Source organism: Rutilus rutilus (genome assembly GCF_951802725.1).
Source record: "Rutilus rutilus genome assembly, chromosome: 25".
NCBI lineage: Eukaryota > Metazoa > Chordata > Actinopteri > Cypriniformes > Leuciscidae > Rutilus > Rutilus rutilus.
The window spans coordinates 9,661,188-9,801,078 of record NC_140229.1 but is presented as its reverse complement, the minus strand read 5'-3'; the positions used below and the strand labels follow the sequence as shown (position 1 = coordinate 9,801,078).

Below are 139,891 nucleotides of genomic sequence, written 5' to 3'. Positions count from 1 at the left end.
CTGGTTAATCGATGTGTGACACCGCGGCGGGGGCTTTTAAATCGCTAACTTAAAGGGATACTCCACTTTAAATTGAAAATTCTGTCATCATATACTCACCCTCATGTTGTTTCAATCCTTTATTAATTTCTTTCTTCTGCTGAACAGAAAGGAAGATATTTAGAAGAATGTCAGTAACCAGACAGTTTCTGGTCTCATTGACTTCCATAGTATACATTTTTTTCCTACTATGGAAGTCAATGGGATCAGAAACTGTCTGGTTACTGACATTCTCCTAAATATCTTCCTTTCTGTTCAGCAGAAGAAAGAAATTCATAAAGGATTAAAACAACATGAGGGTGAGTATATGATGAGCGAAAGTGAAATACGGACGTCCAGTAGGAATGAACTAAAAAACATTCACTCTGTTCTGCTCATTCCTCGCTGTAGACGTGTTATTGCCCATGCAGCCGTGAGCATTTTAGTTTCATTTAAAAAATAGCGCCATTTCGGGGGTGGGATTGCTTGAATGTTTTTTTACAAAAGCACAATGTTGTGTTTTATTGCGAGTGTACATAAATATAAGTAAACACAGTGCAGTTTAAATGATGTCCTGTATGAACAAACCGACGGAGTAGCCTATGTTTTTATGTTTCCACTGTTCGATCGCGCCCACGCCTCACACACACACACACACACACACACACACACTGTGCATTCCAGCATTGCAATCTTGACATCGCAGCCGGTTCATTACAGCCGTAATAAAATATAATAATAAATATAAATAGTCAACCTATTTGCAGCAAATGATAGTAGATTTTAGATCAATATATTTGTTTTCCTTACAATTTTAATTAACACTAACTTTATTCTCATCTGAATTATAAATAATTTATTTCTGTATAAAATAATACTACCATTAAAAAATACATTTGATTGTCTTTTTTAATCAATGGAGAATGTGTGACTTAAAAATAAACAGATTAGTGCTTGGTTTGAAGACAAGAAATGAAAACCAATGCAATATGATGAATGTCCAAAAACGAATGTCCAAAAAAAAAAAAAAAAAAAAAAAAAATATATATATATATATATATATATATATATATATATATATATATATATATATATATATATATATATATATATATATATATTTATATATTTATTTATTTATTTATTTTTTGTTACATATATAATGTATATATAATATTTTTTTTGTTACATATACATATATATATATATATATATATATATATATATATAAATATAGCTGCGAGCAGCGATGGAGGGCCCAAGCCGGTGACACCGCCACCCCGGTGGCTTTAGTGTAACTAAAGGCACCAGGGTGGCGGTGCCACCGGCTTGGGCCCGCCATCGCTGCTCGCAGCTATATTTATTATTATTATTATTATTATTATTATTTTGTCAACCTTTCGGGCACTTTTGGGGCTCTTAACATGCTCGAAAACTCTTGAAATTTTGCACACACGTCAGAACCCGCGGCCATCAGGGCCGGACTGAAGCTGGTACCCGGGCGTGGCAGGGGGGCTCGACAGCGCCCCCTGGAACGGGATCCGAACACGTGTCCATAAATCAAACACGCTTGCATGTAATAATATGAAACTCGGTACACATATAGATCTCATCCGGCCGAACAACTTTCGTGCTCTAAGTTTTACGCCAGCCAAACAGGAAGTTGGCTATTTAGCGTTGTTTGGAAACGCATGCTGTGGAATTTAATGTACTCCTCCTAGGGAATTCATCGATTCGCCTCCAAACTCGGTGTGCATGAAGTCAAGACATTGAGGATGCTAAATTGCGGACGGATTTTTGATATCTCAAACGGTTTGGCCGTGGCGAGGAAACAAATTTATGGCGAAAAAATGAAACAGGAAGTGTGTTATAACTTCTGCATACATTAACTGATCTTGATGAAACTTCAGCAGTGTGTTTGTTGTAAGAGGCCGATCGCACAGATGTGACTATTGTGAGTCAAAGTTATAGCGCCACCAACAGGCAGCAGGAAGTACATCATTTTCAAAATGCTTTGAAATCAGTGTCTTATTTTTACCCGATTTGCTTCAAACTTTATGTGTACAATGTAGACACACGGCAGATGTAAACCTGTGAAAGGATTATTGATATCTTAGATACTGTTGCCGTGGCAACGCATCAAACTTTAATATTCTTTTTTGATGCTTTTGAGACTCTTAACATACTTGAAATTGCATGAAACTCAACAGACACATCACATTTATTAGCCAGTAGACATGTGCAAAGTTTCAGAAACGGGCATGGTGGAATGGCTCAGTAGCGCCACCTTTAGTCAAAAATGGGGGCTTAGTTTTTCCTAGAATCACAAAACTTGGTATGTGTATTGTTCTCATCAAGACGGACAACTTTCTAATTTACATGAACCATCTCCGACCAACAGGAAGAGAGATATTTTGGTTTGAATGTGGATTTTCTGAAGAATTTTCTCTCCCTCTCTCTGTGTCTGTGTGTGTGTGAGGGGAGGGGGGATTTGACTATTGCTTTTATATTGTTAATCAAGGTTTCAGGGGCTTTTGGGGTCCTTAACGTGCTCAAAAACTCTTGAAACTTTGCACACAGGTCAAAACCCACGGCCATCAGGGCCGGGCTGAAGCTGGTACCCGGGCGTGGCAGGGGGGCTCAACAGCGCCCCCTTGAACGGGGTTCTAAAACTTGATCCATATATCAAACACGCTCGCATGAATTAATATGAAACTCGGTACACATATAGATCTCATCGGGCCGAACAACTTTACCCCGGTCAAGTTTTACGCCAGCCCAACAGGAAGTCGGCTATTATGGGTTGTTTGGAAAACGCTTGCTGTGGAATGTGAAATACTCCTCCTAGAAAATTCACCGTGTCCCCTTCAAACTCGGTGTGCATGTAGTCAAGACTTTGAGGATGCTAAATTGCGGACGGATTTTTGATATCTCGAACGGTTTGGCTGTGGCGAGGAATCGAATTTATGGCGAGAAAAGAGAAACACGGAAGTGGAATAACTTCTGCATACATTAACTGATCTTGATGAAACTTCAGCAGTGTGTTCGTGGTAAGAGGCCGATCAGATGGATGTAGCTATTGTGAGTCAAAGTTATAGCGCCACCAACTGGCAGCAGGAAGTGTGTCACTTTCAACATGCTTTAGACAAAAGTGGGGGGGTTAGTTTTAACTACAGTAAAGAAAAAATAGTTTTTATATTGTTCTCATCAAGCCGGACAACTTTCTAATTTACATTCAATAGCTCTGGCCATCAGGAAGTCAGATATTTGGGTCTGAATGTGAATTTTTTTGCAAAATCAGCCTCTGAATTTTTAGCCACTCCTCTTAAACTATTTATTTTATTCGTACCAAACTTTTTCAGCATGATGAAACTACATTAAATATGCTAAGTTGTGAATGGATAATAAATATCTCAAACGGTTTTGCTACGGCGAGGGATTAATGTCCAAAAAGGAAACACAAAAAATCTTCTAAAAATGTAATTATATACCATTTATTTCTATATAAAAGTATACAAATATCACAACTAAACCCATTTTATTCTGTTTTTGCAATTCAAGAAGAATGAAAAAGTTAAAAACAGGCTATTTAGTGCTATTTGGTTCAACAAAAAAGCAAACATAGGGCTATACTGCCCTCTTGTGTCCAAAAGGACATCAAAATAGTATATAACACTTTTTACCAGGTAGGCCAATATTGTATTTAAATATACATTTATTAGGTATGTGTCTGAGGATATTTTCCCACCGGTTAATCGACGTGTGACACGAGTGGGTGCTTTTAAATCGCTAATATAAAAGTGAAAGTAAAAAAACGGACGTCCGCACGGACATTGATAATGGTGCACGTTGGAAAGAATGATACTTTTAAACATAACACTAAACCGCCATTAGGTGTCGCCAGGCGACCATCTTAATGAGCGAGTCATTGATTCATTCGTTCAAATGATTCGTTCCAATGACTGAGTCATTCATGATTGAGACAGATGTTTATGGATTGACCATTGAATCTTTGAGTCAAGCGATTCGTTTCAAAATGCTGAATCATTCAGTAATGAGAAAACAAGTTGCTGTGATCTTTGTTTAACTATTTTTGCTGCTGAAACAGAACAAAAACAGTCAATATTGCATCTAAAATGTAAGTGACTTAATTGTAACTGTTTATTAACCTGTTGTATGAAATCAATGTCACAGTTTCAATCGTGATTGTATTCAGGAAATAGTTGCCTACTCGTCAAGTGAGGTTGCTTAACTCTATCATATGTTATAAAATATATAAAAACTCCATATTTGTAATTTTTATAGTCAGTATGTTGTTAACTGGGTTGCTTTTTTGTGTGCTGCGCTCATTTGTTTACAATTCTCCTGGAGAAGCAGCATGAGCCTCAGCAGTGCAACCCCATTGATCAGTAATACATTTATTAACTTAACTTAAAATGAATGTAATGAAATTAGAATAATCTCTCGTTTTAGTGATTCCCAAGTTATTTTTTTGTTATTGACGTTCTAATCAGGCTATACTCTGGTCGGGCAAGTAAAATTCTCTTTCAGGTAGGCCTATTGTATTTATATATAAATATATTAGGGATGTGACTGTGATAACATTTTCCCACCGGTTAATCGACGTGTGACACCACTGAGCGCTTTTAAATCGCTAACTATAGTATACTATATACTAGTAAAATACAGACGTCCGCACAGACATTGATAATGGTGCGGAGTAGAGCGAGCATTTTCAATTTATTCCTATGGATGTAGGAATTAACTAAAACATTTTATTTATGTTTTTGTGTCCACTGTTCAACCGCAACCGCGTCACACACACACACACACACATTCCAGAATTGCAATCTTGACATCGCAGCCTGTTCATTATAGCCCTAATACAATATAATAATAAAAATAGTCAACCTAACATAAACGAATTACACTGCTCTGTTTAAATAGTCAGTAGTACAATCTGTACCATTCACAGTAAGCAGAGCTCCACTGTGATGTTTCCAAGAACATTTTTGCGCGTGTGAAGAGGATGATTTTTTCCATCGATATTGGAACACGAGTGAAGTACAAAGCCTATAATAAAGAATAGTTTAGCATCCAAATACATCGCAAATATTGAAACATTTTGATTCTAATGAGAGGGTTACGTGAGACCAACACTGCTTACTTTCGTTTTTATTTTTACATTAAATTTAAAGGATTTGTTGTGGAATATTTTGGGTGTATCATAAAATCAGAATAAGGTAAAACAAGTAAAATTTTCTGTCTTATATTTATATATATATATATATATACGTATATATATATGTATATATATATATATATATATATATGTGTGTGTGTGTGTGTGTGTATATATAGATATTTATATACATATATATATATGTATATATATAGATATTTATATATATATATATATATATATATATATATATATATATATAAATATAGCTGCGAGCAGCGATGGAGGGCCAAAGCCGGTGGCACCGCCATCCCCGGTGCCTTTAGGTAACTAAAGGCACCGGGGTGGCGGTGCCACCGGCTTGGGCCCGCAATCGCTGCTCGCAGCTATATTTATTATTATTATTATTCTTCTCCGCATTTAATTGCATTTTTGAGGGCCTAAACATGCTCGAAAACTCACGAAACTTTGCACACGCGTCAGAACTGGCGAAAATTTACATCTGATATAGGTTTCAGAATTGGGCGGGGCAAAATGGCTCGATAGCGCCACCTATAAAAGTTCAACGGAGTGCGCCTCCCGCTGTGTTCCACGTACGTGTACGAAATTCGGTACATATGTGTAAGGACCTAATACCTACAAAAAAGTCTCTTGGAGCGTAGCTCTAAACACAACAGGAAGTCAGCCATTTTCAACTTCCTCTCTGATTTTTGTGCACTTTTTGCCATTTTCAGGCCTCGTACTTTAACGAACTCCTCCTACAGTTTTAATCTGATCATCTTCAAATTTGGTGAGTGTAATCTTAAGGCCTTTGCGACGTTAAATTGCGAAGATCTTGAGTTTTCGTTGAAGGGCGGGCCCTCGGCGGCCTGACAAATTTTGATGTTTCGCCATGAAACAGGAAGTTGCTGTAACTCAGGCATGGAATGTCCAATCTGCCCCAAACTTCACACTTTTGATAAGCGTTCTGTCCTGAACACATGACCATGCTCATATTCAGTTACAGTCATAGCGCCATCTGCTGGCAACAGGAAGTGACATGTTTAACACTCTTGTGGACTCCTGATAACATATAAAAAAGTGCCAGCAAGTGCTAAACATGCTAACAACTTACTAGAAACATGCTAAAACATGCTAGCAAACACTTAGCTAAGTGCTAAAGCATGCTATTACTGCAATTAAATAGGAATTTGCTGTAACTCAGGCACGGAATGTCCAATCTGCCCCAAACTTCACACGTTTGATAAGAGTCATGGCCTGAACACATCTACATGAGAATATTCAGTTATAGTAATAGCGCCACCTACTGGTAACAGGAAGTGTCATGTTTAACACGTTGATGCCGTTCTAGCAACATGTTAAAAATGCCATTGACTTCTAAAAATGCTAGAAACATGTTAAAACATGCAAGCAATACTTAGCTAAGTGCTAAAGCATGCTAATTCAATGAAACAGGATGTTGTTGTTACTCAAGAAGGCAATGTCCAATCTGCGCCAAACTTCACACTTTTGATAAGCGTTCTGTCCTGAACACATGACCATGCTCATATTCAGTTACAGTCATAGCGCCACCTGCTGGCAACAGGAAGTGACATGTTAAACACTGTTGTGGACTCCTGATAACATATAAAAAAGTGCCAGCAAGTGCTAAACATGCTAACAACATACTAGAAACATGTTAGCAAACACTTAGCTAAGTGCTAAAGCATGCTATTGCTGCAAATAAATAGGAAGTTGCTGTAACTAAGGCATGGAATGTCCAATCTGCCCCAAACTTCACACTTTTGATAAGCGTTCTGTCCTGAACACATGACCATGCTCATATTCAGTTATAGTCATAGCGCCACCTGCTGGCAACAGGAAGTGACATGTTTAACACTCTTGTGGACTCCTGATAACATATAAAAAAGTGCCAGCAAGTGCTAAACATGCTAACAACATACTAGAAACATGCTAAAACATGCTAGCAAACACTTAGCTAAGTGCTAAAGCATGCTATTACTGCAATTAAATAGAAATTTGTTGTAACTCAGGCACAGAATGTCCAATCTGCCCCAGACTTCACACGTTTGATAAGAGTCATGGCCTGAACACATCTACATGAGAATATTCAGTTATAGTAATAGCGCCACCTACTGGTAACAGGAAGTGTCATGTTTAACACGTTGATGCCGTTCTAGCAACATGTTAAAAATGCCATTGACTTCTAAAAATGCTAGAAACATGTTAAAACATGCTAGCAATACTTAGCTAATTCAATGAAACAGGATGTTGTTGTTACTCAAGAAGGCAATGTCCAATCTGCCCCAAACTTCACACTTTTGATAAGCGTTCTGTCCTGAACACATGACCATGCTCATTCAGTTACAGTCATAGCACCGCCTGCTGACAACAGGAAGTGACATGTTAAACACTGTTGTGGACTCCTGATAACATATAAAAAAGTGCCAGCAAGTGCTAAACATGCTAACAACATACTAGAAACATATTAGCAAACACTTAGCTAAGTGCTAAAGCATGCTATTGCTGCAATTAAATATGAATTTGCTGTAACACAGGCATGGAATGTCCAATCTGCCCCAAACTTAATATGTAACATGCAAGAAACATGCTAGCAACACATAGCTAAGTTCTAAAGCATGCTAGAAATTCTAAAGGAAGTTGTTGTAACTTAGGCATACAATGTCCAATCTACCCCAAACTTCACACGTTTGATAATAGTTATCTCCTGAACACAAGTCCATGCTCATATTCAGATATAGTCATAGCGCCGCCTGCTGGCAACAGGAAGTGACGTTTAACACTATTCTGGACTCCTAATAACATATAAAAAAGTGTCACCAACTGCTAAACATGTTAGCAACATACTAGAAACATGCAATCAAATACTTAGCTAAGTGTTAAAGCATCCTATTACTGCAATTAAATATGAATTTGCTGTAACTCGGGCATTCAATGTCCAATCTACCCCAAAATTAATATGTAATATGCTAGAAACATCATAAAACATGCTAGAAATGCTAAAGGAAGTTGTTGTAACTCAAGCATACAATGTCCAATCTGCCCCAAACTCCACATGTTTGATAAAAGTCCTGCACTGAACACATCTACATAGCGATATTCAGATATAGACATAGCCCCACCTACTGGCAACAGAAACTGACATGGTTAACACAGTAATGCAGTACTAACCACATAACTATTGTGTACTAAGCATGCTAAAAACATACTAAACATGCTAGCAACTACTATATATACCTCCTTAAATGCACATTGTCCAACCATGCTCTGTCTTCCTAAAGCCACCGGGTGGCGGCGGCACGGGTGCGAGGGCCCTTTCATCGCTGCTTGCAGCTTTAATTATCAGTTGTGATTCTAATTGATTACCAATTACAGTAATACAGGGATGAGAATCATGCTGTTCAGATGCAAATTCTTATTAATTATATCAGCGTAAATTAAAGGCTGTACAGCAAATACTGCCTTTAATAAGTATGATAAATTAATAAATAAAAATACTACCGTTAATAAGTTTAGGGTTGGTTAGATTTTTTAAAGAAGTCTCATGCTTCCTAAGGCTGCATTTATTTGATCAAAAATAGTCAAAATGGTTATATTGTGAAATATTATTACAATTTAAAATAACTGTTTTCCATTTTAATATATTTATAATAAAAAATATAAATATATATACATTCAGTGTCATTACTTCAGTCTTTAATGTCACATGATACTACAGAAATCATTCTAATATCCTGATTTGCTGCTCAAGAAACTTTATTTTCATGTTGAAAACCTTATTTTTGTGGAAACCGTGATATTTTGATATTCTTTGATGAATATTTGTGAAAGCTGTGATAATCTTTTGATGAATAGAAAGTTTTTTAAAAAAGCATTGATTTGAAATAGATTTTTTTTTGTGACATTATAAATGTCTTTACTGTCAATTTAAAGTAACTTTGCTAAATAAAAGTATGAATAACTTTCAAAACAAAATCGTACTGACTCCCAAACTCTTTAACGGTATGTTTATATGTATATTACAAGTTAAATATCATCTTATTTTTCTCATTACAGTAACTCATTATTTCTTAATTGTCATGAAAATGTCACAATTATATTTTATGGTCAAATAAGACCTGAATATGTTCTTGTCAGCCTTGTTTTGGTTTTATTAATGTGATTTTGTTATTGTCACAGCACAACATTGCCATTTGGTGGTGAGGAAAAGCAGGACACACCACAATCCAGTCCATCTGACGAGGAACAAGAGACCTCGCAGACTGCAAACGAACAACCTGCAAATCCAAGCTCAAAGAAGAAAAGGAGAAACAGAAAGAAACACAAAAAGCAAGAACCCTGAAGTTAGAGGACTTTTAGTGTGGTGAAAATGAGAACATTCTCTGCTCAGCTAAACTTACCACTGGACACCGACCCCTGCTTTGATTGAAATGTGATAACCAATATAAAGTTCATTTCACGTCAGATTTCAGTTTTAGATTAATTGCAAATACATTCATGTATATACAGAGGTTGAATAGAAATGTGGGAATGACCTGTCATGCATTGAACACAATGAGTGCAACTGAAATCCACTGCAAATCAACTTTTTATCCATTTTTATTCAAAACCAGCATCTCATTATCAGAGCATTTAAGCAGACACAACACAATCCGTGTGCCGCTTCATCCAGAAATCCACTCACGCTTTGAGGGTTAGTGGGAAGGGTCATTTACACACAAACTTTATAGCAACATCTTAAAAACAAACAACTAGGTACAACTGCTCTCAAACGTTCACAGCTTGAGATATCCAGCGCACGTCTCATTTTCTCAACAGTCTACACATCTCACTTGTATTTGGTACAGCTTTCTAATAAACAGAAAGCCAGGTCCCATGCCTCCTTGCATCAGTCTGGGCATGAGGATACTTCAAAAATGTGGTTACAAATTATGTTAAGACCTACATGAATTGCATGCAAAGGGGACTAGGATGGCTGCACCATTATAAAAACTTTTGCTGTCCCCAATTAAGTATTTATTGGGTCAAAGAATTTTAGGGGGTGAACAAAAATACAAAAACCCTAAAATGGTGGTTTTGTGCTTCCATATTTGTGCATTGACGTACTAATAAATCCAGTGTTTTGTGAATATACAACATTGTATACTGACTGAAATCATCAAATCATATTACACAGCTCATTCGCTTAACAGGCCTGAGAATGTGTTAAGATTCTGATTCAGGAACGTTCTTAAGACATGCCGTTTCAAACGCAGGTTGAATATTTGCTATATCTTGGTATTTTAAAACATCACAAGCATGCACAAACCATAGGATTCATACAAAGCCAGGAATGATTCATACACAATTCAGTAATGGTATACATGCACACAAAAAAAAAAAAAAAAAGGAAAAAGGTTAAATATAAATAGCATTTAAGCCTCTTCTAGGTTAAATCAGATCTGAAGGTGAATGAGCAAAAATTAAACCAACATTCCGCAACGCAAACGTCACATTCTCTACAGTCCTGAAATTCACACATTTTTAGCGGCACTTTCAATTTTATTTTTTGCACTTCTTTGAACTGATCACAGTCAAATGTTTATTTCCAAAACATATGTGAACAAGTTATTTTGCACTTTCATTCAAAGCTGCTCTTCTACAGAGTTTGAAGTTGGACCAAATCTCTTTTAATAGTCAGTAATCAAAAATAATTGAACTTGAGATCATATTCTTTTAAATCATCTAAAATGCTCTTACACATCATTACGAAAAACAGGCATCCGTGTCTCAGAGTATAAATCCAACATCCATAATATGCAACCATAAGCAAAACACACTAAGGCACACAGCAATGAAAGTGTTCGGAAAAAAAATGTACGGAAATAAAAAGACCGTTATGGGAGCAACATCCAGTGCCTGACAGCCAAGAACACTGATGGCAGGTGCAACAGATATACTAGGAACACAAGGTTTTGCCTACATGCTTGCGATAAGTGCCGACTTAAGAGTATAATTAACAGTAATTCGAATGAGGCAGAGTAAACCAATTCAGCTGGGACACAGATGCACGTTTAAAATGGAGAGGTAGTAAAACGGCCAATGGTGTGGCGGAGAGAGGAGCGTCACACTGAAACATTAGCTTTGGTTTTAAACAGACAGAAGTTCAACGTATGCAGGAAAACAGACAAGATCTTTGTGTAAACTGCTTCTCTTAAAAGGAACGTGCAGAAAAATCAGTGTAAAATGTAATTGTTTATTATGCAGCTCACTCAGGCAAAAAAAAAAAAGAAAAAAGAAAAGGTTTTTTAACGGAACAGGAGAAATAATCACGCTTTGAAGGCTTAACAAAAATTTGTGAAGAATCTGCTAAGCATGATGAAATGACAAATGTATGCTAACTGCACGAAAAAAAAAGGTTTATATATATATATATTCACTGGATTTAAAATAAAGAGCATCTGGTTTCTTGACCAAAAACTAAAAAGTCAAAAATAAGATTCTGTTTCATCCAACAGGCCTGGACTGAAATTCATGTGAGTGTCCAGATTTGAAAGTCTCTTTTTCTTTCAAGTATAATTCTCTCCTGTTCGCCATCCTTCCCCAACACCAGACGTCCTCATCAGACATTTACAGACTCCATTAGCGAGGTTGTGATGAGTCTCGGTGGGCGCACCCAACAGCAGAGATGGGGCCGCCCGGTACTCTAAAAATAAACACCCCCTGAGCCTTGATCCTACACACCTGACCAGCCCTGGCAGTCTGGAGGGTTGTAGAGATGAGGTCTGACTGACAGCCTTGTTGTGTTTGGACCAGCAGCAGTAGCAGCAGTGTCTGGGGCAGGTGGGACAGCCGGAGGAGAAGTAACAGAGTCCATTTGACAATAATGAAAGGGACAGGACTCACATCAGCCGTGTTACTTCTTCCTCGGGTGCTGCCTACGGGCCTGTAATCGACGAGCCCCAGAGGACTTGGATCCCGTTCCGATAGAGAAGGTAGCTGGTGAAGCACCTAAAAGATCATTTTTTTAATTAAAATATAAAGTATTAAAGAGAAAAGATAGAAGAGACCCTTTTTTTTATGTGAAAGTCATTTGTTGCTTACCAAACGGGGAGGCGCCCATTGCTCCAAATCCTGGGGTTCCAGGACTGCCAAACGGCATCTGCATTCCTGCAGGTGCCTGACCAAAAGCAGGAGTAGATGTTCCTAAGATAACAAGACAAACAAGGAGAATGTAAGATGACCGTTTTACTGTGATTTAGCCAAATCATTAAATACCTCAAACTTTTACCAATTCTAAACCAATACTAACAAATACATTCATTTTTAAATTTCAGCAAATTTGTACATCACATTGACTGTAAATAAAGAGTGTATGTGTATAGAGAATTTATCTTCTAAACTTTTTTGGAAATAGCACGAAATGGTAAATAAAAAATAAATAAAATCGATATTAGAATAGAAACAACCCTAATGTTGTTTAGGTATCAATATTCTTCTTGAACTCCACCAATGTCTATGGTAACATCCTGACTGTAAAATGTAAAATTATACACTTTACATTTCAGCCTAATGAATGAGTATGTAGGTTATACGTCGCCGCATTTAGGCGGAAACCCCATATCTTCATATTTCGTCAAACGAGACATTCTCGTTTACACCTGGTGTTTTAATACGTCTTTTATACACTTTCAACCACTTCTGTCCTGATTTCTTCATGGGGAGGGTCTATGGGTGGGTAAATGTATGGACTTTTTCAGATCTTTTGATCTAATGCACAAAACATATGAACACACTGAAGATGATAAAAAAAAAAAAAAAACACAGAGAGCAACAGCTTTCTTTTCTGTTCCGATCGCCTCAAGACCATGCCGAATACGGTGAGCGTGTGTTAGAAATCAGGAATGATGAGAGAACAGTGCTTGGTAAAGGGCTCCAGACTGCGGCCAAATGGTTGCATTTTGGGAACTTTTTGCCCTTTTTTTTAGCACTTCAATATTATCCCATTTTAATGTGATGATTTGTAGTAAAAAAAATAAAAAAAAAAGAAATAAAAAAAAACACTTTGTGGCAAACAAACCCTTATTATTATTTTTTTAAAGACAGTTCAGTATAATGGTACATTTAATAAGAATAGAATACTACACATTACTGTTGTTAATAAAAGGTCATTTTTATCTGTATCTGAATTCAAGCTAAGTGCTTTTCTGTCAAATTTCCTGTAAATTAATGGATACGAAAAAATTTAAACTGAATTAGGTTTTAAAACATAGCTAAAAAAGGTAGTAACCACGGTAACCAACAGTGCATTCTGGGTTAACAGAAAAACTATAGTTGTGTCCTGAATGAAGCACTATACACTTATACACTATGCAAATATGACCTTCTGCCCTTTGTCACAAACACTTACCAAAAGCAGGCTTGTTATCCGTGTTGTTGGCTCCAAAGGAAAACCCTGGTGTCTGAACTGCAGGCCCAGGGGTTCCAAATGGTGTTGCCGAAAGTGAGGCCCCAAAGTTAAATCCTCCAGAGGCAGGAGGCGCTGGAGTACTCGGAGCAGTGTTTTGAGTGCCTGTTGATGCGCCTCCGAAGCTAAACGTAGGAGCTGGGCCAGGGAGAGAGGCCACAGTCTGTGTTGGGGCCCCAAAGACGGGAGCCGCAGAAGGGGTGGTGGTGTTTCCAAAAGAGAAGCCAGATGATGCTGCACCGAATGTAGGCTGACTGTTAGTCCCAAATGCAGGCGCTACTGTGCTGGCAGCGGCTCCAAACGCAAATGGTGCTGCGCCGCTACTTCCACCACTGGGCCCAAATGTGAAAGGTTTTGGAGCAGCAGGGGCCTGCTGTGTGGATCCTGGGAAGGTTGTAGATGCAGTGAAGGTTGAGCTCCCGAAAGTGGTTTGTGTTGTGGATGTCTCCGAGGAAGTGGTGGCACTGCTGCTCATGCCGAACCCACCAAACGGAGCAGATGTGGAGTTCTGGTTCGTGGGCAGCTGGCCAAATGCGAACGTGCTTTGAGGCTGCTGTGTGGGCGCAGGTTTTGCTCCGCCGAACTGAAAAGCAGAGGCGGTGCCACTGGCACTAGCTGTGTTGGTGTTTAGCACAGGGGCGGCCGTTGTGGTCAATGGCGCTCCAAACTGGAACGTGGCGTTTGTGGCAGGAGCGGATGTGGTGGTTGCAGTCCAGCTTCCAAACAGAGACTGGGAGGGAGTCTGTGTGGCCGGGGCTGCAGAAGCAGCGGACACCATTGTTGGCTGGGTACTGGTTAGTCCACCAAATAACATCCCACTGTTCTGTGCGGCCGGAGCAGCAGGGGTTGATGTCGTCGGTGTGGCTGTCTGCCCAAAGGAACTAATACCACTTCCTGTGGTACTGCCAAATATAGGCTTGAAGGTGGGCTGGGTAGTTTTGACCTCAGCTGTGGAAGCAGGGGTGGTGCTTGCTGCACTGAAAATAGGCTTAAAGCCAGACAACAGGGGGTTGCTAATGCTGTTGACTGATGCAACCGTGGTTTTAGGTGCAGCAACTGTAGATTTAGGAGGCTCAGATGCAGGTGTGGCCACAGGTTTGATCAAACTGAACAGGCTGCCTCCTCCGCCCAGGGATGGCGTGCTTGGTGAGGATTGAAGAGGTTGGGCCAAGATCTGAGCAAAAGCAGAGGGCATGGAGGTGGCTGGCTTGGAGGCAGGTGTTGATATGGAGGATGGGGCAGTGAATGAGGTCTGAAGAGTGGCAAGGCCCGACTCAGATTTGACAAATCCACTGCTAGAGTTTGTGGAAACAGCAGGTGTAGAAAGACTGTACACAGACACTGCTGGAGCTGCATATGGAGTGACAGACACCAGTTCATGTTAAAGTACAGTACATTGATCAAAGGTGACAGTAAAGACATTTATGATGTTAAAAAATATAATTAAGTAAATGGCTTTAATCATCACGGTTTAAACAAAATTAAGCAGCACAACTGTTTCAACATTGATAAGAAATGTTTCTGATAAGCAAATCAGCATATTAGAATGATTTCTGAAGAATGACACTGAAGACTAAAATAATGGCTGCTAAAAAAATCTGTAAAAACAGTATAAAATCATTTATACAAACCTGCAGTAGTAGTACTCATCATAGTGGAAGCACTGAGAAGAGGATTATTCTTCATGTTTTTCAAGGACTCCAGCAGAGGGTTTGAAATGCTTGAAGCTGGGGCAGTTGGGGTGGTAGTGATGGAGGGGGCTGAGGTGAAAGTCAGGGGTGCAGTACTGGCCATGCTGGGAACAGTGATGGTGAGGTCAATAGTTGGAGCAGGAGTTGTAGTAGTGGCTGGTGTGGTCACAGGCAAAGGCGTGGAGAGAGAAACCAGAGTGGGCGCAGCGCTCACAGCAGGTGCAGTCCCGAATGAGGAGGTTGGAGTTGGCTGGGAAAACAGGGTTAAAGAGGGAACTGGAGCTGGTGTGGGTTCAGATGCTGGAGGAAGGATCTCTGGCTCTGGAAAAAATAAAGATGTTGCTTCAAGTACTTCATTTTGTTGCATCTATTACAGCCACTTCAAACAAGAGTGTAAAGAACTTACCAGGTTCCTCCAGGACTTTCTGTATCTGGCTGAGTGCCGCTTTCTTCTCCATATCTAGATCTTTTACTGTGATCGTATATCCTAGTTCAGGAGGTGGTGGCTGCAGACACAATGTTACAATGATGAATATGCAAATGATGTGGTGGAAATGTGTATCTACAGCAGCTTTGCTACTTACCATAGAAATCTGATCTCCTCTGTTTGTGGTGACCAGCTGGATTTTGCGCTTACGTTTCCCACTGTTGCCTCCAGAGTCTGATGTTAATGTTGCAACAGGTGCCTCAGATTTTGGAGTAAGTTTAGCTGGTACAAACACACCCAAATTAAAATTGTAGCATTCTTGATGATAATTAAAAAAAAAAAAAGTAAATCTCTAAATGTTACTTATTTTAATTATATTAATAAACAATGTTGTATATTGAGTTATTAGTTAATAAATAAAAAACAACGTATTAATGAAACAGCTAACACGTTTCCTCACTTGTAGCAGGCGCAGGATCAGTTGTCACCTTATCCATTTTTACAAAGGATGTGGAACTTGGTGAAGTAGCATCTTCCTCCCTACAAGCACACAAAATAGTTTATAACAGTAACAATGTCTTAAGCCCTGAATAATCAGACTAATGCGTTTATCTGACATATGGCAGGTGTGTTTACACAACCGAATCGAAGTTTTTAAAAGTTTAAATATTTGGGGTCAGCAAGTTCTTTTAAAGAAATAAATACTTCTATTCAGCAGGAGTGCATTAAATCAGCTAAATGACAGGAAAGACAATTTAGTTAACAAATATTTCAAATAAACGCTGTTCTTTCAAACTGTATTCATCAAAGAATCCACAACATTAATAAGCATATTAGACTGCTTTGAAATCATATATATACACTGTGTATAGAGAGAGAAAACTTTTAACATATTTTTGATCAAATAAATACAGCCTTTCCGCATAAGAGACATTTTCTTAAAATCTTTTTTTACCTTGCTTTCTTAGCAGCTCTCTCTGGAGTCTGACACCGAGATCCTCCTGGGCTTGTGAAAGGAGAAAGACTGAGACTGGATGCTGCTCTTCTCTGTAAATACAAAATTGAAGGACATGAGTCAATGAATACAAAAAATTAGGGATGCACGATATATCGACCACATATCGATATCGGCCGATGTATCAAAGCCGATAGATAATAGATTATTTACTTAAGTTGAGAGATGCGTGCTGTTCGCCATGATGGTTTTGAATGATTGGAATCACTTTGAAAAGTAAGCTGCAGTTCAGTGCAACGTGCAGCACAAATCTGTCACATAGGCTTCATAACATTATAATAAGAGCACGACTGTAAAAGCATGTTGTGAATTCTTGTTCACCAGTGTTTCAGCGCGACGAGCGCGTTGTGGCAGAAAGAGCGCATCTGCGGTTATTAAAGCTTAATGTTAATGTTTATTTTGTGTATATCTCTGATTAATCTCATATAGCATGCGTTTGGTTGAGTTAATGAACGATGCAGTAAAGCGCTTAATGGAATATTTGCACAACTACTTCCCCATTCTAGTTAGTACATATCAGGAGTTGATAGTGCAGATTATCACTGTTTTATGGCTGCCAAATGATTAAAACAATGCATAATGATCTCTGTATTAATTATCTTGAGCCAGGTGAAATGTTCCTATAAATATATTTTCTTTCCAACTGTGCATTATGAATAATAAATAGGCTAAATATATTTATCCACTAATCTGCAGCAGTCCTATATGCCCGTCTTCTCATTAACAGTTTTTTTTTCTTTGACATTTCATACCTTTTGGTTTACATTTTTAAATAAAATTTACTATTAAAAGGATTGCTTGTGTGCGCTGGTGTTTATTCCAGTCTTTTAAAATAGTTGAATTAATGAATGCTCGCGAGGTGTCTGTAACAATGTTAAATAGGCTAGGCTATTTAATCAATAATGCAGTGTGGAGGAGAATGAAAGTCAATCAATTACTTTGAATATTATAGCATTTTGGGCATAAACATGTAAATAGTGAAAAGATTGAGATGACACAGAATGATTAAAATATTTAAACCAAATAAATAAATGTTCGTGGTTCGTACTGATGTCATTCATCTGTTCTCATACACTTCAGCGTCGCGGTCACTAGCTTAGACGAACACGGACGTATTTTTAACACCCGCTGCTTTCTCAGATCGGCTTAGGTTGGATTAAAAACTTGTTCCGATAAAATTCTGCACACAGTAAACATCAGAATATACCTTCTCCTGTCAATAAAAATTGCCACATTTTTAAATCTTATTGTGGACACTCATTTTAGGTGGCGTTTGTTTTGTTCAACTCATTGACCACAGTACATTGAAGTAAACATAACCGGAAATAAGTGAGACGTACTATTTCCAAACGGAAACGCATCACGAAGCTCAGTGTAAGTGGTCCATTGTACCGGTGATCATCTTTATCTTTAGCATGCGCAGCTCAAACAGCAATGCACATTTATAACTATGATTGGGACTGTCATATACACGCCATTATAATTAGAACACTATTTTAATAATACGTTGTGAATTCTCTGGGTTTAGTTGCCGTGTTTCAGTGCGTTGTTGTAAGAATAGCACGTCCAGAACAGGGATTACACGTTCTGACCAGCACAATCAAGTTTGCTTGTGCATTCATGTAATTTTATATGTCATAATATTAAGTTTATGTAATATAAATATCTGATTTATCTCACATAGGTTGCGTTTGTTTGATTCAAACAACCCGCCAGAATAGTTCTTCAGTTTCCCGGTGCTCGTTCTCTTCAGCGCGCGCGATCAAACAGCAATGCAAAATATTAAAAGCTATGATTGAATTTGGGACTGTCATATCATTATAATTGTATATACTATTGTAATAAAAAGTTGTAAATTCTTTAGGTTTAGTTGCAATTTTCAGCAACCGTTGAGTTGATTAACCTCCTAGCAAAGCGATTCAGTTTAACGTTTGTTCTCTTCAGCTTCTGCGCGCGCAGCTCAAACAGCAATGATGTAATTTGAAACAGCAATCCTAATATTAAAGAAGTTAACTATTATTGTAATTTTTCAAAAACATTGATGCGTTATATTAATAACTAGCACTTTTTTGTTCTCATATTATTTTCATCAACAATATGGTTTGATTAAAATGATTTCCTTGTTGTCCGTGCGGAGGCGATTCCATTTTATTTATCCATGGCACATGCATTTTGTTTCTTTATTATATGCAGCCCAATGTTATCCAATGACTTGTTTGCATTATTTAGGTATTTTATTTTAATTGAATTTAATTTAATTTAAATGTTTTGTTAGGCAATATATTTTTTGGTAACGCTTTACAATAAGGTCTCATTTGTTAATGCATTAACTAACATGAACTAACAGAGCAAAAGCCTTTGTTAAATGTACTCTAAGCGCACTAACCCCCACCCCCAAATCATTCTTGTCAGTTATTGGCTGGAACACTGTTTGTTATGTTTCATGGTCCAGGCTGGGCCAGTTTGTTTTTCTTGCTGTTTGTGGAGCCTGGGCTGTCTACTTGAAAAAAATGTTTGGCCTAAAAAACGTGTGACATCGCATAGAGCACCTTTTATGTTAGTTAGTAACATATTTTAGTTCACAGTGCATTAACTAATGTTAACAGATACAACTTTGGATCTTAAAAATGTCTTAGAAAATGTTGAGCTTAACATTAACTAAGATTAATAAATGCTGTAGAAGTATTGTTCATTAATTGTTGGTTCATGTTAACTAATGCTAACAAAATGAAATCTTATTTTAAAGTGTTACCATTTTTTAATAAAGAAAGTTGGCCATAGGAGTGTAAAATTAATTTTAAAAGTTAAGGAATCTTACACTGGTTCAAAGTAGGCTACTGTATTGTATATGTTTGATTTATGTTGAAGCGTTTGGGACATGGCTTTTAATGGTGAGCCTTTTGTTTTTGTATTCAGGCAATCAAAGTATATCAAAATTTGAATTTAGATTTATCGGCCAATATATTCAGTTATTGGCTTTCAAATGTAAAGAATTATCGGCATCGGCCAAAATGTTCATATCTGTGCATCCCTACAAAAAATGAAAGGAATAACCATCGATATACTCACTAAATATGATCATTTTCATTATATTTCCTCAATTTACCACACTTATAAATCTTCAGAAAAATTATTAAATGAGATACCTGTGGATAACCCTGTGAGGAGCTGTAGGAACTGCGAATGGGATTTCGAACAGATCCAGGGACCCCACTGGGAATAGGAGCACCACTCATGGAGCTGATGGAGGAGGTACGAGATCGCTTCATAATGGACTCTTCATTGACAGAGGAGTTCATTCCCCTCTTCATACTGCCAGGTCTGCAGAGGGGAGGAGACATAATCAGACAAAGTAATGATGAGCCTCAATGCTTATCAGATGTAGAAGTAGACTATTACAGAGGAAAGTGAACATTCACTTACTTTGGCACAAGCTGAGACAGAGCTCCATTTGCAAGAAGTGGCTCAAACGCTGACTGAGAACTTTCACTGCTGTCATGTCGCCTGATAAAAGCAAGACAATTATTCAGTGAGATTGTGAAAACCAACAGCAAGCCTTCTGCCCTAAATTGTTCTTATTAGCATGGAAAGCTATAAACTAACAGATTCAAAAAGGATAAGATCATGTGATGGAGAAAGTAAGGTGACTTTCGTTTGGTTGCCTTCTTTTCTTCACATACCTCCTTTTGCTCTTCTGCCCAGAGGAAGCACTCTTGTCCTCCTCATCAACCTCTCTCTTTCTGCTTTCTCTGAGCACGCTCAGAACAGCCTCTCTGGAGCAGGGGTCTGTCTGTGCTCCAATCCCTGGGGATGTGACAGCTCCAGGGGAGGTCAGGTGATTGAAGCTAGAAACAGAATGTAGCGTTCACATATTAGCAAAGCAAACCTCTCTTGATAATGCAAAAAGCACTCCAACTTAATCTTGCCGTAATCCCAAATTGGATTTCTTAATTAGACTACAAGCAGAAACAAAAGCATTTGTAATGCTAGTGCATTTAATCCACTCAACATAATTTGAAGTGACTCACAATGACGATCGAGTGGGGTCTGGTCTGGCGATCTTCACTGTGACCGGACTGTGAACAGTAGGCGAATTGCGCTGGGTGAGAATATTCTTCTTTTGGAATCCATCCCACTTTGCAGGTGGCATCACTCCAACGGGAGACGTCCCCATCTGCTGAAGGGGGTAATGTCTGTGGGGGGTGATGGCGAATCGACTCGCAGTGCCCACAGGATCCCTGATGATAGCGAAACTTCAATTAGTTAGTTCTCCAAAAGATCTTTCACAAAAGCATAAAGTTCTATGTATATTAGGGCTGGGTGGTATATAATTTATGTACAATATATAAATATTTTTTATTAATGATAGCAATGAGGCAATACCATTGATATAAATATCCAGTCGTTTGATATGAGTGCATCTTAAAAATAGCGGAGAACACAGAGTGAGCTGCTGCGTGGAACGTGCACATTACAATTTGTCCTAAACATGCTTTATTTTAAGGGCTTTAAAATAACTTGCAAGATACAGATAACACCTATAATTTAAAGCTGTCTGCCCTGTCATATGCTCTGACAGATAGCTGTGATGTTTTAATGTATCTGAGATGTGGTGTTTTCCCTCAGACAGTGCATAACTTACATTTCACAGATATATTCTCCATCTGTAAATGTTAGAAAGTCATGCAAATATTTCCATTTTGCTGTAAGTAATCTTAGGCAGAATGTTATGGACTGGCAGCCACAGTAACAATTTCTTATATATCCACACACATAATATATATATATATTCCACACACACACATATACACACACACACATACACTGTATGTATCAGGGGATCACAAAATGAGAAATTGTACTTGTAAGTTGTAATCCTAATATAGATTTGAGTAATATTGCATATACAAACTATGAAACCGGCGATAGCTTGGCTAAAAAAGTAATCCATTATGTTTCTAATTCCTAGTATTAGCAGTGTTAAGGATATTAGGGATGCAAGTGCGTTTACGAAGCTGTCAAAATGCAGTTTCACATTACGTTGGAAGCTTTATGCAACCCTACACGTGTAGTGTCAGGCGTCCAAACTGGTGTAGGAGGAGCAGTGCGCCTGACCAGCTCCAGGAACTCCCACCATTTCAAATCATGGAGGGAAAACTGGCACAACGTACATGTTAGAACAACTGAGAAAGCTAAACGTGTACAAACATTAGGCTGATAGACGCTACATGTGAACTGCTATGGTGTAAACAGAAGAATATCTGATCAACCGTGAGAGCATAAACAGAAAGAGCAGGTATAAAGGAAAGTGCCTTCTGGCTGACAAGACAAAGCATTTAGTATTTACCCGAATGACAGTCTTCTGTTAGGGGTGTGCACAGCATGATTAGGTCGGGCGAGTCTCTCCCGGAGGTGATCTCTGGGGTGGACGAAAGCCCCCGAGCCTCCAGCGGGCCTCAAGGCGGCGGAGGGGCTTTCTTCAGCCTTGGCGAGGTAACTTCCCATGAGTATATCCCGAGGGCTGAACACCGAGTCACTGAGCGTGTGGTCTCTTCTATAATACGAGCCTGCAAAATGTCTATCGCTGGGTGACGCAAAGGAATTTCTAGCATCACTTTTACGTATCTTGTTTTTGCCTGCGGCCGGGACACCGCTCAAAGTCCTACCCGGTAACCAGCGCAAAAGAGCCGGCGGGACGCTCAGTCCACGGCGAGGATTGAGGCCTAGTCTCTCGAAGAGCTGCAGCTCCTCCGCTTTGTGAAAATAAACGACACAAGACACAACACCGATAAAAAGTATGTACAAATAAGCTGGTATGTAGCTCAAAACGAGTAAAAGGAGGAATAAAGAGAAGACCACAGCGGAGAAAACGACTAGCCGCCGTTTATCTTCAGGAGACATGGCGGCACCGCGCCGCCGACGGAAGATATCCCATAATTCCCCGCGCCCGCGCGCGTTGTTTACGTATCGTGGATGTTCGTGACCATGCGTGCACATTAGATTGATTACAGAGTTTTGCCTCCCACTAGTGTTGTATTTTAAAGCAACACTAGGCTTTCTGTTTATATTACACATTTATTGCACAAATACTACACAGTAGTCACAGTAGTATTTGTATCTTAGAATAACTACACTGTATTATAGCTGGTTTTACCAACCATTTTTTACTATGAGAATTACAAAAGGACTTAAAGGAAATTTCTGCTCTAACAAATTTATATTAACTCAATGCTAAATAATGCTTTTTTTAAAGTGGTTATTTTATATTAGTTTTAATTAAAACTTTATTGACATCACTGTTACTTACAATATTAATTATTTATATTATAATCAATATTAAATCAGTAATACACACAATATAGTGAGAAAATAAAATGCCATTGATGCTAACTGAATAATTATATTAACATAAAATGCGATACACAATCAACAAGACGTTAATGAACATTACGAAATACGAATACTTATACAAGGACAACTTTTGAATACGGTAATCAGAGTTGTACTTGTTTTCTGAATATGTGTAGCTTAAATGATCTTCTTCTGAAATGTTAATAAAAGTATTTCAATGTAGCCTATTACTGTTATTACTTTTATTATGAAACGCATGGCATTGAAAGAGAAAGTGTGCCTGCGTGCAGTCACATAGGCTACTGTTTCTTCCTTTATAATTCAATGACAACTAGATGGCGCAAACCGATCATACATAGGTCTAACCTCAGTTTAATACATACGTTGTTCTTGGAAGCGTGTACACACACACACACACACACACACACTGTACAGACTGTATTGCCATCCTTCCCCACAACAACTTGGGGAATATCCATATCCTACCTGAACCACTGTGACACACACACTAGGTCTTTTTCATAAAACACGACAGTATGAATGTAAAGTAAACCATTCAATTCATTAAGATAATCGATTAAATACAAATTCAATTACACTTAAAAACGAAACATTTCCTCAGACATAGGCTACTTGTGTACCATGATTCATATAATGCAGTCCAGCATTTTAAATGGCACTTCAGATCGCTTGTACTCAAATATATCCCAACTAATTAGAGCTATCCTCATTTAAATATCTTTGATTATCAATATACCTTTACTTATATCTATAAAATATAAAACAATTCAGCACAATCTGTTTACTCCATTTTTAATTTTTGGACATGTACCATGACAATACAATGTCATGATATTCTTTTGAAATACTTTTGAGTGCCATGTAAATCATGACATATAATAAATATAGTTATCATTATACCATTACTGCACCATGGTACTTTTTTTAAAGGGTAGTAACATTTACTTTTCCTCTTTTAGACCAGGGTTTTTTTAAACTGGGGTCCAGGGACCCTTAAGGCAAACTGTAAAAAAATAAGTAAATAAATAAATTAGATTAAAACAAATGAACAATATTAACAATACTTAATATAGTGAGTAGAAAAAAATAACAGAAAATAATTGATATTATAATATCAATGTTGTAATATCGTTTGATGTACGATATAACTTTTTCAGTGTATAATTCTGTGGTGTCTAAAAGATTGAAACCCCCTGCTTTAGACAACAAAGTCTAAATAATGTTTATCTTTAACAAGAGCGCATATGAGATTCTTAAACAACTCGTAGATGGTACCCCAAAATGCTTTACAATATATAAGCTGCAAATGTGTTGGAAAATCCTGATTAGATTCTATCAGGCACAGCATGGAAAGGTGATGCACCTGGCAGTGCCTTTTTCAACTCATGGGTAGTGTCTGCACCGCAGGTGGCCTGTAGTTGATATCAGCTTAGCATTTGGTTAAGCAGGACAACGGTAACCCAGCTGCTCCATCATTTTAAAAGGGCAGGTGTGTTACCCAAAGCCTAAAATGCTCATTTCCATTCAGCATGCTTCAGCCGTTTTTTTCCCCCGGACAGTGCGTGTGGCTGTTTGCCAGGGGGAGGGTCTGATTCTTTTGCTTTGAGCACTTTCACCATGAATGTATACACACGCAGATTGGCCAGGCTACATCCAGGCACCCCCTCAATTCTCTTCATTGGCCTTATTCTCTTATGAGCTCAGTGCAGATGGCGCAGACCTTCTGCTGGTCTAATGGTTTTAACCTGGCCATGGCTCAGATTAGTGGCCCAGCTTCAACCAGGAAGTGCAGAGGCCAATTACATCCTGTGAAACATTCCTCTTCTGCAAATCTGCTTTAGACAGTATAGGGCTCCCCACTTTAATCTCATTGTGAGCTGCTATTAATCAAATACTCTCATCCACTCGATCCTCCATTGTTTTTACCCCGAGTCAGTCAAAGAGCTTTTCACTATTTTGAGGGGAAGTCAGCGAGAAGGAGCAAAGGAAACAGTCTTTTGGTTTACTTGTGGCCAATTTCCTGCATCAGACCAGTTTTGGCTTTGTTAATAACATTAACCTTCCTCCCGTTCCCCTCCCAAACCATCTGCCGCTGTGAGGGCAGCATAATTACCTCAAACAAGCCCCTTCCCCCAGACCACAGCCTCTGGGTTTCCTGATTAGATGTACCCCACCTCATATGGACTCCCCAACCCTGTTACCCTTTTTTCCTCAAACAAAGAAATACAAATGCTATATTTTAGTTAGACAGCATTTTTAGTGCTGAATTATAGATTTAAAGGGCCAGGAACACAAATATGTTGCCTGACTTTCTCTTATGGACTTGGTTGATTTTTGTCACGTGAAGTATTGCTTCATGCATGATGTAAACTGACCCCGAAAACAACGAAATCCCTTGCATCAGAAGAAAATGATAAAATCAAAAGGTATCTGCAAGCAATTTCTTAGAATTTCCCCTCAAAACTAGTTTTCCCTCTCAAGTTCACACATGTAGCCCACAAGTGTATTTCATCACATTGAACATGTTACATTAAAGGGATAGTTCACCCAAAAATGATCATCATTTGCTCACCCTCAAATTGTTCCAAACCTGTATGAGTTTGTTTGTTCTGTTGAACACAAAAGAAGATATTTTGAAGAATGTCAGTAACCAAACAGTTGTGTGGCACCATTGACTTTAATAGAATTTTCTTCCTGCTATGGAAGTCAATGGCTACCGTCAACTGTCTGGTTACCAACATTCTTCAAAATAATTTTTTTTTTGTGTTCAGCAGAAGAAAGAAACTCATACAGTTTTGAAACAACTTGAAGGTGAGTAAATGATGACAGAATTTTCATTTCTGGCTGACGTTTAATTACCCTTTAGATATTTGTTAGTGTTTCATATCCTCTTTTTAAATGTATTGCTTGAAACATGTTTCATTAAAATAAATGACCAAACAAGTGCCTAAAAATATCATGTTGGGCCACTGTATGTATCCCAACTAATACAACATGCCAACTGGCACTAAAAGGATCTCAGACAAGTTTGGATTCTGTACACTCATCCCATGGCGATAAACAAACATGTAAAATGAGTATGAAATGGTCTAAACTGTGTAAAAGAGAGTGTCTCGGTTATACTAATCACAATTTTGACTAAATGTTGAGATAAATGGAACTATAAAGCTTAATATTTCTTGTCTTTTTGTTAGTTTCCACAAATAGTCAAGCAGATTCACTCGTGATCTCTTTATCTAGGCTTGAAAGGCTTGATAATATTGCAGCAGGCAGCATTGAGCTGTGTTTGTACACAGGTCAGAAGTAATCCATGTCCAAGAAATCACACACATGCACACATTGGTCGTCTGAAACCAGTGCAGAGATTACAGCATCCCTAATCCAAAGACTCTTACTGGGAACATTTGCTCGTATGCATCAGAGTCAAAAAAGTGTTGGAGATATGATTTGGCATCTAAAATGCATGACTGTATGATTTGGATGCATAATTTTTTTAGTGCAACTTCATGTGACAATGTCATTTAATATCAGGGTACTGCTTTATATTGGCTTTGGTGCGTCTGTCAGTGTGGTTTGCTTTGGATTATATGTATATTTGCTTTACTGTGTCTCTTCCTTTCTCTCTCTATCACAGAGACACTCACTCACTCTGTCTGGGATGGATATCACATTTATTTTTAGACAGTGGGTTTGGCCAGCAAGAAGCTTAGTATACATCATGTGGCTGAGGCAGGCAGCTTTGGGGAGAGAGAGAGAGAGAGACAAAGAAAGAGAGACCTGACCTCCACCCTATCCCAAAGTTAGATACTGCTTTAAATGTACCATTCATACAATAAACCATAAAAAAAAAAAAACAGTGATAATAAAATCGTAAAGTATTTATTTTTCATGGTAGTATTTGTTTTACTGCCTCTTAACTACTCACTATTGCAGTTTGTTCTTAAATATTTACAAAACAATTACACAAAAAATATAAAATGTCTGAATACGATACAGTATTTGGAATCAGAATATACAGTATATACATCAGTTATATACATTATATATTACAAGTCAAATGATATACATATATACACACACACACACACCTACGCACACACACACCCACACATATTCAATTTATGTATTTTGATTTAATTGATTTTGATGCAAATTGTGACCTGGAACATATTCTTAACAGATTTAATGAGATTCACCCTATAACAAATGGACTGTTCAATGAATTATCTAACATCAGTTGAGAGTTATGTATGTATATTCATGACAATTCTATGTTTTTGTCATGTAATGTTGAAAGAATTATACTGAATGTTTGGGGGAAAAAAAACCTTGTATAAACATGCTTTGTAGATATCCATCTTCTTTAATAGAAAGCCGTCTCTATCATTAATGTGAAGCTGTTAAGTGCTGTAATAGATGTTACAGGGTGTTTATTTCCAACAGGAGCCTGAACAAAACAATGGATTCATGGTTTTACTGTTGCCTGGGGGGGGGGAAACAATATTTGTCACTCACATGGCTGCTCCTAGTATCATGGTTATGAGAGCCTGCCCACCATCTGCTGCTGTAAACAATGTTTCCTGGCTCTGCCACCCCCAACACTCCCTGCTCTCTCTCTCTCTCACATACACTGCATGCAGAGAAAGTGTACAAGGTTCAGCATATACAGGCCTTAGGGAACATTTGAACCCTGCTCTCAAAATTCATATCCTAAATATTTGCAGAAACTCGTGATTTATATAAGGCAGAAGTTTAAAAATAAGAAAGAAAGATAGCAGTGTTCTTTATTGAAATGTACACCACTGTTCAAAAGTTCAATTTTTTTTACATAATACTGTTATTCAGCAAGGTTGCATTGAATTGATCAAAAGTGACAGACTTTTATAGTGACACAAAAGATTTCTATTTCAAATAAATCCTGTTCTTTTGTACCTTCTATTCATCGAAGATCCTTGAAACTAAATGTTTTATGTTTTCCACAAAAATATTAAGCAGCACAATGATAATAATAAGAAATTAATACGATTTCTAAAGGATCAAGACTGAAAATTCAGCTTTGCCATCACATACAATACAAAATGTATTCAAATAGAAAGGTTATTTGAAATTGTAATAATGTTTCCCAATACTGTATTTTTGATCAAATAAATGCAGCCTTGGTGAAAATAAGAGAACTCTTCTGAGTGATAAATAATACACTCTTTAATGAAGACCAATGGCAAAAGGACATTCGTAAAATGAGAGCTTTATTGATATCAGATTAAAAAACTGATTCCAAAATGATCTCACACATACTTTTCTCTTTGAAAAAAAGATTCTGAAATGATATATATAAAAAAGTTGGAATTGGTGGAGCGGTGCCACAGAACGATAAATACACAGATGTAAGATTGAGTGCTAAAACAATACATGATGACTGATCATAAATACACACTCAATAAAATAAGACATTATACGTTAACTTCCACAACACCTAAATCATTGAAAACCGACTTGTTCTGCACAAGACAGTACAACTGAACCAAACGACACACAACGATGTGACTAAAACAGAAAATCAAACTCGGTTTGGTCAGCGTATAGTAGATGAAAGAGTCTTTGGTTGAGCCAATGCTTTTTATTTACGAGCCCCTGCTGGATCACCTCGTTCGACGGCCACATTTACAAGCCGTCACTCTCGTTCTTCCGCAAACCGCGTGCTGAGAAAGTCTGGTTTACCTCATGATTGGTGGTTTGATGGCGGGAACTAATGAGACCGAATGGGACATCACGGGCTGTAAGAACGCCTCAGTTCCCTTTCAGAGCTGCTTTTCTCAGCTGCAGCTAGGGCTAAAGACTTGGCTCTAGCTAATGTACGCGACCTGTGCCCTATAAATGGCATACGAATGCCTCATTTACTCCATAATCGCATTCAAAAGGAGACAGATGACAATCTGGAGAGGAAGTGTACGTACAAACCTCTATCAAACGTTGCTACTTCCGCTATACGAAGTCAAAGACCACTGTGGTTGCTACGGTTTACCATACGCGTAACGTCCCTAAAACCACGTCAAAAATCAATAAATATACGTATAAATAAACAACATGCAAATGATAAAGACAAAACTGGAAGAAATAAAGACACGTAAGGGAAACAAATGGATGACGCTTCCGTTTTAGTGTGTTTTTGCCTCGTTTAAAACACGGATGAGTTAAAAGGTGCCGTGCTAAATGGGTTCGTCTTTCACCCTTCTTTTACCATGGATCCAGCCATTAGTTAAACCTGAGCGTGGGAAAAAACTGTGAGCTTGGCCAACCCAGAGGAAAGCAAATGTCGATTTGTGCCTCAATTTGCACTCCCTTGAATAGAATAGGAAAATACTCACTTAATATAAACACTTGGTGTCTAGCTGGCACACATTCGTCCAGTCAAACGCGTATATATATATATATATATATATATATATACACACGGGATGGGGGTAGCGCTGCTGCTGCTGCTATGAACCTTGCACCCTCAAGGATTAGAGGTGTGTGTCAGGTAGACAGATTTCCAGGGAGGAAGTTACAGCCAGATAATGAAACTAATTATTCATATGCTGCATGTCTCTTTCCAGCGTTATGGGCCATGAGGAGGGGGAGCTCAGGGTCTTCAGTCCCACCCGTTGTCCTTGATCATGTGGGCCAGCTCGATGATGAATTTGCCCTCCTTGTACTTCTGACTACTTTCGAAGGCATGCTCCTAATGGAAAGAAGAAGAGGGAGGGAGAGAGAGAAAAACAGAAACGGTCAAGAGAAAGAGCGTGTGGTCACCTCAAAGTCAAGATCTGTTGATCCAAAAATAATGGGACAGCTGCTGGGGAGCTTTTCTGGATGTGTCCATCAAATATAACACCTTTAAATAGCAGTATTAGAAGAGATGTTTCACTATATATGTGCTGTAAAACAAGTGCCAACTTCTTAATCTATTCCGATATGCTTATTCTTTAAATGGAAATGTCAATCATGTTAATTAATTCATTTGAAAATAGCAATGTCTTGAACACCTCTTTTATAATGAATTAACATTCGGTTTAATATATGTGTTCAAATACTCATTTAAAGGCTGAAAAGGCAGAATCTGAATGAATGAATAAAGCATTTATATAGTGCTTTACTATGTACTATACATCCCAGGCACTTGGCACAAAAAAAATACTTAAAGTGTAAGGAAAATATTATATATATAATACAGTACAGAAGTCTCTTATGCTCACCAAGGCTGCATTTATTTGATAAAAAAATATAGTAAAAACGGCTATATTGAGAAATGTATTACAGTCTACAACCGTTTTATATTTGAATATATTTTAAAATGTAATTTATTCCAGTGATGATCATTACTCCAGTCTTCAAGTCTACATTTCTTCTTATTATAAAAGTTGAAAACAGCTGTGCTGCTAATATTTTTGTGGAAACTAATACATTTTCCCCCAAGATTCTTTGATGAAACAGCATTTATTTGAAATAGAAATCTTTATAAACTTCTTTACTGTCACTGAATATAAAGTATTCATTTATATATTATTGAATGTCTTACTGACCCCATACTTTTGAACATTAGTTAAAACCTAAACCCGACATTAAATAGAGAACCTTTTTTTTTTTTTTAAAGTGTTTTTCACTGTTTGGCCATCTGCTAGGCTGACAAGACAAGAAAATTCAAAGCCAATATATTTAAATAATACTGTTTTGTCTTGGAAAGCACAACGTACTCAAAGGTTTTCAGGATTAGATTAGTGACATGGGAAGCAGGTCATGAGGTTGTGGAAAAGCCACTTAAAGTATCTCTCTCTCTCGATGAGTTGTGTCCGAGCCTCTAGCATGAGTTCAAACGTGACACAAGAAGAGATATGTGCGTGTCCGGTGTTGAACGATCATGAGTGTTTTGTCTGAGGTGTGATCCAGAACTCACGTATTTCCAGCCCAGAGTGGTTTTACAGTTCTCACAGTAGATGTCGGCCACCGCATGGAGACCGGTCAGCAGTACCCTCTCCTCCGCTGGGCCACAGCCCACATTCACCCTGATCGATGAAAAGAGGATGTCAAGATTACATCAAAAATTCTGAAATGATATTTTGCTTGTTGCTTTACCACTTTGTATTGCATGGTTAGGACACACTACAAGACTTACACTGAGTTGAAGAGGTAGGCCCTGCCTTGACTCCCTTGAAAAGACTGCAAAGGAAATAAAACAGACAGAAAGATTATTGAATTGGCTGGCATATGTGTTACAAAATGACATCAGAGTGTTTTAACATCATTTACTTGTACTGTGACTGCCCAATCAGGTAATGTTTAAAAAAAAAAATCAAATTCCCTTCGCTGCTCCATTCATGAGGATAGGATTTCCCAGGCATGATGTAAAGCAGGGCCAGGGTCATAATTATGGGTGTTTGGAAGCGGTTTGGCCACATGAGCATGGATCAAAAGATCATTAGGGCCGTTTCATTTTGGCTGTGCTATACTGAACAGAATAGCAATGAAGGCTCTATCTTAAGCCTAAATAACCTACCTGATTGAAACCATGGCAACAATAGGTAAACACTTGAAACATAATACATTAAACACATGAACATAGAGTATACTTTTAGAGTATGTTGGACTCATTTTCTGTGAATCGTTATAAACTGGCTGATCCAATACATCAAAATGAATTAAATGATTCATTCAGATTCAACAGATTTACACGATGGTTCCTTGGTAAAAAACATGTTCAAACACATTTTCAGTGTTTTCAGTTTTAGAGTAAATTCTTTAAAAAGGATTTAAATAGTTTTTAACCTCAAATATGTTTTTAAACATTTTGAATAAGATGTATACATGAAAACACAAGTATGTTTAAAGAGTAAGGAAAATATTACATGAATATTATTTCATTCAAAGGTTTGGAGTCTGTAAGTCTCGTATGCTCACCAAGGCTGCATTTATTTTTATTAAAAATATAGTAAAATGTTAAAATATTGTGAAAAATTATTACAATCGAAAATTGTATATACAGTATTTCAAAATGTAATATATTCCTATGATGGCAAAGCTGAATTTTCAGCATCATTATTCCAGTCTTGTGTCACATGACACAATTCAAAAATCATTTTAATAGGCTGATTTAGTGCTCAAGAAACATTTCTTATTATTATCAATGTTGAAAACAGTTGCACTGCTTTTGAATGTTTAATGAATCGATTCAAAATGATGCATTGTTATTGAAATATGAAACATTTAATCTATTTGGCTATGACTGTTGGATTGAAATGATATTTTCAGTGTTACTTTTGAGTAAATTACCATATTTTTGTATTTAAGAGCTGTCAAAGTAACACATTAATTAATAATATTTAAATATGTATTCAGATATATTGATTACATGGCATTTTCAATTGTATATTTTTTCAATTGCGTATAGCTATCCAAATGCTGTATTACGGTTTCTGTAATGGTTAAAGCAAAACATTAGCCTTCTAATGTACAAAACTCCATTAACCTACTTTAAGCTACTACATTTATTATGTCGTTCCATTCTGACCTGTATTTAGTATAGAGGGATTCGAACTAATTGAAATCAAATTATCATTTCACCCTCAACTCTGCCCTCAGAACCGCCTGTAGCGTTCTCACTTCCATTGAAACACAAGTAAGGCTTGTCAGACCGGATACCGCTGGGTTTTATTTTGGAAACATAGTATGTGAACAACTAATGAATGTAGCAAAAACAATCTTTTCTAATCCGTACAATCTGTAAACACACACACACACGGCCTATCAGACAGCCAAAACCCTGGGCACAGAATGTGGTGCTGCATTATGGGTAGGTATTCATCTGGGTATACTACAGAGACATGATTACGCTTACTCTTGGGGGCACACAAAAGCCCAAACGATGACCTGCTTCCCTTTATCCTTGATTGTGTGACATGTACGTCAGGCAGCCGAGTGCCTTATCGACCCACATTCTGCCTGCACACATGCGCAGACAAAAGGCAAACTCGAACGCACAATGTTCACATTAGGAATTACAGGTGCTATTAATAATCCTTGACACATATTTCTCCACCCACATACATAATGACACACACCTCACAAACAGGCCCCATATGGTGTTTTTAAAAGTGTGCCATCGGTGTCTGTGCACATGTGGTACAATGAATTTGTAACAATGTAGCCAACTAATGTTAACAAATAAAACCTTATTGTAAAGTGTTGCCAAAAAGATGTGTACACTACCGCTCAAAAATTTGTGGTTATTAATATTTTTTAAATGCTCTTGAAATAACAAAATGCTCACCAAGGCTACATTTATTTGCTCAAAAACACAATAAAAATAGTAATATTGTGAAATATCAATTTTCTATTGTAATATATTTTAAAATGTAATTTATTTCTGGGATGGAAAGTTTAATTTTCAGCATCTTCAGTGTAACATGATCCTTCAGAAATCATTCTAATATGCTGATTTGGTACTCAAAAAACATTTCTTATTATTATCGATGTTGAAAACAGTTGTGCTGCTTAATATTTTTGTGAAAACTGTGATGCATTTTTTCAGGTTTCTTTGATGAATAGAACATTCAAAAGAAAATCATTTATTTGAGATTAAATATTTTGAAACAATGTCTTTACCATTACTTTTGATCAATTTAATGCATCCTTGCTGAATAAAATCATTAATTTCTTTCAGAAAAAAATCTTACTGACCCTAAACTTTGATGTATAAAAATATATAAAGATTATTATACGCTGTTTTTAAGCTCACATTACACAAATACATTCAGATAAATGTATATCTGTATTTTAATGCAAAAACAAATGGTCAGGCATTAGTACACCGCATTGAAAATATACAAATGAGCTTTTGCCTTTTGTTATTCCATGATATATGTTAAACATTGTCTTCGATCATCTGCAACTAATTTAAACATCCCAAAAACATGTTGTAAAGTTTCACGACCCTTTAACAGTAAGTCAAGCAGGATGTCTAAAATTAAAGCACTGAGTTAATTGTAACTGTCCTGATCTGAGGTTACGTACAGGTTTGATTATAATACATGCTAAAAGAGACATTGCCGACTACCTTCGAGATGAGCTCATCGTGATTGGCCAGGTGCGCTCGGCAGTGAATGCAGCTGTAGGTGCGATGGCAGTTGGGCAGGTAGGCCTGAAAGGTTTTGGAGCGTGTCATGTTGACCGTGGCGGGGGAGACGGCACGGGGGCGGAGCAGGAAGGGCCGGGCAGTCCAGGACGACTCGCTGGAGAAACAGTGGAGCACACAGGTGAGGGCCGTGGTGAAGCTTCAGGAGAGAGGAGAGCACACCTGTGAGGAACACACACACTTGTGAATATTATTACAATGTAACATTGTATATATTTTTAAATGTAATTTATTCCAGTGATGGAAAAGCTGAAATTTCAGCAGCCGTTAATTCAGTCTTCAGTGTCACATGATCCTTCAGAAATCATTCTAATATGTTGATTTGGTGCTCAAGAGTAATTTTTTTTTTTATGTTGAAAACAGTTGTGCTGCTTAATATTTTTGTGGAAAATTCAAAAGTTAGGGGTAAGTAAGATTTAAATAAAAAAGAAAATAATATTTCATTCAGCAAAGACATTAAAATGATAAAAATGCAAATTATATATATTTTAAATAAACGCTCTTCTTTTCTATTCATCAAAAATCCTGAAAAAGTGTATCATGATTTCCACAAACAAACAAAAAACCATTAAGCAGCACTGTTTTCAACATTGTTAATAATAAAACCATGATTAATAATTAATGATAATAATTGAGCACCAAATTATTATTTTAGATTGATTTCTGAAAGATCATGTGACACTGAAGACTGGAGTAATGATGCTGAAAAAATATAGCTTTGCCATTACAAGAATAAATTACATTTTAAAATACACTGAAAAAGAAAATTGTAATAATATTTCACATTATTTCTGTTTTACTGTATTTTTAATCCAATAAACGCAGCCTTGGTGAGCAGAGACTTCTTTCAAAAACATCAAAAATCTTATTTATTCAAACCTTTTGACCAGTAGTGTAGGTTCAGAAATCATCATATTTATGTCATATGCATATTAACATGAACATGCACATTTCTATTTGTGTCAATAAGAGGAAGGAAAATAGTTATGAAAAAAACATTAGGACTGATTTTGATGGATAAAATCAAATGTTACAAAATCATAGGAGTCCCTTTAAGAAAATGCTGTAAATAAATAATGAATAAATATTAAATAACATTCTACGGTGTATTCGCACATTTTAGATGTCATAAATGATGCAGATTGATGCCCAAAACTGAGTGTACGTCAGCAAGAAACACAGACAGTGAATGCAGCAGACGTCATTCACAGGAACGCAGTGCAAATACGCATGAATCAGAGTATCTGTGAGCTGTTGTCTGACAGCTAACTGCGATTGTGTGGTCCCGCGTTCATCCTGCCCTCGGGTTAGAAGGGGGCTGAGCTGTATCAGAGGCGGCTTTTTAATGCAGAGAGCTGGAGACCTGCCAATGACGTGGACTCAAACACACAGAGGCAGCCAGATTTCAATGCTCATCTCTGTTCAACCGATTATTCCCTAATAAAATGTGCTTATTTAAATAAAACAAATCCATATATTATGAGCAGGACTTGACATACACTTTTTTCCCCTCACCAACCACTGTGGCTAGTGGTCTTCCAAAGTTACTAGCCACTCTGTATTTTCACTGGCCACAATGATGACATTGATACCATGGGGAAAATCCAGCCTGTTCTCATCCCAAGGCGTCACATACTGACGCTTTTGACATTTCGTCTACATCGAACGCACATGGCACCCTTTAGCGTCAATATGACACGCAGATAGATATGGGCCAGAAGGCGCCTCCTAGCGGTCTAACCCTACCCCAGACCTAAACCTACCCATAACCAAACAAAGCTCTGTGCGTGTCATATTGACGCAAAAGGGTGCCATGTGCGTTCGATGTAGACGAAATGTCTAAGGGCGTCAGTCTATGATATGCCATATACTGTGCATATTTTAACATTATCTCATAATTTGGCAGTAGGTATATATAAGGCTGCTGTCACTTTAAAACCTGACGCACAGATCCATTATACTGATACACGTGTTTTCTTTCTCGACTGTTTACGTTCATTTAAAACATAATTGATTGTGTTTACGAGAATACTCGCCAAGGCCGGCATTTTGACATTATTTTGTGTGTATTTGACTGTTTAGGAGCGAAAAAGAACTCAATTTAGTACTGAGCGGCGGCGTTATGCGCGCACACTTTGGATGTGAGCACAAAATCTGGGGGAATGAGTAAAATTATGCGCAAAATGCACAATTCCACGCCGAAATTCAAGCCCCATAGCACCAACAATATTCATCCGGAGCAAACGAAACGAGTGAGAGAGAGTGAAAGACCAGCTGGTATCGTGTATCTATTCTGCAGAAAATGAGTATTGGAAGCGTTTCCGATATTTCAGTATTGATATGTATCTATATTTTTCACCACTACATTGCACTTAGTTCATTATTTCAGATGCCTTTTATGTATACAGTGCTATGCATAAGTTTAGACACCCATGCTAAAGTTGACTAAAAAGAGGAATAAAAAATCATCTTTTGGAAATTGAACTTAATGCCTTAATTTAAAAAATTTGGAAAAATCCAACCTTTAAGGACACCAATTTTCTTTGTGAATGAATAATGTATCGTAAATAAATAAATGTTCTTCCTTAAAATACATGGTGCATAAGTGAGTACACCCCTATGTTAAATTCCCATAGAGGCAGGCAGATTTTTATTTTTAAGTATTTTTTTTTTTTAATTTTTAGGATACTATGCATCCTGATAAAGTTCCCTTTGCCTTTGGAATTAAAATAGCCCCACATCATCACATAGCCTTCACCATACCTAGAGATTGGCATGGGGTACTTTCCATAAGATCATCTCTCAATGCAAATCAAACTAGCTATTAGGCTAACTGAAATAAAACCATGCCAATCTCTAGGTATGGTGAAGGCTATGTGATGATGTGGGGCTATTTTAATTCCAAAGGCCAAGGGAACTTTATCAGGATGCATAGTATCCTGGATCCATGAAATAACTGGCCTTTAAAAATAAAAATCTGCCTGCCTCTATGGGAATTTAACATAGGGGTGTCCAAACTTATGCACCCTGTATTTTAAGGAAGAACATTTATTTATTTACGATACATTATTCATTCACAAAGAAAATTGGTGTCCTTAAAGGTTGGATTTTTCCTAATTTTTTAAATTAAGGCATTAAGTTCAGTTTCCAAAAGATGATTTTTTTATTCCTCTTTTTAGTCAACTTTAGTATGGGTGTCTAAACTTATGCATAGCACTGTATATGTATTGCATAAAATTCAAAAGGTGTTATTGTCAAGCTCTGATTAAGACGAAATGTTGCCTGGGAGGTAAAAAGGAGTAGTTGATGCACTATATTCCCAGCCATATGATGAATTTCTGTGAAAATGAGACAAAAATTTCACTTTTATTCAAATTGTCCCTACATTGTCGTTCTCAAATATTTTATAAGTCATAGTATGAACTACTTTTATGGTGCTTTGTTGTCCTTTTAGGAGCTTGACAGCCTCTGGGTCACTATTTCCTTTCAGTGTATGGGAAAAGAGCAGCGTGAACATCGTTCTAAACATCTCCTTTTCAGTCATACAGGTTTGGAATGATATGAGGGTGAGTTAATGATGACATAATTGTCATTTTTGGTTAAAATAACAACTCTTCAGGGTACACAAATGTGATGTGATTTCCTAAATCCAAATCTTGACTTATTTTGTGCCCTCCTTTACATCATTGTGGCACATTGGCAGTTTTTCACTGTTGAGGCAGCAGCTTTGGATGAGATTTAAGGCAGAACTAATTACTAAAAGAATCCGCAGGCATCTCATTTAATTACCCAGAAGCGCGGACAGCTATTCGCGAGATCGAAAAAGGGCCTTGTGAGTGACATCATCAGATATTCGAATTCCAACCACATCTCAGCAAACCGACGTAATTATCACATAAACAAAAGCATTTGTTGGCTGTTGTGACTCAGCAAAGTCAGCAAAAACCCTGCTGAGGTCATAAAGCTTACTTAGAAAGGGACAAATGTTTAAATGTCTTATTCCAATACTAATGAAAACACTTAACAATAAGGTTTCACTTGTTAACATTGACTGCATAGTTAACATGAGCTAATGACAAACTACTTCCACAACATTTATTGAATGTAAATGAAACGATTTATTGAAACGAGACCTTATTGTAAAGTGTTACCATACAAGTAAAGCCAAGTGGCTAAGCTCACTCAAGGAATAGATTCTTTTTTTAGACACCACATGAACTCAATGAACTCAAATGAACTCAAATGAAATTAGACAACTCGACAAAAAAAGGGCTGCAAACAAGGTTTCCTGGGAAGCTATTTGCAATTCTGTAATTACATTTGCTTTGGCACAGACACAATCAAACAGGCCTTATAAAAGTACAGCCAGAGAGTATTCTAGACAGCAGCATGAGACTTGAAATCTGACTCTCCTTGGCATAATTAAGCACCATTGTGTTTGCTCTGCCATTAGGAACTTGACCAAATGATACAGCAGCATCATTTTCGACATAATTTCCTAATGCGACTTCTAACACGATTACATAGGATCCACAAAGGATGGATGCGGTGCGGGTATAAGGCTAATTGGAGGTAAAACGATTAAGAGGTAAATTTATGGGAGACGCAAGGGCTGGAATTCATTCGGATCTCGACAGATGAGATGAAGATAAACGCCTGTCGCCAATATAATTACTGAGGTCATAATCACAGAAATGGTGCCCACTCTGTCTCTGTCTACTTTGTCTGTTTACCATTCCAAATTAGTCTGGAGCAGACCAACCAAACACATATATAATGAACAGACCTCATTCATCAAGTGTTCAAACATGGCTGATCTTTCCTCTTCTTCTGACAACACACTCAACAAACAAATCTAATATAGACTTGCTGTTAAGAATCCAAGACTGCAGTTATTGCTTGAATATGAGGGGAAATGCATCTGCCATACTGATACACTCCTAAAAATAAAGGCTCCAATTGGGGGGGGGGGTTTGTATAGCGATGCAATAAAAGAACCATTTTGGGTTCCCCATTAAACCTTTCAGTGAACAGTTTAATAATCTAAAGAAACTTTTGTGCAATGGAAAGGTTTCATGGATGTTTAATGTTCTTCATGGAACCACCAATGCCAATAAAGAACCTTTATTTTTACGAGTGTATGGTGGTTAGACCCCAAACAAACTATCAAAAATATATAATCCTTGAGAGATAATGGTGTTTTTTTTGTTTCCTTTCTTGTTTATGCATGCATACAAAAAAAATCTAACTGATTTCCCCCCAAATAACTTGGGCTGTTTTCAATTGCATAATATTATTAAATCAATATCATCTCCATCCCTAAGTATTACACTAACACAAATCATACAAATCCCCGTTTTTAATAAAAATGTCTGTTATGTAACAATAACACATGGTGCAGCAGGTACATCAGCACAAAAATCTTCTGTTAATAAATGGCTTTGTTTGTATCCTTGTTTAAACTAGAACATCATGAAAAGTCTTGTGCATTTAAGGCAGTAAAAGAGGACATCGAAACAGACAACAAGGACCCCCGGACAGGTGGCGGATCCCCCCCTCTCTTTCACATAATGCACAGCAGGCTGCTCCCATAATAGCACCTTTTTTTGCTGTCCTTTGAAATCTGTCAGCACAAATATAAAAGCCCCTGCTGCGTACACACATATGCTGTGATATTTAGCTGACTAAATTGTCGATTATACATCTGATGGATTAACACTTTATTTTACAGTTTCCCCGTTAAAGTAATTACAATAATACACAAATACAGGCGGCTCTTCAAAATGATTTAATCCGCACTGCTTAGTAAATGCACACTCAATTATGCAAACACAAATAAAGAGAGACCTAACGTAAAATAAATGTTTCAAATGGTACATTTTTAATATGCAAGCTGCATTTGAGAGCCAAATACAGAGAAAATACAAATTACCTCTAAATTAATACATTTTTATATTTAATAACATACCGGCTTTCTAAAGGCCGGTAATGCGAATTCATCCCCAAGTATAATGGCACCTGTGCAAAGCTCTCAAGCTCATACGCTAACAGCACGAACCTACAGGAATACCCATGAATGTGCAATGCTAGCATCAACACTGAAAGGAACAGTGTTGGAAACAGAGAGGAGACGGAGGGATGGATCCAGGTCAGATGAGTGTGTATGTGGGTGTCAGTGAGCCAGCTTCTATGTAGGCCATAGTAGATGCCACCAGTCTGACGGTGCAGATGGCAGCACCAGCTCAGCACCTCTGGCAATCACTTCCTTGAAAACACCCAAAGCTAAACCAATTCAGAAAAGCCAGCTTTAAAATGACAACAAGCCTGAGTGTCACTTACTTATGCTGTGGTAACAAAACAGTACACAATATCAGTATGCAAAATATTGAATAGCCAAGTGATCTAGCCATCTAAGAACAATTGTTTATGTATAAAAATGGTAGGTAACATCATGAGTGTATTTAAGTACACAATAACATTGATAAACATGAACTTAATATGCAATGATCTTGTGGAGCTGCTTGCAATGTTATTGTAATTAAATAGTTTAACATGCAATATGTGTAGCATGAACACATAGGCTACTACTTTATAAGACCATTTTCATATGCAAACCGCACATATTTGCAAATTAAAATTTTAATTTAGTATAAAAAGTATAATAGAAATGTACTTATTTTAAATAAGCATTGTTAAATTCATAAAATATCCTTATAAAATGCTAGCAGTGTTCATGGTGAACGACACATGCATAAACAGTTATTTTTCCTGATACTTTTGTTGGTAGTGTGGCATTAGTGCCATACTAATTATGTAATAGTCTAGATACAATGCACACTTTTGGAACACAGATGTTAGCTATAATTATTGACATTTTACCTAAGCAATGATGGATTGATGTACTAGTGTATATATTACAGTCTTAAATCCAGAAGTTATTATTGTCACTACAAGTTTCACTCCAAACCGAATCAATAAATTCACAGAATTTAAAAGGTTAAATTGTAGTGAGCTGTCAGACTGCACGATATTAAATAACGCACATTCCATTTTTAAAGTCTAACTTCCTATAAAGGAGCCACTAGAAGCATTATGATTGTACAGATATTACCTTTGAATGGAGAAGACGCACAGGTCGAACTCTCTCCCTCTTTAAAACGGCACCTTCATGCAAAACAGGCGATCATTCTTCATAACACAAAGTTTGCAGGTATCTGCATCAGCCACGCACCTCGACAGCAGCACTCTGTAAATACAGCACCGTTGCGCATCGGGCCTCGCATTACAAGCTCCCAGTTTGATTGACAGCCAAGCCAGCCAATAAATTACACAAAGCGGCCTAGCAACAATACTCTGATTGGCCAACCTAAAATGTGGACGGACCAATGAACGAACGCAGAAAATATACGGGCGAAAAACCAAAACATTCCTTATCTTTGTGATGTGTCAGTGATCAGCATGATAAGTAATAAATAACTAAAAGCGAAAGTAAGTCTTAATAAACTTTAAACACAGAATATAAAGTATTTTTAAGATATTACAATTGTCAGTCTGTATATTATTCTCACGTGCGAATGTCAAAGATGTACCAAGTCAGTTGGCAGATCATAACTAAATAGCGCCTCTCTGTGTCGTGTTTTTACGCTCTAAATTATATAAAATTGACGCTTTTTCACCAAAATAGATTCATATTGCAATATCCTTACTTAGGAACAAGTCTTTTAGCTTTTTATGAAATCTTATTTCACTCAGGTAAAAAAATATTTATAGCATAAACCTCAAAAAGTTGCAGAAAATCCAGAGTGGACACTTTTTTTTTGCATACACATTTACATTTTTTGTACTTTCAGTTATAAAAAAATCGTATAGTAGTTTTGTAATGACATTGTTCACCTGTTTTGTTCTCACTGCATTTTTATTTATTTACTGTAAACACAACATTCCTTAATTTGATTGCTTGTATTTACAGACACTATTGTTTGTACAATTGTGTAAAAAAAAAAGAACTGCCACAAGAAAATGCAAAACATGGTGAAAACAAAAAACTTAATATCAAGAGAAAATCTTCTGTGTCCTCGTCCTATGGATGTCTCAATGGTGCTTTTAAGTGCAGAATCTGTGTTTTTTGTTACTGTGGAATTGAACTAGTAGTGTTGGCACGCAGAACACCTCTCAGCACCCTGAAGTTTGCCAGCGGCTGGTTCTCCTTCGGAGGGTAGCATGGTCCTCGATCTGTCACGTAGGCATAAGGGAAGCGTAGCACCCAGAGTCCATCAGGTGGCAGCACCACCTCAGGTTGCTCCGGATGGAAGATAGGACAGGGAGGGGGACCTGGCTGGACCTAGGAGAGAAGAGAAGTACAGAATAATATACTTTTAATGGAAATTTTTTGGATAATATGGGTAGTATTCATTAATAATTTGAGATTTAATTCACTGTCTATGCACTTATTAACTTATTGTACCTGTGGGTTTAGGACAATCTCAAGAGGAGCATCAGGAATGACGACAAAAAGACGAGCCAGCTGAGCGTAGTGTGGCTTGATCCCTCGTCCTTGAGCTGGAGAGGGAATGTATAAAGGCATGTCAGAATTTAAGCATCTGGTTGCAGGTTCCTTTGGTCCACCTTGCCCAAGCACTTTGACAACTTTATCAGGGCCAGAACTAAGGAAGCGGCGCCCTCTGCTGTCCTCATACTCGAAACCAACGAAAGCACGAGCTACGTCATCACGTCTGCGCCCTCGTCCAATTCCTCCAGCACTGCCTCGCTTTCCAGCGGATGCTTTATTTGGTGCTGGCCAGGAGGCTGGGCCTCCGTCTAGAGGCTCAAGCGATCCCACATCTTCCTCTGATCGGCTTCGAATGACAACATCCCAGGGCAAGAGGAAAGCGGAGCCTGGGAGGAATCCAGGTTGCTCTAAACCGGTGAGACTGTTGTAGGCCTTAGCTGGACCGATTTTAACAAGAGACCAACTCGAGAACTTGGGCAACAGTCCTTTTGGGCATCCAGAATGAAGCATGCCAGGAAGATACTCCACAGTTGAGGGCTGTCTGTCCACCAAGCTTGGCCTCTTCTCTTGTCCTTCTGCTCCATCACCATAAGTTCCAAGGCTGTCCATTGACTGGCCCAAGCTAAGAGCGAGACTTAGACCTGTGCTATCACCAGGTGTGTGAGTGCTGGTCTCTTTCTCCTTTAGACGATCAGCTTCGCCCGATGAAGGTACTTCTACAGGTCTGGGCACCTCTTCACTGACAGGAGCAGGGTCGGGTGTGCTGGCTTGGAACACAGGGAAATTGATCCTCTCCAACTTTCCACAACATTTCTCCTCAAGCATCTGAAAACGAATGACAGAAAGACGAAGAACAGATTTAAAGCGTACGTAATGAATATTTATGGTAGAAAAAACGTACTGTTAAGTTTTTAAAGTTACTGACTTGATAGAAGTCGTAGTTGGCAGCCTGGATGTCAAATGGATCTTCTCTTGGAGACTGCTTCTTACCACAGTTACAGGAACTTGTAGATCGACCCCTACTATTGTGGTATAGAATAGGTGGGTTGTGGTCCATTTCTGGCTTCTCTCCTGCAATGTGAACAAAATAGAGGTTTAGAGATGTATAGTCCATGATATGCTGTTGATTAACAGTTTATTAACCTGAAACTCACACAGTTTAGTAGTCAAGTCAACTTCATTTATATATCACTTATAACAATATAAATTGCTTTAAACAGCTTTACAGTGATAACAGGAAATTAAAGTAACAGATTGTTTTGGCTTTACAGCAGCTCTAGAATAAAGTTATTGTCCAGCTAAAGTTAGTTTTGATTGATTCACAAAGATTACAAATTATTACAAAGATCATTGGTTATTAACTTAGGGGCCGCTTAAATGACACTGTTTTAATTGAAAACAGAAAACTTTTAATGTGTTCTGGCCGTTCATTTGCACGACAACAGATGTCACTACAAATGGTAGTAACATAACATATTGACAGTTATGCACTTGTTTTGCACAATGAAAATCTATGGAGTGTCACATCCCATATTGCTCCAATGACTTCCATTTGACATTGGATTTCTGTCAAAGCGTTTTCTGTTAGTTTTCACAAACTGTGCCGAGTCAAAATCATTTTCTGTGGTAACGACAGCATTCCACAGATAATTCCATTCATGCATTTAGCAGACGCTTTTGTCCAAAGCGACTTATATTTCATTGCAGATATACATCGGTTCTTGCATTCCTTGGGAATCAAACCCACAACCTTGGCATCGCTAACACCATGCTCTAGCCACAGAAACATGTTCAATTCAGAACACTCTTTTAATATAAATTTAATATCAATAATGTCAAACTAACAGTATGAAATGAGGATCAACATGTGTTGGGAATCAAGTTGTCAACATTTGTATCAAGTTTATTTATTGATTTATAACCAAGGTAAATATAATGCAGATTTGTGAAGTAAAGTAAGAATAAATTAAATCAGAAAGAGCAAGGTGCAAGCAGCAACACCAAGGTAATGGATTTGATTCCCATGGCACACATCAACAAAAACATATAGCTTGAATGCAATTTAAGCCGCTTTGGATACGTTGCTTTATCTACCAAATGCAACTGTAATCTATTATATGTGCATCTTCACCTGGCTTTGGCAGCAGATGAAACTTGTGTACACAGTGCTGATCCGTAAGGCTGCGCTCCTCACAGAGCTGATGCCCGTTACTCCAGAACTTGTAGCAATCCTCATGGAGCTGCAAGGCGTATCTTTGAAAGGCGACTCCCCTTGCATGCTGGCTGTACACTCGCAGTGCATGTGCCAGTTGATTCTTGTGCACTGTGGTGGTGTAATTATGAGGAAGGTTTGACTGGTACGCGCTGTGAGCCAGGGGCAATGCTTTCTGACACCTGTTTTCTGAAAACTTGGCATCTGCGTCAAGGAACCCCTCCAGCACTTTCAGCTGACCCTGCACCTTGAGGGAGATCTCGGCTGCGTCATCCTCACTGCTCTCTATCATGACCTGATAAAGTCTGTTCGCAACATGCACCCATTTGGAGTAAGTGGGCAGCTCAAAGTGTGATGGCTGCGGATTGCGACCTACACTGTCATCAAAACCTTTCTTGGTCAATACGAGTTCAACATGCTGAAACAGGAACTCTTTTAAAGTGCAGTCCACTAACTGCCCTCCAGAGGAAAGACTGCTTTCCACATTGAAGGAGGGCTGTCTGTTAGAGTGCCTCATCTGTTGGTACCGCCTTTGCCCGGGCACAGGCGGACCACCTTCGTTCTCTCGCAGGGCACAGTTGGACCGCAGGTGTCCAAGGAGAGAGCTGATAGGGTCCTCGTCTGGTCCTGGCACTACATATACAAAAGCCTGGTTGGCAGGAACTGTAAAGAGACAATTGCTACTCTGGTTGGTCAGTACACGACTTTTCCTGAATATCCTGTATATCTGATCTTCCAGAGCATGCTGTAGTCGCCTTCTAGGGGAGTGTTTTTTGGGTTTATCTCCTCCAGAGCCCTCAGTCCCATTCCCACCCATGCCAGACGAGCTCACTCTGAGAGCTCCGTTCATCTGGAACACGAATAGCAGACGTGGAGGGCACGGCCGGCAGTTTAACTTCCATTCCTTTGATATGGGCGAATCTTTAATCGCAGCGCGCAGCAGGGGGAGCGCTTTCTGACGTAGCGCGTCCAAAGCGCGAAACATCTTATCGTAAGTGATGTCGAACGAACATGTGGGATGAACCAGCAGAAGAACATGGCATAGCGAGAAGAGATACAGAAGCTGCAAACAGTGATCCTTCTCTGCCGTTTTCCAAAACTCATGCGCTTCTGCATGACCCAGACCCGCCGTCAGCGACTCGCACGCGCGAATAAGCTGGCGGTTGTCTAAAACAGATGTTAATACGAGATATAGGACGCGGTTCTCCTGATTGAAATACGCCTGCATCGATGTTCCTCCGCTCGGACTGTCAGTGTCGTCGCGCCCAAAGAGAGAGAAGATGTGTTTATCTGCTAAAGTGTTTATGAGAGAATCTTTGACTGATCCGGGTTGCATTGCGCTTTTCCCAAATATGCCCAATACGCAAACGCCCTCATCTTTGTCGTTGGGGTCTTCTATTATTTCTGACTGTAACAGCGCTCCAATATTCATGGGCACCGCCATTTTCTTCGGACAGAAACAAGTGGGCGGGGTTTGTGTTGAACTGAGCGCAAAATAAGAGTCCGGGTGGATACATGAACCTGCACGTTAATTTCCGTACAAAAAGAAAAGAAAAGAAAAGACAGTAAACAATAGTTTATGTCTTATATTTTTACAAATAGTGTTATTTTTAAGCTAAACCTAAAAATATTAAATCATTTACGTTAATGAAATAAAACTTAACTGAAATTAGTTCAAATACTAAGATGACAAACTAAATGCTGAGTATAAAAATGAAAACTGCTTTATAAAATATAAAAGCCAATACAGCATTAGCAAATGATATAGTGTAAAAATGATACTAAAAATAATACTATTTCATTACCTTTTATCTAAATGCACTTGCTTGTAAATCAAAAACACACAATTTGTGTAGGTCCAGTATTTATTAAACGTTTTGGATTCATTGCAATATTTTTTACATACAAATAAAAGTGGCTTGAGAAAGATATTGCAAAAGACCCTTAAAAATAAACATTAAGACATGGAAACATCACTTTGGTATAACACTCAAAGTCAAGACCACCTGTAAACAAGCAGTAAAACATAAATAAAACATCCTGAATTGTGCTTCAAGTTTTACCACACACACACATAAGACATCAATGGCATATTGAATTTATGGATCAATAACTGACCTGTCTCACCTCTGTACAAATTTCAACACAGTATGTAGTACTATATTTTACAGCCGAGTCAGTTCACACATTCCACAAATCCTATTCAGTAACAGTGACATTGAGCTGCATATTTAATTACTTAGTTCTACTAATTATATAAATGAATGATATCTAAAAACGTGCTCCTATTGATGTACATTAAATTTTCATACAGTGTGCATTTGCTGTTTTTTATGCTTGTGACTATGTCTTAAAAAGGCTGTTCTGATATAAAAGGATCAAGGAGCATTTCACATACAAGTATATAAAATAACATAGTAGCGAGTAACATAAAATACTGTCCTGTATGAGAAATACTCTCATACAGTATGAGAACTGGTAGAAGCTATTAGCACAGTTACAGTAAACATGTAAAAAAAAAAAAAAAAAAAAACACAACACACAACACAAGACGGTTACCAAAAGGCCATGCAAAACACAATGTGCAATAACACTAAAATGGTCCATTTCTTTCTTTAGAAAGGCTTGATTGGTGATAGTCCTTTTGTTAAAGCACGCTGTAAAGTTATACACAGAATAAAATAAAAATTCTCAGGTCATTAGTTAATTCAGAGACTCAGAGGGTGACTTTAAAAGAATAATAGTAAAACGAAATTCTAAAAATTAAATACTGATACTATGATTCATTTCATGATATAGCCATTACATACCAGGTGCTTGTTTCCTAACCCTTTGGTCATCTTTGTATCCAGGCTTGAATCGGTCACATCATTCTCTTTGTTACAAAGCGGTGTGCCACCAGGACTCCTGAGAATATACCATGTGACAAGTATTAAGCTAGATGTGACTGTCTTCAGTTTTAGGCATTTCTTTGCTCTAATTCAAAAATATGGTCTGGTTTCACAGACAGGGCTTAGATTAAGCCAGGATTAGGTTTTAGTTCAATTAGGACATTTAACATTCCTTAGAAAAATTGCTTTCAGTTAAAACGGCTCAAACATGCATTTTAGGCTACGTCTACATTAATCCGGATACACTTTACAAAGGCCTTAGTCTGGGACTATGCTTAAGCCTTGTCTGTGAAACCAGCGTTATAAAGTAAGAGGTGATCTTGCCTGGTCAAGTTGACTTTTCGAAGTGGTACCCGTAGACTCATGGGATTTTTGGTTGGTGTCCTACAGAGAACAACAGAAATGATGAAGCAAAACCGAACGTATTGATTTACAGCAAAATAAACATTTATTTATGCAGAAAAATCACCTGCCAAGCCTTGACCTAAACTTCAAGGGGAGGTCAGAATTAGAGCGCCGTAAACGGACTTTCTGCAAGTCTGCAAGTGTGACCAGTGGTGTTCTTCTCTCTGGAGACATCTTTAAAAGAATATACCATCAGATATATATACACTCAATGCAGGACACTATGGAAAATTTAGTGTCTTTCTTTCACTCACCTGAGTTTTTTGGCCGACAGTAACTTTTTTTAGTTGTACTGCTTGAAGATCTCGAAGAGTCACAGCAACAGGGCCACTTTGCTTCTCCTATTTGTGGAGGGATGAAATTGAAAATAGTGGCAACCTCCATGGCTTGTTTCCTCAACAAACAAAGTGAATTAAATTGGATATGACAAAGCAGTAATAAACCATTACCTTTAGAGAGCTAGTTTGTGCAGTTTTTTTAGGAATTAAGGACACTTTCGGAGCAGCAAATGTCACTAGAATTTGAGGAGGAGGAGGAGGAGGAGGAGGAGGAGGAGGTGGTGGTGGAGCAGGAGGAAGGGAGAGAGGCAGAGGTGTAGAGTGAACACCAGACATTTCACACGGACCGCCTGCACTCTTGGCTTCTCGAGAGAGCTAAAAGATAAATATATATTTTTTTTTTTATGCACATTACAAGCACTGGATTCACTGGAAAATAAAGAAAATCCTTTTGATCAGTACAGCTGAAATGTCCTAACCTTCAAAGTGGAATGCAATAGTGCCATTTCCCTTTGCAGCTCCTCTACTTTTTGGTGAAGGGATTCCACTCTTTCTGCATAGCCTCTCCAGAAGAGGAAGACATTCAGGAATCCACAACAGATCTAATAATAATAATAATAAATCATCATCATCATCAAGTCAGAAAGCTCTCGTTCTCTTGAACTTTAATAAATGAAAAAAAAAGAGAAAAAAATAAATATCTTACTTGATTGATTATCTTTCTGCATTTTTGCAAGAGACTTCCAATTCCAGAAAACATAGCTCTAATACTCATTGTTGAAGACAGTTGTTTAGTGGCTTGAACACTTGTCTCCTCAATGTCATTGTCCACATTTGTTTTGTTGTCTGGACTGGGTGGAAGTATTACCATAAAGTAAAGTATATATATATACACAGTTGGCTCATATGTTTAATTTCATTTCATAGGCTACATTTTTTTTATGTATTAAAAAGCAAGAGAGTCTTAAGATTCCTAAAGGGATAGTAAACCCAAAAGTCAGGGGGTTTAGAGAAATGCCTCGGTTTTTTTTTTTTTGTCTATACAAGTCAATGGTCACCTTATATATTTGGAACAACATGAGGATGAGTAAATGATGACAACTGTCAATTTTGGGTGAACTATCCCTTTAACTCTTAAAAATCATAAGGCCTTAAAATGTTGTAGTGTTTTTTTTTTGTTTTGTTTTTTATACTGCATAACAGATTATTATATAATATGAATATACTTATTTCAGCAAGTAAAATAAGGTTATTATTTTGTCTTGTGGAATATGTAAATATCAGTTTATATAGAAATTATTATTTTGTCAGCAATTTTCTAAGTAACTTGTGTATAAAAAGGAAGTGTTTTTGCAGTTACTCACACAGGGGCCGTTGGTGTGGCAGAAGGCACAACTGGCTTCTTGCTCTTCATGGCCCAGTTTCGGCTACTGACATTTCTCTTCCTCCGCCGATGAAAGACACTACCGAGGCCCTGGACACGAATTACACATCGTTAAATGAAACATGGTAATTAAACACCGAATTAACCAATTATTAGCAACATACCCTGAATCCACCCATATCCACAGCTGCAGACGGCTTTTGAAAATAGTTCCTTATTGTTTACCCTCCAATAGGAGCGCATATGAAGTGCAAGGGGCCGGGTCTTACTATTCGATTGGTTAAGGAAGACGGAAAGGGTTTGCATCTGCAGCGGAAAGCTTTCAGCCAATCACCTACGGGGGTTTGTCCGTTACTATAGCAGCGGCGTAAACAATCATCAAAGAGCATTATGCGGTTTGATCGTAAGCATCAAATTAGTCTAACGTTAGTTGGGTTTAAGAAACGTTTCGAGCAGCAATACTTCAAAACCGAAAGTAAATAAATAATTGTAAGTCAAGGCGTGACAATTTGTTGCCAAATATTGTTTTTGTTGTTGTTGAGACATACAGATAGCCACACTTTCTGTGCTCAAGCTGTAACTAATGGCTGGAAAAGTTCTCTGTGAGGCAACAAAACTGTACAACATCCTAAATCAATACACTCATTTACCAAGGCTTGCAGAGAGCAACTACCTTTGCCTGATTGGTAAGAATTAAAAAAGCTATTCTTTTATGACAGTAACGTACACTGTGCGTTCAATGCTAATTCAAACGCCAACAAATTAAAGTGAAAGTTTAATTACAATAATAATAATAATAATAGTATTATCTCTTCAGATGCACGTGCAGCAGAATCATATAACTTTAGCCACATCATTACTGCTAGAAATGCAAAATGGGTATGTATAGATTTTGTTTTATTCAAGTTTATGTTTTGTATATCCTGTACTATTAGAATATCAGAACATCATTGGTTTATTTTGTTTGCTAATTACAAAGGATTCTGACCGAAAGTTTATTATGCCCATGGATGTTGAGGTTGAAAGTATGAGGTACATCATTGTTTATGACAGCAATACACATTCTCTGTTAGATTCAGGTAAGACACTACCTTTTCTAACACGTTATGAAATTTCCCTAAAAATGTCAATACACTTCTGAAAACCCCCTAACTGTATTTGTGTTATAGGTCCAGCCATAGACTGTGCAGACTGCTTAGAAAAAGCGAGCCGTTTTCCTGTACAGATTCTTACTGGGGGCTATGAGAAGTTTTCTGCACTCTATCCTTTCCTAAGAACGCAAAAGATTCTTTACAACATTAGGGTAGTATTTTAATAAATTATAAATGATGTTTTTGTGCTGTTTATATACATGTTTAATGATTCAAATGCCTGTATCCATAGGAATTGGAGAGCTTGAATCCCTATCCTGTGGAAATCTTACCAGGTCAGCTTTACATGGGTGATTATAGGCAGGCCACAAACCCCCAAATCCTTAAAGATCTGAAGCTGAATGCACTTGTCAATGTCTCTGATGAGTGCAGTCTAATGTGAGCCAACCCACCATCTCATATTTATTTATACTAGTGCAAAATGCCCGTGCAAAATCAGTTTTTGAGTGTGTTTTTAGTAGCCTAATTGTTGGTTTGATGTGTTTGAGTGCTCATTGTTACAATTACACAGCAAAAGTTCAGTGACATTTTTATATGTGCATGGTAGAAAGCACAAAGTGAACTCCGAGAAAACGCTTATGCTTGAGCAAACAGTTTGTGAATAGGCTGATGAATAGCTGATCGCCATCAAAAAAGTTCAGGAGATATTTCTTAGCGATGGCTGATTTCAACAGTTTCAATATGATAAAAAATAACTTTTATATTGATTCAATGGATTAATTGCATTTTGAAAAAAAAAAAGTGTCATGAATTTATTGCATTTTTGGGGAAAATAATCCGTTTTTATAATAAATCTTTGAAAATCAAAATCTGGATTTGAAATTTTTTATGTTATTATAACCTAAAGATGCTATGTGAAAGTTTGAAACAGAAAATAGTGGTTTTCATCTTGTCACTTTCTTGGTAAAGAAAACACATTTTTACTCAAATGAATCAAAATGGATTTATCATGGATTTATCACGTAAAGTGCTTCTTTTACTGTTATTTTTAACGATATCTTTTGCATTTCTCATCCAAACAACGTCAAACTTGGCACTGCACTTACTCGTGCCCGAGACACCTGTCAAGTTTGAAATCCATCGGACTAACGGTTCGAGAGATATGCAAATAACACACACACACACAGACAGACAGACAGACGGACATACAGACAGACAGACGTTTCTGTAATTTATAGATAGATACTTAGGCATGCATACAAATTTTTTTCAATTCAGTTCGATCATATAACTGCCTGAATACCCTTTGTGTGGAATTTTATAATTAATCTATGAACTTTACTTTGCAAACTAGGTTTAAAAAGGCAAACTGCACTGTCCTACACATACGAATTGCAGATTCTGCAGAGGCAGATTTCACCACTTCATTTGAGAGAATGTGTGTTTTTATTGGTAAGTACTGGGATATTTTTTGTTTAGTGGCTGACCAATAACTTAAATATCTAAAACAAAACTATGACAGTGTGAACTGTGGGTCTTTTAAACATTTCAGGTTCTCATCTCAATACTGCTTCTCCTGTTTTGATATTCTCTACTCTTGGGATAAGCCGATGCTGTGCTGTAGCAATGGCATATCTTATGTATCACCTGAAATGCACACTTGAGGTAATGATTTTACTTTTGCGTTTAGAGTTTACATTGATGTTATTAGCAGATGCTTCCTTAAAGGGACAGTTCACCCAAAAATTAAAATTCTGTCATCATTTACTCACCGTCAAGTTGTTCCAAATCTGTATGCATTTCTTTCTGAACTCAAAATCATTTTGAATGCTCCGTTCATTTGTAAGTCGCTTTTGGATAAAAGCGTCTGCTAAATGATTAAATGTAAATGTAAAAGAAGATATTTTGAAGAATGTCAGTAACCAAACAGTTAATGCCCTGCCCCATACTAGGGAAGTCAATGGTGCCCATCAACTGTTTGGTTACCCATATTCTTCAAAATACCTTATTTTGTGTTTAGCAGAAGAAAGAAGTTCATAGTTTTGGAACAACTTGAGGGGAGTAAATGATTTTTGGGTGAACTATCCCTTTAATATTTGTCATCTGTGATTTCGGGATATTTTAGGAGGCCTGGAATCATATTCAGCAGTGCAAAGCCAGCATGAGACCAAATCGAGGATTTGTGCAGCAACTTTCTGATTGGGAACTTCAGACTGTTGGGAAGAGAGTGACAGATATTTCAGAACCCAACTACTGACAATAACCATATGTAACAGAAACAGTGCATCACTGTGCACATTCAATATCAAATAGTGCACAGTGCAGTAGTCTGAGTGAATACGAGCAACTAAAAATATCAATTTATGTCATAAGCAATGCATTTTCAATGCAATGCAAATATCTTCTTTTGAAGAAAGAAATTCATAAAGGTTTGGAACAACTTGAGGGTGAGGGTAATTTTTGGGTAAACTATCCCTTTAACAACTGGAATTTTCTTGTCAAACTGTCAAAATCATTTTACTAAGTGTAACCCTTTGGATTAAATTGAAAGCTAAAAAGGTCAAGATTCAATCAATTTTATCCAACCATTTTTACATTTTTAAAAAACATCATTTTGTATGATTTATAAGCTGTTTTCCTCCAGGGGACCAAAAAATGTCCTCACATGGTCACAATTTCTGTTATTTTTGTGAGGGCATTCGGTAGGTATTACCAGGACCACAGACATACATACGAGGATTGTAATTTTAATAAAGATTTTCTAAATTAACTAACAATTCATCATTGCTATGACATAATAAGAGGTTATCTACAGTTCAAACATTGACCACAACATTGGTCATTGGCACAGCTGGCATGCTCTCCCTCTACCGTCTGTGGGAAGTCAGTCAGTGGGCTAGCAGTATATCCTCAATGGCGTTTTTGTCTTGTTTTGAAAGCTCTCATTGGTCAGTTTAATCGAGGGGCGTTTCAGTATGCCGCGAAGTCTGTCTCTGATTGGCTACGCGAGTTGTTGAAGTCTCGTTCACATGACAGACGTCTGTCAAGACTCAAGATAGCAAGCAAGCAAGCTGCTCACGTAACGGTAGAACAGACCGCTGTTCAACTGTTCACTCATATCTGGGAATACTACTTTAACCAAATATACTCTCTGGAAATGTTATTTAACCCGACTGGTTTGACTGAATGTTTACAAGAATGGGAGGATCTGGAAAAAGACTATCAACAGGTTCAGGTGAGTCTTTCTTTCTCCACTGCTACTCGGATAGCACGACCGCCCTTAACTATTAGATCTTACACTTCGCTCTCTAACTATTTAATTTACAACATAGTTTTTCTTATTACCACATTTATTGAAATATCGCCATTCAATGCTGATTGTAGCTTCAAGCACTATAGCTGCTTAGCAATTTAATCGGTTATACCTTATTTTAAGCTGTCACTATTACAGTGTAATTATACATTTAAGTACTGAGTACTATTAATTAATTACATGTACTTACTATAGGGTTAGGGTAGGATTAGGATTTGGTTGAGGGATAGTTGCATGTAATTATGCATAATTTACTCTTATTACTATGGTAAGTACATGTAACATGTAATAAAGTGTTACCATTTAATCCTTACCAACTAACAGGACAACAGTGGTACCATAAATCAGAAAGCAGATATTTTGAGTTACTTAAGATATAGTCTCTCCGATTCTCACAAATATATAATTGTATTATTATGTGTTATATTAAATATTTTACATTATTATAAGGTGTATGGGTAAGTGACAAAACATAAGGTATCATAAAAACAGATTTATTTTAATATCACATGTGCCAAGTCATAGAAATATTAGCTGTAGATTAATAATAGCTTCATACATACCAAAACATTTTTAAGGGTCAAAAGTTGTCTATATTGGTAAGTCCTCACTGACGGTGATTTTATTTCCATTAAATAAGGGTCAAAAGTTGTCTATATTGGTAAGTCCTCACTGATGGTGATTTTTTTCCATTAAATAATGCTTTAATGCTTATAAAACAGAGTATATATATGTTTATTTTAAACAAAATTATTTGACCATTAGCTCCACAGAAAATATCAGAAATGACTTCATCATGTAATAGGTCTATTTAAGTCATTGAACTATATACAATATTTGGTTACACTTTATTTTAAGGTGTCCTTGTTACAGTGTAATTATACATACATTTAAGCACAGGGTAATATTAAATAACTACATGTCCTTAATATAGGATTAGTATTTGGTTTAGGGTTAGTTGCATGCAATTATGCACATATTACTGTACCTACATGTAACAAGGGCACTGTAAAATAAAGTGTTACCTAAAATTCTAATGTCTGTATGTGTTGCACAGGAGACGCATCGACTTTACAAACAGAAGCTGGAGGAGGTTTCAAAATTACAGGACAGCTGTTCCTCTTCTATCGTACGGCAGAGGAAAAAGTTAAAGGATCTCTCAGAATCCCTGGAGGAGTTAGTCATAAGTTTAACTTTTCAGTTAAAAAATGATTGTTATTGACCTGTACCATATATTCAAACTTCTTTCTTTCATAGATGCAGAGCCACAGTGAATCCAGAAGATGTAAATAAAATAGACAAGATCCAAGATTCTATAAAGGAAAGACCAAATGTCTTTTTTGAGATGGAGGCCTTCCTGCCAAAGAAAAATGAGTAATGCAAATGAAAGACATTTGATGTCATCAGTGCCACACCCTCATAAAATACACATTATCAGCATTTACTATTCAAAGCAGGTCATGCCACTCTGTATTTGCCTGTTCCATTTCTGGTACAATATTGACACAATTAAAACCGTAGACTAAAGGTGTGGTAAAGAATTAAATAATAATTGAATGAGGATAGTGGTGTGTGGACTTATAATCCAGCTTGTTCAAGCACATACAATGATTCTTCAAATACAAATGCTAACCTGAAATACTTTACCCTGTTCTTGTTCCAGGTTGTACCTCAGTCTTGTTCTTGGAAATGTAAATGTTACACTCCTTAACAAGCAGGCCAAGTAAGTTTTCAGAACCTTGAGCAGAATACTATTTATTAACCATGGTGTTTTAACACCTCATTGTGGTGTCATGAAGTGCAGTGATGATGTTAATGAGTCATGTGATTTGTCTCTGCCTGCTTGAGAAGACTTGTTTTGTTTTTCTCCATTGTACAGGTTTGCCTATAAAGACGAGTATGAGAAGTTCAAACTATACTTGACTGTGCTGCTCTTGTTGTTCTCATTCACCTGTCGCCTTCTGGTCAGTTACAGGTACATGTTTGTTGCCACGAAATATGAAAAAAAAAAAAGGTGCTTAGTCTAATAAGTGTGAACTGTTATTCACAAAAGTTATCATATAATGATATCATAAAATATATATTTAGGCAAGTCATTTTTTAAATCATGGATTAAATGTTATGCTTCATGTCTCACTAATACATAATCATAATCAGTTTGTCTTTGCCCTCTTGTGTTTTGATAGGGCTGTAGATGCACTCTTCAATTTCCTGCTGGTGTGGTATTATTGTACATTAACAATAAGAGAGAGCATCCTCATTAATAACGGCTCAAAGTGAGAATAATCATTTGATTATGTAATACTTATTTCCTGTTAAAAATTACCTCAATCCTTCAGGCTGTACTGTAAAGTTTCAAAACTTTGTTTCAGGATCAAGGGCTGGTGGGTGTTTCAACACTATGTCTCAACTTTTCTCTCTGGAGTAATGCTGACCTGGTACGAATGACTTGTTAACACTTGGCATGTTTGGTACGATTAAAACGAACTCCGGTGTGATTGCTCTGTTAGTGCGGTTCATTTGAATAAGTGTGAACCCCGGTGTGCACCAAATAAGCGAACCGAGACCCCTAAACTAGTGAAAAGCTATAAAAGCCTTTTTGTGTGTGTGTGTGTGTGTGTGTGTGTGTGTGTGTGTGTGTGTGTGTGTGTGTGTGTGTGTCTTTAGTTTCAGTCTTAAAAATGGTGATGTGAACCAGGACTAAATGTATAATTTTCTGTTTTGGTCCACACCTTTTATTTGATTAACTCTGAAATATGATTGTATTAGATACATCAGATTAATGTGCTTTGAGTAAATACTTAAAATTAAATGTTTTTAAGCACACTTAGTAGTCTCTCTTTAAAACTCTGAAATATTATTAGAGCATTATACTTTTGAAACTTTGGTACTTTAATCAATAGTATTGTGACGTGTATTAGATGGATCAGATTAATGAATTTTGAATAAATGCTTAAAATTAAATGAATCTGTTCATGTGTGTCTCACAGGCCTGATGGTGAACTATACCAGATTTTCAGAAATCAGTTCCTGTCATACTCCATGTATATAAGTACGATTAGTCTTATAGTTTTAGTAACCCTTTTATGTAATAATGATTTATTCATTATTTTACTTAATCTTGTTTGGTTTTCCTTTCAGATTTTGTTCAGTTTCTCCAGTACTACTACCAGAGTGGCTGCTTGTATAGACTTCGAGCTCTTGGAGAAAGACATAACATGGACCTCACAGTTGGTGGGTAGTTTTCTTATCTGTTTTTCCTTATTATATTGCAGATGTACCCATTAACAGATGTTTTGTCATGTGCTTTATGATCAGAGGGGTTTCAGTCTTGGATGTGCAGGGGTCTGACTTTTCTCCTGCCGTTCCTTTTCTTGGGCCATGTAAGTTTTATACTGCGATTGTTATTTTGCAATAAATGCAATCCTCTTGTATGTGCAAACAGCTCATTTCCTGTTTTATGGCCATCATTGTGGTAAAGACTCTTTTTGGTGGCACAAATGGCAATATGTCATTTTTAAAGCTTTAAAGATGGCGTAAAAGTTTGCTTATTGCTGACATAAAATATTAACATGGGTATTCAGAAAAGTTTTGATGTAATTGGTAGTATGCTGTGGATCTAACTGTCTTATTATCTACATCCAGTTCTTCCAGCTTTATAATGGAATTACACTCTTCCAAATGGCCCAGCTTCCAGAATGTAAAGAGTGGCAGGTCAGTGTTTCAAAATAATTCAAAATGTTTACATTATGTGCATATCATTCATGTGTATATATGTGTTCATTTGTTTCCGTTTCAATTGAATTTGCAATATTTCCTTTTTCTTCTTAGGTTCTCATGTGTGGCTCTACTTTCCTTGTTTTGTTCATGGGAAACTTCTTCACTACGCTTGGTGTTGTTTACCACAAATACGTGGATCAGGACAAAGCTAAAGCTTTATAAATGACCGGCACAAAGGCACGAAACTCTTTATCAAAGCAATTTACGTTTTATATGAATGTTTTTTTAAATGTCAGTGTATATGCAATTATTGTGTTAATAATGTACAATATTTTTATGACACTGTTATTTAAATATTGTCAGACAGTGTGTTTCTTCTGTTCATGGTTCAGTACGGCTAAGTGACGATTTTTGTAAATGTGTCAGAAAGCATAAGGAATGAAATGTCTTTCCATCTAACCTTAAATCTAAATATTTATTATTTTGTTTTTATTTTATTAACTTAAATGAAGTTTTTCACACCATATGTCAATAAAAGTAATGACATCAGAATATCATAACAGTGTGCTGCTTTTTTTCTTTTCTTTTTTGAAAAATCTCTGGCCCATTTTTTTAATTAATTAGAATGCAAGTTATTGTTTGTTCAAGAGAACTCGAAGACAGACGTTAGAAGACAGTTATGGAAATAATTTGCTTTCAGTGGCATTGTTCCACACTCAACACATGACTTTACCATCATAGGACTATGTCAACATCTTTGTGTGAGTAAGAAGTATGTGCAATTAGCCCAATGTTAGGAAATGTTTTTGTTTTTTGGTGTGTGTGTGTGTGTGTGTGTGTGTGTGTGTGAATATTTCAAGAATTGATTGAGGAAGCCCTGTCAACACATCGTTTGATTAATAACAGATTGTACAATATGACTCTGCATCATCTTGCATTTTTAAAGGGATAGTTCACCTTTCCAGTAAAGAATTCACCTTATTGAGTATAACTGCATACCTTTTAATTATTTTATTTGAATTAAACTCTGTTATGCTTGCCAAATACCCCAGAATAATTAGGCTCACAGACAGGCGCCCTCAGTTTTCACGAGTGGGAAAACAAAACATTGCTGCAGTAATGGACAAATATGAATTTTTGAAGAACATGCCAACGCGTACTAAACATTACAACAAAACAAAAAGGTAGAATCTGTTCAAAGTTAAACGACTAATTTTTACCTGTTAGTAACGTGTTAAGATCCGCGAGGGATATTTGAACGTGCCACTGGCAACCCGGCGGCCGGCGTATCTAAGTGACGTATGCTTGTGCTGTGCGCCGTGCTCCTCCAGCTAACCGGAGGTATGTTTTTCAGTGTTGTGTAACTGTTGAATTTTAATGATATTATTGCCAATTAATGTATTGTCAATCAGTTTTTGAGGTCATAAACAAAAAGTGAACATTTTGTGTATATACGTCTGCCCGTACAAAAAGTACTATGGCGGTAATAGCATGGTACAGTGATATTGTCAGATGCTATACAATTTAACTTTGCTAAGTTACGCGATACTAAATGATTTACCATATTAATATACGGCAAAGTATGCAAACAACGCCATGTTAAATGTCCAAAAAAACGCGTTAGGGCTAAACGTTATACTTCTACTTTTAAGAGACGTGTTACAAAACGCTTGAGCTTGAGCGATAAAAGTTTCTTTGTTGGGAAACGAGGTGACGAATTTCAATTTATTAGAAATTCACGACAGTCGTTCAAAGGAAAATGTGTTTTGTAACTGCTCATCATTATGTAATTACATCGAGTCTTCAAAAGAGGGCACAACATGACAAAAAGTGCCAATTGGTATTGTTTTTGACAACGTACAGTAACTTAGCCTACTTTTTAAAGATTATTATGGCACCTAACGTTACATGGCCACAAACTATGCAAATAAGAATTTAATCCTTAATTCTTAAAGAATTAAGAATTTAAATAATCCGTATATGTATTATTTTTATTTTGCTAAACTATAAATATATATACACTCCTGGGCAAAAATTAAATGGGCCAAGCCAATTATGGCAAAATATTTAGTGATCTTATATTTTTCTTAACCATTTTAATCACAATAATATTGTCAGGAAATTGGCAAGAATTGCACAAATACTGTAGATAAAGTAACTTGGTATGTAATAGCATTCCCCTACTTGCAGACAGCTTTTTACAGGAAGAAGAGCCATTGTTCCACTCAATGTTAATAGTTTCAAATAGTTCATGAGTAGCTGAAAAATGTCTTCCAGTTCATTTGAGTTTAATGTGACTGTGACCAGGCCAAAACCTGAGCCTGATGGACTTGTTCTCAAGCCACTTCCTGGTTGTCTTTGCAATTTGGGCAGGAGCATTGACAGGAGAAAAACAACATCTGATCATTACTCTTTATAACAACTTTTCATTTGTGGGAGGCAAGCCTGCTGCAATATTCTCATGTACTAAAAAGGCTCCCCACACAAGGACACTCTTCCTCCGTGCTTCACTGTGGTAGAGATTCATTTGTTATTATATTTCTCTCCAGATTTTCAAAGACACTGTTCTGGAGCATCACCATGAACTTGTGGTTCATTGTGATTCATCACTCCACAGACAGCGTCCCATATTCTGCCAAAAACTTTGTTCTGTCTTTGATATTTTTCGGAGACGTCATTGGCATTTTAAGTAGGCCATTTGCTTAAATGTAGCTAATTTCCTGACCAATAATTTGTGGTTTAAGACAGTTAAAAGCGTAGTGCTTAGCCCATTTTTTCTTTTGCCCAGGAGGATAGATAGATAGATAGATAGATAGATAGATAGATAGATAGATAGACAGACAGACAGACAGACAGACAGACAGACAGATAGATAGAATGTACAGTGTAAGTGACTGTTTTATGTATGTATCTGTGTATGTGAAGTGAAGATATGTTTGTGTAAAGTGATATGTCTTGATGTTGTTTTTTAGAGTCAGTAAATACAGTCAGTTACTTCAGTCGATTATTAACTAATAGTAAGTGATGAAAGTTTTTGCAATCTGTTTTTGCAGATATATCTGCTTTCTGATTTCTGTGAAAATGGAGGACGCTGAATCCCAGCTGCTCTCCGATCAGGATCAGACACCGGAGCCTCTCCTCAGCTCTCTGGACGTCTTCCTCTTCTCTCTAATCGCAGGATTGCTTATCTACTGGTTCTTCTTCCGAAGACAACCAGAGCCTATTCCGGAGATGAGGACATTCATTGCTGTGTAAGTGTCTGATTTTAACCCCCTCCCCCCTTCATTTGTCCTCAAGGGGGGGAAATTACTCCCACACAAATTTTTCTGCATGGCTAAAATGTTGGTCAGAGCCATGTTTTGTGAAACACAAACACAATATCTGTGTTCCACCCCACAAAAGTATAAATGCAAACAATAAAGGAACAAAATGAGCTTTTGCTTTACAGCCCATCGCTGGAACTGTGTTATGGGACTCAAATTTATGCTAATATTTTTGTTGGACGGCCAGTTTATAGTTCTTCTCCCTGTAAACCTTTGGCCTTGGTTGAACAAAGCATCGTTTCTGCACCATGTCTCGTTCCTAAAGCACTTTGTGGTTCGGTCGGTCATGGGTTCCAGCATTGCAAAGTGTTGACATCATGGGACCCAGAGTATGTGCGTGCGTTACATTCTGTCTCAGCGTTATGGTCTGTAGCAACTGAGACACAGTTCATATACACCCTGGTCATGTGTCAACAGCTAGACTACTTTGTTTACGAATTTTCATAGATGCGTCAAGTTGGTAAATTAATTTCCTGTTTGGTTTTCACAATGCTGAACAGAAGCATCAGTGCCGTGGTTGGTGATATCAAACATTAAACTGAGCTGTGGTGGTATATATGAGGTTGAAAATGAGCACTGTTTGTTCAGATGGAGTCACAGGATGTTATTGTTCCCATAATCCTTGCTAGTCAATTGTAGTGTTGTATGTTAAACTTGTGACCTATTCACCCTTGTAAACAATGAAAGCCCCGATGACTCAAGCTTTGAGGTATACTACAGATTTCTGAAGGATCATGTGACACTGAAGATTGGAGTAATGGCTGCTTAAAACTCAGCTTTGCCATCACAGGAATAAATTGCATTTGATAGAAAACAGTTGTAATAATTGCAAATATATTTCACACTGTTTTACTGTATTTTTTATCATAAATGCAGCCTTGGTGAGTATAAGAGACTTTTTTCAAAAGTGGTCTGTTTTAATGCTTTGGACAAACCTTCGAACGGTAGTGTACGTGGTCTTTCCTTGTATACATAAATCACTTATCACCGTTTATTCATTGTCATTGCTAAAACAGGAACAGCAGCAATACGTAAAGATTAGAAAAAGAATGTAGTAGGAAATGATGTGTAACTAAAGACCTATAGTGTCAGGAAGAGATGTTTAGAGAGCAGGAAAGGATAACCACATCCAATTCTCTCCGCTTCCTGGCTCACATTACTTGTGTTGAAGGATTGCTGCCAGTTTAGGCCATCTTGAACCACTCCACTACTCTTGTTCCTTTAGTTGTTTTAATCAAATGCATTGCTTATGTGACGTCTCCAGTAAAACACATAACACAAAATGTGTTTGTTGTTTTTTTTTAACAAAAAATTCAATCTAGAAATTTATATTGGCTTTTGTTTTAGTGCTCGTTTGTATTTTATTAGGCTGGGAAAGAGAGGGAATGAACTCCTTGTGTTTGCATTGGCAGGAACATTCAAGATTTTATGGATGTCTATTGTCTTTGGGGTCACTAACAGCATTGTGCAGAAGAGATCCATGGGAAATGTTATATATTCATGTTGCTTTGCAACGCTGTGCTCTGGCCAGATGGCAGGAGAGAGAGAGACAGAGAATGAGCGTGTACGAGAGCCTGTCTCAGACCCCTGCCTGCCTCACGCCCCCTTTCCCTGCGCTGAAGAGCTATGCGTTTCCTACAGATCCTCCTAATGAACTTTTACGGACTTTCTTAGGCTGTCTGAGCTCTTGATCCAAACCTTTTAGAGACGAAAGTGCTCTGTATGCAGAACTCTTAAGGACAGCGTCTTTTCCCCAGTCATGGGATGCATGTTCTCTTTGCCTCAGGACAGACTGGCCGCCGCAGAGAGGTTAGTCCGGGACAAACGGATGTTTAATTTTTTGTGTTTCTTCTGTTGTGATGGATATTTTGGGTGCCATTTATGATTTTGTTGAATTGCTTTCGCCCCTAATGATTGCTTATAGTTTTGTTGTGTCCACCTAAATTAATTGTTTAGTCTTTCTATGTTTAGTCGTTTCTAAACTGGTGTGCAATGGCAAAATGAGGTTCTAATCTGGTGGAATGCTGCATGGATTCTGAATAAGAATAACTAAATTGTTTCTTTAATGTGGAACTATAGAGAAGTATAGGGAGGACTCCATTGATTTGCACTGTGATTTCTTGCCAGTGCAATGATGGTTGTTTAGTAATTTGATAGTTATAGTAATTGACTTGTTCACTTGAATGAATGGACAATACTGTTCAAAAGTTTGGGGTCAGTAAGATGAAAAAAAAAAAAAAAAACCAAGGCTGCATTTAGTTGATCGAAAGTATAGTTGAAACAGTAATATTGTGAAACAAGATAACAATTTACAACAATAACTGTTTTCTATTTTAATACCACATTTTAAAATGTAATTTATTCCTGTGATGGCAAAGCTGAATTTCTGTCAGTTGTCTTCAGTGTCACATGATCCTTCAGAAATCATTCTAATAGGCTGATTTGGTGCTCAAGAGACATTTCTTCTTATTATAAATTTTGAAAACAGTAGAAACAATAGAAAGTTCAAAAGAACATCATGTGTTTGAAAAATTTTCTTAAGAGAAAATGTAAGAAATTTTCTTAGTTTCTTCTTAGTTTTATTTAAGAAATGTTGGGAAAAAAAAAAACCGTTTTTTTTTTAACAAATAAATGGCATTTTAAAAATAGCAGAAACCGTAGGTTCATTGTGTCAAACTTTTTATCAAACAAAGATTTTTTTTCACTTTGTGCTCTACCTTCTGTTCTTCATCATTGATTTTGCATAAAAGGTTGTGGTTTTCATTAGTTGAACAATGACTGAAAGCAGACGTGTTCTAATGCTGTGGTGCTCTCAGAGGGGTGTGAACTTCAGGAAGTTCTCCTATGTGGGAAAAGGCCAAGAAATGAAAGGCTCAATCCCCTATTCATTACCAAAAGAATTGGTCTGGCATGCTTTACAGCCTTTTCACATGTGTGTTCTTTCTCTCTCTCTCGCTCTCTCTCTCTCATCCTAATTCTTTTCATAGAACGCCACAAATACGTGAGACCAGCTTTATTGAGAAAATGAAGAAAACGGTGAGATTTCTAGAAACATTTTACCTCCATAGAAATCTAGTCCAGTTCTAAAGAGTTTAAATAATTGGTAAATAATTCACTTTTTTGAACAATGAAAGAAAGTTCATTATGTACTTCCCATTCTAGAACCGAAACGTTGTGGTGTTTTACGGATCCCAAACGGGGACTGCTGAGGAGTTTGCTAACAGACTGTCAAAAGATGCCCATCGCTATGGCATGAAAGGGATGGCCGCTGACCCAGAGGAGTATGACATGGTACTTTTAGCCATTATTGCTGCCTGTTTGATAAACACTAATGAAATCAATCAATCAAGATCAGAACGGTTCTATACTTTTTCAACTCTTTTGACTTTAGTCATAATCTCCCATTCACAGTCCGAGCTGTCTAGACTGAAAGAGATTCCTAATTCCATGGCTGTGTTCTGCATGGCAACCTATGGAGAGGGAGACCCCACAGACAACGCTCAGGAGTTCTATGATTGGATGCAAGGGACTGATGACGATCTAGAGGGAGTCAATTTTGCTGTGAGTAATAAACCCAACATCAGAATAGTGCATAGGAAGCAAATGTGTCTCTTTTTTAGGTTAATAAACTGAGCTCAAGAGATTGCATAGGGCAATCTTCCATCAATGGGCACCCCCCAAAATTCCTGGCCTTTTTATGGAGTGGTACCTATTTCCTGAGCAGTCAGTGAAGTTCTTAACTAGCCTGCGCCCGAGGCTGTCCCATAGTTAAGGGGCCCATGGAATCCTCATCAGTTCTCCCTCACCAAATGGAAACATCTGGCCTAGCCAAACAAAGCTTGAGCTCCATCCCAGCGGAACCTCTCTCTTAGCGGGACTATTTCAGATGGAACTTGATCATTGGATCTTCTGTTCCTTTGATTCTGGAGACAGGCTCCGCTTGAGTTGGACCTGTATTCTGGATGCAAGCCTTGTGGTTTCAGCCTGGAGTTCTCAGATTCTTTTATGTGGTTGTAGTGGGACAGCGTGATAAAACATGTGGTTGGAAACATCACTGCAGTGCGTCTACAGTGCTACAAGACTGCGGGACAGGCTAGATAGGTTGAGGACGTTATAAGGAGCACACGATATTTAGAATTCTTTTGCATTTCAGTTAAATGTATTGAAATCAGTTTTAATCATAAATATAAACTCACCGGCCACTTTATTAGGTATACCTTGCTAGTACCATGTGGGACCCTCTTTTGCCTTCAGAACTGGCTTAATTCTTCATGGCATAGATTCAACAAGGTGCTGGAAACATTCTTTGATTTTGGTCCATATTGACATGATAGCATCATGCAGTTGCTGCAGATTTGTTGGCTGCACATTCATGATGCGAATCTCTTGTTCCACCACATCCCAAAGGTGCTCTATTGGATTGAGATCTGGTGACTGTGAAGATCATTTGAGTGTCGTGAACTCTGTCATGTTCAAGAAACCAGTTTGAGATGATTTGAGCTTTGTGACATGGCACGTTATCCTGCTGGAAGAAGCCATCAGAAGATGTGCACACTGTGGTCATAAAGGGATGGACATGGTCAGCAACTATAGAGTCGTGCAGGTATGACGTCACTTTCTAGGCCAACCGGCAGTTAGCATCACACTGGTTCCCTCGACAAAAACCCAATAGGATCTTTCCATAGGCTTTTGGATTATCGCAAGTATTATGATACTTACACATTTTGTCCATCAAGATAATTTTCACAGATAAACACAGCTTTTATGAATTTTGATGCCTTAATCTCTCCGACAGCCTCTGTAGTCCCATTTAGCCACTTGTTAGCAACCGCCTTTTTAAAGACACGTAACAGCTAAAAAAAAAATCATGACTGGGGTACTAATGATGTTTATGTCGCAGAATAAAACGTGAAAGTGTCTTGAGCTTGTGTTCACCACAGACCTTATTTCAGCCATTTAACCAAAACCCCATTCAAAAAACCTATTGACTGAACCAGAAGTGTTAAAATGCTAACTTGCTTCCACGTTTTGGCTTACAAAGTGATGTCATACCTGTACCACTCTATACTCGGGTAGACTGTGGCATTTAAACGATGCTCAATAGGCAGTGTGCGAAGAAAGTATACCCCACTGCCGCTCACTGGATATTTTCTTAAACACTCTTAAACACTTTCTTAAAGTTCGTCTGGCACCAACAACCATGCCATGCCATGTTCAAAGTCACTTAAATCACCTTTCTTCCATATTCTGATCAGTTTGAACTTCAGAGGGTCGTCTTGACCATCTCTTCATGGTCTAAATGAATTGAGTTGCTGTCATGTGATTGGTTGCTGTTAACGAGCAGTTGAACAGGTGTACCTAATAAAGTGGCTGGTGAGTATATATGCCACTTATATTTTTAAGTCCATTTTTTTTGTATCTCAGTTTCAGTAAGAGATCTTTTTAAACTGGAGAGGAAGTTGTGAATGTTTAAGCACAACTTTAAACTTATTTCAAAAGATCAAGAATAAAAATGAGTGTTTAATTGATGCTTAGCCTTTAAAGTTTTGCATGTTTTGATTATTTCTTTTTGTTCTGTTTCTTGTCTGCTTGCAGACACTGAATGACTTGTGCCTTTTTTTTTCTTTTTTCTTTTAGGTGTTTGGGTTAGGTAATAAAACATATGAGCACTACAACGCCACGGGCAAGTACACAGACAAGAGACTTGTTGAACTCGGTGGGAAAAGGGTCTTTGACCTGGGCCTCGGAGATGACGACAGCAAGTGAGTGAATAAAAACTCTGGATTGAAGCAGATAACAGATCTGGTTTTAAGTCATTTTCATTGCCTGTCCTAATTATTTAATCCTAAATCATTTGAAGCTTGGAGGAGGATTTTATCTCTTGGAAGGAGCAGTTTTGGCCTGCGGTATGTGAGTTCTTCGGTGTGGAGCCCACGGGAGAAGACAGCTGGTATTATTTTTATTTAATTTTTTAAACTCAATGTGCTGGTCTTGTAATTGAATCTATTTTTCAACAGAATGTAGTCTTGAATTGATGGTAGGCAATGTATGGTAGAATTTGAAAGAACAGACCAGCTGTATCAGATTATCTAGTTCAAACATGTTTATTTGATGGGTATTTTGTGGCCAAACAACACATTCAGTGTCTCATCTCCATATTAGAGGGACCAAATCCATTTATCATGTGCTTCCATTACAAAATTCCCCCCTTACCTGCTTTGAATAGGTTTTTGCATCTTATTAAACATCATAGGTGTTTTGAATGCTTTAAAAGCAGGCTGGGATGAGATCGCCAATTCTTTTTATGTTCTTTCAGCATTCGCCAGTTTGAACTGGTGGTTCATAATGACATCAATATGAATCAAGTTTACGCCGGAGAGATGGGGAGGCTCAACAGCTTTCAGACACAGAAACCGTGAGTTCAACCCTTTCAACGGTTGACGCATCAGGCATTTTAAGAGATCCGCTGTTCATCCTTGATCAGAGATTAATTTTAATGCTTCTACTGTAGATCAGTCTGTAAAATGACCTCCTGTTTGTGTAATGTTTTGAGAATAACTAATTTCTAGGATTTTGAATTGATATACTGAAATTTGAAACGCGTTGTATCTGATTGCATTATTCATTTTGATCTGTGTAGACCGTTTGATTCAAAGAATCCTTTCCTTGCACCTGTGAATGTTAATCGTAAGCTGAACAAAGGAGGAAACCGTCATCTGATGCACGTCGAGTTAGATCTCACTGACTCTAAAATCAGGTACATATAATAACTGACTCATGAAAACGTTTCCAGGTCACATATCACCCCAAAAGCAAAAAAGAGATATTACATAATTATATTATGTGTAAAGAAAATAACACTTTACAATAAGGTTTCACTTGTTAACATTAGTTAATGTATTAACTAACATGAACAATACATTTGTTATTGTGTTTGTTAATCTTTGTTAACGTCAGTTAATAAAAAATGCAGCTATTCATTGTTTGTTCATGTTACTTCACAGTGTATTAACTAATGTTAACAAATACAACTTTTGATTTTAAGAATGTATTAGTAAATGTTGAAATTAACATTAACTAAGATTAAAAATTGCTGTAGAAGTGCAGTTCATTATTAGTTCATGTTAACTACTGAAATCTTATTGTAAAGTGTTATCATTATTTTTATTTTTTATTTTTATATTCCATTCCATATAATATACATACAGTTTTATTGATTTTAATTAAATATTTCATTATACTTTATATTAAATATGTCTTCTTTTTTTATTTTGATTAAGGGGTGAAACATATAACCCATATTCTTGATAGTGTTCATGAGATTCACACTCATATTTGTGTACATGAAATTGTATTGATTTCAACAATCTGAACAAGATCTCTACAATATTAGAGCATTTTAAAATGAAAATAAAACAGTTTGAAATCACTACTACAAATAGCAATACTGTCACTTTTTTTGTATAACATTCAAAAGAAAGTTTGCATGCAGACTGTACATAGTATGTTGTTCACTATTGAGTATGTACTGATGCAGTGTTCAGGTTTTTATTTATTTAATTTTTTATGTCCACATATTAATAAATTGATTACCATACCTGGCAGATATGATGCTGGAGACCATGTTGCTGTTTACCCCACAAATGATGCGTCGGTGGTCAACAGACTAGGAGAAAGACTTGGAGTGGATCTCGATACTGTAATCTCTCTCAAAAATCTGGATGGTATATACTAATATCTGAAATTGATATCAAAATTAAATAATCAGCATATGAGATGACATGTATGAAAGCTAGATTTATTTTATTCTCTGTTATGTAGTCATGCAATTTACAACGTGCAATTGTTGCTAATAATGTTTCAATTCTGCAGAGGAGTCCAATAAAAAGCATCCATTCCCCTGTCCAACCACATACCGCACGGCGCTGACCCATTACCTTGACATCAATAACATGCCCCGTACAAATGTGCTGTATGAGCTGGCGCAGTACGCCTCCGATCCCCAAGAACAAGAGAACATGCGCAAGATGGCGTCTGCCTCCTCTGAAGGAAAGGTTTGGATCATGTCATAATCACTGCTGTAATGTCTATAGTAAAACATAGAGTTTTTCACACTTGAAATCGTTAAACCCCAGGTAAACGAAATCCTGGGTTATCTTGTTTCACATTTCACACTGCTCATAATTTACCTGCGGTAAATAATTAATCCTGGGTATTCATAAAATGCTGTTTCATACTGTACATTCCTAAACCCTGGGTTATCGCTCTTATTTACATATTTTGTGGTGTCTGTCAGTATCATTGATTTAATGAATGCAGCACATGACCTGTTTAATATATAAATGCTCTAGCATGTTATACATTGCTGACTGTACTATTACCTGTACTGCACTGTACCTTTTTTCCATCAAACGCTGAAACTACTGTTTATACAAAGTGCAGTGTTTCTGTGAATATGAGGAACGTGATTGGATATCTGTTGTTGCTAAGCATTTAGTCCTTACATTCTAACACCACGTTTACCACTGTAAACGTTTGGTGCCGCAATGCAGAGTTAACACAGCTAATGCTCCAGAGGGTTCCTTGATTAAAAAAGATGCTAACCCCACTTTTAAATTATAAGTACGAAATGTTCTTTTAGCCGGGGTCAAAAGCGAGGTTTAAACGATGATAACCCAGGGTTAAGAACAGTGTAAAAGCCCTCACGAGTATTTTTTCACCATCTGTTTGCTCATTTTAGGCTCTCTACCAGAGTTGGGTTGTGGATTCGGAGAGGAACATACTGGCTATTCTAGAGGATCTACCTTCCCTGAACCCTCCTATAGATCATCTGTGTGAGTTGCTGCCTCGACTTCAGGCTCGATACTACTCCATCGCCTCCTCCGGCAAGGTCAAATCCGCAGTTTTTCGATATTATACCTTGAATCAGAAAACTTTGAGTTTGGCTCTAACTTTGTTCATTCTATTTTCAGGTCCATTCAAACTCTGTCCACATCTGTGCTGTAGTGATAGAGTACACCACCAAGACTGGGAGAGTCTTCAAAGGTGTGGCCACCAACTGGCTCAAGGACAAAGATGTGACTGATAACGGTCACAAGCCCACCGTTCCCATGTATGTTAGGAGATCCCAGTTCCGCCTGCCTTTCAAAGCCAGTAATCCTGTAATCATGATCGGGCCTGGAACTGGCATCGCCCCCTTCATGGGCTTCATCCAGGAGAGAGCATGGCAGAAGGATCAAGGTGTGGCTTGAAACTTGCTTTGACACAACATGTGTACCATAATAAAGCAAAGGTATCTCACTCAGTTTTTGCTCTGTGTTGCAGGGAAGGATGTTGGTGAGACGATACTTTACTTTGGCTGTCGCCATAGGAACGAGGACTTCCTTTATCAGCAGGAACTGGAGGATTTTGAGAGGGCGGGTGTGCTGACACAACTTAACGTTGCTTTTTCCAGAGACCAGGAGCACAAGGTGAGTGACATGGATGTGCTGAAATTAAAATCCTGCTAATAGCAATAAGTTATTGCCATGTTATGGCCGCCACAAGTGTCTGAAGTTAAAATTCTATACTATTGTCTAAAAAAAAACCCCACTATATATTAAATTATTTTTAATGTTTGAATATTACTATATTGTATAATGGATACATGCTTTAAGATTTGCTAAATATTATGTTTAAATGTGTTATTAAATTAGTGTTTAGGCCACAGAAACAGAATTCGGTTGTCAATACTGTATTTGACCCTTAAAGGGGTGGTTGATTATGATTTCACTTTTTTAACTTTAGTTAGTGTGTAATATTGCTGTTTGAGCATAAACAACATCTGCAAAGTAACAAAGCTCAAAGTTCAAAGCAAAGGGAGATATTTTCTTTTAAAGAAATGACTTTTTAAGGACTACAACAAATGGCTGGTAGGAACTACATGACATTCCTCCCAGGTTAGTGACATCACGAACCCTAAAAATGATATAAACCCCGCCCCCAGAGCACAATTTATAGATTATGAAGACAGAATATGCTAATCAATGACCAGAAGATAACTACACATAAGATACATAAATTCATCAACTAACCATTCAGAAATGTTGTTTACATGTTATCACTTCTTGAGTCTCTCTATCTTTGTCTGACTCCGGTTTGAACATAAAAGGCTACAAGTTTTTGAAACTTTCAGTGCATGTCTGTGTGAGTGCAGGCTGTTGAAGCTCCGCCCTCTGTGCCGGGAGCAGCAGCTCATTTGTATTTAAAGGGACTGTCGGTACACGATCCGTTCCACCTGCACGATCCGTTCTACGCATGCGCGTAATTACGTACGTTAAATAACAAACGGGTTATTATGGACGTATTTTGTTATTCTGTGCCGTGATGAAGACAGAAATATTATGTCGGTGCCTGTAACAGTTTTGTACACTGCTGTCACGTTATTTGAGCTGTTTCTGGATGAAGGAAGGCAGACTGCTGACAGTGAGTCATGTTGACAGAGTTCAGGGAAAACTTCCTAATGTCAAGTTTAAAATGAATACGCGCTTAAGGTGCGTGACAAAAACACGCGCACTTCAGTTAGTGCGATTCAAGTGTTTACATGGTTAAACACGTCGTACGCCACCTGTTTTAATACGATTATAGTTGATGGCATTATGAGCTTATCACATTATTAAGTATTGTGTTTACATGAGGTAAAGCATAATCGCAATATTGCTAAAATCCCGTTACGCATGCCTAGAACGGATCGTGCAGGTGGAACGGATCGTGTACCGACAGGGACACACAAAAACGGTGCGTTTTTGCTCACCATCAAAAAGTGACAATTTTAACATGCTATATAAAAATATCTGTGAGGTATTTTGAGCTAAAACTTCACATACACACTCTGGGGACATCAACAACTTATTTTACATCTTGTGAAAAGGTGTTTGAGTGAGCGATAGATGACCGCAAATCTGATCTAAGGCTACATTCACACAGCCAGTTTTTGGGATTGACAACCGCATTTACTTACAAGTGTGAGTCTCGAAATGTCCCATTCAAACAGAAACTTACAATAGCGTCTCAAATACAGTCTGTATGAATGTGCAGCGGGAGTCAAGCCTGTATTCTCTTACCAGTAACCATAAGCGACAGTGACCAACGTAATTTTAAAGATGGCGTCCAGATTTATTTGCATCCAAATTTAAAAGTGTACTACATATTAGTTTTCTTTTTTTCACACTTATTAATCTTCCTAAACTTGACAGGTCTTTGTTGTGGATGCAGCTTTACTATCTTACAGTAGTTTCAGAGTTATCAGAATAATAGTTTTGAAGAAACTGAAAAGTAATTCTGTGGACTATCCTGTTTTTGCAGGTCTATGTGCAACATCTTCTGAAGAAAAACAAGGAGCAGTTGTGGAAGCTCATTCATTCAAATAATGCCCATATCTATGTTTGTGGGTAAGAACCAGAAGTTTCTGCTACCACATGTTGAATAGATGAATAACATTCTTATGAGAACAGTCCGTACTAGTTGTTAACTGGTAGGATTGTTGTGGAACAATAAACAGCTTGAAATAATTATAGTGTTACCATGTAATTATTATGATTTTGCTAGCATAACGTGGTAAATAGTGCCATTCTTCAATATAATACTGCATCTCTTTCCAGCGTCATAATTACATGCATATTTAATGTGAATATTTGTCCTTGCAGAGATGCACGTAACATGGCTCGGGATGTTCACACAGCCTTCTATGAGATTGCAGAGGAAATGGGCGGCCTGACACACACTCAAGCTGTGGACTATTTCAAGAAGCTGATGACCAAGGGCCGTTACTCTCAGGACGTTTGGAGCTAAGCTTACTGATAAACCAATGTTTGCCACTTTACCTCAGATGATCATTTCTTCAAAAGCAAGAGCTAAAACATCAAATTTGCCTGGACTGATGTATTGCTGTCAGGTTGTTTGTCTCGGATATACAATAGTTTTGATCAACTAACATAATGCACATGGCCCGGGATCAGAAAAAAAGCACTCCCACATCAGACAAAAGTTTAACATTCTTCCTTTAGATGAGTTTATGATATTCAACCTACTGTAACAGGAAACTGATTTGACTGAATTTGAACCCTAAGCGGACCGCGGTGTTGGATGTTGATGTATACGCAAATGTAGGTCAAGGATGCAAAATATTCCTTTGCTTCTTTTTTGAGTGAGGCCTTATAAAGAATGTTCATGTGTTCTGTCATACTGATCATTTTATCTCTCTGTGAAAATACTGCAAATATCACTTTGTGACGTACTGTAAAACTTTAGATTTTGTTTTTGTGACATTGTTAATCAAAACATACTACAATGTGTTCACCATTTTAGGTCAGTCGTGTTTTTTTTGATATTGTGACATTCATTAATTATTATTTCTTGTGCTTTCAAAATGTTCTGCCACTCATCTTAACTCTATGCATTATTTCACACTAGCTTTGAGTAGCAATGAACGAGCAATTATGCAATCAACATGACCTCCATTATTGGGTGAAGTGTTACATTCTGTTAGTCAATTTTTAATGTTTTAATCTGGAGGAATATATTAAATATATGTAACAGATGCATTTCTGAAAAGAAATGTAGGTTCTTCTCTCATTTTCAAAATGTTTCTCCTTATCGGTACGCATTTACCACAGATTTCTACAAATGATTATTGACTCCTCAATTCATCCCTCTGGTGAGCCAAAGCTGCAATTGCAAACAAAGGTCGAGCGTAATGGTTTTATGGCCTTTTTTTTTTAAATGAAAAAATGCATGTTTGTTTAATTTTAAAACTTAATAAAACTTGCTTGGGAAGTGAATTGTCATTGTGATATCAAATATGTTTTGTGCAACATTGTGATTTTAATAATGCAATGTTTGAAAATTAATATAATATGCACAAACACTGGCTGGCCTAAAAATGTGTTTGTCTGGACGTGCATAAAAAAATGACTGCAATATAAAAAAATACACAAAGAATTTATGCAAAATGAATACATTCTATATATATATATATATATATATGAAAAGGTTTTATTAATTTAATTCTTTAAGGTACACAAAGATAAATATGTTCTGTATCAAAACGGCAACTGTATAAAATAAAGAACAAGTTAAACATCACCCAGGTATTACAGATGGAGGTATCTGAGTTCTGGTAACAAGACATGAGGTATCTAAAGAAGAAAACAAAAAACTGCAGATAAGGCATCAAAACCCTAGGATGAGAATGGCACAGAAGTTCCAGGAGGATTTGTGGGAAATGCAGGCACTCCAGACTCAGACTGCGAGACCTGAGGTGTGAACGGCACTCCTGGCCGAGGTAGTTCACTGAAACACTGCTCTGTTGTGTTAAACGGAGGTCTGAACTGATGCTGAGCGTATGGGGACACTGGCATCCACGGGCTGCCGGTGTGATGGCTGTGCCCATGGTGATGTCCATGACTATGACCGTGACCATGTCCGTGATTGTGACCAGTGCCGGCTCCAGTGAGAGGGGAAGGCAATGTGAACTGCTGTTGAGGGTACAGTGAGACGGGCCAACCATCGAATGTGTTGGGCAGGCTTCCTGTAGCTGGACCATTGACTGCATTTACTGGGGCGTACGCCTGGACTGGGTATGACCCTGGTGGAACGTTTCTGGAATACAAATATTATAAATAAGCACAGTTACCTATGTACCAGGGTATCTGCAGAGTTTTAAAATCTAATTTGATTCAAAATCAAATTCAACAAGGACACAATATTAAAAAGATACCAATAATAATAATAAAATATTTTATGCATAATATGGGATTTTTAATTTCAAACAAGCCCGAAATACACTGTTTCACTTCCAGTTGCTTGTTCCAAAAGATGAGGAAGATAAAATATGCATGCCATTATGTCATAATTCATCAACAATATGCAATCATTTGTTATAAATTAATTGATTGCGAACTGCTCTGAAATCACAAGCCTGTAGAACATTGAACAGTGGCACATTTTTACTGCGTTTTTACTCTGAAACATGCAGCGCTCTTGATTAAAGTTTAATATTATCACATTAGGATGTTTTGTGATTCCGTTTTTTCCGTCCACAAATTTCCGTCTTTTTAATGACATTATATTTGCTAAAACTGAATTTAAGATTTTTTAAGGACTAGAAGGGACCTATGTACTACAACTTAAAGACCCACGTCTTGGGTTTATTTTATTCTTTGTTAATTATTATACTAAAGTTTCATTGATCACTCACGTGAAGTCAAGTGGCTTTTTGCGTTCTTCGGCCGATGCAGGGATGAACTGGACACCAGGTATCTGCTTTAGCAAGCGAAAAGGGAACTTCTTATCCAAGACGGAAGCTCTAGATTCTGACATCGCCAACAATGAAAACCATCCCATTCCATCTGAAAGTACAAAGTTAAGGAACAGACTAGAAAATCCACAACTCTACACTGATTTAACTACATCATAGGATTGTCAGCTTTAAAATCCAGGTCTATATTTTGAAACAAAAAGTCTTAAAAATTACATGCATTTAAGAATTAAGGATACATAAAATTCCGGTGATGATGGCCAGGACGTTACAAATAAAGGCAGTGTTTGGAAAGAACAGAGTTATAATTATTAGAATAATCCAGGGTAGAGATGCAGTAGGCACACTGACACCCATAATATATGCCTTCTTCATGGAGGAACTGATGGTTATCATTCCCAGGACAGAGAGAGCTAATGGGGTGAACCCATTTACTGAGCTCCTACTGGACGGGGAGAACAGCAGTGACTCCAGCAACACATGTAAGAGTCCACTGATGGACGACAGCAGCAGTGACCGGTACAGGAATCTGACAGTTCCAATTCCTCTTTCCAGCCCACTGCAGGGAAACACCAACAGGATGGCACCCAGGAAAAAATCGATCATATTCTTGTGGTATAGGAAATAGGTGAAGAGTTTGTAGACTGTGAAGAAAGGGGACAGTTGAAAATTAATCAACACAAAAAAAATAACAAAAAAAATAACAAATATTATCATATACTCACAGTAGCCCTGTCTTTAATGGTTTATAAGTTATCATTAAAAAAATCTATTCTCTTATGGAAAATTAACAGGATTTTTACTTCTGGAACCAGAATGTTGCACACTAGTAAAACACAGCAGTTGCTTTGTTTATTAATAATTGCTTTGTTTAAATAATAATAAACTAAATCTCTTTCAACAGTTTAAAAATCGCTGTAAAGGATTTATGCACAAGCACTCCCCCATCACTCAGCTAGCCCCACCCCCAAATTCACGCCATTTGTCGAGGTTGCCTGAGACCCAATACAGATTTTCTGATTGGCTAACATACGTGAGAGAGGGCGGGGCATAACTAAATGACTCGTCTTCCTTTGTTTAAATTACCAATAATAAGTTTCAGTCATAGAACATGCTACTTGCTAGTCACGTTTGAGTGGTATTAGTGGGCAGGCCATTCTCATTATAGCACTTTTTTGGGGACAAAAATCTGTCAAAAATATTTATGGTCAATTTCCCTGAAGCAAGATTATATTTTAAATGTACTAAAAGGGAACTTTTTCAACGTTTAGAAGTACACTAGCATATACTTGTGACCTGAGGTAGTTGACATGGACGAAAAACCACAAAACTCTCATTTTGAGGTGTTTAAGGTAACGTTACGCCTGCCAAACGTAACGTGATTAACACATTCGTTATAGACATGAATTGTAACTTCTAGTACTTGTAAGTATAAATGGTAAACAACTCTTACCATGGCCGCTGATGACAGCACTGGACTCCAGACTGAAAAAGTGTTCCGAGAGATCAAAGTAATATGGTATGAAGCTAAAAACACATGACAGCACAATCACAAACACTATCCCACATGTTAACTCTGAATCCGGTGCAAAACCCGCAAACGTCTGCTTCCAGTTTTTCAAAGTGTTATGCATTTTAAGGTCGCAGAATGTGCACAATTTACAATACACTCTTAAAGAATAATTATTTACGTAGAGCAGACCCTTTTCGTGTTTTTGCCGCACTCGAACGGCGACTTCCGCGATAGAGGAAAGGTTAATCAAGGGGATCAAAATGCGCAGCTTTTGCGCAGTTTCGTGCCAACTATTTTTGAGAGAGAGGGTATATAAAAATATATGTGCAAAATAAAGAAAAGATACAATTATGCAAGGGTATAATACAGAATGCAGACTTATATTGGGCTGTATGAACACTTTATCACATTTTTGTGCTTGTGTGTGTGCTGCATACCAGCTCAAATTAGGTCAAATTATGAATCAGTGGTAGCCTTATTAATATTGTTTATTTTCACACAGATTATAAATGTTATTTGCATATTCAATAAAATAGTATGTGCATGAATTACTCATACCCACAGTAAATCTGCTGGGTGGGGGACAAATTAATGTGTTGACTAATGCTTCCTGAATTCAATTGAGCTTATTGCTATAACCATATTGCTTCTCTAATATGGACTTCCTGCTACTTAAATCTAATATTGTGGCATTGCGTAATGTTCCATTTCGTCACAAATTTGTATCAATGTGTAATAAGCGAGAAGGGAATGTACCATCCTCGGTGGGTCAAATGAGGATTTGGAGTTGACAGGAAGAGAGGAGAATAACAATAGAGAGAAATTATTGAAAGACTGTTACAAAAGAAATAGATATTAAACAGGTTTAAACCTATACAGATTAAATCTTGCTCTCATCATGGAGACAAATTAACAAGTAAACGCCTGAAGACAAAGCATGAGAAAGGTGAGGCCAGATGCAAACCCCACCTACTCGGTGTTTGAAAAGACAGGTTTACAAAGTCACAACTCTGATGCAAGTATGGGTGAAACAACTTACTCTGACATAAAACCCAAAGTGGTTATTCCACTGAGATAAAAGCTCTGCCTGTTAAAAGCAGCCATACCTGTTAGTCAATGGAGCTCATTTACAACATATAAATTAAATCACAGTATCGCAAAAAGATAACCATTTAAAAATATATACGTGCTTTTTTATTTTATTCTAAATATGCATTAAATAAATGCGTATATACTGAAAAATAGGTTAATTATTATTATTATTTTAATAATTTATATATATATATATATATATATATGAAGAGTTCAGATGCAAAAGCCTCTAAGTGCCATCTGAAATTTTCTTATAGAATGATCATTTTTATCAAGCTCGTATATTTAAGTTCAGTAATTTCACTTAAATGACAATTAATAGGTCATTTTCATTGCCATTTAAGTGAAATTACTGAACTTAAATATACGAGCTTGATAAAAATGATCATTCTATAAGAAAATTTCAGATGGCACTTAGAGGCTTTTGCATCTGAACTTTTCATATATACAGTTAATATGTTGGGGGGGGGGGGAGTATGCTACCTGTGCTTTGAAAGCAGGGTGTGTGTTGAAGTTTTGGTTCAGGTGGGTGGTGCACATAACTTAGTGTTCACTGATACACTTCACAAGACAGCCAAACCTGACCGTGTGTTTAGTTACTAAGAGACTTTTGTCTGTTTTGGATTTTTCTGAAGTCTGGAAGGACACATTCTAGCAGGGCTGATTCCAGATATTCTGTGGGAAAACAGAGAAACCTGTCTGTGTGAGTGAAAAATATCCATGGTTTGGTGCGTCTGTGGAGATCATGTGAAGCACAGCAGGCTGTCTACACAACTGTCCTCAAGGTATGTGATGAATAAATGAATTTATTATAATTGTGAATGAATAAATAAAATATGTTGTCTTCATTTTATGATTAAAATGTAGTCGTGCTGAAAAAAAAGAGCTTCTGACTGTACAAAGTTTATTTTTTATATGCTGGTTTGGTAATGTTTTATAGACTGTTGCGTGTTATTTACATGAGTTTACTGTTCACTAATTTTTATTGTTAATTAAAGGTGTCAGTAGTAAATTTGTGATTTTGTTATTAATTATAAATAAATTGTGTATTATTGTTGTATATTGTATATCATTGTTGATAAGAAGTTAGATTAAGTAGTTTCATAATCAAAAGAATCCATATTAAAAAACAACAGCATAACATTAATTTATATGTAATGACAGAGTAGAACTGCTGATACTTGATCTAGAATATCAAAATACTGTCAAATACAGAAATGCTAGTTTTTGAAAGAAATTAATACTTTTATTTAGTAAGGACAAATTAAATGTATCATAAGTAAAGACATTTATAATGTTACAAAATATTTCTATTTCAAATAAAAGCTGTTCTTTTCAACATTCTAATGATCTATTTAAGATTCTTACAAAAAAGTATCTTGGTTTTCCACAAAACTATTAAGCAACACAACTGTATTCAATATTTGAAGGAACTGTAGGGTGATGGGAATGGCAAACCCTCTCTCCACCTGAACCATTCCCATCACCCTACAGTTCCTTCAATATTGATGATAATAATTTTAAAAAAGTTGTTCTTGAGCGGCAAATCAGCATATTAGAATGATTTCTGAAGGATCATGTAACACGAAAGAGTGGAGTAATGATGCTGAAAAGTCAGCTTTTACATCACAGAAATAAATTACATTTTTTTATATTTGAAAATTATTTTAAATAGTAATAATATTTCACAATATTACTGTGTTACTGTATTTCTGGCCAAATAAATGCAGCCTTGGTGAGTGTTGTGCAAGTGAATGCACATTTGAAAATATAAAGACGTGTAATGCTATACATTCAAATTATGAATTAAACAAATATTTAGCATTATTTAGATCTTATACAGTAAGATTTTAATCACTGCGCCAAAAAAGAAGAAAAAGTTATTAATTTAGCTATTCATCAATATTCATCAATTATTTCCTCCAAATGCCTAATCACTGATAACATTCACTTTTCTTTACTGTACATTAGAATCTGGTCAGTTGTATTTAACTGCACTCCCACTATTGATTTAACTTTGAAAGCTCTTGACACACTAGGAAAAGGTTAAGCAAATGTTTGTGAAAATTCTGTTGGTTTAGCTTTATGGATTTACAAAATAAACATACAATTGAAAGTGTGACATTCCCTACAGCTATATTTTGGAAATTTTATTACTAGTTTCTTTTGAGTAATTTCTTTGCATCTGATGCCAAGTGAGTTTTCTTTCTGTGTATTTCAGAGGGATGGCGAGCAAACGATTGAGTAGATGGAGTCGTCTGGATTATGTGTTCTTCCTGGTCCTGCTCCTGGTCCTGCTGTGCCATCCAGGTAAAGTCTGGTGCTTGTGTAAGACACACCTGTGATCAATATACAGCTCTACTTATTTTCAGGGATTGTCCTCCTGTTTGCTCACCAATATGCCACAATACTACCCCGCATTTGATTTTATAGAACAAAGGTAGACGATGAAAGTAAAAACGTCTATTTGCGCAATGTGGTAACATTAAACAATGGCTTGTGTGACTTCTAATGGAGATCCAGAGGTCGTCATATCCTGTATATCCTGTATTCTGTATTCAGTCCAAAAGACTGCTAGTGAAAATACTTGTCGCATTTATCTAATGTAGACATGTATTATTAGTCAAATGACAGTGTTTGTGTAAAACCTGATGATCATGTGGTCCTGAATGTTATTGTGTCTCAGTGGAAGAAATATGACAAAATTTGTTCACATGATCACAAATCTGGTTATCTGATTAGTGATCTAGAAATACTACATACTTGTAAATCTTTCTTATTCATTGTACATCATAATGTTTTTAGTTGCAGATTTGTTTTTAAATCCTAACCTTTTATTTCCAGATTAGAATTTTTTAACCCCACTGTATATTAACATATTTCCCACAGTCAATGTATTTAGGCCGTATATACTGTATAAGCAGCAGTTTGTTCAGGCGACGAGTGTATTTGTCTGCGTGTCTCTACTAGTATTAAGAGAAACATCTCAGATATATTGTTCTCTGTTCCTGTAATGGGAGTGTATCTGAGTCACTTAAAATATGTGCTGTGATCGCTTTTAAACACAATAGCTTGACTGATCCAACAATACAAATATAGCTCGGTCAACCTGCTGGACGTGTTTTAGTCTATCAGAAAACAAAAGCCAATTTCAACGTATACTTATGAATCAGCTAACTGAGCAGACAATAAGAAAGAGATATAGACAGATAAAGAGTAGCCCTTCATTAAAAAAAAAAAAAAAAATCTATCTATATATCAAGTTAAATTAGGATATTTATTTATTAGGATATTATAACGAGACATTTAATGTGATTTAATCTTTTCTGTATTTTTTCCCCCCCTACAGTAACGTCAAACACAACTGCCACAACGACTGGACCTCCAGTCGTCTCAGCATTTGCAGGAACTTTAGCCATAAATTTAACAACAGCGATTGGAGAAACCACAGATAACTTTACAACCGAAAGCCCTAGTTACTCATTGACAGTGCCATTGACAACAAGCTCTCCTACCGTGCTAAATACAACAACAATGACAGAAACCTCAACCACACCTTCTAACATAAGCATAACAACCCCAGCAATGACAGTTACGGCGGAATTACACAGCACTGGTAATCTAACTACGGAAAACACAGCATACACATCCACTGAAAACACAACCTTTTCTGAATCAACTACAATCTCCACATCCACTGAAAACACAACTTTATTTAAATCAACCACAATCTCCACATCCACTGAAAACACAACTTTATTGGAAACAACCACAAACTCCACAACATTCACAGCAACAGTAAGTACTACTATACCATTATTAGCACAAACGATCCATTTCCATCCTACTGTATGTTATCAGGCACCATATTAATAGACTCATTGCCAATATCATCTTCAAGCCCGAACCATCATCCTCTGCCTACACAAATGATACAACACCACTGATGACAACCATTAACCAAACATTTCCCACGACCGGTAAGACATAATGTAAAAGATTTATCTCTGTGTGCACTTTCTATCTTATTTTACCCCCCTTTATCTAATATTAAGTTATTCTTGTTTAGTTGCAGCACCCACACCATGTGACTTTTCTCACAGATGTGATGGTAAATATTACAATTTCAACAAACATAATGGCACATTTTCCTGTTAAATGGAAGGAATACAATGCATAACTGACTCTTTTGGTCTTTGTTAGTATTTTATTGGATTACTACATCTGTAGAGATAAATGGAACACCCCAAAGCGAACAAAATGTCACAACACACGTAAGTTCAGGAATGATACTGACTCAGTTATTTTATTTTATTTTATTTTATTTTATTTTATTTTATTTTATTTTATTTTATTTTATTTTATTTTATTTTATTTTATTTTATTTTATTTTATTTTATTTTATTTTATTTTATTTTATTTTATTTTATTATTTTGGCCTGGTTTCACAAACAGGGCTTAGATTAAGCCACGATTAGGCCTCAATTAGGATATTTAAGTAGCTTTTATAAACATGCTTTAGAAAAAAAAAACATTATGGTGTGCATTTTGAGACAAAACAATGGCACTGACATATTTTTAGCCTAGACGTCTGGGCTGTGTTTGGACTATTAGACGCCTTTTAAACGCAAAATTGCTTGCTGGGTTTAAGCCTTGTCTGTGAAACCGGGGGGTTATTTACTATATCATTGATATTTATTATAATTAGGGCTGTGAAACGATTAATCACGATTAATCGCATCCAAAATAAATGTTTATGTTTACATAATATATGTGTGTGTACTGTGCATAATTATTTTGTATATATAAATACACACACATGCATGTATATATTTAAGAAAAATGTGTTATTTATATATAAAATATTTATATTTATAATACAAATTATATATATATATATATATATATATATATATATATATATATATATATATATATATATATACACACAGTATATATAAGCAACTATTTCTTAAATATATGCATGTGTGTATATATATATATACAAAATAATTATGCACAGTACACACACATATATTATGTAAACACAGACTTTTATTTTGGATGCGATTAATCGTGATTAATCGTTTCACAGCCCTAATTATAACTGTTAATATTGAAAACATGTTAAAATGTACAATTTTACAATAACTATATTTTGCATTTTTCTAATTTAATTTAATTTAATACAGTTAATAATTAGAGTTAATGGTTAACGGAATAGATAAAGCAATTATAGTGTCTATATGAAAATATGTAAATGCTTTCCAGTTTTCTGTCATTCTTTGAAAAGCAGTAATTTAACTCATCTGCAATGTGTTTTTCAGCTTACGGAGCTTTTCAGACCCAAACTAGATGCATGTGTTGATGAAACTCATTCAATATCACGTCGCAGCTTGAACGACACAAATTTACCAACAACCAACTTAAGGTACAGCACACTGTAGTGATCTTATAAACCTAAATGCTCTCACTCAAGGATATGTTAGTACCTTCAAACTGAATGCTTATTTGATTTGTTTACTTTCTTTAACTTAAAAAAACCCAGATGTATTTTATCATCATGTATTAATTCCTTCATTTAACTGGGGATGTTTAAAGAGCTTTCGGTTGCCATTTTTTCCCCTGACTTCAATTCACACAAGGACAGAGAGGATGAATCAACTGTCTGCAGGGTTTCCTGTGCTTTGAAAAGTTGTATAACAATATAACAATTTCTCGTTTTGTCTGTTCTGCAGTTCAGTAGAAAACCCCAGCATGTTTGAAGTAAGTGCTGAATCAGTTACCTTGGTATTTCATCTGATTTCTTATGATATAATGCACAACGTTTACTTTTATTTTTCAATGTTAGGCCATGGGGCTCACATGTGATCAAAAAAATATTACAAAGTCAGTACCATATGCTTCTCTCCTCCATATCAAACATATTCAAGCAATAGATGAAATGATTTTAAGCTGTAAGCTTTTCATCATCCTGGTGTTTTCTGACAGGATTGCACAATGCTATATTCTTCTGAAGCTGAGAGTTCCTGCTGATGTTTGCTGCCTTAGAAATACTGTGACGGAGATGAACTCGAACATCAATGTCAGTGTGGTGGGACAAATAGAAAGAGTGGGTTAGTAAAATCCTCCTAATTCTTGTCTTTTAATAATACTAATACTAATCATTTTGGTTATTATATGCTTAATACATTTTTGCTTAATGTTTTATATTGTTTTTATATAGAATAAAAGTGCTATGTTGTTCCATCATACCAGATATAATATGATTCTTTTAGTATAGAAATGGAAAAAGTGCTTCAATTAAAAAAGGTTGTGCACTTTTATACTGTTTTGTACTAAAATATATATATTTTTTTACTGTTTTAATATCACATAATCTAAAAGATGTGAATATTTGAGTGAGATGGGTATGTTTTTGGGCAGGTGTGTGTGCAGATGACATTACACAGATCTCAGCTGGACAATACTACAAATGCAATCAATCAATCACACTTGATGAATGTAGAGCGGCACCACAGAACATCTCATGGTAAGTTTACAATCAAACTGGAAAGGATGGTATCTGTATCCTGCTTATTCCTATTTGAGTAGGGTACAGCATATCTTTTCTTATTAAACAATATTTTTTACATGCTTTGTTTTCTTTATATCCTGTCTCATTTTTATTGTACTTATTTTCGTAGTGGAAACAGTACAAATGTGATTTTTCCGTTGGATACTGGTGCTTCCGAGGTCTGTCCTACTATTCCACGTAAGGCTTCCTTTATCCTCTTTCATAAACCTCCTATGTAGATACATCAGAAATGTGACATCGTTTAAAGATCTTTACTTCTGATTATTTATGTTCATGGACAATTAGACATTTATGATCGGTCGTGTGTCATGATTTATTTATCACGTTTTCTTTTGTTTTTCCATAAAGCAACGCAAACGTGTTATTGTTCTTCATACTGCAAAAGCTCAGGTAAGACAAGTTTATCATGTAAAGAGTCTGTAATAGAAAGTAGTAGAATGTAAATATTAAGGTCAAAGCTTATACTTACACTTCTTCCTCTGTTTTAGATTTTTACTATTACTCTAGCATTTCTTTGATTAATATAATGGACAACCCTGAAGGCCAAGTAAGTAACACGTAGTGTTGAATTCAGATGTCTAAATTTGAATTAATTAGTCTATGAGTTACATAATGATTTGTCATAGTACTATTGATCCATATATTTCTTTTTGTTATTTGTCAACAGATTCCACATTTTTTGAAAAACTCAGCATGCGAAAACAAGTCGTAAGTTAGACAAATCTTCAAATGAAAGTCTGCATTTATTTGCCAGAAAGTTATTTACGATGCATTCTATTCAACACTCCTCTTTCTCTTCTCCATTTTAGATATGTTTGCAATGTTTCACAAACTTTCATAAGTCACATTCAGGTAAGATATCTTCATATCAATAATAAAAGTAAGATGTTTTTCAGTCTTAGAATGGTTCAGATCTCTTAACTATTTGCAATTTTGATTCCTGTAGGACTCAAACGTGATTTGTGATTTCACGGATAGGTATGTTGAGTCTCTTTGCAGCATTATGTTCTATTAAAGTTTGTTTTCGAGTTGCTGGGTGGTTCATGTACTGCTCCTTTTTTTTCCAGCGTGCACATTTGTAAAATTATAGTCAAACTAGATACAGCCATGGACTTGTGTGATATTCGCACGGCTCTAAACGCCATCTTAGAACCACATAACGACTCTTTGATCTTTGGCGGAGTTGTGAGCAGAGTGGGTAAGTGTCTTCTGTAAACATAGTTATATATCTAAAGCATATCTGAATATATCTGATGATGTGGTTATGTTGATTTTCAGCAATCTGCTCTTATAATTCTACGAATCCTTTACAACAAACTCTCAGCTGGCAGCCATCTTTGAGTGCAAATTTCAGTTCTGAAGTCTTCTGCATTGAGTCAAACTTTAACGGATACTGGTTAGTTGAGCTACCTCAATGCTTGTCTTTGCATATAATGTGTTGTATATGTAGGTATATTTATACATGATATTTGTTTTATACATATAATATACAGTTGTAATATACAGTATATCCTACACATATGTAATATATGTGTGAATGTTTACAATGTGCAAAATTTAAAATGATTAAAAACATGCAGTAAATGTTTTTAACAATGCTTTTTATTTATTATTCGTTGCACAGCTCAGAGGGCAGTACAGTCATTCCCCTAAATGACAGCTGTAATTCATCTACAACCATATTCCAAGACATCACCACAACTCCTCCATCTTTTACAAGTACGCTCTCAAATACAACATCCATCAACACTACAGTCACGGTGCCAACTTCACTCTCAAACGCAACATCCATCAACACTACAGTCACACCAGTGCCAACCTCACTCTCAAACACAACATCCATCAACGCTACAGTCACATTGGTGTCAACTTCTGTGACTGTAACAAGTTCACCTGCTAATGTAACAACCTCAGGTAATGTAGGATATGTACTGTATGTGTGCATTTATCTATACACAGTCTAATTTCATGAAGAAAAGGAAATTGTCACATTATTGTAATGACAAATAATCAAATAAAATGTTTTTCTCGCGTTACAGTAATGACAAAACTGACAGGTCTCTAGAGATTCACCTTGTTACTGTCATAAATCGGCTTATTTTTTTTCTCTTTGTCTCCCTTTCCTCTTGGTTTAGCATCCTCGAACACATCAGGGACATTAGATGTTGATGGACTGTTGAAGTTGAGTGCAAATGCTTCATCTTTAAATGCCACTCAGGTGAATCAGCTCTTATCACAGCTAGAGTCACTTTTGTCTGGACCCAATGTCAGCCTGGCTTTGGCAAACACTTCCGTCAATATTGTCAACAACCTCCTTGATGTTCCTGTAGATGTAATCACTCCTTTCTCAAAGAGGTGAGATGCCCTCTACAAAAAGATCTGTGTCATGTGCAAGAACGCCCCATTTATTCTGATATAACAATAAAAGTATTGAGTGTCTTATAATGTCAACCAAGAAAGTATATTTACCTAAACTATTCACTTTTGGTTTAGCTGTACATAGAATACACTATATAGTCTGACTGACACTCAAGCTGTTTGCCTCCGGTTATTATAGGGCCGTTGGGATTGTGGACACAGTGGGTCTTAAACTGGTTGTATCAGGGACGAGTCAGTCAGTACTATCACAGTCACTGGCTCTGGCAGTGAAGAAAGTTGACGGGGCCAACTTTCAGGAGACGTCCTTCTCCTTATTGGAGTCATCTAACCTGCAGGTAACATCTCCTTCATTGATTCTGATTCATCTTACAGACTGTAGATAATGGATATGTTGCTGTTTTGATAAATGCCGTAGAATACAAGAAAAAATACAGATAGATACTTTTTTTTTTTTTATATATGTGGGATGGCCCCATACTAATTCTGGTTTGATTTGCTTTAGATAAAAATAATTATTATATTAAAGTTTATATATATATATATAATCATTTTTATGGGTTTACTATAAATTACTGTAAATTTTCTTTTTTTTAAAACTTCTTAAAGGGATGGTTCAGAGTAATTTCAACCTAGGGTCCTTTGCACCATGACCTCGAGCCAAACACCCCCTAGGGACCCTAGTTTGAAATTACTCCGAACCATCCCTTTAATAATGGGTTTCTTTTAATTGTATAGTTCTTGTAGTTTTTTTAAAATGCTTTACTATTATTATGGAAGCTTGTTTCCGCCACAGGATAAAAAATGCAATTGCAACTTTTTATCTCACAATTATGACTTTATAACACGCAATTATGACTTTATATCTCAGAATTGAGAGATGTAAATTCGCAATTGTGAGATAAAAAGTCTTAATTATCTTTTTAAATGTTTTATTCTGTAGTGGAAACAAGCTTCCATAACTCTTTACTATTTATTTACAATAAAATTTGACCAGATTCTGACTTTACCAGGCACTTTTGACAATAATCACTTTCGTATCACTTTCTATATTATATATATCATGGCCGTATATACAACACTACACAAATGAAGTGACAACAAATGTTGATGAATACATTTTTTTGTTTTTTTATGAGTCCAAAGTACCTGATTTGGTTATGCTATGTTTGGCATTACAGATTCGAAGTAACCCTGGCCTGGAGACTGAAGACATTGTGTTTAGGGTTGGGTCCACTGCTCTGGGTTCAGTCACCCTCCCAGCATCCCTCACGCAGAACCTCACTGCAGACCAGCAGCAGCTCGTATCCAGAGTCCAGTTCAACTTCTTTCAGAAGAGCACCTTCTTCCAGGTCTGGGCGCATCTTCTGATACAGAGCAATGCTTTCGATTCAAATGAGTTTGCTTTCTATTAAAATCACTGCCTCATATTTGAAATAGCTGAATGGTGTGGACATTATTAGTCTGGACATTATCTTGCTAACACATCTCAGAACAAAATCTGCTTGTATTGCTGTAGTTATTGTGCTCCATAGGAAGCTTAAGTTTAATTCAGCTGAGTTAATATCTGAACTCTTTTTGTATTTCTCTTAAATACAGGACAAATCACTGGGAGGACGTATACTAAACAGCGGGATTTTGGGTAGCAGTGTGGCTAACCTGAGCATCTCTAATCTACAGAAGGACGTGCTGATAACCCTGCGAAACACAAAGCCCATTCCGGTAAAAATAAATAACATTAATATCACTCAGAATTATTGAAACAATAATTTAACAAACACAACAGCTGCGTCCCAATTTAGAGGCTGCATCCTTCCAAGGATGTATTTGTTGTGGCCTACAAATGCATCCTTCTTTGAATCTATCCCAAGATTCACTGCACGCCAGATTACACTAATTTACATAAAATGCCGGATTACATTTTTAAATGTAAGAAAACCTAACAATATAAATGTTTAAAAAAAACACTTTAAATCTGTTCAAATGTTGACATGCGATTTAATAGAAAGTCGGTCTGGCCTTCGCGGACATTTAAGGCGTGGCCTTTGAAGTCGTCGTCCTTCGAAGGACACAGCCTCTGAATTGGGACACAGCTAATAACAGATTTATACTTTAATACAATGTTGTTTTCTTTTTCTTCCTCCACAGACGGGCTATGAAGCTTCCTGTGTATTCTGGGACTTTAGCTTTAATGGTAAAAGTTGTGTTTTAATGTTCTCTTCGTTACGGAATAGACTCCAAGTCTGATTTTGAATTTAGTTTGATTTGCGTGTTTTAAACATTGGTGACCTGTTTGCAGGTAGCTCGGGCGGCTGGAATTCTTCTGGGTGCCGTGTGCTTAATTCTTCTGCTGAAGAAACGCAGTGCGCCTGCAATCACCTTACCAGCTTCGGTATTCTGCTAGTGAGTTAACGGCACAAAGAATTTACATCCCTTGACATATCCTTGTTTAACATGACGTTTAGATTCTTTGGGATGCCATAATTGTGTTTGGTTAAATCTTGCCTGACAGGACATTTCCAAGACTCCCATCCCTTCAGAGCATATCATCATCCTGACATACATTACATACATTGGCTGTGGCATCTCGGCTATTTTCCTGTCTATCACCCTGCTCACTTATCTGGCCTTTGAGTAAGGATTCTTTTGACCAATAGAGTCACCATTTAACATTCAACCATCCACCATTTAACTAAGCTTGTTTAATAAGAAGTCTCACCAACTCTGCTTTTATTCGATTTTCAGAATTCTATGATGAATAGAAAGTTCAAAAGAACAGCATTTTTCACTTTTTAATGCATGCTTGCTGAATTATTCATTTTGACTCCAAACTTATGAATGGTAGTGTATGTTTAAAAGATAACATCTTTTTTGTTGTTGTATCTCTCTACAGTAAACTGCGCAAAGACATCCCATCTAAGATCCTTATCCAGCTGTGTTTGGCCTTGCTGCTGCTCAACCTGGTGTTCCTATTGGACGGTTGGTTAGCTCTATACCCAGATGCCGTGGGCCTTTGCATCTCCACTGCTTTTTTCCTGCACTATTTCCTCCTGGCGTCTTTTACCTGGATGGCACTGGAGGCCTTCCACATGTACCTGGCCCTCGTGAAGGTGTTTAACACCTACATCACCCGCTTTATGGTGAAGATCGGATTTGCTGGATGGGGTGCGTGACTGATCTGTTACTTGCATTTAATCTGCACAAGTTTTGAAGGCTGCTTTGTTCAAATTCGACATATGACATTTTATTTATTTTTTCTTTAAAGGCATTCCTCTCATCATAGTCATAATCGTCATAGCCATTAACAAAGACAACTATGGCCTTGTGACATATGGAAAGTATACAGATGGAACAACAGATGATTTGTGAGTAACAATTCCTATATTACTTAGGACTAAGTTGATATATATATACACACACACACACATTTATTTTAGAGTTAAATTAAACGTCCCTCTTCCAGACTAATAAAGGACACCTTACAGTTTTCTGTCACACTGTTATTATAAAATTCATTTTTCCCTACAGTTGCTGGATAAAAAACGACATTGCCTTCTATGTTGCTGTGGTGGCGTACTTCTGTCTCGTCTTCCTGCTGAACTTCACCATGTTTATCGTGGTGATGATCCAGCTGTGCCGCATTAAGAAGCAGAACCCTCACAACGCGCAGATTCGCAGCGGCTGGCAGGAGGTGCGCAGTGTTGCCGGACTCACCATGCTTCTGGGCCTCACCTGGGGCTTCGCTTTCTTCGCCTGGGGTCCTGTTAACCTGGCCTTCATGTACCTGTTTGCTATTTTTAACACTTTACAAGGTTGGTCTCAATTTGCACAGATGCTCTACCATTGAAGACTAAATGTACTCTTTTTAAGAAATACACTTGGTATTATTGTGCACTATTCATCAGAAGGTTATTATGAAGAAAAGTAAAAAAGTGCGTTTTCAAAAACTTGTAGCAAAATATATGAACTTTTTGTTAACATTAATAGTGGACATAAAAATATACACTTAATATAAATCAAGATTTTACAGATTATATTTTTATTGAACTGAATACAGTTTTAATTCATTAATTAAATTCACTTTTAAGCTTTAGTGCAGTGGCTTTAAAGCAACATATTTGTGGGTCATACTACACTACCATTCAAATGTTTGGGATTTTTTTAATGTTTCTGATGCTCTCATGCTCTTATCAATATAAAATTCAATAAGAGCTCAAATGAATATAACTGTTTTCTATTTTAATATAGTTGATGGCAAAGCTACATTTTCAGCAGGCTTTACTTCAGTGTCACATGATCCTTCAGAAATCATTCTAATACGCTGATTTTGTGCTTAAAGGGATAGTTCACCCAAAAATGAAAACATCCTCATGTCGTTTCAAAGGCTTTCTTTCATTTTCTGTCCTCCATTGACAGTCCACGCAACTACCCCTTTTACGCTTCATAAAGTTCATGAAGAGATTGTAAAACTAATCCATATGATTCGAGTGGCTTACTCCAACATTTCTGAAGAGACTCGATCGCTTTATCTGATGAGCAAATTGAATTTAGGCTTTTATTCACATATAAACATTCATCAACACACACATCAGGTTTGTACTTGTGTTTCAAGCAGGTTTGGTTGAGCTTCTGTTCATGTTCGCTGATCAATATTTATATGTGAATAAAAGCGTCAAAGCGTGGTAGTTGCGTAGCTGTCAACGTAGGGACAGAAATCTCACAGATTTCATTAAAATAGTGTTTAGAAGATTAGTAATTCTTTCATTTTTAGGTGAGGTAACCTTTTGAGTAACATTTAAAACATTACAATGTTTAATGTTAATAATGTATAACGTTGCTTTGATCACCTTTGATCAATTTCCTTGCTGAATAAAAGTATCAAATTCTTAATGACCCCAAACTTTTGAACGGTAGTGTATCAATCAATCAGTCAGTCATGTTGACACCAGAATGCACCCTTCCCTTCGTAGGATTATTCATCTTCATATTCCATTGTGCAATGAAAGAGAACGTCAGACGGCAATGGAGGACATACCTGTGTTGTGGCAGACTGAGACTGTCAGAAAACTCAGGTACGAGCGCGAGGCCTTTAAGTTCATGTGTGTCTGACTTACTGTTGTGTGACGTATTTCTCTAATTGCCACCCTTTTCTCTTTTACGCAACAGAATGGAGTCGCACGGCAACGCAGAAGATAAACAAAGCCTCTAAGGAAAAGACTTCATTCCACTCATCGAATTCGAACAATTCTAGATTATCTTTCCTGAACCATGACAGTTTGGCATCTGATGTGCCTATGGGCATCGGTGAGTATTACCTGCTAGACGGGCTGTGTTAATAATCCATGTGATGTGAATAATCTTTCTGCATACGTTTATTACCTGAAATTCCTATTTGAAACAGCAGGTGATGCTATCTGATCTTTAAATGGTAGCACAACTTCTTCCTGTTTTAGTCTTTCTGTTTTCAGCTTGATTACATTTTTTTAATAGAGCCTAATATTAACTATGTCAACCATATAGTAAATCTAAATATTGAGATATTTGAATAATCAATATTTATACATTAGCCAAATTAGATTGAATAGGTTTTATTGTGAACGAAGTGCAAAATTGTAGCTTTTTGTCTGTAATTGCAGGCAACCCGATGGACGACAGGATAATCACTGCAGCAGAAGATCCCATCTCAGGTTCTGACGTGGTATTGAATGAGATCAATGACCAGTACCGGGGTCAAAGGTCATACTGAATAAGATGACCACAGTCGGTATGAGTGTGTGTGCATGCATAGACCTAAATGGTCTAACGAGAAACTGTATTTCAATTATGTTTACTTAAAGTATTGCGTTTTGTATATACAACAGAAACGATATTTATAACTTCAAATTAAGCACTTTAATCAATGCAATTATTAAATGAAGCTACTACCACATCATAAAACCTTTCAATCCAACAAAAAACATATCCGTTGGTCTAGGGTAAGTAGTTAGAATTGGCTAATTGTCTATGAAATTTAAAAAAGCCCTTATATTGTTATGGTTCAATTACATTATTTTATGTATCTTTGAGTCTGCAATTTTCAATTCATGTACCGGTATGTTGTCATCTGTATTTTAATTTTTGTATTTTCATAGCTTTTCAAAATTAACTTTACACTTGTGAGTATAACAAAAGATACACTAGTTGTGGAGTGCCTGGCTGATGTAAGATTTTCAAGACATTCATAGTGTTACTAAAGATTTCTATTTAAATGAAATGGTTTCCACAAAACTATTAAGTAGCAAAACTGTTTTCAACATTGATAAAAAAAAATAAAAAAATCTGCATATTAGATTGATTTCTGAAATATCATGTGACTGAAAATCCAGCTTTACCATCGCATAAATAAATGACATTTTAAAATATAGGAAGTATATTTCAAGTGGGCGGTTCTACCAGAAAAACATGGCCCAAATTTTATACTGAGTCAAAAGTCTTACTATACAAGACTAGAACTAGAAGGGGGGTTATTTGATTTATTTTATTCACATGTTCATATAATTTTTAAGCAAATAAAGCAGGTTGTCTTGGTTTCCACATTGAGAAAGAGACCAGAGTTGAGTAGATAAAGCTGGGATGGTTGGATGGATCTCATAAGAAAAGTTATAAGTAACCATTTGTACAGTATATCCTTAAATGAGATGAACATGCTCCATGTGTTTTAGAGTTCATTTATGACAAAAGACATTGCTTCAAATGCTATAAGGAATAAAAAAATGTTTAAAAGATCTGTTTAAAGAGAGTTTTTACACATGAACCATATTTAATGTCCATATGGATCTTTCTCCGGTTGCATTTTATCAACACTGTCCACTTTGTCAGGTCACTTGTGCTTAGTGTAATCGTTTGTCCATTTGTCTTGTGCAGTAACAGTACTGTAGCTTATCCTGGACTTATTACAGCAACTGATCAGACAAACCCAAGCTACATAATCAAGAGTAGATGCACCAGTAGATGATGTTGAAGAGAAGATATGCCACTGGAAAGATGATTCTGGAGTACGAGTCAATCATGTAGCTGTTGCTCATTATGAATCGGATGTTTTTGCCCACTGAACGTTTCCTCCAAAGTCTCGTGCCTTCCGTGGGTGGCGGGTCAGTAGAAGAGGCCCTGGGCGGGATGGTCCGCGTGGTGCTGGGTGTGGTGGGGAGTTCGGGGAAAGGCGATACATCTATGTCATCGTGAAAGCAGCCATCGTAGGCCATAGCCTGGGATGCGTTGTAAGGAACTGGGAGCTTTGGTAGGAAGCAAAAGATATACAGGGAATATCTGTTATGGAGTACAAAATAATAATGATAAAAACAAATATTAATTTATATTAAAATTGTACATTGAAGTCAACTAATGCCATTTGTAACCCATTTGATTTGAGTTGTTACTATTGTAAAACCAAAATAAATTTCCTTCAACCATTGCAAGAAGCTTTAAAAATCTTTTCATCGTTTTAATTTTAATAAAACTGAAAATAAAAATAAATATTTATATTACATTATTAATGAATTATATTTATATTATTAATAATAATATTATAAAATTACTTATAATTATTATAATTTTATTATTATTATTATATTTTGCCAGAAACTATAATCATTTGACAGAATCCAATTAAGTCGTTTTAATTTTGTAAAAAAAAAAAATATATATATATATATATTATATTATTTATTATTAATAATTATTATTACATAATATTTATATTATAATGTATCATTTATACATAATATATTATTATATATATAATTATATAGTATTTATCCTTTAATTTTGTTAATACAATTAAAAATAATATTATAAATGCATTTATTTATCTTCAAGAATTCTTTGATTTTAAAATCTGTTATTTTAATTTAGTTAATAAAATAAAATTCTAATTAAGATGTTTTGATTTTGTTAATAAAATTATAAATAATTCATTATTAAAATTATTATAAATATTTTTTCATATTATATTATAAATTAATAATTGTATTATTATTATTATTATAGTATTTTGCCAGAAAATAAGTAAAGTTTTGTTTCACCAATGACATATTTGTTGATAAAATTATAAATACAAAAATAAATGTATTTATATTATATTACTTACTTACAAATGATGATTATTATAGTATTTTGACAGAAACTATGGTTACGATGGCAAACTTTTGCTATCGCAATGAATTTGTGTTGCCTTAAAATTACCATAGGGGGCGACGTATAACTTAAAAGAGAATATTCAGTCTTGGTCACAATGAGCAGAGCAAATATTCCCATATATAACCTCTGATCAGTGTGTGACCCTGACCTTTCCTTTCTGAAGTTTTTTCATCTCTTCCACCGTAGTGAAGTAGTTCACGGCAGCGTATTCGATGACCGACAGGAAAACAAAGAGGAAACTGGCCCAAAGGTAGATGTCCACCGCCTTCACATAAGACACCTGAGGCATTGATGCCGAGACTCCCGTTATTATAGTAGTCATGGTCAACACGGTTGTGATCCCTAGGAGATCAGAAGAAAGAGAAAGAGGGTAACAGCCATGCCATGTTAAGAGGAAGTTCAAAAGTTCAACGAGCAAAGGATGTTTCCATTTATTACATTTCACACAAGAGCCCCCAGATTATGGATGTCAAACTGTGAGTAAAAGGAAATGAAAGTGTGAGAAACGCATGACATTCAGAACACATTCGCTCTAAAGTAGTCACTGTCTATCTCACACATTGTAGGTTTCAGCAATTATTGTTCTTAAGAAAACACACACAGTGTGGGGAATTCTTCCATCCTGTTCAAAAACCACAGTATTGTGACTCTCTGTGGGCATGTGCCATGATGTCAGTGACGTGTGTGAAAAGGGCAACTTCCTTGGCTGGGTGTCTAACGCCTGCTGGCCTGAGTATCAAGGTATTTTTGAGGTAATTTAATTCTGTTCTCTCTAAACCGGTTTGTGCTTGTTACAACCAGAGAGGACACAGTAAACCGCACACAGCTCATTACAAATCCACCTGGGGCGATTTGACAGAAACTGCCTGTCACAGGCTTTACGTTGAGATCAGACCAGTTCAGTAGAACAAATAAACAGAATACATGTTTTTTAAACGTAATCACCATGGTTGCTAATGGATAGGATTCTAAAATGACGAGGTTTACCCAGAGAGACACGAGCCGGCACAGCTCTCCTGTCGATCCAGAAGGAGACCCAGGAGAGCATGACCATTAGCATTGTGGGAAAGTACGTCTGCAGCATGAAGAAAAATATGTGTCTCCTGAGGATGAAGTTTATGTACAGCCTGTTATACCAGCCTGATAGAAACAGAGAGTACAGGACATTTACAACACATACTGAGAACAAGAAAGAAAGAGATTAAACCTACACTCTTAGTTTCACAGAGTTTGGGGTGTCCATACTCGGTCCTGGACGGCCACTGTCCTGAAGAGTTCAGAGTTTAAAAAGTGACCCTCCAGGAGCAGGATTGGACACCCCTGCCATAGAAGAACCATAGAATAATTTTTGGTTCCCCAAAGAACCTGTGCCCTTAAAAGAACCTTTTTTTTTTCTTAGCATGAAGAACATTTTAATAATCAAAACTATAAAGAACCTTTTGTGCAATAGAAAGATTCCATGGATGTTTAAGGTTCTTTATGGATCCATCGATGCAATAAAGAAATATTACAATATTAAACCTTATTACAGAAAAAGAAAAAAGAAAGGGATCATACTTTTGATAATAGGCTTGTTTGAGATGCGCCTTGCCTCGCCTGAAATGTAGACGAGAGTAGGCGGCTGCAGTGAGAGGAGGAGTGAAAAAAGAGCAGGCAAGCCGGACAGTTCTCTCTTCACGCAGTGGATCTGACACCTGTGAGATCAAAGATGGATATCGCGGGATTCACGGGATTCACGCTCGTGTTGCCAATAAACTGGATGGAATTTAAGTTCTGTTGCTTCTATATGAAAATAAATAAAATGAACAAGACACCCAAAGTACTTGTTATTTAATTCCATTCCAAATACATGTTTTTCAATATTTTTTTCTTTAATACAGACATATGTGTTTTTATTTTTTTATTTTTTTTATAAAAAATTAAATTGCATAACCCAAAGAGATCGCACTGTCAGATAGTTTGGGAATATTCACACATAACATAGGCTATACACATAAAACATGATATTAGAGTTTTAAAATCAAACATTTTAAAAGACAACAATACATCACAGTTGTTTAAACCAATGAGCATTAAGCTGTGTCGTCAGCAAGTCGTTTCCCATCATGCTTTATTATCAGCGCAGTCGGTGAAGAACAACTGCGCTCGACTGCAGAATCCGACACGTGCGCCTTGCGCTCGCGAGAGATTTTTGACATAAGTCAGCATGACATCAGAGCAAGGCGGACCGCACTCGGACACATTTCTAACCGGCATGCATCTCGCGGTGATCACCGGTGATCGATTCTGCGCAGATTTTGCTCATCTCAAACAAGCCTATACACTCACCTAAAGGATTATTAGGAACACCTGTTCAATTTCTCATTAATGCAATTATCTAATCAACCAATCACATGGCAGTTGCTTCAATGCATTTAGGGGTGTGGTCCTGGTCAAGACAATCTCCTGAACTCCAAACTAAATGTCAGAATGGGAAAGAAAGGTGATTTAACTGAGTATTTTTGAGCGTGGCATGGCTGTTGGTGCCAGACGGGCCGGTCTGAGTATTTCACAATCTGCTCAGTTACTGGGATTTTCACGCACAACCATTTCTAGGGTTTACAAAGAATGGTGTGAAAAGGGAAAAACATCCAGTATGCGGCAGTCCTGTGGGCGAAAATGCCTTGTTGATGCTAGAGGTCAGAGGAGAATGGGCCGACTGATTCAAGCTGATAGAAGAGCAACTTTGACTGAAATAACCACTCGTTACAACCGAGGTATGCAGCAAAGCATTTGTGAAGCCACAACACACACAACCTTGAGGCGGATGGGCTACAACAGCAGAAGACCCCACCGGATACCACTCATCTCCACTACAAATAGGAAAAAGAGGCTACAATTTGCACGAGCTCACCAGAATTGGACAGTTGAAGACTGGAAAAATGTTGCCTGGTCTGATGAGTCTCGATTTCTGTTGAGACATTCAGATGGTAGAGTCAGAATTTGGCGTAAACAGAATGAGAACATGGATCCATCATGCCTTGTTACCACTGTGCAGGCTGGTGGTGGTGGTGTAATGGTGTGGGGGATGTTTTCTTGGCACACTTTAGGCCCCTTAGTGCCAATTGGGCATCGTTTAAATGCCACAGCCTACCTGAGCATTGTTTCTGACCATGTCCATCCCTTTATGACCACCATGTACCCATCCTCTGATGGCTACTTCCAGCAGGATAATGCACCATGTCACAAAGCTCAAATCATTTCAAATTGGTTTCTTGAACATGACAATGAGTTCACTGTACTAAAATGGCCCCCACAGTCACCAGATCTCAACCCAATAGAGCATCTTTGGGATGTGGTGGAACGGGAGCTTCGTGCCCTGGATGTGCATCCCACAAATCTCCATCAACTGCAAGATGCTATCCTATCAATATGGGCCAACATTTCTAAAGAATGCTTTCAGCACCTTGTTGAATCAATGCCACGTAGAATTAAGGCAGTTCTGAAGGCGAAAGGGGGTCAAACACAGTATTAGTATGGTGTTCCTAATAATCCTTTAGGTGAGTGTATTTAATAGAATAATGAACTTAGTGACATCATTTCATACATGTTAGATGATTTAGTTCAAATTACTTTTAAATATTAATAAATAAATGTATTTTCAGGAAAACAGGGTTAGCACAAAACATGTTTTGAATAAGAAATATCATGGATTATATTTTTATATATATACATACACATACACTACTATTCAAAAGTTTGGGGACAATATTTAAATGTTTATGAAATAAGTATTTTATGCTCATCAAGGCTGCATTTATTTGATCAAAAATATAGTAAAACACTAATATTGTGAAATAGTATTACAATGTTCTATTTTAAAATGTATTTAAACTGTAATTTATTCCTGTGATGGCGAAGCTGAATTGTCAGCATCATTACTCCAGTCTTCAGTGTCACATGATCCTTCAGAAATCATTCTAATATAATGATTTGCTGCTCAGGAAACATTTCCCATAATTATCAATGCTGAGAACAGTTGTGCTGCTTAATAATTTTGTGGAAACATTTTTGAAATACATATTTTGTAACAATGTAAAAGTCTCACTATTGAACAATTTAATGCACCCTTGCTGATTAAAAATATTAATTTCTTTAAAACAACAACAACAATCTTACCCACCCTAAACTTTTGCACAGTAGTGTATAGTATTTGTTAACTCTGGCACACCAAAACTGAATTTAACGTTTTCTATTAAAACGTAAACATTTAAATCCCAAAGTTAGTAACAACTTTTTGCATGCCTATAATCGAATATCTAAGATGTGGGGAAACGGGTTGAGAAACCTGAGAATAATCTAAGGCAAAAGAAGGAAGAACTCTGCATATATCCAACCGTTTCAGCCAGTAATGCTGGGATATCTCATTCTCTGGACTCTATGTTGGTTCGCTGTGATAAGCCACAAGGTACTACGGTAATAAAAGCATGCAGGAGGAAGTGAAGCAGACATACCGGTGCTGCTGTAGAAGGCTAGCCCGTAGGAAGGGTGGAATTCTTCAATAAAAAACTGCGAGAGTGCAATCTCGTCAGTCCTTAATGAATCGTTCCCATTCTTCCAATAGAGCATGAGGTCGTTCTCATTGTACGCGTCTTCAAGAGAGCAAAGAAACGTGTGAAGGGAAGTAGGGATGTATGAGACAGCAAACTCTCTTTGAAGATACATGAGCGGCACCCCTCGGAGGAGAAAACACAGAGCATCCAAAACTATCTCCGTCGTCTCTCCTCTGAAGCTGAGGCCCATGTAAATCTGTGTGTTATGTGTGAAAGAGACAGAGATACTGTATGCAGCTTTAAACCAGTTCATCTATGCAATTATTTTATATCTGCAACAATGAATCAGATTAAATATGACTGTTGGCTCTTGTTAGCAAGTAAATAAAGAAGGGTAATATGATAAACCACTTGCAATCCAGAAACTTCTATAGAGTGCAACAGTGCCCGCCCACTTTTTCAGTGGCGTTGGTTCTAGAAGTGTTTTTTTTCCATTCATTTCTCCCATTGGGATTTCAAAAAAAGTCCACCAACCAGCTGCGAGGTAAATCATAACATTACAAACTTTGATTTGAAGCAAAAAAGTATTTGAAAATCGGACAAAAATACAAAGGTGCAAGACTGTGTACATCACGCTTTAAGTTAAAACGATGGAGAAATGTAAAATATGCATGTAAAAATGTATTATCTATACAGTATTAAACAATATATTTTAAGTTTATTGCAAAATATGCATATATATTGGAATATTTAAATATTTTGAGTGTAGGTAGGGCGTGGCTTGCTTGTTTCGACTCTCTATGATTGGTGGAATTTTCTGTAATTTTTCACCATAAATTCCATCGTTAAACACGATTATTTGACGGCTGACGGCTTCAACAGAAGCAAATGCTACCAATTAACAACTTTGTCTTTTAAGGTTCATACAGTGTCCCTATAAAGAATGAATGGAGTTTTTACCCCTGGAACCCGACTGTTGCACTCTATTGAAGAAGTTGTTCACCCAAATAATAAAGATTATGTCATCGTAATCATGTCGTTCCAAACACGTAGGATGTAGGAATATTTATGCTGCTCTTTTGACATATAATGAAAGAAAATAGTGACCAACCAGTAGCTGTCAAGCTACAAAAAGTTTTTACAAAAAACACACTAAAAACAGTAATATTGAGAAAAATAATTACAATTAAAAATAATAAAATGTAATTTATTCCTGTGATGGCAAAGCTGCATTTTTCTCCAGTCTCCAGTGTCACATGATCCTTCAGAAATCATTCTAATAGGCTGACTTGGTGCTTAAGAAACTTGGTTCTTATTATCAATGTTGAAAACAGTTGCGCTGCTTAATATTTTTTTGGAAACTGATCATTTTTGGAATGAAATGATGACAGAATCTTTCGTTTTTGGGTGAACTTTCTCTTTAACAAACAGTCCATTTATGATATATTTACAGGTATACTGAGAGCGAAGTGCTTTGACTAACTATTTCCTTGTACTTTGTTGACAGTACTTACTGTTCAGTGTACATGCACACATGCGCTCACACACAGACAGTCATACTCACAACTCTCCAGCTCTAGAGAGCAGTTCTGCGTGTCTAGAGGAAACCTGCTGAAGTCCATAGAGCAGAGAGCCGTCACTGTGATTCTGCAATTCACAATTCAGTGCAGCCTTAACAAATCACTTACAAAGAGACTGAAAATGTCCTTTTAAAATGGAGGCATGTGATATTGTGCTTAGCAAAACATCAAATTATAGAAACAATTGAGATGAATTGAAGTGAAAACTGATCCAGCATGCTCATGAATTGGTTCAGGCACACCTGACCATTTACACAAGCCTACACTTGCTGGTACTTCTTGGAAAAAAGTAAATTCTTGTACAATTATTCAGAAAAGAAAACCACACCTTATTTGTCAGGTAAAGAAAATAAAGGGAATTTGGTTGCACACAAATCAACCTGTATGACTTTGTCCTGTGAAACAAGAAAATATAGTGTGATCAATGTTGATATGCTAACTAAATATTTTTTTGTTATTGAAATAAAGCTGAAATTAAATATTAGATGAAAAACTTGACTAAATACTGAAATAAGTGTTAAAATTACTAACTGAAAACAAACAAACAAACAGAAAAATGAACAAAAATGTCAAAAGCACAAAAAATTACATTGAACTAAAATTAAAATGATAACTGAAAATATAAAACTAAAAGCTAATCAAAATAAGAACTATAATAGTATATAAAGAATAATAAAATAAAACTACATTTTAAAACTCTTTTTTTCATTCAATAACAGTTCATAAATGGCAATAAAAAAGGCCATATTCCAAATCTTCTGAAGTCTTTGGGTAATGAATTGACAAAAAATTGAATTTCTATTCGCAATAAAATCTGCAACATTATCCCAAATAATTCTGTTCTCACACAACAAAAGTGCAGTCCAATGCATGAACCAATTCAGATTCACGGGAATGAACCGGTTTCAAAAGACCAGTCATGAATCAGAATGATCTGAATCTTGAGTTCAACTCACTGAACGAATCATTCAGTCCACTGTGTAAGCTGATTCAACTGGTTCACTGATTTGTTTTTAATGAATCATTAAAGTTACTATGAACTGTTGTAGTACAGAAAAGACCTGAGGGGAATTTAAATTCTTCCAAATATGTGTTCACCAGAAAAAAATTAAGTCTTGCAGGTTTTGGTAATTTAATGATAACAGATTTGTCATATTTGGATAAACTGTCTTCAGCACTAAAATTTACTTCAAAGTAAAGAGCTGAAGACATATTATTTTCTTTCTTGTGAACTCGTTCTACTTTCACAGCTCTTGTAAAAACATCTGGTTTCTGGAAAGTGGCTTCATGTGTTACCTGACGCTGTAAAGAATGTTTCCATCTGGATAGACTCTGAGCATGATGTTTTCCATGGTGGTGTCATGAATGAAAGAACGCTTGGAGTGAACAAAAAAGACGTCTGGCACCCAGATCTTTTTCACCAGCCGGGCATCAAATGTTCGGCTTTTGTTATTGCTGGAGGGGAAGGCCAGTCTGTCGTCCTGCCAGTAATGTCTAAGGTACAAGGTCATGGTAAAGTCCTATGCCCACAAAAGACATGAAAAAGATTGTGTCAGTTTACATAAGCCACTCCTTTATACTTTGAATGCCACTGTGTATATATGATTATGCTAGTTGGCTGTTGCCAAACAAATGCAAGAAGTGCTGCACGGGGTGTAACAATCCAAGGCGCTCGAGTAATTAGTTTTTAGAAAAATATAAAAAGCCTTTATTCTTTCATGGCTTAGATTTTAAAAACAGGTGTTGACTTGAGTACATCAGGATATGTACCCCAAATGAACATGTCTATGGATTTAGCATGCTATCCTGGAGGTCTTTGTTGCGTGCGTGATGGTTTTGACATTTGCCCTCTGCCTCAGTTGTGAATCCAATCTGTTTAAATTGTCGAGGATTTAAGCTTGATGTATGACTAGCAATAGGAGTTGAGGGTGTGCAGAGCCCACCAACAGTTTAAAGGTTAAAAGTAATTTATAAAAGAGCAGACACATACCATATTGACCTCTGAAATGCTGTCAATGCTCTCCACTTGCACATCGATGCCCACTGGAATAGCAGAACCTAGGCAGAGTGTCAAAAACGGGAAAGAAACGGTCAGAATTGAAGGAAGATCACACAGAATAAAAACAAAAACTGATCTCTTTAAAATCTCAATTGCGTCTGGTTACCAACATTCTTCAAAATATCTTCTTTAGTGTTCAACAGAAGAAACTCATACATGTTTGGAACAACATGAGGGTGGGTAAAATGATGACAGAAGTTTCATTTTTGGGTGAACTATACCTTTAATGTAACCTACATCAGTGGTAAGCAAATCAAGTGAGTAAATATTTGTGAGAGAACAATTTGCATTCTCATAGCAGAGAGACATGGCAAACTTGTGTTTAACTATCATAGTTGCATCTATCTGAATTAAGCATTCTTGTGTCAGCTGCTTTTCTTCAGAACATAAACACATCAATCTCTCAACTCTACATAGAGATCCACCACATCTGCACCACGCTAAACAAACACATGGAGTGAGACCAGCTGCATTCTCTCTGAGTCACAGACCAAAAGAATCCATCACTGATTCATCTCTGCAAAAACATCTGAAAATCAGATTTTACCACAGACCTTATTTTATTCATTAATCGAAAAGTGCTATGAGAAATTCCAGTAGCTTGTAAATGCTCATTCTCTTTCAGATTACAAACTAAACAGGTCAAATAGTATAAATTCGATATAATAACATTTCATTGACTAACTTTCAGAAATGATATATAGTGTCAGTTGTGTCAAATGTCAAAATGGTCGTCTCATGACTGTGTCATCAACCAAATACAATCTGAAAAGCGATGTTAAGCTTCCTACAAACAGAGACTTAACTCAGCGCACATGACTCCGTGTGATTATCAACCTCTCGCTGTTTTCAGAGAACCACCAGCACGACTGATGTTCCCTAATCTGGACTAAAATAAAGCTCCATCTCAGTGTTCATATGTAAGGATTAGCACACAAAATAACAAAAAAGTATCATGGTACCACCCATTTTTTGGACATATACCACGGTATTCTTTGAAGTACCTTGGAGTGCCATGTAAACACCATTGTAAATCATTCAGTACCATGCTAAACAGTATATTACATGGATTTTTTTGATCAACATCAAGATTCTAAATTGAAATTAATATATTTGTACACCCATTAAGAACTTTTAACATCTATGGAACCTTTCCAGGTTTTTACAGTGGAAAAAGGTTCTTTAGATTATGGGTTAGGGTTAGTGAAAGGTTCTTTGGGGAACCAAAAATGATTCCTCTATGGCATCACAGTGAAACCCTGTTTTGGAACCTTTATTTTTAAGAGAATATAAAGTAAAGTGTATTTTAGGTGTTTTAACCAGTATATATCATTATATGTAAAGCTTTTGCATGATATAAGATCACATGATCATTATAATGTTTCAATACTTATCAAATACATTTCCAGAACATCACCTAAATGGACCCAAAATCACATATCGTGCTATGGAGCACCTAAAGGGACATGGTGGTGGAAAAATTTTGGGAAGGGAGAATTTTTCCCCCCAAATCTTTTGAGTTCTCTCGCAAAACCTGTTGTGAGCTCGGACAAACACTTCTTGTTTAATATCCCGCTGGCAGTGTTTCAGACAGCTCCGTACGTTAACAATGGAGCGGTTCATAGAGTTTGAACTTGGACTCAAATATAAAGAAATGCGGCCAGTGCTTAGTTCAAGGAGTTCAGTAAAGTTGGCAATACATTCACAGATTTGACCTTCCCGGATCAATATCTCGTGAGCTAAACGTTAAAACACAAATGACACCTATTTCCAAACAAAGTAACGTCGACAGCAAGCTACAACCCAATTTTCCTCAAAACGAGCCTTTTAATATAAATCGGTCTCTATGAGCAGGCGGCTGAGAGACAAGTCCGATTTCAAACTCTATGAGCCGCTCCGCTGTTAAGGTATGGAGCTGTCTGACTGCAACAATGCCAGTGGGACATTAAACAGGAAGTGTTTGGAGCTCACAACAGGTTTTGCGAGGGAATGCAAATTTTTTCCACCACCATGTCCCTTTAGGGAATAGAACAGATGATTATTTGATTGGAAAAACAGCACGCCACTCCATGTTCTTTTTCTAAAAACAGTAACCTTTGGCTAGCCTGTAAAATGTAGCTACATTCTCAGGCATTCTCAGAGACCGACTGGAATAATAATCCAGATTACTGTGCATAAAACAAATCTGTCCTCAGTGTATTGTCTGCTTGGCACTACTACCGATCTGGGTCAGAGTGTTTTTTTTCTCTTCTGATTTGGACATACTGCATATGACATTCTAACCTATTTTTGACAATCTCAGCGCCAGAATCACATTCTGGTCATTTGCCCCACTGTGACTTTTAAAGCTCTTGATCTTGAGTTCAGCCAGTGTAACAGAGGCAGAACACAGTACATAACCCCATTCTGATTCGAGTATGGATGATATCTCTATCGGCATAGCATGTTTTATAGACAGTAAGCAGCTTAAAATGCATGTGAGAATGAGATATTTTCAGAGAATAGTGTTAAATGTAATTCTATTTTACAAAAATGATCTACAACCAAAACCAAAACAACAAGATTTTCAACCAACATCTATGGTCATTTCCTGTTGCTTACATAAATGGCTTTCATAGTGCGGAGTATGTGATTTCCATCATCACGATTCCCATCAGCAGATTTTTGGTTAATCACATCATTGGTTTCTTTTTTTCCCTCTCACTCTCTCCTGAAATTGCCCCATCTGTGGTGCATCTCTGTGCTGTATTAGTGCAGCTGTTGTATGTTACGCCGCCATTTATTTGTGCCAACTGTGCTGAATAAGATTACTTTCCCAAAATCATTCAAATAAACAACAAAGACCAAGATAACACATAATGCTCAGTAAAGCAACAAGTATGTATTTTAAGAATACAACCATCAATACCAGCTTTGCGAAGCCAAAAGTAATACATAAGAGCCTTTTGAAAGGACATAATTCCCTCACCTCCAAAACCAGGCCTCATGGCGAAATCGTGATCCTCGATTCGCAAAAGCTGCTCGGATTTAATCAGCAAAGATTTGGTGCTGTCAGACTTCTTCATTTTTAAGTCTATTCGTCTGTTTGAAAGAAGACAAAATGGGGAAGGTTCATTTTTATGATGTAACAGACATAAGCAAAAACAAACCTGTACACACAAGTCCTTGGTTACATTCTGAGTAAATAATCAGCAATGACTAAAACAAGAGGTTTGGAAGAGAGGGTTGTTTAGAGAATTACACTTCAGTATGGAACAAGATCGCAGATGATTTTATGCACTAAGACAGATTTGTCTCTCATGAGATATAACTGATACTTTTGAATGTATTTATTTTCTAATCACAAGACAGCAATACAAAAGTTTCCCACAACTTTAACTTAATATGCCTTTTATTAAAATATTTTGATAGTTATTTCCAGGTGCCATTTCTGTCTCTATGACTTACTACTACTAATATAATAACAGTCACATTATTTGATAGATTTAGTGTGTTTAGCCTTTTTGACATCATATTTCAAAGAGTGACATAATAGAAAATTGTTCCCTTTAACAATATTTATTATGTTTTTGTTATGTTATGTTATATTATATTCACACTTACATTGGCCTCACCAATATACCATATAAAAATGTAACATAGAAATGTAACACTTTACGGATAAGGTTTGGGGTTAACAATACATGATGTACTCTGGTATATTACTGGTACTGTAACCACATATTCAGGAGTTTATGAATAATGTATTTAATAATAAATGTACATAAATACTATCTATCTATCTATCCTGAGAATGACCTACCTCCGGATCAGTACTAAAGACTAAATTACTACCCAGTGGTGTTTTTGTTTTTATCTCACATACCCAGCTCAACCATGAGCTCTAATTACAGAGTTCCTTTATCCACAATTAATTATACCCTCAAACACACACACAATCCAACAACCCCAAATTGCAGGTCATAACACAGCGCTACAAATAAACCCGTACACATCAATCCACAGGGGCGAGACCACAATAAATAAGACCGAGAGTGTAAACAGACTGACACGGGTATTTAAATTAAACAGAATAGAGCTGACTGATAATATACAAAGTGAAGTTCAACCTACAACAGCATTCTGCAAATGCATTTAGGAGCTGAAGAAATGAGCGTAAGGAGCTAGCAAAAGTATCCTCACCCTCCATGTTTGTGCCGTGTGTTTTCACCCAGGTAGACGTCCTTGTGCCTGCGCTGGTTTTGCGTGTTGCTTCCTTTGAGCAGGGCGACGGGCCACAGCCAGGCCAGGCACATCAGCCTCAGTGTCGTGAGAGCAAAGTCCATGGCCGAGGCCTGAGGTCCAGGATCTGATGTGAGGAGAAACAGAGAGATGGTGTGGGATCAGTCTAACTCTCTGGAGTTCCTTACCCAGCATCCTTTCCATCTGGAAGTGTCGCCCATTCCGACACCGTAACGACCCTTAGATCCACACTGTGCAGCACATGTTACATGGTGCCATGTGAAATCCTCTGAGCTCCACTTTTGTGCATGCGTGTTTGTGTGTATATGCCTGGCGGTCTGCGTTTCCCACCCTGCCTAAAAGCCTGTCTGCTTTTCTGACATGGTGCTCTCCATCCATCCCCCTCCCGCTGATTATAACCAAATATCAATTTATTTCTATAATGACAAAGGAATGACGTTAATTCCTCCCTAATCTTCTTACACGCAGCTGCTGAAATCTTTCAGTAACCTACAAACTCCATGGGGAAGGGGAGGTGCATCACAAGCAGAGTTAACTGTACCATCAGGTCGGTTAAAAAAGTAACAAGCCCTCTTTTTTTAAGAATTTCTGACAGAAAAATCTACAAATTACTAGTCTTCTCATGTCCGTCAACATAAACCTATCATTGTTAGTAGTCTTATGTGCGTTTACAGATCACTCGCATTTTGAGTAACCTCTAGCTGTAGATGAAGCATAAAGGTTTTTCTGTAATTGCATGTGTCTCTGGCTGTCATGCTGCTATGATGTGCAGACTCACCAATCAGGCTAATCTGTGAGAAGCATCTTAACTCGCTTCATAGAGGATTACAGTCATGGAGAAGATCAAGAGATGATGGTGAGATGAAAGGTTGGGGGGGGGGGGGGGGGGGTGATAGAGGGAGACTGAACAGGGATGGGAGAGAACAAAACAAGAGAGGCTTCCTTTAGGAGACAAAAGCAAGATGATGGAGGAATGCTATATATTATATAACAGCATAACATAATATCCATCCATCTATCTATCATCTATCTGTCTATGCAGACACGATCGCTTTATACGATGAACAGATTCAATTTAGACATCTATTCACATATAAACATTGATCAGCGAACATAAACAAGCTCAACCGAACCTGCTTGACGTGCGAGAACAAACCTCATTGGTTCTTGCTGAAGCACAAATGGGCTGCGTAACACAAGAATGAACCTCATTGGTTCTTGCACGTCAAGCGAACATGCTTGAGCTTCCGTTTATCATAACTGATGCGTGTGCCGATTAATGTTTATATGTGAATAAAAGTCTAAATTTTATCTCTTCATCATATAAAGTGATCATGTCTTTTCAGAAAATTTGGACTAAACCGCTCAATTCATATGGATTAGATTTACGATATCTTTATGAATTTTTTGAGGCATCAAAATGGTAGCTGCGTAGCTGGGACAGAAATCGCTCAGATTTGATTAAAAATATCTTTATATGTATTTAGAAGGTGAACGAAAGTCTTGTGGGTTTGGGATGACATGAGGGTGAGTAAGTGATGACAGAATTTTCCTTTTTGGGTGAACTATGCCTTTAATGTTGCCTTTCTAATATTTTCACATTTTGCACAAAATTTACCGGAAATTATGCATAATAAAAATCTGATGTGATATTTTCTTAATTTTGTATATCATGTCTCATATTTGATCTCATGCACCTTCAATGACACTGTTGTCTCCTCCTTGGAAACCAAGTACATTAACTTTTGAAAAAATGGTCAGTCATTGCGGAAATGCCAAAACAACTCATAATGTGTAAAAAGTAAATAAAGAATTTTCACACAACATTAGTAAATATAATATTATTAAATATAAATATGAATATATTTAAATATAAAATCGGAATTGCTTATGATTATCATATCATAATTATAAAAGATTTAGCAATTGATTAATAAATGCATGATAAAAAGTATACAATAGTTGTAATAAAAATCATTCCCTGTGACATAAAAGCACAAGAGAGGAGAATTGAGGAGAGACAGTCAGAGTCTGTATATAGAAAAGAATAATAAACCGTAGTCCAACCGAATATCAGATAAAACATGGTGGCACACAATCAATAATAAAATTGCAGCTAGCAGAACAGTAATCCCCCAGACCAGTAACATGCTCCTCTAATCCAGGATTAGAGTCTGATTGAGGGCACAGAAGAGTGGTGGCATCTAAGGGAGTCGTGCACGTGCCTCACTGCGTCTAGAGGAAGCTGCTCTTTTACGCTGAACGAGGATCATCCTTCTCTATTCAGATCATTAATCATTATAAGAAGGATATAAAAAGCTGCTCCACCATCACAGCCAAAGGGTAATTTCCACAATCACCCCTCTTCTTCATTCAAATTCCACAAACATCCTCTTGTGGCCAAATACTGAATGACAGGAGTTTTTGATCACAAAATTGTGAAGTACAATATATGATATAGCCATGGATACATTTTGATACTTACAAAAGTGGAAATTAGGTTTTAAAACTATTTGTGAACTGCTTGATATACAAACTCTGAACATTGTTTGCACTCTAGTTTCAAAGAATCATATTTATTTTTCTGTGTCCACACAACATATAAAAATGACAAAAAAGTCTGATTTTGACTTCCTAGAATATATCTAAAACACATTATATTACCAATTCCAAGTGGTGCTCACTCTCACTGCAGAGCCAAATGACATCCAGCTTCCCCTGTCTGGACTTAATGGGTGGAGCTTGACAGAGTCCAGCTCCGCCTCTGTGGACCTGATGGAATATTCCCAGTGGTTGATAAGAGTAGAGTGGTGCAGGGATGACATATTTTTGTAGGCCAACCCATAAATTAGCATCACCCTGCTTCCCTCGACAAAAACCCAATAGGATTTTTTTTATTGGCTTTTGGATTATTGCAGAAAATAAGGCCTGTGACTAAAAAAAGCTTATGCTTCTTACACGTTTTGTTCATTGTGATAATCTTCACAATTGAACACAACTTTTATGAATTTTGAAGCGTGAATACAATTGGAAGAAGTCAAAACGTAAAGACAGACAGACTGACAATCCTAAAGATTGGACTGTCAATCCTAAAGATTGGATTTGAACACCAAATCACATTTGTGTGCAGTGTGATTAAAGCCAGGAGGAATGTATTTACTGGACTGCCCCTGCTGGCAGAACTGAACCAGCACTGCCATGTCATCACACACATTGACCACATTTCTGCAACAGCCTGAGGGCACTAGATCAGCTTTCTCAAGCCTGCAGCATTTGCTAACCTGTAAGGTTGGTATGACAACTTGCACCTACCAAAGTCTGTTAATACTTCAAGTTTGGGCTCATTCTATGCATTACACGTCAGTCAAATGTAGCAGTCAAATGTAGCTATTAAAGTTTTATTGGGCCATCTGAAGGGCTCCTTCCAGGAAGGAAACAACTGTTTGACGTCATACGAATCTTTACTAATCAGCAGGGTTACTGCAATCCACTACTAGGTACGTACGCATGGTTACCACACTTAGAGTTTGGCAAATTGAGCAAGAAGGTGACAAGGACAGTTGCAGCACGTCTAAATTTAGCAAAGGCTCAACAAAGAACAAGGTGGCGAGAAAAGACAATGAACTTCAGAAAGGTTGACCTGGGGGGATGTGGGAAGGTTATCTTAAAGTCATTCTCAGGAGTACAGGGTATGTGGTAAAGGGTTTCAGCTGCCATTTAGTGACTCAACTCATGATCTATGAAAGAGGCGTGGAAACCTGTCCTCCTACTCTCTCTCTCTCTCTCTCTCTCTCTCTCTCTGTCATTCAGCAAGCTCACACAGCAGAGTCAATATTCAGAAATCACCTGAGGAACTTTCTCTACTTGCCTCTAGTTTTTTATTCACAAAGACTTCATTCAGGTGGACCCAAGGGATACTTCTTCTTTTTTTTTTTTTGCCTGTCTGTTCTGTTCTGTTGAAGCAGTAAAGAGGAACAGGGTCTGATTACGTTCCTGAGAAAGACTCTTTTGAAGAGTCTCATCTTCTCAGCAATTTAGTTTCTCTCTGCTCTACTCTTTTAGTCCCGCAACTCTTTATCGCTTCAGTACATTGTTGTGAGGGAGAATGTCAAGGACTCTCTATGGCGCTTATGTTGTTTTATGGATTTCTTCCTTAGTGGCGTGTAAGGTTCTAGGTAAGATTAACTTTTATTGTGATTTTTTACATTGTTTCTAAAAGTTGAGTAACTTTTTTCTTATTTTCCAGTATGTCATACATTTTTAGGTCCAAAGTTTGACCACTTTATTTATAAAGAATGCCACTTTCCTTTATGAAATGAAGCTATTCAAAGTTCTGCTCATGAATCGCTCATCTAAAGTGATTGATTTACTTATTATTTTTCTTTTCGCTATTGATCAGCTTTGATATCTGTTTGATTGCTACTTTCAGTTGGGTCACTTATAATCAATTCATGTTTGGAGTGAAGCTGAAAAGATGCCAGGAAAGACTTACGTTATGAATATACCTTATGTAATTCAAGTGGATGGAATAGGGTATGAATGTTGGCAAGACCATTTAGAGACATCTGTTTTCTAGTTATTAGGCAGTTCCTGCTTAGGAATTCTTTCCAGTACTCAAATTAAATGAAACAAATATTAGATATTACCCATTGATTACTTTTGCTGTTATAAATTATTATATAGGTTCAAAATATATGTTATTTTAGTATTATTTATGTACTACTGTAGTATTTATTCATATTTATTAGTTTAATATTTTAATAGTTTTTAAAATATATATCTTTTTAGTTTTAATTTATTTATACTTCAGTTTTAGTCATTTTAGCACTTCAACTTAAATGTATTTTTCAGTTTAAGTTTTTCATATATACTGTATATAACTGCGTATTATCTATCATCTGTATGAGTCTTCTCAAAAAAGGCTTTCAAATAGAGACACAAAAAAGCATTTTTGAGCTAATAAATTATTAATCTGAAGTAGGTGATTTATCTTTGCTTTTTCCAGTTTCATTGGACCACTTATTTTGAATGTGCCTTATTCCTGCAATAGATCAACAGCCAAACTAAAAAAGATGCCAGGAAAGATAAATAATCGTTATAAATATACCTTATTATGTAATTAAAGTGGATGCTACTCTTAGATCTCAAGTGGAGGCAGAATTTCAGCTAATGCGTTTTTGAGCCCCTCCTTGTTATAGTCTGCAAGTGAAGGAGATGAGTGAGTCTGCTAGTATGCACTCCGGCCCGTCATCTGTTTAGACTAACACAGTCACTGTGAATGTTTTGACAAGCCAAGACCTCTCCAGGGACTCTCAATAATAGATCTAGACTAGACACATAGCACAAAGGAAAGCGTTACACGCATGACATCAAGATAAGATGAGAAACAGAAGTACAACTGATCCATTAGTGCAACTATTCCATATGAGATTTGATCACTCTTACGGCAATAATCAATATTATATAATCAATATAATCAATGATCTATATAATCAATGCCAATTAATCTGTGGAAGAGATAGTTTGGTGCAATCTCAGTCCGCTACGCCAGTGTCACAACATAAAGGTCATGCAGTCATGCACTCTGCCGCTGCTGTTTATTTTGTATTTATAGCCAAACAATCTTTTTGCCGACACCGATAAGGTGAGTGTGTTGAACGCTAAACAATCACAGTCATAAGTGGTCATTACTGATAAATGTCCTCTAAGCATGATGATCTGGGTGAACACACAATTGTAATCACCCATAGAAAAGGACAGACAGCAAACAGGGGCAGTAGCACTCACTTTTTCTGAGAAAAAAGTGGCATATATATGGGTGCACTTATGTATGTATTGTACACATGGACTTACCATGAGGTTAGGAAACTGAGGGTGGAGATTTACATATACGACACAGGCATCAATCCAGCAACGTCTTAAAAAGAAAATATTAGTTAGAAGTTGATGGTTTTGAAATGGCAAGTTTGCAGCTTTCTCAACATACTATGATCATTGTATTAGATCACAAAAATGAAAATGACATAACTAAAATAATGTTGTTATATTTGGTATTTTGTTTTATAATTCTTTTTTTTTTTCAGCTTAAGTATCTAAATATCTGAAAATATTTTAAATCAATATATAACCCTGCATTAATTCCATGTTGGTCCAGGCTGGTTTATGCTGGTTAGTGCTGGTCTAGCAGATGGACCAGCAGAGTCATCTGAAATTCTGAATAAAGTAAAAAAAAAAAAAAGTCAACCTGGTAAATTGTGAATCACATTCCAATCACATTTCATTCTAAAGACAAATCAGAATGTAATAATTTTGTACTGATCTTCTGTTGCATCACTGAAAATTAAAACTTACTTGTTTTAAGGACTTTCATGCACATTTGGGAACATTCATGTGTCACAATCCAGCTGGCAGTCACTAAGGAATAAATGTTAAAATAACTTAGAATAATGTTATTGCAGTCAGGAACATGACATACAGTTCTACTATTGTAGACAATAGTGACAGCCTGCACTTCAACAATTGCTGAAAGTCAACCAAAGTGAAGGACCCATTTAAAGGGAACACTAATCACCATAATAGTGACATTCTCCAACAACATTTACACGCACCGTTTGTTGTGGTCTTGCTGGGATCATACCAACATACAAATTACAGTCCACCAGCACTTTAGTATCCCATGCTGGGGACCGGCAAACCAGCAACCCAAGCTGGTACCAGTGTGCAAAACATACCATATGCTAGTATTCAGCAATGCTGGATTTTTCAGCAGAGAAGGAGGGCCACTGTCCTACAGCGTTTAGCTCCAACTTGCCTCAACACACCTGCCTGGAAGTTTCTAGAATGTCCTAGTAAGACCTTGATTAGCTGCTTCAGGTGTGTTTAACTGCGGTTGAAGCTGAACTCTGCAGGACCACTGTCCTCCAGGAGCAGGATTGAACACCCCTACTTTAAATGACATTCTCGTAAATGCAGGAATATCTTAAAAGCCCTTTTGTTGATTTGCAGAGGTTCGTGTGACCTGCATCTTCTCTGAGGACTGTATTCTTCCCTGCTCTTTCACGCCCAATAATAGTGATGTGAATATTAAGTGGTACCAGCAGGATGTGCTCATACTCAGTTTACAGCCGGCGGGACAGAGGCTCAGCAATGACAAAGTGTGGCTCTTCGGCGACAACGTCTCCAAGGGCAATGCATCGCTGCTTGTGAAACAAGTAGATACAAGGAGTAAAGGACGATACAAATGTGCGGTCAACAATGTGACTCAGACATATGTTATTGCAACAGTGGAAGGTTTGATATATATTGATTTATTTTTAAATGTATTGTCTGTGATTAGTAGTCGTTGACCATTATGGGTTTATCAGTGGCTTAGGACTATATTCGTTGGGTAACATTACTATAGTGTTTCCCAACCCTGTTCCTGGAGCACCAACAGCGTACATTTTGGATGTCTCCCTTATCTGATCCCTCTATTTCCCTTCTCTATTAATGAGCTGATGGTTTGAATCAGGTGTTTGATTAGGAACAGGAAGAGTTGGAAAATGTTTTTAGTGTTAGTGTGCCTCCAGGAACAGGGTTGGGAAACACTGCCATAATAACCAATCCATTTGTAGTGATGAAGATTTTGATTCATCCCAGTGACTTTATTATGTAAATAACTTCTCTAGAGATAGGTTCAGATTGATTTTATTGTTAGAGTAGGTGGTGAGAAGTGAGTCTTTTTGTGTAATGAGAGTCATTGAGCCATTCATTCAACAGATTTTTTTTTTTCAAGTTATTTATTAACATTTGCTCAGTTTTCGTTCAAACAAGATGTCCTAGTTCATCCAGCTGTTTACGAACACAATGCCCCATTCATACTTTTTAGCTTCTTTTATTCAGTTAGCAAGCAGATAAAAAATAATCTGTTCTTTTTTTGCTGTATATAAAACAAATTAATGTAAAATGTTGTCCTCATAGTTAGAAGTCTTAGGGCCAGATTTACTAACAGGTACCAATGCAAACCCTTTTATGGCATTAAAAAACTACTGTCAGGATTTACTTAAGACACGCAGTGAAAAATTAGCGGGTGGACAGGGTGATTTTTGTGGCTGACCTTATTGCATTTGCATTTGTAGGAGTTTCCTTTTCAGACGCAACATTTATGAGAGAAGAGTATTTAAATGAATCATGCAAGCTGATTTACTAAGGTTTGCGCTAGTCAATTCACAGGCATTTACCGATCAAAAAAAGCATGTCTTAAACCAGACTCTAATTGGCGCTGCTTTTGGTAGATTGCGTTGGACATTATGGAAATTGCGCTCACACTAATTTGCCCTTGCCCTTAATTTCGCTGATAAAAATAGTCATTATTATTGGCCAATTCTGTTCTGACAATGGCTGAATTTGGACTGATTAATCGACTTTTAAAGGGATAGTTCACCCAAAAATGAAAATTCTGTCATCATTTACTCACTCTCAAGTTGTTTCAAACCTGTAAGAATTTCTTTTTTCTGCTGAACACAAAAGAAGATATATATAAAGAAATATATTTGAAATATATTTTCAGGATATATTTTGGAATATATGCAAATATTTGAAATTGGCCTAATAAATATATTTCATACTTATATTTAATATATTTTTGTTATATTTCAGAATATATTTCAATGTATTTTTTTTCTGTATGGGTCCCCAAAAGTGTCAAAAATATATGTGGCATATATTCCAAATACATTGAAATATATTCTGAAATATAACAAAAATATATGAAATATAAGTATGAAATATATTTATTGGGCCAATTTCAAATATTTGCATATAGTCCAAAATATATCCTGAAAATATATTTCAAATATATTTATTTTGTGTATGGGTAACCAAACAGTTGATGGACCCCATTGACTTCCATAGTAGGAAAAAAAAAAAAAAATACTATGGAAGTCAATGGGGTCCATCAACTGTTTGGTTACAGACATTTTTCAAAATATCTTCTTTTGTGTTCAGCAGAAAAAAGAAATTCTTACAGGTTTGAAACAACTTGAGGGTGAGTAAATGATGACAGAATTTTCATTTTTGGGTGAACTATCCCTTTAATATCAATATTTTCTTATTGATATTGCTACTTTTTTATCAATTAAAAAAAATGTAAGTGATTTTTTTTTTCATTGAATGCCCTCCAGCTCCCATCAGTGCGATCTTCATTAACACCGATCCCTCTGGGCTGATTCGGTGCTCGACTAAAGAAGTTTACCCAGCTCCGGTGGTGCAGTGGAGCACAAAGCCCAGTTTACCTCCTGCTGCCCTGCAGCCCATCACCCACATGGCTCCTGGCGGAAAGGGCCTCTTTACAGTGGAGAGCGTCCTAAAACAGCGGAACAACAGCCTTGATCATATATATGTGTGTAACATCACCTCCAAATATGGCACGCAGACATGGACAGCTTCATTAAAGCTGCAAGGTAAAACTTCTGATACATGCTTTAGTACTAATACAGATGCTTGTTATAAATGTTATGCTTATGAAGGTGATAATAGCAATGTTGTCTCATGTACAAAACAGAAATTAACAGCTCTGAAGGGCAAGACCTGATTATTCCATGTAGAGCTCCCAAGGAGCTTCAGTCCTTCTCTCTCGTCTGGACTTTTACGACAGTAAACAAAACCACAGATGTCCTCGAGTATGACAGCAGGACCCATAAATCCAGCCGCTCCTGGGATCACGCAGAACTAGAAGAGGAAAATGCATTGAAAGGGGATGTTTCACTAAACCTGCAGAAACCTGTTGGCTCAGAGCATTCTGGAATCTACACATGTGCGCTCTCAGGAGCAAAGACGCGGCATCTGATCCAGACCCGTGTTGTTTTTACATCCTCCAAGCAGGGGAAAGGTATCCACTGATCCATGAACTTATCCATCCAATAATGAATCTGTTGGACCAAACCTAGAACTCATTTCCTGTTGAAACATTGAGGCCGTTTACTTTTTTAAACATCTGTCTCTCTCTCTTTGTAGATTTTCTTAAATATAATCTGTGGATGCTGGGTATCGTCGCAGGATTAATCGCTCTTCTCGCAATCACTTTGGTCATAAAAAAATACAGAGGTAATACAGTGTACAGTACTCAATCCATAATATTTCAGTGTTTATTGTTGTGTATATATTCAATGGTGATGTTTACGTTTGCAGCAAAATCGAAAAGAAATCAAGAAAACACTGAAGAGGATGCGGAAATGCAAAGCATCAACTCAGGTACTGTCCTGTTTGTTACAGTCCTTTGTTTTTTATAATTCAGTCATAAAAGTTCCCTGCCATGTAAAGACGAAGTAAAGTAGATTTTCAATTTTGCAACCGAATATTTTTCCTTTGTCTTTCATAGCCAGAACATTGGAAGAGCCACAAGCAGGAAGTAAACTTATGACAGTTCTCAAAGTTAACCATGGACAGAAAAAAGAAGAATATTAGAAGAGAGAAATACAAGTTGGAAGACCAACTGGAGACTTTATTTGCATTCTGAGTATTTGTGTGAACAAAATGTCATTCAGGAAACATTCAGAAGAAACCAAACATTTCTTGTATATTATGTTTTTGAACGGTACTTTGATTAAATTTTTTTTTTAAAGATTATATTAAAAAAAGAAATACATTATTTATCAATAATTTATAATAAATTTCCCATAAATCTCACACTGGCTGTTTTTACTATATTAAATTGTATTAAAAAATATATCAATAATTCATTAGTAATGTTCCATACATTTTGTAATTACACTACTGTTTAAAAGTTTGGGGCCAGGAGAATTGTTTTTGTAAAGAAATTCATACTTTTATTTAGCAAAGATGCATTAAATTGATCAAAAGTCACAAAAGATTTGAACTTTCTATTCATCAAAGAATCCTGATAAAGATGCATCACGGTTTCCACAAAAATATCACACAGCTCAACTGTTTACAACATTGATAATAATAAATGTTTCTTTAGAAGCAAATCAGCATATTAGAATGATTTCTGAAGGATCATGTGACACAGAAGTCTGGAGTAATCACTGCTGAAAATTCAGCTTTGCCATCACAGGTATACATTACGCTTTAAAATAGAAAACAGTTTTTAAATTGTAGTCACTATATTCAAGTTTTGATTGTAATTTTGATTTCAAAATCATTCAAATATCTTTCCATCCCCAAACTTTTGAACGGTAGTGTATTTAATCATAATCATAATCTTATTTAGGACTAAAATAACCACAACATGACACATGATGGACAGACAACACCAGTCTGCTTTGAGGTTTAAATGAACCGGTCTGTTCTTTTCTTTCTCCTCTGCTTAACTGTACCCGTTACATGGCCAAACCAGTTCTGGTCACTATATGTCCACTCATGCACTCTGGTTAATCTTTTACCGGTTTAATTGATATGTCCACAAGGGTCTTTCTCTCCCCCTTTCTCACGCGCACACACTCTCGGGACACATGCACACGTACAGAGAAAGATTGTGGCATCACAGTAAATTTGATCTGAACGTGTGGCATAGTCTGACAGTCATGGATCTGCTGTTTCTGTGTGTCGCATTTGTGCTTTTACTTAGGACTCGCGTTTCTGGTATCATCATTACTAAAGGTAAGACCACATTACACGCATGCTCACTTTTGATGCTTCTCAGTGTGAGACATAATCACCATCCATGTCTTGTAAGAAAGTCTCTTTATGTTTTTTAATGTTGTCTTCTTGAAATATATATATATATATATATATATAATTTTTTTTTTTTTTAATAATATAAAAAAATATAAAATGCAAGATCAAATATTTTGTGCATGATACGTGAATAAATTGTTACTGGAATATTTATTTCATTTTATTTGAATGGTACTTTTCCCCTGCATTTTCCATCTCTGGCACTTAAGCTGTATGTCATTTAGTTGCATGTCATTTAAGTAGCTGTAGTTGCTCAGTGAATGGATCAAAGCAGCACTTGTAGGAAACTCCATTAGTCTCATAATGACACTGGTGAACAAGAACATGAACAAAGACTGACTTTGACGAGAATGAATATGTGATTTATTCATCCTCATGAGCAGCCTACAAGGAAATATTTTAGCATCTACATTACAGTCTATTTGAATAAAAGAACAGGTTCATGACTAAATCTTTATATGCAAATGTGCAGTTTTGTTATTTGATGATTTGGCATTGTTTGAGAACCAGAACAACTGAAACTGTGGTGACCCAGCTAACAGGGAATGTTCTCTCACAGTTATGAACGAATGTTCTTCCAGTAATATTTAGAGAATGTTCGTTCAAAGTTATATGGAACGTTTTTCTGAAACGTTTTAGTTTGTCTTTAGAACGTTTTTAATGGCACACTGTGACTCCGCCCTCTAGCGGTTAAAAAACTGCATGCATTTTACAGAAGAATATGCCTGACTGTGCAAGTGAATAGCCTATATGACCTTTTGCAACAGATAATGTTTTACAATGGACTCTGTTAGAGAGCTACATGGCAATGTATCTGTTCAATACCTTACTCACCTATTGAGTGATAAAAACGCCATCTCTTTTACATCATGCCAAATCCCTCAGTAGTTGCCATCTCCGAAAAGCCAGTCTTCTCTGTTCTGCTGTTCTAAATTTAGCGAACCCATTCCACTCCCACGCCATACCCGCGACAAAGTTTATTTTTTTCTTCTTCTCTATTTACTGATATGGCGAGACACGCGTGGGCGAGAGACGTACGCAATTTCCCGCGAACACCATCCTGACAGCCACCACAGGTCTAAAATATAAACACTTATAATAGGCTTACAATTTTATTTTTGCATAATGGGAACGTTAACAAAATGTTCTTAGAACAGTTTTAGCTGGTGAGAATTTTTGTATGCAAAGCAAAATTGAATTTAACATTGCAATTATTTTACATGTGCTGGTCTCACTCTAGATGCACACGTGACCTGTCTGTTCTTAGAAGACTGCGTGCTACCCTGCAGCTTCAGGCCCACGGGAGCCGTGGTCATCCACTGGTACAAGCAGCAAATCCCCGTCCATAGCTACTACTACAATAAAGACCAGTACGGGCTCCAGAACAAGCATTTCAGTGGCCGGACGAACCTGTTTAATTCCCAGATTACACAGGGAAATGCCTCTCTGGTGCTGAGGAAAGTTAAAGTTCAGGATCAAGGGAGGTATAAGTGCTACACCAGCACCAGGAAGGGAAACCAGGAAACCTTTGTTAACCTGGGGGTGAAAGGTCAGTCACGGGGTCATGGTCTGGTCATATTGTTTGAGTTTGCTTGGGTTATTGGGGTTGTCTGATGTAAAAAGCTACCTTTCACAAAGTGTAAAAAAATGTGGTCTCCTACTTTAAAAGGAATTTAGTTTTCCAACTGGGTCAAGGGACTCTCATGGGGCCACAAGAGGGCGCTAGCGGGGTCTGTGGAAACCTTTTAAGTAAAAGTAACAAATGACATTGAAATAATTCAAAAATAAATAATAATACATTTTCATTTTTGGTAATTTATTCTATTGACAGATAATATAGAAAAAAAAAACCTGTTTTAATTTAAAATAAATAATTTTCTTTGGATATATATTTTTTTCTAATGAAAAACATTTAGCCTATTTTAATTTTGAAAACACAAAAGAGTAAAATACAAAAAGTAAATACTATGTTAAAATATTTTTGGTCGGAAGTAAAATCACAAGTAATCACAAAGTATTTTATTCTATTGACAGATAATAAAATAGTATAAATTTAATAGAAAGTATTTTTTCAGATTTTTTTTTATTTTTTTTTATTTTTCATATATTTTTTCTCCAGGTTTATTTGTTAAAAAACTATAACAAAGAATAGATACATATATATATATATATTTTTAAATGACAGTTTATACTTGGAAATATATAGCATATAATTCCATGTATTATATATAGCAAATGGCAGTAAATAACATTATGTAATATATGGCATTAAAACGTTTGGAAACCCTTAATTTAGTAATTCACTAGTAGATATTTATACCAGTCATGAGATTTAATTCAGCATTAAAGAGATGCTGACAGATAGTCTTATTACAATGCATGTAGACAAGATAACATGAAAAAGTTTATTGTATATACGTTTGTATAGATACACAGTTCAAATAATAACCAATCGATTCACTTTAATAGAATTTCATGTGGTACTTTTTCTTTTAATGTTTAGCTCTGATCCAGTTTGTGAAGCTTGAGATGGTTGAGGAAAGGGTCACATGTCTGTCCCAGAACATCTATCCAGCTCCTGAGGTCACCTGGGCCACTGATCCCCCTCGTGACACCAGAAGCCTCCAGAACTTCACTCGTAAAACCTCGGACTCCAAGGGCCTGTTCACCGTTGAGAGCGCCATCAGTGTGATGGGCAACATCTCTGACCACACTTACTTCTGCTCTGTCGTCTCAGCGGATGGAACGCAGGTGTGGACCGCATCACTGCATCAGCAAGGTAACAGTTTCCACTTCTGACACTTGCTAAAACAATGTCAAGAAAGGTGTTTGTCATACCTTCAACAGCTATTTGAATCGTTTGAATCTCTTAGATAAGTTACTTGGCGAGGAGGGCTCTGGACTTATGATCCCCTGCATGATACCACAACCTCGCCACAATTTCACCCTCACTTGGACCTTCATCAGAACCACAGAATCCTCCGTCATCTTCACTTACGACAGCCGGACCCGTCGGATCGCGAACCTGTGGGAAAGTAAAGCTGAACTCGACATAGATCAGGCTCACTTAGGCAACGGGTCCCTTCATCTGCTGAATCCAGACAGCTTGGGACACAGCGGAACCTACATCTGCACATTCTACGGCTTCCAAATGAGACATCAAGTCCAAACCCATGTCAATGTTACAGTTCGCGTGACTGGTAAGATTTACTTCATGTGTTTGAAAGCTTGGAACAGGATCATTTCACTTAATGACTAAAAAGTCAATACATAATACTATACTTTTTTTTCCCAGATGATGATGAATATGACTGCAGGAGGTCATGGTGGGGAACCGCTGCGTCTGTCTTCATATTTCTCATCACTGTATCTGTAGCTCTGTCACGATGTTTTAGACTGAGAGGTAAATAAAGTATTTCATATTTAAAAATATAATAATATATTTTGACATGTAGCAATAGGTTATTGAAAGTAATATATTTTATTACTCATTGTTTACACTATATATAGAGTATAGTGTGTGTGTATAAAGTATATAAAGGATTAATAAAAGCAATTTCCCTTTAGCTTTCACTTTATTATAATAATATATAATATATAGAGTTAATAAAATATATAGTATGTAAAAACTATGTTATATTAATCATATTATATAAAATATTGTAATGTATTTTTGTTACACAATTATTTATACAATGTACATGTAATATTTAATATATATAGTATAATATTTTAATATATTTAGTGTAGTTTCCATTTAGCTTTAACTTTATTAAAATAAAATGTTAAATATACATATTTTGACATATAGCAATATATTATTGATAATAATATATTTGTTAGATAAAATTTTACACAATATACATATTTATTATATTTATTATAGACAATATTATATGAAATATTCTAATATAGTTTGTAATATTACACAATATAATATTATTAAACATTTACTTTATTATAAGAACATTTTTAAAATAATATTATATATTTTTATTACACATTTATATATATATAAATATATTTATTTTATATATGTTATATTAATCATATAATATATAAAATATTATAATAATATATTGTGAAATATGCAATATAATATAATATTAAAGCAATTTGCCTTTAGCTTTTACTTTATGCGTATTGTCTCTTTCAGGTGAAAATCCAGTACGTGGCCATTCAGACATCAATAAACGAATCAGATGTACCAACAAAACCGGTAAATAATGATCCTCATTCATGCATTCATGCTGTGAGTGCAGCACTCTCTAATATCCTTTATTCATATTGGCAGAAATCCCTCTATTTGAAAGACAAAGACAAGATGAACCCGGGCACAATGGTTTGGAATCAGTGGAGACAGAAATTCGCAGAGCGCCATGCAACACAACACCTTTTGAAGCATCCAAACCATTTAAACAAGATCCTGAGTGCCTTAATAATGACGTCCTGCCACATCCACCAACAGTAATAAATACGTGCATGATTATTAGTGATTCCTCTACATCTGACACACCAGTGGAAAGACATGAATCCAGGCCGCAATCACCCACAGGTGCTATAATAACTCTGCTCACATCTGAGATGAATACTGATGCATCTGATAATAAAGAAAATGAAACAAATGAACTTAAATCTGAATCACACTCAGCAGATGGAGTAGAGATGGAAAGTATGATTCAGAGATTTGCCACAACTGAGCTCTCACAGATTAATGGCTTCAGGTGATTGATATTAATTTAATCATTTGAAATGGTGCTGACTAGTTATAATCACTTCTGGAATGCATGGCCTATAGTAAATAATAATGTGTAGTTATTTTGGACAAAACCCAACAACACACACACCACCCAGCTGAACACTCAATATTCTTAACTAATAAAATACATTTTAATATAAAAGTGTTTTATTATTATAAGTCTTGCTCATTATATAAAGTTATGTATTTAAACTAGTATACAATCCTTTTAAGGTAATCATTATTTAGATAAAGCTTATGAAATTAACCATTTTCATTAGTGGTTTATTTATCTCACTTTGATATAAAAAGTGACAATGTCAACAGACTATGTGACTTGTGTGAAATACATAAATAAACAAGTGTATGAAGGTGAAATGTGCCAGTCTATAACCAGGAGGTGGCGATATTTCTATTCGCGTAAGTAGGCTACTGTATTGCTTGACGAATCTGCTTTTCTTTGGGCTAAAACGTGTGATTTTTTTTTCTTTTGAAAAAGATATTGGGCAATTGTTTTCGTAAAATTTAGGAAAAAAGAAGAAGAACATACTTTTAATGTACTATTACTCGGCCTTGAACAACTACTGGCTACTGTGTTGTTGAATAATGTAGCAGCCAACAAATTGTGCAACACACAAACGCACACGAGTACATTTAAGTTACTTCAGGCTGATTTTAGAGTAAATCTCTCAAGATTTTGGGGAAGGAGCTGGTCCTTTTTTCCTGTTTACAAGGCAACATATCCGTCCCTCGCGGACATTTAAAAATTAAAGAACAGAAATGTCTCTTTCAAGCTTGTTCAGCTGTGTGTCAATGGGACTGTAAGCTCTGTAACTGCATCATTGTTAATTAAATAAGGAACCAGATGATTAAAGCTTGAGTGGACTTTAAATATACAGGACTTTATAGACTACTGTATGTGATCTGACCTACTGATCCCTCCAGTCTGACATGAGCATCTCCGGGGTAAGATTATAATCAGGCTATTATTATAAACAGACTCTTGCTCATTTTTAAATAGCTCCTCAAATAGCTCATGGCATAGGATAATCATCTCATTTGTATGCATAGCCTAGTCTGTAAATCTGAATGGTCCAATGAATGTGAAACACTTACCTAAGTGAGTTTGTGAGCATGACAACATGGTCAAGTAAACTTAGATGGTTGCACTAAGAAAAATCGCTATTGTTACGTCCCAGGGGTAAAGTTGTCTAGGGTAAGGGAGTAAACAGTGAAAAGAAAAAAGAAAAAAAAGGTTTGGGGTGAGTGAGTGTGCTCGTCCCCTGCCCTGCACGACAGACACATCAAATTTCAGCTCAAAGATTTATTAACAAAATATAATGTATAATTGACAAAGTAAATCAAAAGGAAGCAAAGCAACCTTCAGGAGGGGGGTAAAGCCAAAATAACAAACATAAGTAAGGCTACCCTACTTAAAACTACTTAACCTGCCAAAAGAAATCCCTAACTAACCAAAACCAGGAGAAAAGATATTACAAAAATTAAACAGCCACCCACCTCCCTACAGCTTCCAGCACATTTAGGCTTGTGAAGTACCAACAATAATAGAGTAGTAGGCTACAATAAGCCTTAGCTTGGTGAGAAATATTGCACAGTCTTGATGCTATACAATACAACAGCAAAAATAAAAGCAGGTGAGGGACACAACACTCTGGAAGGCAAGCTTCAGTTTCGAATGTCATTCCAAGCCTCTTTTGAGCGTGCAGCTTCTCCAGCATAACAAGCAGCAGGTCACACCTCTCTCTCTTCCGCACCTGGCAGAGAGAAGAAAGAGAGAGAAAGAAAAAAATACCAGCACTACCATAATACACAACCACGTTACATAACACTATAGCAACTATTTTCTAGAGCAGTGGTTCCCAAACCTGTCCTGGAGGCACCCCAACACTGCACATTTTCTTTGTCTCCCTAATCAAACACACCTGATTCAACTCATCAGCTCATTATCACATGGGTTAATGAGCTGATGAGTTGAATCAGGTGTGTTTGATTAAGGAGACAACGAAACCGTGCAGTGTTGGGGTGCCTCCAGGACAGGTTTGGGAACCACTGTTCTAGAGAACGTTTGTTCAAAGTTATCTGGTCTTGGTTATTTTAATACTCACGAGTTTATACTTACATACAATTTGAGGGGGTAAAGTTTAAAGGGGACATATCATGCCAAATGCACTTTTTTAGCCCTTAAATGCATTTTGTTGTATATTTGGAGTGTTTAGAAGTACAGAAAATATGAAACTATTCTCTTCAGGTGCTTCCTTGATATCTTTATATTCTGTTTTGGTCATATTTTTCAACCTGTTCCGATTTTTCTGTTATCTATGATGTTTTTTGAACTATTATGTCACAGTATTTGCAGCGGAACTGCCAAATAAGGACATTGACTTCCGGCTCAACACGTCAAGCAATCCGCTATTTTATTTCTCGCTGCAATTTTGTAGTCCAAGCTAAAGGATGCAGAAGTTACGAGAGGGTAAGTTAAAATGTTCGGTTGTTGGATGTGGTAACCCACACGCTTTATTACACCGTCTAATGTAGATAAACTGCCGCGCTTGTGACAAGGGCGCATGTTTAACTGAAAGAACGAGCAGAGAGAGAGACCCGGTCGCGCGCACGCTCACTCTCTCTCTTCAGAGCCAGGCGAAAGTGTAAACAAGACATCACCGTCTCCAAACTAGACGCTGTCTTGCTCTCTCTCCCTCGCACATATTAATCAAAATAAATCGACACGGTGGTAAAAGGTCGGAAGACCAAAGTTTCATGTGTAAATACAGTAACACACCATTGCGATACATCCATATGAAGATGTTGTTCTACAGGTTCGTGTTCGTCGTCTTCATTTTCATCTCGCTCCGGCTCCGACTCTGGCTCGAACATGTAAGGCTGGCTGGACAAGTCTTCCGCTGTTGACATTTTGTTAATAACGTGTGAATAAAAAGTTTCTGTGCCGCTAGATAATTGTATCCCTGCTATCAAACTACAAAAATGGCCGAACGGGGTGGAGTTGAACCTCTGCAACCTGGAGAGGGGGCGGGGTATGAAGTGTCTCAATTGTATTTAAAGAGACCGCACCAAAACGAGTTGCTCTCAGACGCACATCAGAAAAGGGGTAGAAAAGGGGCCTGTGGAGCTATAATAATGAAGAATTCAGACCCAAGCATTGCAGTTCCGCTTTATATAGACTACAAATGTATGATTTATATGTAAAAAGGAACAATTTAAAAGCATGATATGTCTCCTTTAATGCGTATTTGGCGTGCTGTCCGGAGGGAGGGCTCCGAGCTCGGCGTTCTGCCCGAACCCAGAGTACTCCCCCCGTATGTAAGTGTTTAGGACTAGAAGTGTGGAGAAGGGGTGGTGGGGGGATGCTGCAAAACTGTCAATGGATTGAGGTGAGACTGCTGAGTGTATATATATACCTCTCTTACCATTGATTGCCGAGTGCTCTCCACTTGTGTTAATTATCTGAATGTGCTCCTCCCGAACTTTGTTAATAAAACCTCATTTCTTGAAACATTGGCTCAAAAATGTTATTTTGGTCATCACAACTCTTGGCATGATAATGGATATTACAATGTTGATAAATTTGGTCTAGGCGGAATATATAACATCATCATCATCATCATCATAATCATCAACTACTACTACTACTACTACTACTACTAGGCTACTACTACACATAGCGTACATGAATGACCCCTATCCGATATATACAGGTGGAGTTGAGGAAGGTACCATGGGTGCTTCTCAATTCTTATTTGTGCATCCTCGTTTCTTTTCCTCGTGTCTCAGCTCCACCCCCTGTAGGATGCAAGGAAAGGAAACGAGGATGGAGGAATCGAAGGAAAGGAATACTTGATCACTCGAGCGTCACATCAAAGCGTCATCAGCAGCGCTCAAGGGATCTGTCCTTATGTTGTTGAAGTTTGGTTATTTAAGAAATATAGCCTAAATAATTATAATAAAGTAGATGCCCTGTTGAAATATGTGTAATGTGTGATTTATATAAACTGCCATGGTAAAGTATAAATTAAAATGATTGTGACCGATGTGAAGGGGGAGGAGAATTTATACGTAGGCCTACGTCACGTTTAGACGATAAAACACTTTCGCAAAGGATACACCCGTGTATCCTCGCTCATAACTCCTCAGGAAGCCTCCTCACTCCTCGATCCTCGACTCCTCGCAGTGCAGTTAGAGAAATAAGATGTCCTACAAGATGGCTGAGATCGATCGGTTTCCAGGTCATAGGATGGAGGACTGAGGAGAAGCACCGAGTGTTTGAAGGTTTAGCAGCAAGATCATTGGCTACTGATACAGAAGGAACGAATCAGCTGTGCCCTATAGAATGATGAGATTGCAAGCTGATATGGTTAAAGGGATACTCCACTTTAAAATGAAAATTCTGCCATCATATACTCACCCTCATGTTGTTTCAAACCTGTATGAATTTCTTTCTTCTGCTGAACAGAAAGGAAGATATTTAGAAGAATATCAGTAACCAGACAGTTTCTGGTCTCATTGACTTCCATAGTATATTTGTTTCCTACTATGGAAGTCAATGAGACCAGAAACTGTCTGGTTACTGACATTCTTATAAATATCTTCCTTTCTGTTCAGCAGAAGAAAGTAATTCATACAGATTTGAAACAACTTGAGGGTGAGTATATGATGACAGAATTTTCATTTTAAAGTGGAGTATCCCTTTAAGGACCTATCAGCCTGTGCTATCTAGAGTTTCATGACAGAACTTAAATACATTACATTGTCAATGGAAAAATAAATTCTTAAACATTTTAGTTGGACGTGCGTCAAATATTTTTCTTAAATGTTGGAATGTAGGCTACCGTTCCCATAACCAAGAAAAAAAACGTTACAAAAAAAACCCCTATCTGAACATTCAGAAATGTTTTCATAACTTAATGGTAACATTACCAAAACATTCTGAAACCTTATTTTTGTTACAGTAGCCTTTTGAGAAAAGCAGCCCAAAAAATATTTTTTGTTTGTTTGATTAATTGCATTGCTTAAAATATATCTTGCACAACCTAAAGCTGTAGATAGACGTGAAAAAAATAATGTGTAGAAAGATTTAGAGATTATCTCAATAATGCATCAAGTCATGCGAAAAGTTTCTTTGTTAGCAATCAATGTTGTTTTATGCTTATCCAGAAAGAGTGTGACTTCTGAGGGTTTTTTATTCACAGTCACCACAGTCACTGTGTATATGGCTGATGGATTTTGCTACAAGATTATCCCCCCTTTTTAGCTTATTAAGGTGATGCAAAGTCTTCTCAATAGGTTTTCAAGATCTTTGTTATTGGGGAGAAATGGACTAGCCCAGTGACCTCACGTACAGAAACTGAGAGACAAGGGGAGTCAAGTGCTCTCAGCTGTCTCTGATCCTCACTTCCTCCCGACGGAGCAAAAAGAAAAACCCAGAACTCCAGCCAGCTGGAGAGAACAAGGGGAATAGCCTTGTTTCATGACATATCCCATATCCCAGAGCAGAACTGCTGTGCTGCTTTTTTAAGATAAAATTATTAGAAGACCTAGATAAACATACTTTTGGGGGATCCTAGATCATTAAAGATTAGCTTTGTTCATCTGGGTTTATAGCTCATAATTAAAAAAAACATATTCTGGCGCACAAAGCATCACTTGTCACTTGCCACTTCACTTGCATGTCATTCCAAACTATTTTTTTTTACTTCAGAAGAAATATGGACCTTTTTTATTTAACTTTAATGGTGATTTTACTGGACGGCACCAGTCCTTACTCTCTTCCGTTGAAAAGAAAAGAAAAAGTCATAGACTACAGGTTTGGAATGGCGATAGGGGGAGTAAATGATGACAGCCTTTTCATTTTTGGGTGAACTTTCCCTTTAAATAATTAGACTGGTGTAATGGTTAGCTTGATTTTAAGGGTTTCTTTGTTTGTTAATTTTGGCTGGCAGTCATGTGCCTCCTCAAAGTTTTAACCATGGTACTTTTTCTGTTATTTATTTGTTTTTCCTTCATGGCAATTTATAGTAAGCCCTCTCAGCCTGGCCTCTTTTCTTCCTTCTCCCTCTGTCCCTTTTCTGACTTGCTCCCAGAAGATCACATGAAAACATTCCCCCATACTCTTTTCATGTCCTCCTCCTCTCTTAAACTGAGACAACCCTCCTTTCTCTAAAACTTCTGTTTTGTCTCTGATTATGTATATGTGTGCATCTGTAAATTAATCTCATTCTGAGCAAATGGGAGATCCGCTAAGCCCATTTTCCTACATAGTTTGTATAAAGGGTCTTTTTCTCAGGCTATATAAAATGGCCTATAAAAACCTGCTCCAGCGACTATGAAACTAAATCACTTCACCATGACTTAGAGGGTTTACAATATATTTTACTGCAGCGGTGCTTGAGTAAGAGGAGTAAATCCATAATTTTATTTGCAGATTTATTTTTGCTTATCTTTGTTTGAAAGCTTAAAACATTGTCTAAGGAGGTCTATAATACCTGGAGAAAGCTATCTGTTAGCATTCCCATTCATTTCAATTGTAAGATATCATTGCAAGGCAAGTTTATTTATATACCAAATTTCATACACAATGGTAATTATGTGCTTTACACAAAAATGAGAAAGAAAATGCAAGGTTTAAAAAAGTAAGTAAATAATTTAAATTAGAATTGATTAGCAGAGGAGATAAAAAAAGATAATTAAATGGGGTGCACACACTGATCTATATACTGTATAATGACGTCATTCTATATCAGTGGGTGCACATAATGTGTTTTCAGTCTGAAATGTGACTGTGAGGCAAATGTTGGATCACAATAATTAGGAACCACAGTTTCCACAAATCCCTTCACTTGATTGGGATGTTCTCTTTTATTCTGGATGGCAAGGGCAGTGACTGTAACAGTCGAGCATATTTTGCAGTATTAATAAACACGTATTTACCCTTACTTTTTCAGTAAGGGGCAATATTTGCCCCCTTAAATCGATTTTTCCAGTGCATTTTTTTTTTTTACCTATTCCTTTATTAAAAAAATAAATAAAAAAGTTCAATAGAGAAATATGCAATGATGGTAAAAGTGATGCTTTTAAATATTAAATTAAAACCGCCATTAGGTGGCGGCAAGTCACTGTCTTTATGAGTGAGTCATCGAGTCATTCATTCAGTACCGAAGCAATTGGCTGTAATTATCAGGGGGGCAATGTTTCAGAAAACACTGAAGCTTCCCGGGCGCTGCCTGTAACGATGCAGGCAGGAATGAAGCGGAGAGTGAATCCAATCGCAAGCACTTTAATAAACAAACAGGTAATCCAGGGTACATGACAGAACACTCAGAACAGGAACCGGGAACTCAAGACGGGAACAAGGAGACAACAGCAAACGTTACAACATCAAGAACTCACAAGGACTGAACTAAAACACAGGGCTTAAATACAAGGGAACACAAGCTAAACAAGATAACAAGGTAAAACTGAAACACCTGGGAAGACTAATCAACATAACGGGGAACAGCTGAACATGGGACAAGACACATGGCAGGATCACATGACAAGCAGGGAATTACATGACAGACAAGAACAAGGAACAAGACACAAAACCCACACCGTGACATAGCCCCTCCCCTAAAAAAACAAAAAACAATAGTTCAGGAGGGTGGTGAAGCAGAGGCGGTCTTGGGGGAGGGATGGAGGGCCAGGTCCGTGCAGGGGAATGGGACCAGGGCATATTAATGGCGGACCTGGGTCGTGAAGCGTGGGCGACCAGGGCGGAGCAGGAACTGCAGACGACCCTTCGGGCGGCCAGGGCGGTGAAGACCCTTTGGGCGGCCACGGCGGAGAAGACCCTTCGGGCGGCCACGGCGGAGAAGACCCTTCGGGCGGCCACGGCGGAGCAGGCAGCGCAGGCGGCCAGGGAGGAGAGAACCTTTCAGGCGGCCAGGGCGGACCAGATAGTTCAGGCGGCCATGGCGGCGTGGCCATGGTCCCATCAGGGGACCTACTGCCCCCCCCAAAACTTTTCTTGGGGGCAGCTATGGGGTTATGGACCGGGACAGACCCCGGTTCAGGAACAGACCCCAGCTCGGGAACAGGAACAGACACCGGCTCGGGAACAGGAACAGACACCGGCTCGGGAACAGGAACAGACACCGGCTCGGGAACAGGAACAGACACCGGCTCAAGTGTGTGCGCAGCCCACACACACCACATGGCTGTGGCCATAATGGCCAGTGTCGCGGTCACTGAGGGCTCAGGCGGCGCATACATGGCGTGAACAGTCTCTGGCTGGGCAGACGCGACGAGTCTCTGGCTGGGCAGACGCGACACGAACAGTCTCTGGCTGGGCCATCTTGTCCGAAGACACAGGCTCGGCAGGCGTGATGTGAACAGGCTCGGCAGGCGTGACGTGAACAGGCTCGGCAGGCGTGACGTGAACAGGCTCTGGATCGGCAGACGTGTGTCTCCTCCATGCATGCAGTACAGCCAGTACGGACTCGGGACCACCGGACCTGGGACCACCGGAACAGGAACCACCAGAACAGGAAGTCTTCCTTCTCCTCCTACGTTTCGGGGCCACCGGAACTGGGACCACCGGAACAGGCTCTGTGCTGGACGGAACCCGTGGCGAATGGGGCCCTGGGCTGGACATCACCAACCCAGGGTCGAAGAGGGGCCAGAGTGGAGAGTGGTGTCGGGACTCCTCTCGACCACCTCCTCTACTGCGGCCTCCACGGGTCCCGTGAAATTTGACCAACCGGGTCCCCTCAAAAGATTGTCCTCTCTCCCGCTCGGTGGCTGGGGAAGAGACACTGGTGAACATACTGCTGGATTCAGTGTTGGTGAGTTCTTCTGTAACGATGCAGGCAGGAATGAAGCGGAGGGTGAATCCAATCGCAAGCACTTTAATAAACAAACAAACAGGTAATCCAGGGTACACGACAGAACACTCAGAACAGGAACCGGGAACTCAAGACGGGAACAAGGAGACAACAGCAAATGTTACAACATCAAGAACTCACAAGGACTGAACTAAAACACAGAGCTTAAATACAAGGGAACACAAGCTAAACAAGATAACAAGGGGGCGTGGTAAAACTGAAACACCTGGGAAGACTAATCAACATAACGGGGAACAGCTGAACATGGGACAAGACACATGGCAGGATCACATGACAAGCAGTGCCAGCACGCAAGAAAAAGTGAGGGTGTAAGTGCCGGTACTGCGATACTTCAAGCACTGAGTAGGATCGCGTGGGTGTTTGGAACCAGATCGCGATATTTTTTATTTTTTACGCGATATATGATTAATTATGGAATTTAATTGTGCTATTTTTTTGTTCTGACCTCGTATCGCTTATGTAGTCTATTGAGAGAATAACATATAGAAATCCCTTCATTTCCCTACAAAAACGTTTAAAAAAAATATGAACTGGAATACCGTCACCCCTCGGAATTCAATCCCTGGACTCTATACCCCCACGTTACCCCCCATTTCCAGCCCTGGATATAATCAGATATAAGGATATAATAGATAGACTATATGCTTACAAACATTTCACAAAACAATGCGTTCCTCAGAAGAGAGAAAGTTAGGTTTAGAATATGTTAGTCGGTAAATGACAGAATTTGGGGTGAACTGTCTCTTTAATAAGCTTTGTTGAAACTCCTGCTGTTATCCTTAGAAAACCCTATTGCATTTAATTGACAGTGGGAGTGGCCTGAAGGTGTGGTTACAGTCAGCCACACCCTACCTGATCAGTCTAGGCAGTGGCTTTATTACTTTGATACCTCTTGCTAAAGGTGAGTGTGCCTTGATATAGGCTACTTTGAATAAAATATCAGAATATTAATAAGACGGATACCCAAGTATTTATTGGCTCTTTTTACTTGTTTATGCAAAAAGCTTGAAAATGTTTTACCCTGCTGTAAAAGGTGTGTTATATTCTAGCCGCATGGCAACCTTGCCGCTCTGAGACCATTAAAGTTTCAGACTGTGCACAGGAAATATTCCTTCAGCTAGATTGGAATAATGTAGCCCATTAAACTGAGGCCATGATGGCTGAACTAAACTTGAGTTTGAATACTGAAACTCTCACCACCTGCTGAGTTTAATACCAGTTATTTAATGTGGGGGTTTCCAGAGCAGTGGTATATTCAGTATTTTAAAAGCATACAGTAATTTGATGACATCATAAAGGCATTTAATATCAGTTCTTCTGTGAGAAGTCCAAAAAGGGCAATTTTAGGAGCAGTTGTTTCTGAGCCTAAATTGACTAACATCTGTCATAGTGATGTTGTCACAACATAATGTGAATAGAGTGTCTTTGTAAGCCAAAACCCGGAAACGGGCTAGCATTAGCACTTCTGGTTCCAACGTCCTGAAATCAATGGTTATTTTCAGTTAAATCAGTTAAATATATTTTATGATATGTAATATTATATTTTTATTTACTGATTCAATTATTCATTCATTCATTTCTATATTTTTGTTTTTATTTTGTATAACTATGTATCCATTCATTCCACTAACCACAGATATGTTTCTTACACAATGAGGTTCTTATATTTATTAAACTGATGCTGGTTGAGTTCCATGCACCCAGGGACGGATTATGGTGATGATGTGCCCTGGGCACAGATGTCTCAAAGGCCCCCTTCACCAATTTTTTTGGGCAACAGTGCATGGGCATCGAAAAAAAAAAAAAAGTGGGTGGGTCCTCCCCCAGAAAAATGTTATTGGAGAAAATACCATTTCATGTAGGCTATTCTGCTGCCTTTTAATTAAAACAACCCAGGTGAAAAAGACGTACTAAATATATAAAAAAATTACTTGAATATGTTTTTAGTACAATACAAATATACTTTAATGCATTTTTAATACATTTAACAGTACGTCTTTTTCACCTGGGAAGTAAACTAAACTCCACTTCACGTCGGGCGGTTCTTTGCCTCCAAGTCGTGCATTAAATGCACAGCTATCCGTGGATTATCCCGCTAATACCATGGTCATCTGCCAGCAATGACAATTTAAAGCTGTTATTGATGTTTGCAACGCAATATTTGACTGAAAAGCTACAACGGGCGGTTACTTTCGTCAGTTGCGGCTCGTTGAGAAATATAATGTAGCGATTCAGCGGAGTTTAATTTATTAGGGAATTCCCTAATAATTGGATTTGACTGACAGCACTATGAAAAGACAAATGCGCTGAATCAGAGACGGTAAAAGTAAGTGGGTCCAATATCATTGGTCTTAAAAAGTGGGTGGGTCTTGTCCCACCCATATACAATGGTTCCGACGCCTATTGCACCTGTATGCACAGGCGCGCAATAGGGCAGGCAAGCCAGGCATTTTTAGGGGGCTGATCATTTAAACAATCAGAAATGTTAATATAAAGACGCAGCACCATCTCTGCATCCCCCTTAGTGGGGCCCCTCTCTCGTTACGCTCGTTATGCTTTTACCTTTTTCAGACTGGTGCAGCGCTTACTCGCGGTAGGTAGAAAATGCATGATTTGATTTGTTAAACATGAAAAGGACTTATCCGTCTGGCATGGCAGCTCTCTCTAACTTTAACCTAGATAAATGCATATCCAAACTCCAAAGTGTTTGTGCGGAGTGTGCAGCGCGCACTGCATTGCAGGCGTCGGCGCGAACACTTGCATTTTCCTATCAACAGTGGAAACAACTTGAAATACGTATGGTCATACAGAAAAGAATAATGCATCAGTCGCAAGTAGCTACTTTTATTTTTGTAAACTCACAATAACAAGAAAACGTTGTGCTTTTGTAAAATAAAATAAAACAAACAGGACGCGCTTTCATGGTCTCCGTGGCGTGAACTGGAGCGCGTCTCAAAAAATTAACTGAAACACAGTGTATTGCCTCACAGACATGATGAATATTTCTATATAAAGCTTGAAATGTCCACTTTTAATCGAAAAAATTCGAATCGAAAGCAAATACCGGCTGATATGATAAAGGTGCATTTCTCTCTAAAGGTGCATCCACTTTACAGCGGAGATATAGATATGTTTGCAGCCGACACTGATTTAGAAATATATATATTTTATTATTAAACAATTAAAATGCCTAGTTTTTTTTTTTCAGACATATTATCATTAGCCTGCTTTTGCGGCAAGATTTATGCATCCTCCATGCACTCAGTATTTAAGCAGAAATTAATATTACCGTGAGATTAGTCGACTAATTGCTTAAATGAATGACTACTAGTCGACTAGAAAAATCTTTAGTCAATGGCAATTCTAATCAATGCATTTAGGCTAGCTGACATTTATTTAATTAGTAATTCTAGAATCCAGGTCTTTACGTTAAATTAGTTGAGTTAACAATTAGTTAATGAACTAAAATGATAAAACAAAGATTAAATTAAGATGCTATATAGCATTGCTTGTTCCAGCCCAAAAGACACTTTTTAAGGTGACAATCCGTTACACATTTGAAGATTTACTGTATCTTGAAGATTGTTGTATTGTATTTTATCGTCTGTTATAAAGATGAAGATTGACATTTCGTTAAAAAAAAAAGCTTTTGTAGTAATTGAGCTTCTCTTGCTGCTTTGTCATTTTTGTGCTTTCTTTTAATTGATCCACTTGGTTGTGGTTTTAAACTCATTTTTGTTTGGGTTTTTGAGTAACCGTCTTTTACGCGTGACTTTTATATTACGCAATGCTTTTCAGTCGCCTCTAGATGTCCCTCTCAACAGCGCAGCAATACATTAAAATTATTTATTTGATTTATTTACTAGTTAATACTTTGCAACTGCAAAAAAATAATCACATTATTCCTCAATATTTAACACAATTTTACTGAAAATAAAATTAAAATTAAAATAATTATTTGAAAAGAATATAGTAAATTTGACAGGGCCCCCTGCTGGCCCAGTGCCCTGGGCAAGTGCCCAGTAGGCCCGTGCGTTAATCCGTGCCTGCATGCACCCACAGGATAGAATCAGCAGCTTTTAAGTCACTACACGTTTCTCACCATAGGGTGAGACATAACATAACATAAACGTTTCTCATCATAGGGTTGGGGGAACGGACTCTGTCAGCTGGATTGTTTGCTGTCGGATTCTGTCCCCCCCCCCCCCCCATGTTTCTTACACAAGGATGTTCTAATATTTATCAAACTGAGGATGGCTAGTTGGTGCCAATAGCCTTGTGGGCAGTGCACTGATTTATAATGATGTTGCATTTTGGGTGACCCGAATTTGAGTCCTGGCTCGTGGACTTTTCCTGATCCCGTCCTCCCTTCTCTCTCTCTGCCAATTTCACTTTCTGTCTACATACTGTCCTATCATGAAAAAAGAAAAAAAAAAACGCCAAATTGGTGCTAGTTAAGCTCCGTCTACACACAGAATAGAATCAGCATTGTTTAAGCCACTACATTACCATCTATAATCATGTGGGTGTGGGAATGGATTCTTTCTGACAGTTGATTGTATGCCGTCTGATTCTGTTCCCCCCACTTTTCTTAAAAAATGAGGTTCTAATATTTACAAAACTGATGATGGTTTAGTTACATGCACACACAGGATAAAATCAAAAACGTTTAAATCACTACATCAACATCTCTAATCATATGTCTGGGGGAACAGATTCTGACAGCTGGATTGTTTGCCTTGGATTTTGTTCCCCCCATGTTTCTTACACATTTTAGTTCTAATATTTATCAAACTGGTGCTGGTTAAGCTCCATGCACACAGTGTAGAATTAGAATATTTTAAGTCACTACATCAACATCTCTAATCAAATGGCTAGGGGAACGGATTCCGACAGCTGGATTGTTTGCCGTTGGATTCTGTCTCCCCCCCCATGTTTCTTACAAAATGAGGTTCTAATATTCACAAAACTGTGTTGGATAGTTGTCCCCGATAGCTTAATGGGCAACTCTCTGATATACTGTTGTGCTTTCACGATTTTGTCTTGTCTTGGTCACGTTTCATATCATTGTCATGTTTCTGTGTTTTGTCATGTGATTCCCTGTTTGTCATGTGATCCTGCCATGTGTCTTGTCATTGGTTAATCGTCTGTTCATTGTCCCTTATCTTGTCATTAGTCCGTGTATTTAAGCCCTCATGTCTGCTGTGAGTGTCTTTGTCAAGTATTGTTGTCCTGTAGTTGTGTAAGTTCATGTTCATGCCTTGGTTTTTTGTTTTCATGCCATGCCATGCCATGTTTTTGTTTCATGTTTTGTTTTATTTGTAATAAACTGCACTTGGGTTCTTTATAACTTGCCTCCAGTGGAATCCCTTTACATGTGCTTTGGGTGACCCGAGTTCAAGTCCCAGTTTGTAGACTTTTACTGTTCCTGTCCTCCCCTCTCTCCCTCCCCTTTCACCTTCACTTAATATTTTTCAAACTGATGCTGGTTCAGTTCCATGCACACACAGGATAGAATCAGCATCTTTTAAGTCACTACATCAACATCCCTCATTTTGGGGGTGGGGGAATGGATTCCGATAGCTGATTGTTTGCTGTCGGATTTTGTTCCCCCCCTTGTTTCTAACACATTTAGGTTCTAATATTTACCAAGCTTGTACTGGTTAAGCTCCTTGCACACAGAATCAGCATCTTTTAAGTCACTACATCAACATCTCTAATCATATGGGTGGGAGAATGGATTCCGACAGCTGGAGTGTTCACGTCGGATTCTGTTCCCCCCATATCTTGTACTGCCTTTTGGGCAGCTTGCTGACATAGAGTACTGTTGAGCTTTTGATGACCAGAGTTCAAGTCCTAATGCTAATAGACTCTTCCTGATCCCGTCTCCCCTCACTCTCTCCCACTTCGCTTCCTATCTACATACTGGGAGTGGCATTAAAGTTGTAGGCGCTCGGTCGATGAACTCAGAAACAAAAAAGCATTCTTTACGCGGTGTTTGTCATGCAAACCTGCGTTATCCACAAATGACTCAAAAAATACGACTCGACACTATGCGATTTGCACATCTTAATGTTCGTTCTTTGAACAATAAGACTGCTTTACTCTACGACACCATATTGAACAATGCTCTGGATTTATTTTGTATCTGTGAGACTTGGCACCAACCAAATGACTTCATAAACTTAAATTTGTGTACTCCACCAGGATTTACATATATCCAGAGGCCACGTCTAAGTGGTAAAGGCGGGGGTCTTGCTGTTATATACAGAGATGTATTATCTGTTACGGAAATTACTATTCCCTGCGTATCATCATTTGAATGTGTTGCTTTTAAAATGAACGGTACTTCTCCTGTTCTTATTGTATTCATCTATCGACCTCCAAAACCTAATTCTTTGTTTTTTAATGAGCTCTCAGAGCTACTTACATCTGTTTGCTCTGTTTGTCCATCAATGATTCTCACTGGCGATATTAATATCCATGTGGATAATTTCAAGAGTAATCTAACTGTGGAATTCATGGAGGTATTAGATTGTTTTAACATGATTCAGCATGTGAAATTTCCCACTCATAATAAGGGTCACACACTTGATCTGGTGTGTTCTGTAGGGGTGGACATTGACCAGCTAGACAGCAGTGACTTGTGTATTAG

General features: G+C 37.2%; 13 protein-coding genes across 16 annotated transcripts in view; 7 read left to right on the top strand and 6 right to left on the bottom strand.

Annotated features, from left to right (window-relative positions):
* The window catches only part of nsun5 (NOP2/Sun RNA methyltransferase 5), a 25,249-nt gene extending 14,895 nt beyond the window's left edge, over nucleotides 1–10,354 (top strand). Inside the window, exon 10 of the mRNA XM_084399838.1 lies at nucleotides 9,401–10,354. Coding sequence (XP_084255964.1) covers nucleotides 9,401–9,563 — 163 coding nt within the window. The 3' untranslated portion in view covers nucleotides 9,564–10,354. The remainder of the gene's footprint in view (nucleotides 1–9,400) is intronic.
* Nucleotides 9,792–22,744, bottom strand: pom121 (POM121 transmembrane nucleoporin). Its single transcript, XM_084399837.1, has 13 exons — nucleotides 22,148–22,744; nucleotides 20,829–21,038; nucleotides 20,481–20,645; nucleotides 20,224–20,304; nucleotides 19,947–20,121; nucleotides 16,741–16,832; nucleotides 16,246–16,325; nucleotides 15,943–16,067; nucleotides 15,765–15,864; nucleotides 15,299–15,679; nucleotides 13,611–15,017; nucleotides 12,305–12,406; nucleotides 9,792–12,211 (listed from the first exon to the last, which is right to left on the bottom strand). The coding sequence occupies exons 1-13, from the start codon at nucleotides 22,699–22,701 to the stop codon at nucleotides 12,117–12,119; spliced, it is 3,567 nt and encodes a 1,188-aa protein (XP_084255963.1). The 5' UTR covers nucleotides 22,702–22,744; the 3' UTR covers nucleotides 9,792–12,116.
* A 5,659-nt stretch (nucleotides 22,745–28,403) lies between these two features.
* ypel2a (yippee-like 2a) lies at nucleotides 28,404–41,595 on the bottom strand. The gene is made up of 5 exons (XM_084400271.1): nucleotides 41,451–41,595; nucleotides 34,262–34,501; nucleotides 31,325–31,368; nucleotides 31,106–31,214; nucleotides 28,404–29,893 (listed from the first exon to the last, which is right to left on the bottom strand). Exons 2-5 carry the CDS (start codon nucleotides 34,367–34,369, stop codon nucleotides 29,804–29,806), a joined length of 351 nt encoding a protein of 116 aa, XP_084256397.1. The 5' UTR covers nucleotides 34,370–34,501; nucleotides 41,451–41,595; the 3' UTR covers nucleotides 28,404–29,803.
* A 584-nt stretch (nucleotides 41,596–42,179) lies between these two features.
* On the bottom strand, nucleotides 42,180–46,572 carry smg8 (SMG8 nonsense mediated mRNA decay factor). The gene is made up of 4 exons (XM_084399940.1): nucleotides 44,980–46,572; nucleotides 43,774–43,919; nucleotides 42,804–43,673; nucleotides 42,180–42,680 (listed from the first exon to the last, which is right to left on the bottom strand). The coding sequence occupies exons 1-4, from the start codon at nucleotides 46,502–46,504 to the stop codon at nucleotides 42,468–42,470; spliced, it is 2,754 nt and encodes a 917-aa protein (XP_084256066.1). The 5' UTR covers nucleotides 46,505–46,572; the 3' UTR covers nucleotides 42,180–42,467.
* A 338-nt stretch (nucleotides 46,573–46,910) lies between these two features.
* On the bottom strand, nucleotides 46,911–50,258 carry prr11 (proline rich 11). The gene is made up of 10 exons (XM_084399937.1): nucleotides 50,183–50,258; nucleotides 49,999–50,108; nucleotides 49,341–49,485; nucleotides 49,114–49,236; nucleotides 48,806–49,009; nucleotides 48,611–48,697; nucleotides 48,421–48,530; nucleotides 48,276–48,335; nucleotides 47,871–47,967; nucleotides 46,911–47,717 (listed from the first exon to the last, which is right to left on the bottom strand). Exons 1-10 carry the CDS (start codon nucleotides 50,195–50,197, stop codon nucleotides 47,676–47,678), a joined length of 993 nt encoding a protein of 330 aa, XP_084256063.1. The 5' UTR covers nucleotides 50,198–50,258; the 3' UTR covers nucleotides 46,911–47,675.
* A 92-nt stretch (nucleotides 50,259–50,350) lies between these two features.
* On the top strand, nucleotides 50,351–53,877 carry styxl1 (serine/threonine/tyrosine interacting-like 1). The gene is made up of 8 exons (XM_084399939.1): nucleotides 50,351–50,704; nucleotides 50,836–50,897; nucleotides 50,998–51,097; nucleotides 51,188–51,321; nucleotides 51,402–51,547; nucleotides 52,464–52,561; nucleotides 52,662–52,774; nucleotides 53,235–53,877. Exons 1-8 carry the CDS (start codon nucleotides 50,602–50,604, stop codon nucleotides 53,364–53,366), a joined length of 888 nt encoding a protein of 295 aa, XP_084256065.1. The 5' UTR covers nucleotides 50,351–50,601; the 3' UTR covers nucleotides 53,367–53,877.
* Nucleotides 53,878–54,146: 269 nt separating this feature from the next.
* On the top strand, nucleotides 54,147–58,702 carry tmem120aa (transmembrane protein 120Aa). 2 transcript variants are annotated; one of them, XM_084400269.1, is made up of 13 exons: nucleotides 54,147–54,344; nucleotides 55,001–55,021; nucleotides 55,480–55,598; nucleotides 55,680–55,796; nucleotides 56,086–56,145; nucleotides 56,302–56,397; nucleotides 56,609–56,698; nucleotides 56,795–56,860; nucleotides 57,413–57,474; nucleotides 57,564–57,656; nucleotides 57,741–57,805; nucleotides 58,068–58,136; nucleotides 58,254–58,507. In XM_084400269.1, the coding sequence occupies exons 1-13, from the start codon at nucleotides 54,267–54,269 to the stop codon at nucleotides 58,362–58,364; spliced, it is 1,047 nt and encodes a 348-aa protein (XP_084256395.1). In that variant the 5' UTR covers nucleotides 54,147–54,266; the 3' UTR covers nucleotides 58,365–58,507. The 2 variants fall into 2 exon arrangements, with proteins under 2 accessions (XP_084256395.1, XP_084256396.1); XM_084400270.1 differs by lacking the exon at nucleotides 55,001–55,021 and having other exon boundaries at nucleotides 58,254–58,702.
* A 708-nt stretch (nucleotides 58,703–59,410) lies between these two features.
* On the top strand, nucleotides 59,411–74,283 carry pora (P450 (cytochrome) oxidoreductase a). 2 transcript variants are annotated; one of them, XM_084399748.1, is made up of 16 exons: nucleotides 59,411–59,483; nucleotides 61,196–61,393; nucleotides 64,453–64,501; nucleotides 64,628–64,756; nucleotides 64,877–65,026; nucleotides 67,103–67,227; nucleotides 67,326–67,415; nucleotides 67,782–67,880; nucleotides 68,106–68,222; nucleotides 69,071–69,189; nucleotides 69,338–69,519; nucleotides 70,206–70,355; nucleotides 70,438–70,705; nucleotides 70,790–70,935; nucleotides 72,809–72,894; nucleotides 73,150–74,283. In XM_084399748.1, exons 2-16 carry the CDS (start codon nucleotides 61,224–61,226, stop codon nucleotides 73,292–73,294), a joined length of 2,025 nt encoding a protein of 674 aa, XP_084255874.1. In that variant the 5' UTR covers nucleotides 59,411–59,483; nucleotides 61,196–61,223; the 3' UTR covers nucleotides 73,295–74,283. The 2 variants fall into 2 exon arrangements, with proteins under 2 accessions (XP_084255874.1, XP_084255875.1); XM_084399749.1 differs by lacking the exons at nucleotides 59,411–59,483; nucleotides 61,196–61,393 and adding an exon at nucleotides 63,014–63,274.
* Nucleotides 74,284–74,478: 195 nt separating this feature from the next.
* rhbdd2 (rhomboid domain containing 2) lies at nucleotides 74,479–77,489 on the bottom strand. Its single transcript, XM_084399750.1, has 4 exons — nucleotides 77,215–77,489; nucleotides 76,001–76,405; nucleotides 75,702–75,852; nucleotides 74,479–75,103 (listed from the first exon to the last, which is right to left on the bottom strand). Exons 1-4 carry the CDS (start codon nucleotides 77,393–77,395, stop codon nucleotides 74,683–74,685), a joined length of 1,158 nt encoding a protein of 385 aa, XP_084255876.1. The 5' UTR covers nucleotides 77,396–77,489; the 3' UTR covers nucleotides 74,479–74,682.
* A 1,400-nt stretch (nucleotides 77,490–78,889) lies between these two features.
* On the top strand, nucleotides 78,890–94,062 carry LOC311285646 (uncharacterized protein). The gene is made up of 33 exons (XM_084401390.1): nucleotides 78,890–79,151; nucleotides 80,588–80,676; nucleotides 81,716–82,164; nucleotides 82,268–82,346; nucleotides 82,436–82,477; nucleotides 82,570–82,640; nucleotides 83,694–83,797; nucleotides 84,105–84,132; nucleotides 84,218–84,255; nucleotides 84,358–84,482; nucleotides 84,793–84,898; nucleotides 85,053–85,120; nucleotides 85,292–85,333; nucleotides 85,432–85,490; nucleotides 85,611–85,651; nucleotides 85,753–85,795; nucleotides 85,890–85,921; nucleotides 86,011–86,141; nucleotides 86,222–86,339; nucleotides 86,568–86,662; nucleotides 87,079–87,298; nucleotides 87,501–87,657; nucleotides 88,501–88,671; nucleotides 88,919–89,041; nucleotides 89,468–89,513; nucleotides 89,619–89,722; nucleotides 89,832–89,953; nucleotides 90,213–90,484; nucleotides 90,585–90,684; nucleotides 90,848–91,131; nucleotides 92,290–92,391; nucleotides 92,486–92,623; nucleotides 92,956–94,062. Exons 1-33 carry the CDS (start codon nucleotides 79,087–79,089, stop codon nucleotides 93,063–93,065), a joined length of 3,774 nt encoding a protein of 1,257 aa, XP_084257516.1. The 5' UTR covers nucleotides 78,890–79,086; the 3' UTR covers nucleotides 93,066–94,062.
* On the bottom strand, nucleotides 93,818–108,697 carry gabrr3a (gamma-aminobutyric acid type A receptor subunit rho3a). The gene is made up of 10 exons (XM_084401391.1): nucleotides 108,686–108,697; nucleotides 107,848–108,013; nucleotides 106,634–106,746; nucleotides 103,597–103,664; nucleotides 102,903–103,126; nucleotides 101,591–101,673; nucleotides 99,988–100,125; nucleotides 96,482–96,634; nucleotides 95,643–95,836; nucleotides 93,818–94,590 (listed from the first exon to the last, which is right to left on the bottom strand). Exons 2-10 carry the CDS (start codon nucleotides 107,988–107,990, stop codon nucleotides 94,288–94,290), a joined length of 1,419 nt encoding a protein of 472 aa, XP_084257517.1. The 5' UTR covers nucleotides 107,991–108,013; nucleotides 108,686–108,697; the 3' UTR covers nucleotides 93,818–94,287.
* A 2,728-nt stretch (nucleotides 108,698–111,425) lies between these two features.
* On the top strand, nucleotides 111,426–118,572 carry hhla2a.1 (HERV-H LTR-associating 2a, tandem duplicate 1). 2 transcript variants are annotated; one of them, XM_084399681.1, is made up of 7 exons: nucleotides 111,426–112,082; nucleotides 114,913–115,197; nucleotides 117,069–117,347; nucleotides 117,449–117,775; nucleotides 117,901–117,990; nucleotides 118,075–118,137; nucleotides 118,265–118,572. In XM_084399681.1, exons 1-7 carry the CDS (start codon nucleotides 112,013–112,015, stop codon nucleotides 118,348–118,350), a joined length of 1,200 nt encoding a protein of 399 aa, XP_084255807.1. In that variant the 5' UTR covers nucleotides 111,426–112,012; the 3' UTR covers nucleotides 118,351–118,572. The 2 variants fall into 2 exon arrangements, with proteins under 2 accessions (XP_084255807.1, XP_084255808.1); XM_084399682.1 differs by having other exon boundaries at nucleotides 111,712–112,082; nucleotides 114,913–115,149.
* A 695-nt stretch (nucleotides 118,573–119,267) lies between these two features.
* LOC311285626 (uncharacterized protein) lies at nucleotides 119,268–124,449 on the top strand. Its single transcript, XM_084401360.1, has 7 exons — nucleotides 119,268–119,505; nucleotides 120,824–121,132; nucleotides 122,087–122,362; nucleotides 122,457–122,783; nucleotides 122,879–122,986; nucleotides 123,740–123,802; nucleotides 123,878–124,449. The coding sequence occupies exons 1-7, from the start codon at nucleotides 119,358–119,360 to the stop codon at nucleotides 124,309–124,311; spliced, it is 1,665 nt and encodes a 554-aa protein (XP_084257486.1). The 5' UTR covers nucleotides 119,268–119,357; the 3' UTR covers nucleotides 124,312–124,449.
* Nucleotides 124,450–139,891: the final 15,442 nt, after the last annotated feature.

Excerpts from the sequence above, each read along its gene's own strand:
- hhla2a.1 (XM_084399681.1), top strand. The coding sequence starts at position 112,013 with ATGTCAAGGACTCTCTATGGCGCTTATGTTGTTTTATGGATTTCTTCC. Across the intron at positions 117,776-117,900 it reads ATCCTCCAAGCAGGGGAAAG|ATTTTCTTAAATATAATCTG; the intron begins GTATCCACTGAT and ends CTCTCTTTGTAG. Across the intron at positions 117,991-118,074 it reads GGTCATAAAAAAATACAGAG|CAAAATCGAAAAGAAATCAA; the intron begins GTAATACAGTGT and ends TTACGTTTGCAG.
- prr11 (XM_084399937.1), bottom strand. Across the intron at positions 49,486-49,998 it reads GCCACACCAACGGCCCCTGT|TCCAGACAACAAAACAAATG; the intron begins GTGAGTAACTGC and ends ACTTCCACCCAG. Across the intron at positions 49,010-49,113 it reads TATTGCATTCCACTTTGAAG|CTCTCTCGAGAAGCCAAGAG; the intron begins GTTAGGACATTT and ends TTTATCTTTTAG.
- smg8 (XM_084399940.1), bottom strand. The coding sequence starts at position 46,504 with ATGGCGGTGCCCATGAATATTGGAGCGCTGTTACAGTCAGAAATAATA. Across the intron at positions 43,674-43,773 it reads CCAACTACGACTTCTATCAA|ATGCTTGAGGAGAAATGTTG; the intron begins GTCAGTAACTTT and ends ATTCGTTTTCAG. Across the intron at positions 42,681-42,803 it reads AGATTGTCCTAAACCCACAG|GTCCAGCCAGGTCCCCCTCC; the intron begins GTACAATAAGTT and ends CTTCTCTCCTAG.
- pora (XM_084399748.1), top strand. The coding sequence starts at position 61,224 with ATGGAGGACGCTGAATCCCAGCTGCTCTCCGATCAGGATCAGACACCG. Across the intron at positions 64,502-64,627 it reads TTGAGAAAATGAAGAAAACG|AACCGAAACGTTGTGGTGTT; the intron begins GTGAGATTTCTA and ends TTCCCATTCTAG. Across the intron at positions 68,223-69,070 it reads CTCACTGACTCTAAAATCAG|ATATGATGCTGGAGACCATG; the intron begins GTACATATAATA and ends CATACCTGGCAG.
- LOC311285626 (XM_084401360.1), top strand. The coding sequence starts at position 119,358 with ATGCACACGTACAGAGAAAGATTGTGGCATCACAGTAAATTTGATCTG. Across the intron at positions 122,784-122,878 it reads TGTTACAGTTCGCGTGACTG|ATGATGATGAATATGACTGC; the intron begins GTAAGATTTACT and ends TTTTTTTCCCAG. Across the intron at positions 122,987-123,739 it reads ACGATGTTTTAGACTGAGAG|GTGAAAATCCAGTACGTGGC; the intron begins GTAAATAAAGTA and ends TGTCTCTTTCAG.
- styxl1 (XM_084399939.1), top strand. The coding sequence starts at position 50,602 with ATGGCTGGAAAAGTTCTCTGTGAGGCAACAAAACTGTACAACATCCTA. Across the intron at positions 50,898-50,997 it reads CTGCTAGAAATGCAAAATGG|GATTCTGACCGAAAGTTTAT; the intron begins GTATGTATAGAT and ends CTAATTACAAAG. Across the intron at positions 51,548-52,463 it reads TCTGATGAGTGCAGTCTAAT|GTTTAAAAAGGCAAACTGCA; the intron begins GTGAGCCAACCC and ends TTTGCAAACTAG.
- pom121 (XM_084399837.1), bottom strand. The coding sequence starts at position 22,701 with ATGTCTCCTGAAGATAAACGGCGGCTAGTCGTTTTCTCCGCTGTGGTC. Across the intron at positions 20,122-20,223 it reads CTGTCTCAGCTTGTGCCAAA|ACCTGGCAGTATGAAGAGGG; the intron begins GTAAGTGAATGT and ends TCCCCTCTGCAG. Across the intron at positions 16,326-16,740 it reads AGAGCTGCTAAGAAAGCAAG|GGAGGAAGATGCTACTTCAC; the intron begins GTAAAAAAAGAT and ends GTGTGCTTGTAG.
- rhbdd2 (XM_084399750.1), bottom strand. The coding sequence starts at position 77,395 with ATGCATAACACTTTGAAAAACTGGAAGCAGACGTTTGCGGGTTTTGCA. Across the intron at positions 76,406-77,214 it reads TGCTGTCATCAGCGGCCATG|TCTACAAACTCTTCACCTAT; the intron begins GTAAGAGTTGTT and ends CTTTCTTCACAG. Across the intron at positions 75,104-75,701 it reads AAAAAGCCACTTGACTTCAC|AAACGTTCCACCAGGGTCAT; the intron begins GTGAGTGATCAA and ends TTTGTATTCCAG.
- tmem120aa (XM_084400269.1), top strand. The coding sequence starts at position 54,267 with ATGTTATTTAACCCGACTGGTTTGACTGAATGTTTACAAGAATGGGAG. Across the intron at positions 54,345-55,000 it reads AAGACTATCAACAGGTTCAG|GGTCAAAAGTTGTCTATATT; the intron begins GTGAGTCTTTCT and ends AACATTTTTAAG. Across the intron at positions 55,797-56,085 it reads TTCCTGCCAAAGAAAAATGA|GTTGTACCTCAGTCTTGTTC; the intron begins GTAATGCAAATG and ends TTCTTGTTCCAG.
- ypel2a (XM_084400271.1), bottom strand. The coding sequence starts at position 34,369 with ATGACACGCTCCAAAACCTTTCAGGCCTACCTGCCCAACTGCCATCGC. Across the intron at positions 31,215-31,324 it reads GCCTACCTCTTCAACTCAGT|GGTGAATGTGGGCTGTGGCC; the intron begins GTAAGTCTTGTA and ends TTCATCGATCAG. Across the intron at positions 29,894-31,105 it reads CCACTCTGGGCTGGAAATAC|GAGCATGCCTTCGAAAGTAG; the intron begins GTGAGTTCTGGA and ends TCTTTCCATTAG.
- LOC311285646 (XM_084401390.1), top strand. The coding sequence starts at position 79,087 with ATGGTTTGGTGCGTCTGTGGAGATCATGTGAAGCACAGCAGGCTGTCT. Across the intron at positions 79,152-80,587 it reads TCTACACAACTGTCCTCAAG|AGGGATGGCGAGCAAACGAT; the intron begins GTATGTGATGAA and ends TGTGTATTTCAG. Across the intron at positions 85,796-85,889 it reads CTTTCATAAGTCACATTCAG|GACTCAAACGTGATTTGTGA; the intron begins GTAAGATATCTT and ends TGATTCCTGTAG.
- gabrr3a (XM_084401391.1), bottom strand. The coding sequence starts at position 107,990 with ATGGACTTTGCTCTCACGACACTGAGGCTGATGTGCCTGGCCTGGCTG. Across the intron at positions 106,747-107,847 it reads ACACGGCACAAACATGGAGG|ACGAATAGACTTAAAAATGA; the intron begins GTGAGGATACTT and ends TCTTTCAAACAG. Across the intron at positions 94,591-95,642 it reads AAAAACTTCAGAAAGGAAAG|CTCCCAGTTCCTTACAACGC; the intron begins GTCAGGGTCACA and ends TTCCTACCAAAG.